The sequence below is a fragment of the Sinohyriopsis cumingii genome, chromosome 14 (genome assembly GCF_028554795.1).
Source record: "Sinohyriopsis cumingii isolate HCF-2022 chromosome 14, ASM2855479v2, whole genome shotgun sequence".
NCBI lineage: Eukaryota > Metazoa > Mollusca > Bivalvia > Unionida > Unionidae > Sinohyriopsis > Sinohyriopsis cumingii.
This window is the reverse complement of record NC_142974.1, coordinates 125286887-125431065: the sequence shown is the minus strand read 5'-3', so window position 1 is coordinate 125431065 and position 144179 is coordinate 125286887. Positions and strand designations below refer to the sequence as shown.

At 35.4% G+C, this 144179-nt stretch overlaps 2 protein-coding genes across 5 annotated transcripts; both read right to left on the bottom strand.

Annotated features, from left to right (window-relative positions):
* Positions 1-26914: 26914 nt before the first annotated feature.
* LOC149784780 (uncharacterized) lies at positions 26915-53574 on the bottom strand. Of its 3 annotated transcripts, none has more exons than XM_089932798.1 (4): positions 53439-53574; positions 31987-32121; positions 29742-29915; positions 26915-28883 (listed from the first exon to the last, which is right to left on the bottom strand). In XM_089932798.1, the coding sequence occupies exons 2-4, from the start codon at positions 32086-32088 to the stop codon at positions 27066-27068; spliced, it is 2094 nt and encodes a 697-aa protein (XP_089788924.1). In that variant the 5' UTR covers positions 32089-32121; positions 53439-53574; the 3' UTR covers positions 26915-27065. The 3 variants fall into 3 exon arrangements, with proteins under 3 accessions (XP_089788924.1, XP_089788922.1, XP_089788925.1); XM_089932796.1 differs by lacking the exon at positions 53439-53574 and adding an exon at positions 34083-35667; XM_089932799.1 differs by lacking the exons at positions 31987-32121; positions 53439-53574 and adding an exon at positions 34083-35665.
* A 19419-nt stretch (positions 53575-72993) lies between these two features.
* Positions 72994-132487, bottom strand: LOC149784779 (peroxisomal acyl-coenzyme A oxidase 1-like). Of its 2 annotated transcripts, XR_016413957.1 has the most exons (15): positions 132322-132487; positions 120837-120999; positions 116889-117049; positions 108964-109071; positions 107725-107844; positions 105005-105120; positions 100622-100791; positions 92868-93030; positions 91449-91639; positions 89198-89350; positions 85516-85621; positions 81906-82049; positions 79173-79379; positions 75635-77210; positions 72994-75594 (listed from the first exon to the last, which is right to left on the bottom strand). XR_016413957.1 is itself a non-coding variant. In XM_089932795.1 (14 exons), the coding sequence occupies exons 1-14, from the start codon at positions 132434-132436 to the stop codon at positions 77133-77135; spliced, it is 1995 nt and encodes a 664-aa protein (XP_089788921.1). In that variant the 5' UTR covers positions 132437-132487; the 3' UTR covers positions 72994-77132. The 2 variants fall into 2 exon arrangements, 1 of the variants encoding a protein (XP_089788921.1); XM_089932795.1 differs by having other exon boundaries at positions 72994-77210.
* Between the last annotated feature and the right edge of the window lie 11692 nt (positions 132488-144179).

Genomic DNA, 144179 nt, shown 5'->3' with positions numbered 1-144179 from the left:
ACTCGTGCTATAAACGAACTATTAGCCTTGAGAAAATAACTGAGAAAGAAGGATATAAGAAAAGTGCAAATTATTGAGATGGGTTTCGTTAAAGTTATGCAGCTAAAAATGTGCAATAAATGTTTAAAATAGGAAAGCAAAGTCAAATGTTCATACAAATGTATCTGAACTTATGAATAATGAATCTATATTACCTGGTTTAATATAAATATGGACAGTGTATTTAATTGAATTATTTGATATTATTTAAGTATGGACAGTAAAGATTATTTAATTATCTGATATAATGTAAGTATGGAAACTAAATCTAATTATCTGATGTAATGACTATAAATATTCTCCGAGTATGCACCAAAGATGTTTGACATATATAATTTATTCATTGGTTTAACCAGAATGATCTGTAGTACAGCTAAGATTCCTTATTGTTGACTTTATGTTTCGCTAACCAAGGGTAAAACGGTGTATAATTCTGAACTATCCGGAATTGGAAATTTTTTGTTGTTATGCGCATTGCAGTTAAGGTAGGTAATTTTAAGCGCTACGATCAGTAACTTGGTTGCAACCGTGAAACACTCTAGAACGTTTGCAATATTCACGCGAAGCCCATATTCTGAATGTTTGAAATTTATGTATACTAACCTTTCTTGAGAAAATACTATGTACATGTTTTGACAAACCGAGTATTAAGTGTGTTCATTTTCCTTTCAGTGCTACAGAAAACTTGCTACATGTTATAGTGAATTATTTATAAGTCTCTGTACTAACCAACGATCACGTAGATTGTATGAAGGTAAACCGGGGGCCCCGAATGGCCGAGTGGTCTAAAGCGCTCTCCGTTACGGATCACTGCCATCTCACCTCTGCGTGGGTTCGAGTCTAGGATTCGGCCAATGTGGGTATGTGAGAAAGCTTGCCAGTAGCTTCTCGTTGGTCGGTGGTTCTTCCCGGAGTTGTCCGGGTTCTTCCTCCACCATTAATACTGGCCGCCATGCATAGCCTATCTTGTGCTGAAAAATGGTGTTAAACCCCACAAGAACAACAACAACAACAATAAAGGTAAACCAGTCAGTCATACCATAGATAAATACTGTTAGTAAAGCTAAGTTCCATAGCGTCACACATACATAAATCTAAAGATATCTACAGATAGAATGAAAGCAAGACAGATTGATGTTGTATGGAAAAACTCTGATTGGTCATATCCCTATTCAGAAAGGCATTTTTCATACATGTTTCATTATTATAGTTCCATGTGGGAGATTAATTCTACTTGAAATCACTTTTGCTTGAGACAAAATAAAATTACATAAATGTTATATGAGAATCTAAACCAATGATTACATTAGCAAGAGTGCAATAAAAGTATGGCATGCAAAGTTTCATTAGTATAACAGCCCAAGTCCGCTTCGAGTGACAATATTTACTGAAAACACCTTATGCATTTGGTCTTAATTGGCATGTCGATATTATCGGTGAACGATTGCACCAGATATATGACCTATACTATTACTAGAGTAGTTACAGAAAGGCAAACACCACAAAATATATGACCGGGGTTATTATTTGAAGTGGAGGTAAATAGGAGGTTTGTTCCACCTTTGATTGGCAGCGATGGTTGATAAAATGAGTACCAAATCAAAAAGGAAACAGCTAGAAATGAGAGTAGACGTGTTTTGAAACCTTTTTGTTGGTTGATATATGAAATGGTTATATAACTATATATTTTGATAGTTAATTGTTAGATTATTGCTTTATCTGTTATTTTATTTGTGTCCAACGCTGGGAATATCGCTTCATCGAGTGTCGTGTCTATAATGTTGATCAGTTTCATATATGCTATGAAAAATGTTTCTAGTCAAACAAGAATGACTTTAAAGTAATAAGTGCATGTTAGTATGCCTTGCATTCATTTTACGGTACGGACTGATATGTTTACAACTGATGACAAACTGGCAGATTTACTGACCTTGAGGTGCAATTTATCATGCACTCAAGATTTCAAAAAAATCTCAATTTCGTCTGAGCTATTCTAGAGCACACACGTGTATCGCAAGATAACACAGGAATGTATCCAAATTACGTTGGGATGAAATATAGTACGCAATTAAAATTGAGCAGAAAGAGATTGGGGTTTCACCAGTAAAATAGTTTGACTTTAAACATATATATTAAGCTATTATACCGATTGTCGATGAATGTATTGCAGAGCCTACACTGCATGACTCAAGCATGTAAAATACACTGTCGGATGGGAACATAATAATAGCTGGAATGAAAGGAGACAAAAAAAGAGACTAACTTTTCAATACGTATTACAACAGTAATTGACATACAAGAAGCTTATGATGCTAGCAGACTGCACGGAGTTTCAAAAAAGAACCTTACAAAATATATATAGTATATATAAGCTTTTATGCTTGCTATGTCTTGTTAATTACAAAACTGAATGGAAACACATTGTCACCCTTTAACACTTTAAATATTCAAATTATGATCGCAACTGTTCTTTGCTCCTAATGAAGCTAGGATGATGCTTCAAGGGTCAATTATCAAGTTTTTGGAGGCAAATACTTCACTCGATAATTTCGTTTCAGCAAAGCTGCTCTATGACAATGAAGATAATAATGCAGTGTGCCTGTCAAAGCTTGTTTAGAGGCATATCATTCTCGCACATAAAGCTATAATTATCAGTTGTGTCAGGATTCTAATCTCTTGAAGCTTTTTAAAATTCTTTTGGACATTTAGTCTTTAAATAGAAGTTCAAAATGGTTGCTGTTTGCAAATTTAAGCTAAATATTTTCAACGTATATGAAAACCAAAGAATGTCAATGTTTGGTTGTTACGTTGAAACAATCAATGGTATCACCATCCACAGATCCATAAAATGTTAAATATTCAATCCAAACTTCTACACTGGCCATTCTTGATCTGAAAATTTCGTGTAAATGCGACTACAATGTTGAATTATCAGATACAACATATTACTCTATGATTTCTATTTAGTAAGATTAACGAGAAAAATCGAAAAATAAGAATAAATCGTCAGGAATCGAGCTTGAGCATGTAATAATAATAGGCAGATGGAAATTCTGAATGACATTCATTACTGAATTAAATGACTAGAATGTCTAGTGTAATTTAAAATAATGACTAGATTGTTTACATATTTGCACGCATCCCCTCTTTACTATTTACAAATTTCAATAAAGTTAGTTAATTTTTTTTGCAATAATGTTTCTTGTAATCACTAATTCACGTATATGTAGTTAATTCTCACACAAGTCTCGCGCATGACTTTGAGCATTGTCACCCATCAAGTAAGTTTTTACCTCCTTTTCACAACTCTTCTCGGTGTTTTCATTCTTGTATCTTTCATCAGCCTGATATTTACACGGACGTACAACGAAGCATTTGACTCTTTCAATTACTCTGCTTTCTGGTGCATAGTGAATTTACAATGCAATCACATGCAATGGCTTTGAGATGATTTGAGTTAGCCGCAGCTTAACTCATTGCTGATATGCAGCGTTCTAAGGAGTGGATCGGCCTTTTTCAGCAAATTTCTATTTCCTTAATTGTATATATTTGCTTGATAATGAAAAGAATCAACTTTCTGATTCAACACTTTTGTGAAATCAGACAAGATATATTTAAGAAAAGAACTGAATGACACAAAACCAGATCAAGATATATGACACGAATTTGACACTCGTTATACTCTACCCAAAAAAGGGCAATATCAATGTTAAAAGTAAATAAAAAAGTGACACTTATAAATGAAGATGATGGTTTTGCTACACTTGTGAGAACTTGAAGCCAGGTGGAAAACAGGACGAGCCATACACAAATTTCGACACTTTTATGATAAGCAATGTCGTTTAGTTGTTTATAACTGTAAACCACTACAATCCTGTTCTCAATAGCACTTTTCACTGAACGTATGCAAACATTGTCCCCAAATTTCGCTATTCTTCGATATGACATATCGTTCAAACGATACTTTACTATCTATAGTCCGCATTTTATAACAAAAGCCAGAGATAAACAAGCTTAATAAATGCATGTAAACAATATTAGCGTAGAACTATGCGAACATAATAAATGCAAAGTTACAGGTACATCTATATGTGTATAACCGTTCGAATCAGGATAGAAAAATCAAGGAACTTTATTTTATGATTTGTTATAGGAAAATTCTAAAGATAGAAACTTTACCATAGTCCTTTAGTAAAAAGCTATCTTTATTCGGGTCTTACTCGATAGGTTCGAACTTAAACACACACATATGATTTTAATCCAGGGGGCATTAGCCTGAAAAGTAGGAGCAATGTGTTTATAAATTGAATAGAAACTGAGCCTACAATTTAGTTTGTAATTACCTTGAGTTATGCCAGAAAATGGATTGGTTTGTTTGGTAACTGCTTGTCACATTTAGAGTAGCATTGGAGATCAGATGTATACAACGGGCTGCAAATTATCAGCCGATTTAGTTTAGGTATTTGTGTGCAGCGGTAAATATATCAAACCCGATATGTTTAAGAGGTGATGCCAGTTAGTTATGATACCAATGGACTTGAAACGTGCACGAGGCAGAAAACGGAATGTTGCAGTTGTGTTGCAAAGGAAAGCATTTCATACAGCTATTTACTGTAAAAATGAACGGTAAGATAAATGGGGATAGTGATGGTTCACTGTAAAACGTTGCAGAAATAATTAGCCTGAATACCTTAAATAAGACCTGACAAGCATTATTTCTACTAATATCATTTGTTAACGCTTGTTTGTCAAATTTTATTTTTTTAGTTTTTATTTGCATCCTTAACGGAGAAAATATTCTATATTTTCTACCATCCTTCTTATATGAAATGCAACAAAAGTGTTCAGTGAGAAATCAGAGCAAATATTTTAGTAAATTACGTTTCTACTAGAATACGTACCCGATGACATTAACGTTAGAAGTTTAAGCCCTACTAATTTCCCAATACAACCTTCCCAAAGACGAAAATTCATCTTTTCTGTCTATATTATTTAGACGAAAAGCAGCGATTTCTATCCATTACCTCCCTTGTCCGACTTCATGATGAGATGGTGTGAGGGTTATGTTTTGTTTCCTTTTCCATGTTTAAATGTGAGAAAGCGAAGTCATGAAGCCCCACAAACTGGCTCAAGCTACTTCAGACAAAATCTGGCAAATGCATTAAACCTTGTTTTAAATCTGTCTATGTGGTGTCAATACAAGTGAGGGATCGCATGGTGATTTTTCTCCTCGAAACGGCAAAGCAAATGTCATATACCTCTGGGTCTGAGACGCTCAAAGGGGCGATCTTGTTTTACTTTGTACCTATCATTGAAAACAAGTCACTTCTCTTCGCAACCTTTTAAATTGGAGGGCCTTCTAGCTTGTTCATTTCTTTCCTTGTTTGAACGGTTGAATTAGTTCTGCTAAAATGCTCTCCGAACAAGACCTTCGCGTGAAGGTGAAAACGGTCCGGTGCGTGAGTTCGAAGCTGGCTGAGAATATTATTTCCTGGCCAGGACCTTTCTGTGATGATCTATCACTAGATCGAGACGATAGGTGATCCAAGATTTGTCCAAAATAAAGAGGCAAACGATCATTTTTGCACTTGTGGCCCCCCATTTTTGGTATAATCTTATAAACCATGATCGCTGATTGTGGTCGGCAAAGGGCTACATATACTCCCAATTAAAAGAAAGAACGTCGATGGGCCAGACCTCATGCTCTTGTACTGTGGAAACGAAGGCAAACATCTTTTATTCCCCCTAGCTGAAGAATAATCAATCATCAGATGACCCTGAGATAGAAAATCTTAGGAAAGACCTACGAATGTTATATATATATATATATATATATATATATATATATATATATATATATATATATATATATATATATAACCGCTAGAGCAGCAACCGTCAACAATGCTGAAACTGCGGTGGGGATTGCAAATATTAAACCGTCTGGCATTTGCATCACCTCCGACTTCGAAAACTTTAATGTTACTGGGTTCTACTTTTATTTCGCTTTCCTAACATCGTTAAGCTGAGTTCGAGTGAGCCACAAATATTAATTTACAGCTAGCATTGTAAAAGTCTTCAATGTGATCCCGCAGTCTTACCTTATTTTGCACTTTAATCCCACCCACTCCAGGTTTCCTCTATTACCAGTTTTAACTTCGGGATATAACATTATTTTTAATAGGGATGTCTATTTATGAGCACACTTTTCAAGTTTTCCACGGACACGTCATCTGCCGTCAATCGGCCACCTTTATCCTACAACAACAGTTTCTTGACAGTAAGTAAGGGCAATACTTGCGTAACCGGCGGTGGAAACATGCGTTATACGTGCCTGAAAGTGCACTCCAATCACGGAATGCTTAACAATGTGCCGGTTTTCCAACGAAAAGAAATAAATCGGGTACAAAGTTGCAGACTCTTTCCGGAATCAGCAAACATGTATCAACGTTTTCATGACAGTACATGGGCAACGTGTTTGTTTTCAAAGACAAGCAAATTTCGTCGGAGATTTCCTGATAACCGTAGAGACACTTCAGACACTACTAAGCGTCATATTGAATTGTACTAGATTTCTATCAGCGGTTCACCCAAGCCATAGACTGAAACGCAATTAATATATCTCTTGGTGCACTAATTCATTATTTGGTAGTTATTTACAACGACAGCTGCTGAGCGGCTTGTTGTTTCAAACTCGTGATTTAAGAAAGGAGCGACAGCCCTGATTTCCCTTCGAAACTCATATATGAAAAAAGAATTCTCATTAGCAATACCAAATTAACAATTCGACTTTACCATTAACAGCACCATAAATCCAGCCATTTCGTGTCGATATCGTTGCTTTTTTCTCTTCAGCTATACACTTTGGTTGGCTTCGAAAACAAAACATGACGCACATCTCTACAGAATTAAAATATGTGACAGCAGGAAGTCATACTTGGAAGTTACATTCGTGGTCATTGAAGTTGTCCTCAAAGCTGTAATAATCCATCCTGTTGAAACATACATCATAGACGGGGCAGAGGATTTTGCATACCCCTCGCTGGACCTGGAGAGTTCGATAACAGCATTGTCCAAACAGACTTCGATGTCCTTCCCATCAATGAAATAAAGTTAGCTGCTGAACAACGCCCTGATGTCATTGTTGACAACTCTAACTTTGGTGTTTGCGTCGTATGGATTAGCATTAGTCTGAGAAATTTTTCCATCGAATGCTAAGAAAGCCTTGCAAAGGAGAAAAAATATAGACGTGTCTTGCACCGGTAAGCCTATTTTATATTCCTTGCCATCCATAGCGGGATACTAATAATACTGATAATGTTGATCTACCAACGTCAGTGTCCAAGAATATATATGGTGCATCATTGAATATTTCCATGATGTAACTATATGCAATATTGGCGTTGATTAATATATTTTGCGTCAAATCCACAACTGTAATCTCTTCCCACTGAATTCAATGAATCAGTGCTAGCTTGCGAGACCCACATGTATCTCTGGAGATCTGTGAACAAATACCCGGACAATACTGTCTAGACCATTTCGTAAATACTGGTTTTCAAATTGACAAATCACACGTGATTAACACGTCAGCTCGTGACCGTCATTGTCTTAAGCATAGTGTGGACTCCTTTATGCATATATTGAGTTTAAGAGTTTTTCTTGCTCAGCATCTAAATTATCCGTATGATCTCTGCACTGACTTAGTCAATATGTTACGTGCCCGTGAGAAGATTCACTTTGCTCTAGATGCCGATACAGTTCTCTGAGAAGACAAGCTAGTTATATGCGTCGTGACCCCTCGTACGGCCGCGATCTTATAAGAGGCCAACTGTTATAAACGCACAGCGAACCCAATAAACGGGATTGCCCTACAGTAATTTGCTTCGGTAAGCAAACACTGACGAATCGATCTAGCCTTAGTGATTATTGCTTCAGCATCGATGCCAACGCAAACACACACACACAGACACACACACACACATGTTTCTAAACTCTCCCGAGGTTCATTGACTTATTGCTGGTCTACCGACACTCCATTAAAACCCTATGGAGTTAACCATTACAGGTATACACTGTCCACGAAACAACTCTACCTCCAAAAAAACCCTTTTCCACAGCTCTCTCTCTCTCTCTCTCTCTCTCTCTCTCTCTCTCGCAATGAATGATTTCCCCTCATTCCTATGGTTATGATGAGTTTTGATTTTAACTCTTTCTCGATAGAATTAACGATTTCCTCTGCCAGTACAATACCTCAATCTTCACAATACGTTTTACGATGTAATCATAGAAAGAATAAACTCATTCAATAGATGGTTCTCTTTAGCTTAATGTAAATGCTGAATATTCATAATACCTTTCTTTGTCTTTATGGTCCTGTTTTGGACTTATGAAAAAGATCTCTGCATGATAGTAACTTTATATATCAGTTCTGCCACCCCTTGTCGTAGTTTACAGTTAGGTAGGAGGATCCTGTATGCCTCCAGACCAACCCTTGGAGACATGGGGCAGCGGCACGTCTTTAGATACCATCACAGTAATAAAGTTCCCTGTGTATTTCTTTCATTTTCAAAACGTTTTTTTTTTTCCTTTACTCAATGACGTGTATAGGTTACGTGTTTAGATGCAAAAATACAACAGTATTACAAACTAACTTTGACATAGCATATCCCAAACAGATTAGCATTTTGGAGTTCGGCCTAATGACGCCTGTTTTCTGTGTCATCCAACACATAAAACAAGAGGCTGGACTCAAAATTTTAATTTTCATTTAAGACTTAAAAGCTATTTTCTATTAAATGCCAACAATATTCGTCACCGGTTTTCAAAACTTGAGGAACCTTCGGAAGGAAAAGGTATGACTGTGTTTCTAATGGATAAAATAGTATGATACAACAACTGATGGGCTAAATTAGTAATGCCTATAAGACAATGGCTGCTCCTATTTAATAACATTTAAAGTTATACTGCATTTCCTCCAGTATGCTGTGCTCTGCATTTCAATTTGTCTTACAAGATAGCTGTCTACATGAAGGGTTTATTGATGTCCTACGATACATATATAATGCAAAAAATACTTTCAGTAATCTTCATATAAAGAAGGTTATTATTATTATTATTATTATTATTAAGATAATTACTCTGTTCAGGAATTGTATTTAATAATCTGATTCAAATAAATTACTATTTCCACAATGACAGTTTCGTCAGGTCTGTCATCAGTTAAGACCCGAAACCTTTCATTTTATTAGCCCTAAATATCAAACGTTCCAATTTCGTTTCGAAGAACAAAGGTGTGTAATAATCGTCTCAAAATAAATATATTTGCGACTTTTGCGAGGTAATGCGTATGAATCTCCAAAATTAAAAACGATGAAGGTTATTACTTTAATATATCAATCTTCCCTATCGGCATAGCGTTTGTTAAAGAGAGAGAATAAGTACCTGATCCCGCTTTTTAACCATTTCTACAGCCATATTTCCCAAATCTGAAACTATTTTGCCTCACTCTTACAGCTCCATTCCTTAAATCATGGAGTGAAGATATATTGTAAACATGTAAAAGGCGTTTGAATATAAGGTACGTAGAACATTTTACATCTACCTAATCTCGATAAGACTCATCTCAAATTTATTGACTGAATGGACATAAAACGCTTTGATATCAAGTCTGAAAATACAAAAGTCAAGTTCAATAGGAGAATGATTGAGTTACAATTGCCTTTTTAATCCTAGCATTGACATATTCATACAATAGACCTTGCTCTGAAATATATCGAAAATAAACGCATTTTAAACAGCAGCATCTTCTCTGATTCCCACAATCACTGCACAATAGAAAACTGGAGAGCGCATTGTTGACGAATTTTCTCGTCGAACATAGTAAGCTGAGTACCTCCCACAATATCGTATAATGTTGGTTACCTAGCCATGTTGGTATTAAAGGTAATGAAAAAGCGCTGTTAAAATGGCCCTATCCCAAGAACCATCTGATTTTAAAATACCATATACTGATTTTAAACCTAGTATCAAAGAGACTTCACTTTAGAAATGGCAGGCATCATGGAATGATGCAGTGAATAATAAACTACATGCCATCAAACCAACCCTAGGAGAATGGACTCCTTCCTACAGAACTATGTTAGGGAGGAGGTAGTCATTGCAAGAATTCGAATTGGTCATACGCATATAACCTACTCCCCACGTGCTAAAAGGCGAAGACCCACCAGAGTGCGTTTCTTGCAATGAACCATTCACTGCTAAACGCTTTATGATAGAGTGTTTCAACCAGCAACCTACGCGCGATCAGTATTACAATGTGCATGACATGAAGAAACATTTTGATAAAATAAACATCACTTGTATTATTATTCCTGAAAGCAGTGAACATTTACTCTAAGCTATAACTGATACGCCATCAACTTGAGCATTTTTATATAATGTATTTACCGTCCATTATCTTCAATAACCTTTCATCTGCCTTTATTAACATATACCATTTGCACTTCCCGTAGATCGGGAAGACTTATTTATTACCGTTACCATCTTATCGTTTTATTTGGTTTTGATATCGCTGGTCAATATAAAACCTTTTATCGTTTTTTACATAATCATACATATGACCTTTTGTATGGCGCTAAATAGCCTAACAGAATAGATCACCCTTGCATCTAAACATTTGTCATATTTGAATATGTATGAAAATGTTTCGTTTTGGTCCTTGCTTGTCTTGTTTACTTTTGGGGAGTGGGCATATTCTTGTGCCCCATTATTTTAGTATACGTTTGAGCAACAAAAGTTAGAATATGCGTAAGTTATTACAAGGCATTAGAAAACTATCGCACATCGTCTTACGTAGTATTGTCACTATGGGTATATGTGCCCTAAAAAATAAACTTGTATCAAAGAGACACAACCCAATTTTTAGCAAATGTTGCGACATATTATCGGTGGAGTTGTCTACCTTAGACTTCTCCAAAGGTATATCATATACATCAGGCCTTTGTGTATGTGTTACTTTCTTCGCAAAGTCTATAGAGTTGGAACATTCAAAAATATTTTCTCCATAATTCAAAGATATTACTTTAGTAAATCCTTTCGAACTTTGACTACATTCTCCATACTTAGCACATACTTAGAATCCACCGAAACGTATTTATCTGCGTCCGACTTGGCCTGAATACAATTCTTTATCTAGAACTATCAATTGCAGGAACCGTTGTTGCATTATATATGACACTATAAAATGTGTCTCGAATTAGACCTGACCAAACAAGACTAGTAAGATATAAAAAAAATGCAATAGGTGTACGATTTTGTCCCTTAAATGCGTCGCTCAAAGAGAAATTAAACAAATATTGTATTCTAGACCGACCACTTAAAATAAATTTTCATTACAATTTATATTCTTCATTATTTGGTAGATATTAATGTAATATATGGCAAACACATGACAACAAAAGATAAACAACGTTCTCATAAAATAGTTTAGTTCTCAAACTTCAAACATCTAGTGCATATACCGCGTGGTCGCCACTGTTGTATTGCAGAGCTTGATTTGCTGGTTTTAATGGCAATATTAGAACATTACTGCTATTAGGAAGCAACTTAGACCAACTACATCAGTGAGAAAACCAAGAAAATGAGGATATACAGGAAACGGAAATGCATGTGAATTGGAATACCATCACAACAGGAAGACATGGAGGTTACAGACCTCCTTATAATTTCCATAAATGTGAATGGTATCAATAAAGAAAAATAAAACTGCCTGAAACTCAAATTTCAAAACTATGATGTAATAAACATTCAAAAACGACATAACGTGAATGAAGCAAATAAACTATATATGGAAGAAACACTTAATGCAATTGTAATAACAAGTAACAATCCAAGTGACTCACACGCGAGATTAACAATGATAAAAAATATAAAAAAAGTGAAGGCGCCAATATGGGAAAGCTTTAATACAGGGAATTTTATAGCAGGTGGACTCATTCATATAAAAAATTGAGTGGCACATGTTAAATTAATACGTTCCTTCTAAATATAATACAAGACATATTTTATGAACAAAACTGAATTACTACCTACAAAACTATTCCATGGAAAATTATATATTGTCAGGTGATTATAATTAGGTGACAGAATACATAGGAGTACAGGACATTCTGACAATTTGCTTAACGAAAATGAACCAGAACAAATTATAGACATAGAAAGACATTTTATCATGTTTATGAGCATGATATATTTTACCTTTATATATGGAACTAACGGTAGTAGATTAGGTAGGAATTTATATGTCTGGAAAACGTATAAGTAGACCAAGTCAGGTATAAAAGTTAAATATAAATTATCTGACAATTATGCCTTGATAATACATACAATCTATATTAAAATGAAACTAAAAGAATACTCAAAAAGAATAAAATAAATTACTAGAGGATTTTAAATAAAACCCACACAACAATACAATAAAAATAATGACTGTTCAACATGACAATGGGACACTCTCAAATTTGAAATACAAAAACAAACAATATGCTAAAAAAAACAAATAATAGATATTTGAAATAGTAACAGCACTGCGGAAGTTAAGAAAGAAATATGAAAGAAAGAGTACAAAAGATCCAGGAAATTTGAGGAACTATATAACAAAGATAGGGTCTGTATAAATGGAGGAGGTTTAAAAGGGGCCGGAAAGATTTATTACATAAATCAGAGTAGGAAACGAAACGTACAGAGAAAACAACGTACTTTAGAACATAAAAAACTACTACGAACAGCAATATACAAGTAGTATGTGGGACGATATGGGTCAGTGAGATTCATAATGGAAAAAGTGAATATGGAATATAAGGTCAAGCCAATTTATAGGGTCAAAACATGTATAGGGTCAATGGGTATTTGACATGGTGGGGTAGTATAGGGTCAATAGAATGGAACACGGGTAACGTTGCCCCACTGGACACTAGGGAGGATAATGGTAACAGTCTTGCAAGTTGCTGACCTCAATCGGACGGCCAGGTAGTAACAGAGTTCGAGTTGACCTAAATACTTGCTAGTGTAAGTGAAAATTTTTTTAGGGATAAACATAGACAGACATATACATGCACAAACAAACAAACAGAAAAACAATTATAACTACAACTTGTGGAAATTCCTATGGTAAAATCTAGCATCTAATTTTAGCCATAGATTGTGGTAAAAATATATAGCCTCCAAACGTAGCAGTGTTACATGTGGTTGACTTCAGTCGAGGGTGTTTATAGTAACAGTTTTCGAGTTGAACTTAATGTGCGCTGCTGTGGGTAGGTATGTAAAATGTTTTATTACGACAAAAAAAACATACGACATACATAAACTAAACAAACAAGTCCATACAATATTCAAAATGTGTTCACTTAAAGTATAAGAGCAGGAGATGAAATCCCACAAACATATAATCACATGCCTTATATAACATCCCACATCCAAATATACACTCTATCCAAAACGCTTTGTGTTAGCTTAGAATGTAAGAGAATGAGATGATATCCCAGAAAACTACTATGACATACATCATATACAATCCGATACCCCTTACGCGCACACACACACACACACACACACACACACACTATCTCAAAACGACCTATGTTAGCCTAGAGTCCCAGTATACACTCCATCCAAAATGACTGTGTTACCTTAGAATAATCAGATGAAATAACACAAAATATACTAACCCTTACACCACTTAAAATAGTATCCATCACACCTCTATACCATCCAACATCCCTGTACTATCTAACACCCCGTACACACGCTATTCAAAAGGTCATGTGTTAGCTTAGATCGCAAAAGAAGCATATGAAAGCCAACAAAGCGCACCATACAATAACTATCAATTACACCACAATACCATCTAACATCCAACACCATTCAACTGTTAACCATCCCAAAACGCCTAGTGTTAACTTAGCATCCAAGAGAAGGAGAGGAAATTTCACAAACATAATATCCAAAACATCACCTATACCATCCCACACACATTACACACAATATCCCAAAACGCTCTGTGTTACCTTAGAATGCAAGAGGAGGAGTTGAAATCTCAAATATACTCTCACACATAATATATGCCTTTCATTACTTAATAAAAGTAATATCCATCACACCACTATGCCATCCAACATCCCAATACCATTGAACCCCCGTCCTACACACTCTACCCAAAGAGCCATGTGTTATCTTAGAGTTTAAGAGAAGGAAGTGAAATCTCACAAACATAATATCCAAAACGTCTCCTGCACCATTCGAAACCCATACACACACTAACCCAAAACACGCTGTGTTAGCTTAGAGTTTAAGCGAAGGAGGAGAAATCTCACAAGATATACTATCCCTTATGACACAAAAAATATTATCCATCATTCCACTGTATCATCCAACATTCCAATACCAGTCAACATCCCTTACACACAAACACTATCAAACAAACTCCGTGTGTTTGCTTATGGTTCTCTCTCTCTCTCTCTCTCTCTCTCTCTCTCTCACACACACACACACACACACCATCCAAAACTCCTCTGTCATTATATGGTGTCAGTATCTCTGTGTGTGAGTATCTATCTAAAATATAAAAAATGAAGACACAAAAATGATGGATCAACAATATGACAAATTATTTCCTACTTACATGCCTAAAGTGCGTACATGAAGGAAAATATTCATTTCATTTAAATTCTGGCTCAAACATGACCCAGAGGGATATGGAAAGGTCATAGAATATATGTTCATAAAGTGGCAATAAATAGAAAAAACGCCCTCCTTATTATACAAAAAATCGTGACCAAGAGACACTTACGTTTCCTTTCTGGTATATATATATATATATATATATATATATATATATATATATATATATATATAATTTCTTTTGATCCCCTCTCCTCTTTTTCTTCTTATTTCTTCTCTTGTTTCTTAGGACCCTCTGGAGTCCAGCATCCTTTCTCCTGAAAACGACAGCAGCATCTTGACTTTTTTCTCTCTTTCCTGGACTATACTGGTATGTTTTAAACAAATGCCCATATACATTATATATTTTTTTTCTGATACATGTTGACGGCACAGTATGTTGTAATGATAATGAGTCCACCTAAACCGACTGTTACTATACGAAAATTAATATCATTGATGTCACTAGCACTATATAATCTATGGATTGAAACCATTCTTTACTAATAACGTCATAATAACCAACTTATAACAGTTATTATTGTGTCTCTCTTCCATGCCAAAGATTTAAAAGCTTTCATTGGTGTATTACTCACAGATATGCATTAGCAAACACTTCATCAATGATGAATGTTTTATCCAGGACAGGTCGTCTATTTATTTATTTATTTAGATAGTTAGTTAGTTAGCTAGTTAACACTGTACTATTTTCGAACGCTATAGAAATTCAAATTTTATTATTATGTTTACTTTTCTTTTTATATTCAGCAAGGTATATTTATTAAACTTTGCTGGTGTTTGGTCAAGAAAACGTCACATAGATGCTAATGTAATACTTGACACTATTCCTAAGACACTATTGTTTATGAATTTGATCCTTACAATGCTTATTCAGATTATCCATTTAATAGTTCTACCACATTTTCTTGACATCTCCATCCTCTATTATAATACGCTTTCTTATAAACGGGTAGAGTATATCATAACAATCTTTACATCTGTGAGCCTCAATGTACTTCTTCAAAAGTTACCCGAGTTACTCTGCCGTAAAACTCCAAATAATGAATGCAATATGTAGAATACGGATATCTGAGAAACTCGATATTGTGAGTGTCTGTCTGATTTTTTTTTACATTATCGAATGTGCATTGGAGCTGTTTCTACAAGTCTCCGTACAAAATGAAGGAAGTCACTAGATCAACTGGTGTCCAAGATCTTTGATTCTACACGCTACACAGAGCACAACTCCCATTCTGAACAATTGTCATAATTCACTTCATATTTCCAGTGACAATAAAACTTTATTATAGTAACGTGTGTTCCTTTGCATCGAGGTATTCGTGGGGTTTGGTAATGTATGCATAGCTCCACCTATCGTGTGCTAATCTTACATACACTGGATGCCAATACGTTACTAGCTCTGCATCACCACTTTTATTTCGGGAAAATGTCTGAACTGTTATAGAGTACACTTTTAAAAATGCAACCATGAATTTCATTTTCTTAAAACATGGCCGTACCCAAAGTTCTCAAATAAAATCAATCACTTCTTAAATTCGTTATGAGTTTAACGAATCGGTTAGCCAGTTTGTCGTCTGATAGTGTTCTTTGATTTCGTGCAAGAGTCAGATCCATTGATTATCATATTTGTCAAGAAGCAAACTATCGAATATTTGATAGTAAATATGAGTTAAACTATGAAGGATGTTAATTTCGTTGTTTTCTGGTGGCTTTCTCAATTAACAATTGTTGACTTAACAACTTCGTTCTAGCATCTGGTTTTGTTTAAACAAGATATGCTTGACATGTACATTCATGCTCATTTTGGTGTGTCCATTTTCATCGACAATCCTGGGGCCATGCCAGTCATAAGTGGTTATGTATGCATTCCTTAAATTCTCTCAGATAAGTTTCTGTTGTTGAATTGTAAAGGTGACATAATAATAGCCAGTGAAGTAGAGCATACATTTATTTTTAAGGATACATATGAAAACACAATCCTGATATAATACAGAAATAATAAACTTTCAAAGCTAATTGAGCCATCTAATAGATGTAAAAAAAAAACAGTATGGGGCATAAGTTTCAAGTTTAGGGAGAAAATGAAATACGGAAGGAACTACATGATGCAAAGATATAGTATTTAATTAATAAATATATTAACAAAAAATTTAAACTTCCTGATTAGTAATTCGTTTCCACATTGGAATTGAATATGGAACAGATGGGATGCTGTCTCGTCTCGTCTGCATCCAAACAAAGCATGACGTTCATTTACGTACAAAACATTTGGATAACAGGCGAGATGGCCTTTAAAAAGATCAAATTATACATATGATTCGGCGTTGCTAATTTTGTGATTCAATCTACTGATTCCAAAAATCACATAGCACTGTGTTGTCCGCAAACAGCAACTGACTGTTATAGAATTACTGGTGCAATAAAGAATAAATTTGGCGGAATTGACACAAAAAACATATCATATACAAATGTTACAAAAGGACGACTTTTTCTGTTTGTTTGTAAAAATGCAGAGAGACTCTATTCAAGTTTGAAGGAAACAACAACCTAAACTACACTTACTATTCAACGCACCATTAGGAATGGCCATTGTCCACTCCTCTGCTGACCGCAAGGTTAGGAAGTTAAAAAAAGTGAACGAAAGAGTTTTAAAATAAGAGAGAGAGAGAGAGAGAGAGATAGAGAGTAGAAAGTGAAAGAATTTTTTGCACAAAACTAATTAAAACCATTTTTGCTATATCAACATTTTTTTAAGTGCCCCACTCACTGAAACATCATTAATAAAATATAGGATTGGGACCATTCCCTTTGTCTTCGTGCACAAATATATTGTTATTATTATTATCATCATCATTATTATTATTATTATTATTATTAAATGCGCTCACTAAGTTAAAGTCTTAATTATATAATACAACATTCCTTACAGACCAGAACATCATAGAAACCGTTATGACAATCGACCAAACATAATTTTAAGTGTTTCGTTTGAAATAGTTGTTCGAAACGGTGGACCACAACTGGAATCTAATGACCTTTCATGGGATTAATATTGCGCCATAGGTTTAACGTATTATGGTCTCCATTGCTTCAAACAGGAAATGTAATGTTAAAACAACACTTACGATTCAACCTGTCATTAGTAATAACTTTTACCCGATCTTCTACATTCCACAAATGATAAGATGTAAGCGGAATTTAAACAACTAGAATATAAATTTCAATAAATAAAACTAACTTTTTCGTTTGCTACCACCCTATGATCCTCTTATAGATCAAGTAAACCCTGAAGCCCTCCATAAATTCCCTACCGTCCCGTTTTAGTAGGCACGTATGCATGTTGGAAAGTAGAGAGGTCAGAGGGCGGAAAGAAAGTACGTTGAAACGCAGGGACATATGAGATCAATAAATAAGTCACCCATCAGAGATTTTACCCATCAGTCATGTTAATCGGACACTAGGCGTGTGTATGTTTGGAGAGAGAGAGAGAGAGAGAGATTTTGACCAAGGCAAAAATTATTTACAAACACTTGCTATGAAATAGTTATTATTGGTTAAAACGGTATTGATTTGCGAGTACAAAATTTATTACAATATTTGTTCATTATGAGAAATATCAAAATACTGATTTTATTGTAATAGTTGTATATGGCTCTACCTTTTTTTCACATTTTTAGACGGGAAATATTAAAAACAGCAAGTCATTACGACACAAAGAAACATAAAGCACACGGATAAGCCCTTGCAAAAGGTTCTTGGGTTTGTTAAAGAACGAGAGGTAATCCACTATTTGAACCTGGTTTAGATAATATCAGTTCACTTTGTGACACAATACATTTTGGATAGAATAAATGTCTTGTTTTCGGTTTGTTTTCTTCTGATCATTGTTTAAAACAAAATTGTTAGTGTGTGAAAAGACATTTAAGCAAACTTGAGGGAAATCTAACAGACTTCTTGGAATAAGGAAACATAAGGAGACTTACTCCTACACATACGTCCTCCTTTGCATAATTGCCAGCAGCAACGACCACCACTGCCACTAGTGCGGCTACACTCTCTTTCTCAGTATTTGGACTTGCCACAAAATAAATCTGAAAGATGCATAAATCTGATCCTGTCTCTTTAATTTAATTTTGATGTTTGAAAAGAAAACACAAACAATATTTGTTTTGACCAAAAAATCAAAATCTCACTTTTACTGTTTTCACAAATGACAAAATCTTACATGGTATATCCTTACAAGATTTATAACGGATATGATCTTGTATGGAGATTAAAATGTAAGGCAGTTCCCTGTTCTTACATGTGTGTATTTCTTCATTTTTCCATCCTATTCAATGTATGAAGAAGGCTACGTCTTTGTATGAGCGTGTGCATTCCTACTTGTTTCTAATTTCACTCTGTTAGTAAACATATAAATTATAACGGTAGAAGGATATGGTAATTTTGTTTAAAAGGGGATGGAAAAGGGGATGATTCGTTTTGCTTTCTTTATAAGAGGATTCTATGGAGGTAAGGGGAAATTAGGTTAATTGTTTTGTTGTTTTTTTTTAATTTTAATACTTTTTTATATCTCTTTCTTTCACATTATGCCTTGCCATGTGTTAATGACTAATTACGAGTGACATTTGGTCAGAAGGACGTGTGGATTAGTGAGTGAGTGTGTAGGGGATAATGGATAGAAGGCCACTTTGTATTGGTCAGTTGAGTAGTTGTAACATTACTCTACACTTGTTAGACCCCATACTGCCATTCTCATACTAAATTACCATTAGACACCATAGTTAGTGTGGTTATAGTAATAATTCACTAATGGCACCATGTTAAACTCCGCTACACACCACTCCCGTGTTTTATTTTCGTTAGACGTCAGACTGACAATTTTGTAATGGCGACCTAATACCAATTCACATAGACCCCAATTTAAAACATTATACTAATGTCATATGATGTTCGATACATGTGCGAACTGATTTATCGTCTCAGCATATATGACGTAAATCTACTCTTTCCTTAAAGTAGCAATAGTTATGTTATAATAAGGTTTGTATCATAACCTTCTACTCATTTCTTGCTATGAGTTACTTATAAGTTACAAAATGTCTCTGCCCATGGTGAAAGAGAGAGAGAGAAAAGAAGAAGAAGGAGTTCAGGCGCTCTTAACAAGGATGCCACCCATAACGGTGTGTAGATATAGCTATATCATGGGGAATGAAGTACGGAATCGCTGTAAGAAAAAGAAAAGGCTGTTCTGATTCGAGGAACGAACTAATTCTGCGCAAGTCTACTTCTCTATTTATACGCAGTTTTGTTTGCGCTTATTTCGGATCAGAACAAGGCTCTCGACCTTTCCCACGGAAACCGTATGAATCATCTCGCTTAACTCGTCCATTATTGATTTAATAATTTGCCTGTTCAGCAGCTTCCCACCAAATCTAAATTGCTGACCTTTAGATACAAGAGAATTGTATTTTATGGATTTCAGCAACTGCTCGTAAAGCGCGATCTTTATAAAATGGCATACAGTTGTATTACACAAATAGATAAAATTATTCTCAATATATTTTAGTGAAAAATTACTTTCAATATAATTTAATGAAAAATAACTTTTAATACAATTTAGAGAAAATTTCAATCGTAACAATTTTACTCAAAAATTCTGTCCTAATAGTTAAACCACATGTACAGTCAAAATAAAAGGAACACTGCGTAACTGAAAGAGGTCTGTTATGAATTAATCGTTTCTTGCGATATTTGTTTGGATGGTAAATGTTTAGCTATTAGAGTACATTTATACATGTCGTTAAAACCGGAGTTTATTTGTGGTACCAAGTCAGGCATGAATACATTCAGCGACATGATCCCTGATATGTCAGTTTAACACCTAAAGGGACACGAACTGCTCGTGACTGATTATATTGACTGTTAAATGTGTCAAAGATACATTACTCTACAGAAGTACCTTTTAGCACTGTTATATAGAATATTTTCTCAGCTTAATTTCAGCAATCGACGGCTTTTCTAAATGCACAGAATGACGTCATATTTGTAATTAATGAGGTCATATTTGCAAGTTAGTTGCCCGTCAAAGCTATAATTATCCTATGACGTTGTATACTTCATTCCGATTATGCAACAAGATAGGTCAGTTTGACTGATGTGAGAAAGTCAGGATGTAATTTTGGATTTAATTTGATTCTTTATCAAAAGTACATCTCTTTGCATAATCTCTGGATATCTTAATAAACTACCGAGTTTACGTGACGAATCGTTGTATAGCTACTCTGCCGTAAACAGGGGTGGGTTCTCAGAGTATGTTGCCTAAATCAGGCAGTTTGTACATTAGTTCTTTACGTCTATCTTTTGTCTCAACTTATATTCTTTATTTGCTGTATAGTTTAACACCGTTGTTCCCTGTGAGTAACTTTAGTAGTTCAAGAATGATCTTGGTGGCAACAGTGAATGGGATAACAAATTATACAAATTATAATGTATCGGCAAGAGACCAGATGTAAAAGTTAATTGCAAACAGTCACAACAGTCTGGGCGCATGGAAGACGCCATGATCGTTGTAATATTTACGTCAATAAGTCGCATTCAAGGTACATATGAAAGGAAACTTGGTTTTCTTTAAACTTGATTGTCACGAACAATCATCTCCAGCCCTATCTGTCTCAAAGAGTCGCCGCTCTATTCGACCGTGATTTAAAGCACGCGATCGTGCGCGGAGAGGTTTCATAAATCTACATTATCTCCATCATCTTTTCTAATTGCCCAACCTCGTTCTACGTGTAGGATGATTGTTCGGTTCTAGACTGCACAATGACTCAAAAGGTAACAGATCTGCTGGATAACATTAGGTCCACAAGGATTAAAGATGTCAATAAGAAAAACCTGGGGTGTTTTCCCAAGAAAACAAATATAGCCTTGTCTCTGACAAAGGAGGTCTTTCTAATAATAGATACTAGCTGGGATTTTCTAATATTGGTGACGTTGGCAAATACATATCTGAAATTTCTCATAAACACACACACACACACACACACACACACACACACATATATATATATATATATATATATATATATATATATATATATATATATATATATATATATATATTGGAAGATCTAGTATAAAAAAATGTTTTATATAATAAACCAGTACGTGTTGGGGAAAAAACTAGGTTTCTGGAAAATATGGTATCTGTGATGAAAGCTCAGGTTTATCCCTAGCAATCACAGCCTTTATTGCAAAACAAGTCATTTCAAAACTAAGTCTCATAAGCCAAATACACAACTGGAATACAAACGTTATTTGCTTTTAATGGCATAGGTTTTGAAATGAAAACCTAGTTTACCAATGGCCCAGTTATTAGAAACTCGTGGCTTAGCGGAGAAAAATATGCCTTTCTTTTTATGTTGCAAGTATCCTTATATGATGCTTGATGAAACGTGTGGTATTAATTAATATCTTATTAGAGAGAAAACAAAATAACCGGTTTCACCAAAAAAACATATGAAACATTTATAATAAAATTCATGTGATCTTTTGGATTTTTCAAACATTTTACTTATTTCGACGACTGAACAATCTGCTCTCTCTCTCTCTCTCTCTCTCTCTCTCTCTCTCTCTTATTGATGCAAATTATTATATCTCTAGATCTGAGACAAGTGATTGGCGAAAGAATCAACTATCTCTAGTCTACACATGAAATATATTTTGGTTAGGAATAATGAGTGAGAAGGAGAGATATATAAAATCTGTGTTGGGGTTTGGATCGAGACAAGGAAATCCCAGTCAAGGGGTTATATTAATTGTCTCCCCACAAGGCTTGCCCGAGTGGGGAGACTTAAAATGTAACCCCGCGACTTGGATTTCCTTTACTTGGTCCTAGCTCCAACGTAGATTATTTTTCTCACTCAATATTTTCCTTTAAAGTAACAAGAACTCTTCACTAGTGTTCTCGTTCAATGTTTACATGCGGCGCATGAATATAAATATGTTAATGAGGGCTGTGGTGTGACCATAATATCCGAAGTACACAGTTTATACGCGTGTGCAAAGAAAATAACAACATAAAACGTCGCATGGTAATGAGGTATTATCATATTTAATATATGGATGTTATATGAAATTGACAATAAATAATTAATATTTATTACAAGAAACTTTTATTTTCATTAGTTCCAATTTTGAAAAGTTATATTGTAAATAATAAAACGATACTGGAGGAGATGAAACTGTTTGTGACATACTTGTGTTGTCCTTAATATTGATTGTAAAATTACCCCCGTGTATATATAGACCCTCCAAAAACGGACTCTAGCGGATAACCATGTCGTAAACTTTCAAGTTCACAGATTATTTGAACATTTATTTTTCTGTCCTGGAAATATGGCAAGTGCTTATGGATTAATATGATGACGGATAAATGATTCCTTCTGGCTGGTAAGTGTATTATTTGTCATTAAATATTGTAGGTATATTTTTTATTCAGCCGGGGCACATTGGAGATGCTTAACAAAATTAGAATAAAACATGTTTTATATAAGACTTTTCTGGCTGTTACTAAGTTTTCCGTAGTTGTTGAGAGAGTTGGGAGGCTATGAAGTGTATAGGTCTATAGTCTATATGCATGGATCAGTGTTTTCTGTCATAATTCATTTCACTCAGCATTGAGAATTTTGTCCTATCTGTAACAGTCATATTTCAGGTCAGCGTCATTAAATGAAGCTAACAGTATATAATTTGTTTCACACGAAGTATTTAAAACTAGTTAAGTAGCTTTAGCTACATTAATGACGCCGACCTGAAAATATACTGAGCTAGGCCTGTACATAGGATAAAAATGACTCTGCTGTGTGGAATGAACTAGCATAATACCAAAAAGCTCGACATCGTATGCGTGTCTTTGCCTCTCTCTCGAAATGTTTTTGCATGGTGTGTTCTAAAGATTGATTTACCTTAAGTTACTATCTTTTTATTATATATTTGTTGCTGTTGTTGTTGTTGTTTGATTTTAGTACAACTACGTCAGGCACAGCAGACGACAACAAGGGTTTCTTTATTTAAAAGTAGTTCTGAACGCGTGGACACCTTGACTGAGACGACTGGTCTGAGATGACTAGACTGAGATAAGAAAAGGTTAGCAAAACAGCTAGATGTCTCTGTCGCATGGGTGAGAAATGCAAAATAACATTTGGTAGAAATATTATGATCAGGGGCAACTGTCCTGTTAGTGATGCAATATATATATATATATATATATATATATATATATATATATATATATATATATATATAACTCTTTAATTGGAAAATATCTCTCGGTGTACCACATTATCATACATGAAATATATATATATATATATATATATATATATATATATATATATATATATATATATATATATAATGCACACACAGCACTTTATACCTGGATATTTAATTACTAATTGTGGTAAAACCAATCTGATTTTATTTTTAAAAATGCGGCATAAATATTTACCATTATTATAGATACAACTCAAATATATCAATGCCGCTATATTAATTACATGTTGGTGTAAATACTTGTCATTTGAACAAGTAAACACCATCTTTACCTTTCAGTTTGTGTATTGAGTGATGCCGCTATTGTGCATTATGTATTTATACGTCATTAATTCTATACAATTATCGAACAATCTCTCTTAACCCGTCTATTTTATGGGTCAGTGTCTGATCGTGTCATTATTAATTACATGCAAGACACAATACGTCTATTTAAAGAGACCTATAATTTATACTGGAATTTCATGAGTACCTTATTTATCAGTATGAAATTGGAATGTCGAGTTTAACACAAAAACACCTGTTTCAAAGTAACTACGAACAGTGCAAAAATAGCTTTTTACTGTCCTGTCGGCGTAAGCTCTGTCCACTTTTATATGGTCTCTGTCGACGTCAACGACTTGTGTGTGTGTGTGTGTGTGTGTGTGTGTGTGTGTGTGTGTGTGTGTCACAGAAAGTAATTAATTGCCACTAATAAGATTCCCTCTAACAAATTACTTTATCAGTTAAATGTCAAGTCTTAAATAGGTCTGTTAGGAATGAATCATTTCTTGAGACATTTGATTGGATGGTACATGTGTGCCAGACTGTATACATTTATGCAAGTCGTTACAACTGCTGTGTATTTGTGGTACCATGTCAAACATGGATACGTTTAGTCAGAGAATAATCCTTTATAGGTCTGCGCAATGCGTCAAAGAAAATGAACTGTTTGCAAAGAACCAATTTTATTAGCTGTAAAATGTGCAGAAAATCCATTATTTACAAAAGTTTATATTCTGCACTGTTATATAAAATAATTTATCGGTTTCTGTTCAGCAATCGACAACTTTCTAAATGCATAGCATGTGGTCATATTTGCAAGGCATTTTCCTGTCAAAACCCTCATAATCCGTACTTATGACTCGCTTTTTTCATTCCGCTTGTGCGACAAGATGACAGCTGGTTCAAGTTTTGATTGTTGTGAGAAAATCTGGATGTAATTTTAAATATAATTTAATTTCACATAAAAAGTACACGTCTTAACTGAGTCTCGGGATATCTTAATAAAAGTCTGAGTTTACGTGAAGCATGGTTATATAGCTATCTTGCCTTAAGCAGCTGACTAATCTAGCAGTTTATAAGTTAGTTCTTTGTGTCTGTATTTTGTCTCAATTTGTCTTCATTACTTGCTCTATAGTTTAACATAGTTGTTCTGTGTGGTTATCTTTAATGGTTCATCAATGAACCTGGTAGCATCGGTGAATACCGAACTCCATCGTATACTATAGAAGTCTACATGAATTCCATCGTATACTATAGAAGTCTACATGAATTCCATCGTATACTATAGAAGTCTACATGAATTCCATCGTATACTATAGAAGTCTACATGAATTCAGATATGAAAACTTTGCCACTTGCTATAGTCGAAAACTAAGTTTCAATGTGGTGAACTTTTGTCACTGAAGTTGTGACATTGTAAAATATAAATTAGTCCAAAAATACCCAGTGCTTTTTAAAAAGAAACCCATGCGTTTTATTGGCTTGTAATAATGTCGTGGTTACCGGGTTTAAACAGCGTTGATTTCATGATGTTATCAAAAGATAAACAAGAACTATGTATATGTTTTCATCACACTACTTTTCCATTTGATTAATAAAAGGTCAAAGTTAACCACGCGATTAATTGTCTTGAGGGAGGGCAACCTCAATCAGAGATTGCCATTCTGGTGCATGTTCTTGTCCAATCAGATTGGGAGATTGCCACTCTATTGTATGTACTTGTCCAATCAGATTGGAAGATTAATCAATCCAATCAAACTGGGAGATTAATTCTACCTGCCAGCGTAAAATAGCCAGTCCTTGTAATGATGCGAGGATTATAAAGCGGTCAGGGAAAGAAACTGTTATAGCACAAATAATTTGTCAAACCTGACTTTACAGTATGGATCAGTTTGGTTTCTAAATATAAATATGCTAAAATGTCCTTAATAAAACAGCGTAATATGTTTGCGTGCATAACAAATTAGTGTATATTAGTGTATGATCAAGGTATTTACATCGTATTTCTGTATTCTAGTGCATGATTGTAGCAAACGTGCTATTACTTGTAATGATAGTAAAAAGGAGAAAAACTTTATAAGGAAATGTTGACGCAAAGGACGACGAACACATACATCACGTGGATCTGAACCCTATCATCAACATAACTCTCGAGAAGTTAAATCGTAATTATAGACGTGATATGTAGCTTAAATTGTTATTGTCAACTACCGGTTTGGTTACCATCCAGCATACAGTACGCGTTCATATCAAATTACACACAGTATTATTCTGGTCATGCACAGGACAAAGCCGTATATCGATCTACGTTGAAAGGTGGGAAACTCCGACTACACACACGACAGAACCGTACACCGACCTATGTTCAAAGGTGGGAAATCCAACAAACTAGCCAGAAGAAAAAATACGGACAGAACATATGTCTTCTATATTGCACCAGAACAACAAAATCTGGGCGTTCCAGATTGTTCGTCTAATCCACGAAATAGGTTAGTTGCTATGAGGTGTATACAGTTAAAGCAGATTACGACCTATATTTATTTCAAATATTTATTTTATCAAACAGCTGTTATAAACTTAATATTTGTATTCACAAATGTGCTACTTATCAAAATTATATTAAATCTTGTATTTTCCGCTGAATGATAAGCTACACTTTTATTGCAGTTCTTCCAGATAAAATATCGTCAGTTCAAATTTGTTTTCACTGGCTTAGTTAACTTAAGAACCGGTTTTTGTTTTGGCTTTTGGTTTGTATCACTTTTGACGTCATTCTTCTTTTCTAATTTTGGCGGATTTCCCTTTCCACCTGGATAATAGTCATCAACTTTCACATCTCCAAAAATATGTTTCATTAATTTTCCATTTTTAATGCTTTTCGGAATATTTCCTCGATCAGCACGTAAACCGATAATATGACCACATTGTTCACACTTTTGAGACGGAATTGGCCAAAGTGGAAAATACGAAAATACATTTGGTCTTCTAAGTTTGAATCCTTCCTCGAAATCCTCGAAATTCTTGATTCGAGCAAGACTCTTTCCCCTGGCTTCCTGCAGAGCTCTCAGATACGCCTCCTTGTGAATTTCCGGGTCTACGGTTGGAAAGGGTCTGGCCTCCTTAAACCGCCTGATGGAGGATAAAGTAGCGTCATCACCATCGACATCTTCGAAAGCATCTTCTACATCTGCCTCGCTATTCCAGTAGTTTCCCTCATCCTCCTGTATGATTTTTTCAATATCCAAATAGTCCTCATCTGTCATCGTTCTGGAAAAATGAGAGTGTTCGTTGGGTTTACTGTGCTGGCTTATAGAACGCTTGGTTCCATGTTTGGGTCTTTGAAGTGAGGAAGTAGTATCCGAATCATCCGTCATCAAACTGCTCAAGGTTCCTTTTCGGATTTTCTTTCCACATGAGACGCATATGTCTGGATTGATGGCAGTCCTCCGCTCATCGGGGGAACATTCACAAAACTGTCCAGACATTCTTTGGATAATGAATGAATTGGAATCCGGAAGCGTAATGGCTGACTCTGTTGTAGTAAGTTTCGTAGTTGCTGATAATCCTCTACTGCCTAGAGCGATCTCTCGTTCAAATCTTTCTAGATCTTGTTTCTCAAATTCAGTCAAGGGTTTCGGCGTCTTGGGTATAACAAATCCTGCGTCAGGGACGCTATCTTCTGAGGTTCTGTGATGATACCGGATTGTCCCTGTGCTGATATCCGAATGCATATCGTCGTCGTATACATCGTCTTTTGTCGTTCTCGAGCGAAAGCGTCCCCCTAGAGGACGACTACGTCTGGTTGGCGAGCTAAAACTGTCAAAATCGCCAGAAAAGCTTCCAGGGACGCTGTCGTGTAATTGTGACCGGGTACTGTATGCCGGTCCGTCGTTTGAAACAGAAATACCGTCCATTTTGGCAAGACTTCGTCGCTTTTGTGTAGAAAAACTACCTCGTCCAAATGAAGACGAGGAAGGGCTAGGAAATTCAGTCTTGAGTTGTTTTACATTAGCTTCATGTCCTATCTTAGAAGACCTTAGGCTGATCTGATCAGATATCAGTGGAGCTATCTCAACAAGGTCCTCATCTGCCTCCTCAGCGGTCAAAGATTCTCCATTCATTGTTCGCGTAGGCATTTGATCCCGGTGTATCTGACTGTTGCCGTTATCTGAGTAATCGCCCGCTTCTAGAAACGTTTTCTCCCCAACGAACGGAACAAGCCTCCCGTCGTTTTCGTTTTGAACCGGAACGATTGAAGAGGACACTGTTCCGAAAACAGGAGGAAGACGAAACACCTTCTTTTCATCGACACGTCGTTTTTCGTCGTCGTCCTGAGGATTTTCTATGAAACGGGCAGTCTTTGTCGGGCTCCTCAAATAGTCATGAACATAGTTCACTTCCACATCCGACCGCATCTCGATTGTGACCCCTATTGATGTGGTATGGCTGGTCCTTGTTGGTCCCTTTCTGGACTTGGTCTCGTATGCATCATCGTCTTTCTCATCCTGTAAATAATTACATTTTGCGTGAAAGGTGAAATGCTTACAGTGATCTGTGGATGAAAAGCTCAGTTACCCTCCTCTTTTGGCATTTATATGTCAAAATGTTAGGGTATATTTTTAACAAAATTAATGGAAGGGAACAAATGTAAGTTCCCAATTCAGAGTGTGATGTTCTATGCAATAAGAATAGGCATTGAAATTCAAGCAAATACGTTATCAATAATCTATCCCATTAACCCCAATTCCCACCCCATCTGTACTCCCCTAAATCAACCACCGTCGCCCACCCAACAACCGATCCATCCATAACACCCATTCCCATCCGTCCATCCCAACCAACCAGTTCCTCATTCACCATCCTCATAATTCCACTCACTTATCCACTCCCACCCCTACCCAACCGACCCCCCCCCCCACACACACACACCACCAACCCAAACAGCTCCATCAATTCACCCATTCATCCACTACCACCACTATCCGTGCAGTATATATTGACTGTACCTTTATATAAAAAAAGAATAACAGTTTTCAACATCCATGATCACGATGTGTATTTGCCATGACTCGAGCTACTGTGTGGACAGATCTGAGACGACGGTGACCGGTAAAGGCAAGCACATTAGGGCCATCTGTTACCTTTGATATTGCAATAAATATATTATATACTGTTGACTCATATATATATATATATATATATATATATATATATATATATATATATATATATATATATATATATATATATATATATATATGTGTGTGTGTGTGTGTGTGTGTGTGTGTGTGTGTGTGTGTGATCATAATCGAAATATGACTGTGATAACGTGTTCTTGAATTAGGAATTATAAACAGACAAACCTGTTCCATGACAGCGTTTCTGACAAAAGTGGGATGTGGCCCCTGTAACATGTGCTCACACTTGTTGAAGAATCCATGCCGAAAAAGATAACTGTTCCGGTTTCGAAAGACACCTGAAGGATCTACACGACTGCACACATAGCAGAAGATGGGCGGAGCAGCCTTCCTTCGTAACTGGAAAAATTAAGTAGAATATATATATATATATATATATATATATATATATATATATATATATATATATATATATATATATATACATACATATATATATATATATATATATATATATATATATATATATATATATATATATATATATATATATATATATATATATATATATATATATCGTACACCTTTCTTTTTTATGCATATAGGCATTTATCCATTTCTTTGTAAAACAAACCTATTGATTTTAATGTGGAGTTCTCATATTTTAAACAACGTTTTAGTGGGAGATAATGTTACACCATCCGTCAAACCTCCCGTCCGTTCCTCTGTCCTTTCCTTACCACATCTCTTGTTAAAACGCTGGCTAGAATTGCATTGTAGTTATCTGTCCTTGTGGTAGTCATTAGCAAGTAGTGTCGTCCTTGGTTCCGACACAACCGGTCGACGCATCGTAAATTTAACATATTTTCATTATGACACATGGTCACTGTGGAGATTGGTGTGAATACGTGAAGGTGTGGGATATCAAATGGGAGCGAGGATGGGTGAGTACGTGGAGGTGTGAAATACGGAATGGGTGTGTGAGTGCAGGAAGGAGGGGATATGGAATTGAGGGTTTGGAATATGCAATATTAAAGGTTGGGACCTATGATGGCGAGACATTGAGGCTGCACTCGCTAACCAGTTTTCATTCTCGCTCAGATTTAATGCTTTCTTGATCTAATAACTTCATTTAAAACTTTTCTCTTTGTAGCACATTATTATACACGGATAAGATTATATATATATATATATATATATATATATATATATATATATATATATATATATATATATATATATATATATATATATATATATATTGAGAGAGAGAGAGAGAGAGAGAGAGAGAAAGAGAAAGAGAGAGAGATAATGCACACGACGTTTAATACCTGGAAAATATTTTGCTTTATTGGTATACATATTGTTGGATTTTTCAGGAATTTTTGGCAACATATCGTAATATGACTGGATGTTTAATGCCTATTTTCGGTAGATTCAATCTGACTTTATTAACCGCTGTGGCACTGCGTCACAAATAGTTACCATTATTATAGACAACAATCATATTTATGAATGCCACTATTTTAATTACATGTTGGTGTAAATAACTGTCATTTGAATAAGTAAACACATTTTTACCCTTCAATTTGTGTATCGAGTGATGCCGTTTTTGTCCATTATTGTGTGTTTATACGTCATTAATTCTATACAATTATCGAGTAATCTCGCTTAAACCGTCTTATTTATGGGTCAGTGTCTGCTCGTGTCATTAATAATTACATGCAAGATACAATAGGGCGACTTACATATACCAAAACCCTGTACTTAAATTTCATGTATTAATTTATTTATCAGTATGAAATTGGAATGTTGTGTTTAACACAAACACACCTGTATAAAGGTAACCACGAACATTGCAAAAAATGTATGTTTACTAACCTACAGGCGTAAGCCCTTTCCCTTCTTTTACGTGGTCACTGTCAAAGGCAATTACTCTCTCTCCGTGTGTGCGTGCGTGCGTGTGTGTAACTTTAACTGAGAATGATGTTAGGTCCTCTGGCTATCATACTCAAAAACTTAAATGTCCTTATTCCCCGGTGCCCTATTTCTAAGTGAAAGAAAGAAATACGCTTCACCACTTAAATAAAATTCTGTATAAATAAGAACTGAGTAACACTGTCCACTGTCCAATTTCGGACATATTTTCAAGTTAATCAATTTATCAATCATTCAAAAATAGCATGCAGTTCGTGGGCAAAAGACTATTTGTATATTCTTTGTCCCACTCTTCTATTTTTATCCTTACAATGGGGACGCCATTTATAGTGATTTATTTCTCTGTGCATACATCAGACATGGTCATCTGAGAGAAAAAAGACAAAACATGAAAGCAGGTGCATTAAGAATGTTATAATCCGCATGTTATCAAGTTCTTGCGAAGATGTGACGAAGTAAAAGAAGATATTGAGTTTGATGCGCATAACCATTCCCATCACCTACAAAAAAAAAAACGCACGACGAAACTCACAGGATATCGAAGGTTACTGTCGCTTGAGATATTGAGAAGAGCGGCGACACGCCTTTGCTGCTTTCTGATATCGTTAAGGGGCAAAGGCCCCATTGTCGTCATGGTTGCTGACTTCCAGACAAGAACTTGGTCATACTGAAACAGATAGGGGTTAGTCTTTAGTTATAGCAGAAAGAAAATATAGAAGTTTAGAATCCCTTTGCGTCAACAGTCATTTTGCAAGTGGTAAGCAGTCGAGGAAAACAATGTCACCTGTATGAAGTTAGTCGATAATTTAAAGAACAATAAAAACGCAACATCTCTAATACGTACTTTCATTCAAGACATTCTTTTCGTTCGGCTAATAATACCTACAAAGTTCTATGTTTTTAACACTGATGGACTAATAATTCTTCAGTCCAATAAAATCAGTCTAAATATCAATTTCGTTGTAGTTACTTCCCTTTACCCAACCATGTTTAATTAACTCGTATAACTCGTATAATCTTTGCTTAGAAACAGCTTTTTTTAAATCTATTGTTTATAATTTTTGAACTTTTTTAAAAAAAGAGCGTTATTTATATTGATTGCTTGGGTCCTGCTAAAATTGTTTCTTATCAGATTTAAGAACGACCCCTCCATACATAAGTATTGTTGACCTAAATTACGGCGAACAGCGAATGCAAAGGAGTAAGATGGGGTGGAGGTATGTGCGTTGTTGGGAATAATCTAATAAAACTCAGCAAACCGTGCGCGGAATCTTTCGCCTTTCTCTGCCAAATTTATGCATGGTGATTTTTCATAGGATAACTGTCAGTAAAAGTGTTAACATACATCTTTTTTTTACAAAACTGGTTTAACAGCTGTTGAATTGTATAATAATGATGACGCCAGTGTGATCTGCCCCTGAATACGTCGGCAAATATTTTCCCCAGAATACCCCTAAGACCCATCTCCCCTACCAAGCAAAGTAACGCCCAATATTGCCTTCATAAACTTCGTCTTAAAACTTAGTCATTCCTTGCAGTTCTGTGTCAAAAGATCAAACCAAACCCGACAGCTTGATCTTGAGTATGTGGTTGTAACACACTTGCTTTCCAACTCTGCGACTACGAGCTCGATCCTCGATTCCAGCACACGCACATAAACACACACACAAGAACGCACAAGGATTAATGGTCACCTATTCAACGATGTCGCGATTCTTCTGTTCTCGTTGCCAGAAAGACTACTAAAAATAAACATCGGCGCTATATATATATATATGTTATGTATAATTGGATGTAACTGTTTTGTGCAATTAATGTAAAAGAATTAAAATTTGAAATTGAAAATACAAATTCATTATTAGGTCCCTTTATCGACGTACTGAACAGATGACATTGACTGGTATTCAAACTGCATACCCTGATGAATTGACTGTACCTGAAACATGAGAAACCTGTTAGTGGCTGGTTGATTATCACAGCAAGGAATCAATTTCACTGCATTCAAATTCATCAAATGTCTATTACAGACACATGGATTGTGAATTTTCATATTAGAGAATGTTAAACTTTTCTACGGCGCTAGTATTGTCGCTTTAGTCATTGATGACAGTTCGGTTTTAATTGATTATTTCCATATATATATATATATATATATATATATATATATATATATATATATATATATATATATATGTGTGTGTGTGTGTGTGTGTGTGTGTGTGTGTGTGTGTGAGAGAGAGAGAGAGAGAGAGAGAGAGAGAAAGAGAAAACGCCTAGAATCCCAAGCTAACCAAAATTTCTCCATCAGACGTTTAGTTTAGGTTTAAAATGAAGTCTAATATTATCTGTCAGTCAGTTTTGCCCGTCACCCCTGCCGCAAGTAATATGACTGCATTAAATTTGAAAATAGCATTTCGTTAAAAGCAGACATGTATTGTTGACAGAATATCAGGCACTTTAGTTTAATTTCTAAATCAATTTCGTGTATTTATGGAAAAATATTTATTGAATACCGTTGTTGGAACCCACTGGGCGTGATTTTACTAACTACCGCGGAAATTGTTTCCTTGCAAAGTGCTACAACAAAGTCCTAAAAAAAATCTATAAGTATGTTGGTAAGTTACTCACCAGCTTGTTGTACCGGTTGTTGACTACGGTAACAAGTTCCTGCATGCTTAACTCCCCCCGAGTTTTCTTGGGGTTTTGAAATCTGACGCTTTTTAACATCTTGATTTATCCTCCAAAATTATCACACACTTTTTAACATCTTGATTTATCCTCCAAAATTGTCTCACACTTGACTAGATTCAGATTTTGTCTGGTGTGTAACCAGTTATCTGTTATCAGTTATATTTATCCGTTTCCTCACTTCCAACAAGAATATACGATGTTAATTAGAAAGAAAACATTGAAATAACAAATCCATTAATAGAAAGAATAATCGCGTCCCTCCGCAAGAAAACAATCCTCTTCACAGATGTAATATGAACGTCTTACGTTACTATGGCAGTTCTAATTAACTAAGTAAAGATGTCGGTATATATTCCATTCATAAATTATAATTTCTTGTTATCACTACTTCTTCTTTACTTCGGTAAATTGCAGAAACCTTCAAGTTATATAAGCTGCCATCGGCGCTCCTCAAAACAAAGCATTCCAAACATTCCGTCAAACTTCATCACGAATGTTAGTGCATCGATATTTCCCGAAGAGATATATATCAAACATATTTTAAGAACATCAGATTTCATTGGGTGTTTAAATACTCTTTCAGTTTATCAGTTCAGATACTTAAAGATCGCTTAACGATAACGAATCACCGCACGCCCCTCGTTTAAACGGAGCACTGCCTCTCAACTGAGCTTTTATCGGACCAGTGACAATGGAAGCGTACCTCTGATAGGAAATATTGGAACTATTTCGACACTGGCACAAAAGAATGTTACAATATGCCACGACCTATAAATTCAGTTGTTGATCAAGCAATCGATATGGGATCCAGACTACCGTTAATTAACAGTTCTGTACGTCGTAATATGTCTTGATTGCACGCGCGATCACAATTTAACAAACAGCAGACGACAATATGAAACCCTCTCATCTTCTCTGCATAACCCGGCGCTAGGAGAAGTTCGTGAATCGGACAACACTTGATTTAAGGCTCCATTAAGCGTTACCCGGAGTATGTTGTAGTTTAGAATCACTCGTCGTATGTGGCTTATATTTTCCCAAATTTATTGCAATCTTCGTCACGACAGCTATTAATTTGAAAGGCTATTTGATCCAAAACAATTAAAGTTATAACAGCAGCCGTCCAATGAATTTACTTTCATATGTGTGTAAAACATTGTTAATTCAAACAGTACAAAAGAACTTTTAATAAATAGCTAAATGATTAAAACGTCATTAATATCAATACACAAAATATTGATATCATGCTTGAATACATTACTTCTTTGTGCCCATTAGTTGTCAGGTTGTGTGCCGTTTTTATCTACTGTTATTACACAGCACTCGAATTTATAATCTCCATTTTTAGCAATAACACTGTAAAGTTTGGCAATCCATATCTTATGACAACGGCAAAATTATCCAACGTATTTTACAGCGGATATCAACGAACGTTGAGTGGCTGGTTCAACTATGCAGAGTTTACAAAACAATCATAAAGTCATTAATAATCATTCATAGTGTATGACAGTACAGATCCAAAGCGAGTTATGATTTGATATTTTGTTATCTGTAAGTGGTTGCTTGACACGTATATCACCACACACACTGTATGGGAATATAAGAACTCGTACTTAATACATGTTATGGGTTGGATAAAGTTTTAATGTCAGAGTCTTTAAAATCTGAAATTCGATACTGATCATATAGACTAAAATTCCACAATAGTTGCACTTGGATATATACTATAGTCATGGAGTTATGAAAGACTTACAAGCCTTGCATAAAGCGTGGAGTGTTACGTACCATTTTACCTGGTATTTTGGTGTCTATTGACTCTTGTCATAATTTGAAAGACTATATTGTAATGAAATGAAAAGTTGATCAGTTGGTAATAATATCATACAGTCTCTATCATATACGATATCAAATGTCATAAGATATTGACAGTGTGAGTAGCAGAATTGAATATTGTAAAAACAAAAATTGGTCCAAGTAAAAATACATAGTTCAGCTCTTACCGGCGAATAACTGGAATCAAACGTAATCAATGCAATTCAATTCATTAACGTTGTAAGGTATAGAGTTGAATTAATTTCAACACTTGTGAAAAATTATAAAATGCTGAAATGTTAAACCTTTCATGTCCGACATTTCATTCTGGAAACATTAAAAATACATTCACCAAAATGCAGTAATTTATGATTTGTCAAGGGTAAATAAGGAATAGAAGCTGTAGCAGTGCAGAATTTTGATAGAATGTAATACAACGGTAAATCACACAACTGTGGAATGTTGACAGAATGTAATGCAACGGTAAATCACACAACTGTGGAATATTGACAGAATGTAATGCAATGGTAAATCACACAACTGTGGAATATTGACAGAATGTAATACAACGGTAAATCACACAACTGTGGAATATTGACAGAATGTAATGCAACGGTAAATCACACAACTGTGGAATATTGACAGAATGTAATGCAACGGTAAATCACACAACTGCATAATGTTCACAGAATATAATACAACGGCAAATCACACAATTGTAGAGTGTTGAAAGAACGCAATACAACGGAAAATCAAACAAATGTAGAATGTTGAAAGGATGCAATACAACAGTAAATCGCACAACTGAAGAATGTAATACAAACTGTAAATCACATAAATGTCGGCACATGCAATGCAAATTGTAGATCACACGACTGCAGAATATGTAATGACTTTTAAACGAATTACACTCGCTCCTTTAGTTAGTATTAAGATCAAACACTAAAGGCACGATATATACAATCAACTTCTTTTATTTAATAAAAGCTAACATTTAGTTCAAACTGTTTCTTGTCATTCACCTTGACTGTGAACGGTGATTCTACTGAACTCTGTGAAACAGTTGCCTGTACTGAACGACTATCCAAAATAATTTTTTCTCAAAAGGTGCGTCCAGTGAAAATCAAATCAATATCGATATAAATAAAAACACATTTAATTTCTATCATATCAAAGTAAATCAATGACGTGCATTGTGTAAATCTGAAAATCTCCGAAATATATGCCGCACCAGTTTCCTTTCCGAAATGCAGGAACAATCACTGCCTTCCAAACTTCTCATTAATGTTATATAAGTATGATGGAATACCAGTCAAGTACCTTTTGATGATGATCCCGGATAAGGAGGGAAAAGTCAATTCACCTGAAACAGGCAATGGAACCTGGTTTGTTTCAACGTGGCGACTTACAGAGTAAATACGATAATTACAAATAAGATAGATCACAATTAGAGTCATTCAAAATACTTGCACCCCAGTGAGCTAGAATGGATAGTATTAGAACCCAAACGAATCTGACTGTCTCCTAATAAAACCTATCACGAGAACCCCTGTGAACCTGGCTGTCCACTAACCTTTATGAGAACCCTTGTGAACCTGTCTATTAATAAAAGCTATCACGATAACCCTATCAACCTGACTCTTTGCTAATAAAATCTGCAATGAGCTCAGCATCGAACCCGTCTGTTAGAATAAATATTAAGACTTTTTACAGTTGGCATACTCTATTCTGTCTGAACGCCACATTCCAGTATGCTGTGTAAACTGGAATGTCGTCAACTTACCTACTTTTAATTGAAAATTATGGAGTTGTTAAAAATGGAAAGAGAGATCATTTTCCGAGTAACTGTATTCTTATAATAATGGTTAAATTGTATGACGCTTCCAGTAAACGTTTCCAGTAAAGACACTGATATATCTTCCACAGACAGACTAGCACAGACTGAAACACTGTATGAATGTTATATGTCATATGCAAAATAGAGGTTTAATTCCTGCTGCAATATATGTTCGATGCAAAGATGTGTGTGTATCTGTCATTTGATCTACCCTTTCTCCTACTATCGGTCTAGTGATGCATATATATATATATATATATATATATATATATATATATATATATATATATATATATATATATATATCAGAGGTGATTAGCTGCGGATTGTTTGCATTATGACAAAGCTAAAAAAATATTCAATTAATATATCATTTGCAAAATGTTGTGTGCCGTCCTATGACAGTGGGATTCGGTTTTGTTAACACAGGATTTATACCTAGAGGCCGTCAATATCCCTCGGTAGGATCAATTATCATCATGCAGGATTTCTCTTTTGTGTACACAGTACGCTTAAAACGTTAGTTTTCTTTTGTCGTTCCAAAGCCCTGTCAAATAAATTAGATTTTTATACAGACCTGGAAAAACTATTGCGTATTATTTATTTACAGTGTTATTCTTTACATCATGTCATAAATTTACATGGAGTAAAGATAGACTCAGTATAAATAATATTTACCGTAGTTGTAGCCTTTTAGTCAGCTTTCCTTTTGATAAGCATACAAGATTCAGGTCGATTTTAGGATATTCCGACTGAGTACCCCCCGCCGTCCCTTCGCGTTACTTATGATCTTAGAGATATAGAACAATTTGACTGAAATATATATATATAACTAGTTCAGCTGTCTTTCATATTTAACCACCACTTTCTCCTATTCTTTTCTATGAATATGCCTGTTTATCAGGAAGTAAAGGTGCTTGTAGATATAGGTTTTCTAATTCCTTTGCGTCATCTACTGTATTAATTACGACAAGTTTCAAAATGCCGTTTTTTAAATGATATTCTGTAGAAATGTGACTGCAATTTAACCTGAATAATATCCAACAGATCCTTCCCATTATTGTACAATGTATTACGGTCAACTACACAATACGTTACAAGGCTTATATAATTTTACAGTGAAATACCGCACACACGCAATAGTTCATATAGTATTGCAACGCATTACGGTACAGCCCACAATACGTCTGATAATTCTGCAGTGTTTTACCGTATACCCCACCATATGCTACTTAATTTTTTTAAAAAATTCATTTAATATATCATTTGCAAAATGTTCTGATACCTTATATATTTGTAGAGTGTTTTACCGTACCTCATAAATGCCTCACGTAACTAAACAATGTAGTACCGTACACCACACAATACTCATACATTCTGGTTGTGTGATTATTCAATATTAGTAAATAATGAAAATTATTATTATTATTATTATTATTATTATTATTATTATTATTATTATTATTTGTGTTGGAATTGATGTTGATAATGTGATGATGGTGATAATGTTGTCACTATTGTATGGGATCATTTCTACCGAGGCATCCAAAACTGATATTCGTAACCGTGCCATTTCTTCTGCTTTGGTTTATTTTATTTATTTATTTTTTATTTTTATTTTTTTTTTGCTTTGGTTTGGGGGGGGGTATTTTTGCAAAGTTTCGGATGATTGTTTAATACAAGTGCAAATTAGCAAAACAGAAGTCTCTTCAACTAAAATCTTTAGAAAAAACATGAGACTTTAGCAATATTATGTTGTTACTTCTTAGGTGTTACCCTCTGAAGATATAACTGTTATGCCACTAACTAGGTACTACCGTCAGAAGATATAACTGTTAGGCCACTAACTGGGTACTACCGTCAGAAGATATAACTGTTAGGCCACTAACTGGGTACTACCCTCAGAAGATATAACTGTTATGCCACTAACTGGGTACTACCGTCAGAAGATATAACTGTTATGCCACTAACTGGGTACTACCGTCAGAAGATATAAGTATTTTGCAGCTGATGTCGTGGTTCTGCAAATAAATGCACACTTCTATTTATTTGAAATGAAATTTCTAATTCATTATTTTAGCTATTCAGGATAATTAAAGCGTAAGGATGCAAATTTCTGTCGATCTATAACGAACACATTAATTTGGGCCAGAGAACAATTAATTAGACAGGTGCTTGTTAAATCGCTATACTACAATGATTTATAATATCTGTGTCAGGAGAGGAAGTGATTCTTAATTAAGCCTTCATTTACTTAGCCGCTAGACAACTAGAAAAGGGACGGTTAACTTCGATTTTATATCGGAACTGTCAGAAGCTGAGTTTTTCCAGATCTGTTGTTTGGAATTCTATAAGCCATGCATACCACAATTTTGGCACCTAGTTATGAAAGGCGGTAAATATATTTAATCCTGATTGGTTACGCTAAATAAGGGGCGGGGTTCCCACACGAAAATTCCTTGGAGTTAAATTGCCCTCATCGAAAGAAATCTAGTCAGTAAGCAATTTTCCTGCAAAAGTGAAAATATAAAGGACTTTGAGACTGAATTTGAAAGAAATTCTCTCGTAAAACATTGGTCAAAGGGACCGGATGTCTGGAAAGCCAACGGACACAGTTTAGGCCATAGAAGCGAACAACGCTTGAAAACACAAGGTATTTGCGTCAATTTTATCTAGTTCGATGATACCAATATAATGATTTACTTGAATTTAATTGTTTATATTTGCATGAATTTATTCGTTTAAATTCTTAGATTAATATTCTTGATATGCGTATAACTGTGTTGAGTTCAGATATCTGAATTAGTACAATGATCTTCTTTGGATAAGTTGACGAATTGTTTGAATATGTCGTCTTGTTTGTATAAGAATTGGGTATTTTAAGATTTCATGCATTATTTTAGTTGATATGAGTTATGAGAATCCGTTTGAATTCACCGATCTTAGATGATTTCACGTATGATAAAGACTTGAATGTGTGTATTCGCTGAAAATAACGTAGTTAAGTCATTTCATGAATTTCATTCATTCATTTGTGTAATTGAGACAAGAACGGAACCGTTACGTCTCGTGTAATCTTAATTGGAATCAGTGATGAAATAGCCATTAGGAAGTACATTAATCTTGTGAAACTAGGTTTGTTTATGGTCTGTCATGTTTAGCTTGACCAGATAGCCTTTCGTCTATTCGAATTCCGATAGAACGATATCTGACATTACGAGAGGGGAGTAAAGATCTGTTCCCAGTAGGACAACTGACAGAATATTTAGGTTGCTTTCTGTATATTATGAACGGGGAAATAGTTCCACGGACGTACCCACGGACGTATCCACTGAAGTATCTAATTAAGTATCCTCCTACCCACACAAAGTTTGAGGGCCGAAAGGAGGCGAGACAGTAGGGAGGTCGGAAAAGGAAAAAGGCGAAAGGACCTGGAGAAACCACCACAGTGAAGTTAGAGTGGACCGGAATAGGCAGGCCATGAAGTTGTACAAGGCAATGACTTCGATCGTTCACTCGATTATATGATGAACTAATTCTGTCATTTAAAACAGATCGGCTGTTTATATAAATATATCTGTGTTTAAAATTCGGTGAAAGATTTATCCCAAAAAGAAGAGTATCTTCCTAATGTAATGTATTATCCCAGTTGTTTATGTTATTGGTTAAATTTTTGTTTTTCCATGTAAGGGGGCTCCTGTCATTCTGTTCTATATATCTGCTCAGATCTCTGTTTATTCCTGTTTTCATCTATAATTTCACACTTTATTTTAAAATTTACTTGATCCGGGCAACAAAACCGAGGGCGATCACCCTCTAAATAACGATTGCCAAATAAAGCGGACACCTGGTAAGAAGGTATAACCTCTTAATACCACACCACCAGTAGCAACCGCTACATAAAGCTTGATCTTTTTCAGATTAATTGAGAATATTATGCAAATGTAAATTAATGTAAATTCAGCGAGGACATTATGTATGTATTGTGGGTATGTTAAGTAAGTGAAGACACTTAGTTTAAAACTTTTGGGTATCCAAATTAAGTGAGTGAAAATATTATGTAGACGACATGTGAATGTAAATTAATTGAGGACATTAAGTATGCAACGTGTGGATATGCAGATTTTAAATAAAAGGTATTATGTAGGCGATGTTGAACTGTAAATTAAGAGAGGATATTGTGTAGGCGATGCCGGTATGTCAAATAAGTGAGATATTATGCAGGCGATGTGGGGACTGTACAAGAAATGAGGATAGTATGCAGGTGATGTAGGTAAGTAAAATAAATGAGGATTATGTAAGCGATGTATGTTTGTAAAACAAGTAAGAACATCGTGTATGCGATGTAGGTAAGTAAAATAAGTGAGGACATTATGCCGGCCGTACACCTAACATTTGCGTCTGGAAATTAATCTTTAAATGGCACTGTTACTGTGATTGAAACCAACTGTGCACATTATTATTCATGCTACCTTTTGCACACATTTGGTGAAAGACAAATATCTTGCACTTGGCCCTTACTCTGTTGCGTCAGTAGTCAGGAATAAAATCCACATTCAAAACAATATTGAAAGTATATTGTCCAAAAGCGCACGGAAAGAAGTAAATCAATGAAAACACATGTCTAAGCACAAATTAACTCTATCTTATTTATTTCCAAGATAACGAAGGATTCAGTAAGCGATGGCCTTATTCTGATTTATATGTACGATTCAGATTTACTAGAACATGTACGGTTCAGATTTACTAGTGCATGGTACGATTCAGATTTACTATAGTACACGTACGATTCAGTATTACTAGTACATGTACAGTTCAGATTTGCTAGTACATATACGGTTCAGATTTACTTGTACATGTACGATTCAGATTTACTAGTACATGTACGATTCAGTATTACAAGTACATGTACAGTTCAGATTTACTAGTACATATACGGTTCAGATTTACTTGTACATGTACGACTCAGATTTACTAGTACATGTACGATTCAGTATTACAAGTACATGTACAGTTCAGATTTACTAGTACATATACGGTTCAGATTTACTTGTACATGTACGACTCAGATTTACTAGTACATGTACGATTCAGTATTACAAGTACATGTACAGTTCAGATTTACTAGTACATATACGGTTCAGATTTACTTGTACATGTATGATTCAGATTTACTAGTACATGTACGATTCAGTATTACAAGTACATGTACAGTTCAGATTTACTAGTACATATACGGTTCAGATTTACTTGTACATGTACGATTCAGATTTACTAGTACATGTACGATTCAGTATTACAAGTACATGTACAGTTCAGATTTACTAGTACATATACGGTTCAGATTTACTTGTACATGTATGATTCAGATTTACTAGTACATGTACGATTCAGTATTACAAGTACATGTACAGTTCAGATTTACTAGTACATATACGGTTCAGATTTCTTAATACATGTACTGTACAGATTTCCTAATACATGTACTATTCAGTTTTCCTAGTACAATTACGATTCAGATTTACTATAGTCCATGTACATGTTCAGATTTATTGGCACATGTACGAATCAGATTTACTAGTACATGAAGAATCAGATTTACTAGTACATGACGAGTCAGATTTACTAGTACATGTAACATTTGGTTTTGTGGTCACATTGTACACATAAACACACAATCAACAGATAATTGCTTTCATTCAAACACCATATAAAGCTTTACAATGCTTTGTACGCAATGCAAATTACTTTTAACAGGGATGTCTGGGCTACAATGACTTTCAAGTCAATATGTTGGTCTGGAATATTGTTACTTTCGATTTGACTTAATAATTTGTAAAGGTTTACGGAATTTCCATAAAGCTTGTGTAAAACTTGTAAGGTGCCTATATATATATATATATATATATATATATATATATATATATATATATATATATATATATATATATATATGTGTGTGTGTGTGTGTGTGTGTGTGTGTGTGCGCGCGCGCGAAGTCTTAATGCTTCACGTTGTTCTTCTCTTAGGTTACATTATGCTTTGTTGTTTGGTAACAGTTTATTGGGGTGGTAACATTATTTTAGTAACAGTTTGTTTAGTTGGTAACAGTTTTCTTGAACGGTAACATTTTGTTTAGTAGGTAACAGTTTATTTGGTTGGAAACAGTCTGTTTGGATGGCAACCATTTTTGTTTCTACTCTGAACTGCATTCATGTGCCATCAACATACTCTATGTTTTGTTTGTGTGTGTGTGTATGCGTGTGTGTGTGTGTGTGTGTGTGTGTGTGTGATTTTTTATTTTTAACGTAACTTTAACAACTTTGTAGTAATATCACTTCGATATCTGCAGTGTAGCAGTGTATAGTGATGTCTAGCACTGGGACATTATGCCGCAGACATGTGGCATCATGTACCACCCAGTCACATTATCCTGACACTAGGCCGACCAATCCTAACACTAACCTCATAATGATGAGCGCTAAGTGTAGTAGATGTTAGTCCCATTTTTATAAGTCTTTGGTATGACTCGGCCAGAGTTTTGAAACCGCCATCTCCCGCATCCGAGACGAACGCTCTAACCACTTAGGCCACCGGAACGGTCGACGCTCTTGCCACTCTCTAATGATGCACATTTATGATTTCTAAATCTCAACAACATCGTCATCAACAACAACAAAGGCATTATTAACAACAAGAACAACAATGTCCTTAGCATGCCCTTAGATGATATTGAATTTCTTTGGCAAATTTTCCACTACCATTTCAATATTGAGAACGAAAAGTCAAAACTAAAGTTAGAGTATATCGTTCAATGGATCTTGCATAATGAAGATCTAAATAAGTCCCATCATTACATTACGCAAATGGTTTCCTACAGAGGAGGGCGCGATGTTTAACTATCATTCGATTTACTTCATGTTTAGATTTGAATAATATTTGTAATGCAATATAATAGCTTTTAATGGTGTTTTTCTCGTATTTGCCTACCTACAGATACGTCTATTCAGTTCTTTAGAACTAACGAAATAGTACACATACTGATGTATGAATGCGTCCTAATAATATACATATATCGATTGGTTTACCATTCTAAATTTAATATACTATTTTTGTATGTATAATGCCAACTTAAACAAACATGTTTTCTTTTCTTCCTTCTAACATATACAATTATTATGTATAGACATTATTTTGCGCTATGATGTACCAAGATTTACCAACCTTTCAAATTGAAACAAATACAATATTGTAAGCAGCTTTAAATATAGGTTCCAGGTACGATAGTTCAAGTTGACTTTTCAGATTGTTTTTCTTTTCTTTAGTCTTAATGTTTGCAATATATCAGAGCAGTATTAGAACGGTACATACAAGTTCCGTATAATAGTGGGCAGGGCTGACTGTAAGTTCTAACAAAAAACGTTGTTAGCTATCTAAAACAAATAACATGAGTCACCGTCTGTTTTCATGAATCTTCTAAGGAGGTTGCAGAACAAGTGTTTAAGATTTACTAGTTAGAATGGTAAACAACGATGATGGTGATAATGATGATGAGCTCGATGAGCACACAAATGACAGCGATGGTGATGGTGTTGGTGTGGTGGTCTCTGGTATATTGTGCATTGTTTGAAATCAATGTAATATTGTGGTCTAACATCATCAAAACACCTTAATACAGCCATCGATGCTCTGTCAAATAAGAAGACTCCAGTTCACTGTCCGGAAAATTATCACTGAGCTTTCCGATGTAAAACCGGTCATTGTGTGATACTATCTATTTGCGTGCTTGCATTTGTAATGTTGCATAACTTCTTGCACACTGTCCATGATAGGAATTTGAAAACCCTGGCTTTGACTGGAGTGGGAGTCTGTATATGTGACACTGTTTTAGATTCATCTCCTACTTGCGTTTAAGAGGTGGTGGTGGAGACAATGCACTATTTCATACATCTAAAAACCGTTTAGTAATTGTTTGATAGTTCTTATTGTCACGCAACTCCTTCGAAGTCGTTCATGAAAGAGTCTTAGAACACTGGGATAACTGGTGGTGGTCTACAGATATGAAGAACAGATTTAAAATACATGTTTAAAATTTGCTTTATCCCTTGGGTCAGGAATTATGGGATGGGCAGATTTATTCATCAATTAAAATTTTAAAAAGTGTGTATGTGACGGCTCCAATGGCCTATGTGGTTAGAGCTTTCGCCTCGGATGCGTGAGGTCACGGGTTCGAATCCCGGCCGAGTCATGCCAAAGACTTATAAAATTGGTACTAGCAGTTGCCTCGCTAGACGCTCATCATTAAGAGGTTAGTGTTAGTATTGGTCGACCTCGTGTCAGGATGGTGTGACTGCCTGGGACATAGTGTTACAGGTCGGCGGCATGATGCCCCAGTGCTAGACATCACTATAAACTGCCACACTGCAGACATCGTAGCGATATGACTTAATTTTTTTTTAAAGCTACGTTAAAAATCCAAAATCACACACACACACACACACACACACACACACACACACACACTGTGTAGTAATTTAGAGAGTTTGTTTGTCTTGCGATTCTTTCTCTACAGCTACTGAAAAGGACATTAAACCTTGGGATTTGATTGGGTTTGTCTGTAAAAGTGCAAAACGTCTTTGCAGTTTTTATTTATGACCGAAGAGCGGAGACTGGGGATTGGAGCTGAATAATGTTAAATAAATGATGCAGTGATTGATAAAGGGTTGTTTGCCACGGTGTGCGGCTATAGCAGGTTTGAGGTGGGGTGATAATATATGAAATGAACCTAACTCCTAAGTTGTTAATATTATATTTATGAGAATCAACGTGAGATCACTGACCCAATTGCCAACACATCTAACGAGGTCATGGAACCCATGGGTCATGCCGTAAAGACATGCACGCTTTGGCCCTAGTCATCACTTTGAAAAGAGAAAATTCCCCACCCTATATCCATGTATACACTTAGTGCGTATGAAGAGACAGATTTTGTATCCATGTATACGTTTAGTTGGATTGAAGAGACAGACTCTATATCCATGTATACACTTAGTGGGTATGAAGAGACAGATTTTGTATCTATGTATACGTTTAGCTGGATTGAAAAGACAGACTCTATATCCATGTATACACTTAGTGGGTATGAAGAGACAGCTTTTGTATCATGTATACACTTAGTGGGTATGAAGGGACATATTATATATCCATTTATACGCTTAGTTGGATTGAAGAGACAGACTCTATATCCATGTATACACTTAATGGGCATGAAGAGACAGACTCTATATCCATATATACACTTACTGGGCATGAAGAGACAGACTCTATATCCACGTATACCCTTAGTGGGCATGAAGAGACAGACTCTATATCAATGTATACGCTTAGTTGGATTGAAGAGACAGACTCTGTATCCATGTATACACCTAGTGGGCATGAAGAGACAAACTCTATATCCATGTATACACTTAGTAGGCATGAAGAGACAGACTCTATATCGATGTATACACTTAGTGGGCATGAAGAGACAGACTCTATATCAATGTATACGCTTAGTTGGATTGAAGAGACAGACTCTATATGCATGTATACACTTAGTGGGCATGAAGAGACAGACTCTATATCCATGTATACACTTAATAGGCATGAAGAGACAGACTCTATATCGATGTATATGCTTAGTTGGATTGAAGAGACAGACTCTATATGCATGTATACACTTAGTGGGCATAAAGAGACAAACTCTATATCCATGTATACACTTAGTAGGCATGAAGAGACAGACTCTATATCAATGTATACACTTAGTGGGCATGAAGAGACAGACTCTATATCAATGTATACACTTAGTGGGCATGAAGAGACAGACTCTATATCAATGTATACGCTTAGTGCGCATGAAGAGACAAACTCTGTATCCATGTATACACTTAGTGGGCATGAAGAGACAAACTCTGTATCCATGTATACACTTAGTGGGCATGATGAGACAAACTTTATATCCATGTATAGGCTTAGTTGGATAGAAGAGACATAATCTATATCCATGTATACACATAGTGGGCATGAAGAGACAGACTCTATATCCATGTATACACATAGTGGGCATGAAGAGACAGACTCTATATCCATGTATACACATAGTGGGCATGAAGAGACAGATTCGGATATGCAAGAGATGTATGTCGTTGGTCATAACTAATTAACTGTTGTGAACTACGCCCAAGATACGTTTCCTCCGTCATAACTAGAAAACAATCGCGAACTGCACAGACGAGACGCATAACCTGAGTTATAACTTGGAAACTAATGCAAACTGCACCCAATATCCATATACACATACCAGGTGTGAAAAGACAAATTCATGTATGCATAAGACAATGATCCAGTGTCAATCCTTAAATCCAGGGTCAAAATGTAGAACATGTTAGCTTCTAAATCCTCACCAAAAATTTATTAAATCCAAAATATTCACATACATGTTTTAATTGAACCTTTAAACATGTGGATGCAAAAGCTGAGATAACTCACCCGTAACATCAGCGATCACAATGATTTGAAAACATGACCACTGGTATACAAATTTTGTCACTGAGCTCTCGTTAAAAGTTATAGTGGTTGTAAAGGCTATTAAATGTTTATGACTTCGTCAAATTTAGTGAAGTTCTAGAAACTAACAACAAATAAATTGTTTGTTCTAGTGACAACTTAAGAAATATTTGATCTATTAGTAAATGCCATAATGTAATCTGGGTATTACTGTCAGTCAGACACAAAAACAGTAGATGGGTTTATGTCGTGTTCATTTGAAGTCATAAAATCTTGATTTGGCAATGGTGTAAAGACCAAAGGATAGAAGAAGAAAAAAAAACTCAATCAGTCTGCTATAAACAAGCCACTTTATTTAAAAGCGGTATTTTTACGGCTGAAATATATTAGAGAAAGCATATCCTACGTAATAGTGACATGGCGAAAATTTACAACCCTGATGCCTATGGCTAAAATGCATATTACAATACATAAAACCCTTGGAGGTAATCTATACAGTTGTTTAATCTAACGGATTTATGCGACTTTATTTATCAGCTGGGAACTTTATTATCATCTTTAGAATGAGAGTCCTATATTTTACGTGCATCTGATATTGTAGGAGTAGGTTAGAGATTTTTCTCTTTTTTTTAAGGAAGAGTTGTAAGGGGAGGTAAATTTAATGTAATTTCAATAAAGTGAGACATCGATCTTATATAAAGTCGGCTGATTGATACCGATGAATGGTTGTCTGTTTTGAGAAAAATGCTGATAAATGAAATTTATTTATAGATCCATAACTGCGATATAGGAGTGGTGAAAATGACATATCACCAAGTAGATATTACCACGTCCACTAATTATCACAAAAATACTTTTATTCGACACATTTCCCAGTATAAATAATTAATAAGTATTCCCGGATCTATAGGTGAACTAACCTCATTGCAATAAAAATAAAAATTGTTATTTAAACAGGCGCTTCTATTTCTATTTGTAAATGAAGAAATATGTGACACTTACATGGCCCCATATTTCGCTACCTGGTTTTCTAATATTTATTTTATATAATTACTAAACCACTAGACATAAACATTATTATCACGTGACTCTGAATTAATGTCGAGTAAACAAAACGTTTCCAAAGACGGAAAAACGGGCTATGACTCATACTCTGAAATATATATTAACTCAGAAACATGTTAACGTGAAGATGTGACAGTCATCTGTACAGCGTTTCAGTTTCTCTAATTGAAAAGAAAGAAAACTGTTCACTCCAACGCAGATTGGTATTGCATCCATTCAAACACTCTAGATACATGTCTACCTGCGTGTAGGATATTTAAGTGCACTTTTAAACGATTACAGACCGTTATTGAAGCGAACATTTGCTTTATAAGCCAGCAAATCTAATATTGACAAACAGGAAGCCAATGTCAATATTCACCTAAAGAAAGATTTATAATCATTTTATTATTATTATTTAAATACAGTGCGATTTAGTTTATGATAGAATCGTCAAAATGACATGGTAACTTGAGGAAAGTAAGGTTATGATATCATGTATAAGTCAATGCCATCATTACGAAATGAACAAATAAATAATGTACTAATAATTATAAGCTATGGTAATAAATTCTGAAGGTAACAAAGCAAAATGTATACTTAAAAACAAAACACACATGTCATTTTCAATTTCCTATTCTGTTTTTATTATATATATATATATATATATATTTGTTGCCATGGTACCAATATATTACCATGGTCCCTATACGTATTGTCGTAGTATCTTTATATATTGTCATTGTATCTGCATATATTGTCATGATACCTATATGTATTGCCAATGTACCTTTTATATATTGTCATGGTACGTATATATTGCCAAGGTATATATTGTCATGGTACGTATATATTATCATGGTACGTATATATATATATATATATATATATATATATATATATATATTGCCATGGTATCTATATATTTCCATGGTCTCTATTCGTATTACCAAGGTACATATATATCGCCACGGTACGTATATAATTTATCATAGTACTATATATTGTCATGGTACCTATATAGTGTCAAGGTACCTATATATTGTCATGGCACATATATATATATATATATATATATATATATATATATATATATATATATATATATATATATATATATATATATATATATATTGTCATGGTACCTATACGTATTACCATGGTACATACATATTGCCAATCTTATGTCACAAACCAAAAATTTAAGCTGCACAACTTATCAATCCGACAGAACATTAGAAATAACTCGGACCTGACATCGTTCCATAGTGAGGACAACAAGAGCCAACTCTAACCATATATAACGCATTCGTCACAACGCATTCGTCATATACAACGCATTCGTCATATACAACCATCACATTCTATGTAACATACTTGTCTCTGAATAAAAAATGCAGTGTCTTCTGTCTGTACCTCTTTTTAAGTAACCGATTTAAGCCAACACTATGGGTATGAGGTGAGGGTAACTGATACATAAGAACATACGTGTGTATAATAGTGCCGAGGAAACTGGAGTCAAGTGTTTTACCCAGAGATACAACCACAACCACCCATCCGCTTTATATGGACATGATTCGAAACCCGCATCTTGCAACTCATGAGTCCTGCACGCTAAGAACCTACCCACCCCAGTTTTGTACCACATTCATGCAGAAATATATTTGACTCAAGATGAAATATGTTGCCATGGGTGCTTCGTGCTTATCAATTTTGAACACAATTTTGAACGAGTACAGTGCAGGAGCTTCCGGTTCAATTCTCGTAGGTTATCATGCGCAACGATATTTTAAGTGTTATCAAGTCTGATTAATTTACAATAGTATGACATTAAGCGTCATTGACTACCACAGATAAGAGTCCCATATTGATACAAAAAATAAAAACTCTGTCAAGTCCTCTCTCGTTGTTAATGACAGCTGCTATAAACATTTCATGGACAGCAAAATCATTATAATTATGACGTAAACTTTAAAGCAAGTAAAATAAATTTTTACAAAAATAAAAAACAAATTGCAGTAATTTTAAAAATATTCTCTCTCATGTAAATTCATTTTGGTCTGTAACACCAGCAGAGACAAAAAATAGATCATAGAAAAATTATTTAATTTCTTAAATACCTGAGTGTAAAATTAAAAAATTAAGGGCAAAATAATTTTCCTTTTCGCTCATTCCTGTAGTTTCACATTATTTTTTGTTAGGCGATAAATATAATGTTACAGTTTTCGTTGATTTGAAAGGAAATTTATGAAGCTCGTATAATAATGTAATTTCTTGTCTTCGAAAGGCTTGCAAAGGATATACATTGTTTAACTCCTTTCATAAATTTCCTTTGAAATGAGCACTCGTGTTGCATCCACCGTGTAACTCAAGAGACTGATACTTCAAAATTATAATAAGGAAACAATAAATTCAAGGAAATAAGATAGTTACTAGGTTCTTGTCAGCAAAAAAATGGGTTATAATACAATCATGATAGGAACGATGAGGTGAAAATAAAAAAGGTACAACCTGAACTAACTCTGTACGGATTCCTCATAAAAGGTACAACCTGTACGATCTCTCTACGGATTCTTCATAAAAGGTATAACCTTACAATCTCTGTTCAGATTCCTCATAAAAGGTACAACCTGTACAATCTCTGTTCAGATTCCTCATAAAAGGTACAACCTGTACGATCTCTGTTCGGATTTCTCATAAATGGTACAACCAGTACGAACTCTGTTCGGAATTCCTCATAAATGGTACAGCCTGTACGATCTCAGTTCGGATTCCTCATAAAAGGTACAACCTGTACGATCTCTGTTCGGATTCCTCATAAATGGTACAGCCTGCACTGTCTTTGAACGGATTCATCATTGGTGATTATGCTGGATTTTTGTATATTGTTCGAAGACTCATTGCTATTGCTATTATCTATCAATACATAAAAGAGTCCGGAATCTACCAACACTTTGTGCCTACAATAATCCGTGGTACGGTTACACCGTCCATTTCATTCGTACATTACTATTATTCTATAAAACGATGGCAATTTAAAGGTTATACAGAAGCGTCCATACGTATCGATCGATTTTATTATTCACATTCTCTGGTCTCGGGGCTGAATTGGCCAGACAATATCCTAGGCTAGTAGCTAGTTAAATATGTGATTATTGTTTAGTGGTGTAACGGAGTTCGTAGCTGGGAGCATAGAAAACACAGAACCTAACTAATTGGGGGGGGGGGGGGCCGGGTGCATCACGAGAAAAAAGTACCGCTATTCGGTACATATGGTGGATGCTTGTTCTCTGCGGTATGATTGGAAGTTAAACATAGTTGTCAGCGAAATTATTCAGATTGATACATTGTTTACCTGTATGCAGTCTCTGGTAATATAGAGATGGATTACCCCATGTCGAGAATACTTTATACATTTCAAAACGAGGAAAAGAATAACTCAGATTTATAACATAATGCACTAGTTTTTGTACACTTACTATGTGGATTATGTATTCTGGGCAATTGCAGAATAATTTGCATTGGATTTCTAATCCCCTATACTGATAAACAGTATATGATCATTTTTCAGGTTTTGTACTATACCTTTGGTATTCAGCCAAAACATTGGACCCATATGCGTTTGGGAATACAAAAATGTATTTACCTTACCCCCAAAATTATAACTCACCTGCCCCATCACCCACCCCTACTTTCCCCCACATACTTTTGACCACTTCCATAGCTATCATCGAATGAAAAAGATATAATATTACCTGGTGTATAATAAACAACAATGATTAGTTAATGCGGTCGATCTTATGGTTTCTCATTGAATGCATTGGAATTAGAGACCTCCACAAACCAACCCCTACCCCTATGAAACAAACAATAAAAATATTACAACGATATTGTGACACGCATAACTTAACAACCTGTACCTATAGTTTGATCTGATCGTTTAGTATAGTTGTCCACAAATAATTTATCACTAAAGTATAATTTCATAATTACAAAATACTCGCTAATCTGTATCATTATTTGGAAATGAAACGTAAAAATGGTGTACATACCCAAAACTAACCATAGGTTTCCCGCAGTGTGTCTTTGGTATGGCTATGCTGGTCTTCATACAATTCATTTCAGTGACTTTCAGTGCTCCACTTTGAAAGACAATAGATAATTACAGGTGTGTATCGTGAACATTTCACTCGCCGCGCAGGTAAATAACAAAGACACAGACCCCTCTTCCTGCCGGATGTCTCATGACAACAACGCAGGGCAGGCCTTAGGCCAAGTGGACCGATTTGGCCCAATCGGGCCCCGCGTTTATGGAAGCTCCATGCGTTAGTAATCTATTAAAATATATCTATGGAGAGAAAGTAATTTTAAAGCGATGGAAGCAAATTTTAAGTTCAATATCATAAAAAAAACTTGCTCAAAAGTTTATTTGCAAATGCAGGTGGGCCCCGCGTGTTAGGAGCAGAAGCCCCGCCAAAATGATCCAAATTGGGCCCTGTGGTTGCTAAAGCAGGCCCTGCAAAAAAAAAAAACAAAAAAAAAAACGGATAACTATTAAACGTTTAGTGTGACTAGATTTGGTAATGAGTTCATAGTACGAGTAGTATTAAAATGTACTGAAGTCCATTAAATAGCATAGACCACCTGTCCAGAAGGGCTGCCTGGATATAAGTGCAATACATAAAGACCCTTTATCATGATGGATAGGTTACGTCTATTTTAACTAAGTATGTAACGGTAGACCTTTTCTAAGTGGACATTTTGTGATGTAGAGAACCTTCTTGGTGAATTGTCTAATTTAAGGGCAGAATGACTAATTTCCATAGAGATGGAATGAGCTGTAACACAGGCCGAAATATAATTGGAGCGAAGATTTATTTTTGTTATGTAATGACTTATTGTTGTGGTAAGCATTATAAATGCCAAGCGAAACACAATATTGTTACGTTTCGGCTCTTACAAAACGCAACAAGAAAAGAGTGAAGACAACAAGCTTTATAAAATTTAACAAATAATTTTTTTCCCTAGAAAAACAAGGTAAAAATGAAAATAAAGAACTTACGGTTTTAAGAATCAAATCCGAAAGTAATCCAAGAATAATCCAAGAATTAAACAATAGAAGTCCTAGTAATAAAATGTTCTAATGAAATTGAGTTCGAATCCCGATGAAATCCAAAAGGGAAGGCGATGCCGTATAATGTAGTCAGTGTAGTAATGATGTGTCAAGAGTTCTTTGTTGAACCACAGAAAATAATATTTCAGTGCTTGAATTCTGTAAATTTCGATAACTGTTTTTTCCAAGAATTAATTTTGAACACAAGTATTTCCAGCGAAAAATAATCTTAGAATCCAAATAATTTGAAGAAAAATTAAAAATTAAACTCAAACTGGTCACAACAAAAAACATCTGGACGTTTCTAGGGTTAAGGCAAAACTAAAATTATTTCTCAATACATCAATATTAAATCAGGCTACTGCGCAAAACTAATGCCCTTATGAGGGTCAGTCTTCCGGTAAAACAAGAGTTTCGAAATAATTGCTACATGTTATTTGTCACGTACTTGAAGTACGGCCTCGATTTCACTTTATGAAACTACTATAAGAAAGAATAAAAAAAGTTGATTACTTCAACTCATGAATCAAGGTCAGGAACTAGGTCAGTATTAAATACAAAGTATCCAATATTAGGTTTATAAAAAAACTGAACTGAATTTCTGGAAAATATCAAATCCAGTAAATAAAATTACATTACAATAGCATGTAATAGAATTTTTAAAAATTCAAACTAACAGACAAACAATTAAATAAATCAAATGTAAATTAAATCAAATATACTTAACAACATATATAATTTTGTTTTTTTAATGGTTATTTAACAATTTGTCTATATCATGCTGGGGAAATGGGAACTAAGTGCCTTTGCTATCGACCGACCGATGCAGCCAACACGGGCTTACTTGGGCTAGACTCAAAGCCACAGCCCTTTGATCACGTATCCGACATTCTACCAACTTAGCTTATGGGGATGCGTTGAAAATTACATACAAGGTATTGTTATTGAGTTATTTTGTGAAAGAAGTTCTTTTTCACTTGAAAAATACATGGATACCACCACATGGTTTATTTCCAGAGGACCACTAAAGCCGATTTGATTGCATTTACTCGATGGAATCACAGATTAAACACTTTATGTCGGATGCGCTTTAATTTGCGGAAAGTATTTAATCTTTACGAAAATAGTTTCTAGAGCGTAAGAAAATAATGCATTATGGGACAATTTGGGTCTAGGCTGTCCCTTGCTGAATACATCTTAATCATGACTAAATAATCTCAAGGTACATAGAAATAGGAGCTGGGTGCATCTTATATACGACTAAATATTGTAGACTGTGGTTTCTAGGTTGAACACCACTATCAGCACATGATAGTCTATACCTGGGGTAGCTCGACAGAAGAACCACCGACCCACTCGAAGATGTTGGCAAGCTTTCTCACATATCCATAATGGCCGAGCCGAAATTCTACCCCACATGGAGAAAGGTGAGATACCAGTTATATGTAAAGGTGAGCGCTTTATATCTTTTTGCTACCCGAGGCCCCACTGAATATTGTAACATGCATTCACAAACCAGGTGGGTAAGGCTTATTCAGGACTAAATAGGGTATGTCGTATATAGAACTCAGATGGGTTCTATTTATGCACGACTAAATACCGTAACAAAGATACCGAACTCATCTGGATACGCCTTTTACGCAACTAAACACCGTAATTTAGATACAAAAATCAGCTGGATACATCCTATACACCATCTAAATACCTAGACTTAGAGAAATCAGCTGGATACAATTTATACACGACCAAATACTGTAACTTAGAGACAGAAATCATCCTGGTACGTCTAATACACGACTAAATACGGTCATTTAGATACAGAAATCGTCTAGATACATCCTATACACGACTCGATACCGTAAATTAGATAAAGAAATTTGACAGTTATATCATATATACGACTAAATACCGTAAATTACAAAAATCAGCTGAGTACATCTTATCCATGGCTAAATACCATAACTAAGTGGCAGAAATCATCTTGGTATATCATATACACGACTAAATAACGTACCTTAGATACAGAAACCAGATGGTACGTCTTATATATGGCTACAGATGGTAACCTGCAATACAAAAATACGGAGATCCCGAGTGACCAAATAGTCTAAAGCGCTGGCTGTTACGGATCACTGCCATCTCACCTCCATCTGCGTGAGTAAGAGTCTCGGGCTCGGCCACTGAGTAGGTGAGAAAACTTGCCAGGATCTTCCCGTTGGTCGGTGGATCTTTCCAGGGTTTTTCCGTGTTCTTCCTCCAGCAGTTATACTGGCCGCCATATCGTGTGCTGAATACAGAAATAAACTTGGTACAACGCTATACAATATCTCTCATGACCAAAATCAGCCAGTTAGTTCATTTGCTGAAAATAAAACACGGCTGAGTAAGCCCCATACACGTCTGAGTACGGTAACTAACAAAAATCAGCTGGGCGCGTCTTATACACTGATATATACGGCGTCGTACCGATGATAGTATGACTTATGCACACCTAAATATGGTAACATATATGCGTAAATCAGTGTGAAAAACCAAGTAAAATTCAAATAAATTGAACAGTAATCGCCAAGCATTTAGGGCGAGAAAGAGTTCACAGAACTTTAATTATGTGTGTAAACATTGGGACAGTACTACCGGCAATTATTTATATTACTAATTAATTGAATTCAAGAACCGTTTAGTCAAGCTATTAAACTTTGTATTCTAGGCACGCTTCAAACTGAATACTCAGTTCTGTCGATATAACATGAAAAACAAAATAAACTGCTGTTACTAGAAGGTAGAGTGATTCAAAGTTTGTATTGTAGTGGCAATAGCAGCAGCAGTAGTAGTGGTAGTGATGGTAGTAAGAAGAGTGATAGTGATAATATTAATTTAAACAGTGTGATACTGGTGATGACTATGTCACATTAAAATAAACAAAATAGACACCTGCTAAAGTTTTCTTGCGGCTGTGAATGTATTGTTATATATCAATATATGTAAGGCCGCGTGCAGGGTTGCAGAACTCGGAACGGTCACGGGGCCCACGGCAGTCACAATTTGTAATTCATAGAGGTCTACTGGAGAATGTTTCCTAGGGTCCACAAATCATGTCCTCTGCCCTGCATTTATGCAGTTGATTTCAGAATGAATCATATTTTACATTTGGGATATAAATATATATCTCAATTAATTAGTGCATTAGACTATTATAATTGAGTGCAAGATAGTGTTCATTATTCTAATAAAGTACACGATAGTTTTCAGTATTCAAGCAGAATACAACCTAGTGTTCACTATTCTAATAGAGTACATGATAGTGTTCAGCATTCTAACAGAGGACAAACAAGTGTTCAGTATTCTAACAGAGTACAAGAGTGTTCGGTATTCTATTAGAGTACTACATAGTGTTCAATATTATATTAGAGTACTGACTAGTGTTCAGTATTCTAATAGAGTACAAAAGTGATAAGTGCTATATTATAATACTAGATAGTGTTAATTATTCTAATAGAGTATAAGAGTATTCTGTATTCTATTAGAGTACTGGACAGTGTTTAATATTCTAATGGAGTACAAGCTAGTGTTTAATATTCTGACAAAGTAGAAACTAGTGTTCAGTATTCAAAGAGAGTTCAAGAGTGTTCAGCATTATATTATATTACTGATAGTGTTAAGTATTATATTAGAGTACTGGATAGTGTTCACTATTCTGACAAAGTAGAAACTGGTGTTAAGTATTCTAATAGAGTACAAGCTAGTATTCAGTAATCTAACAGAGCATAAACTAGTGTTCAGTAATCTAACAGAGTAGAAACTAGTGTTCAGCATTCAAATAGAGTACAAGAGTGTTCCGTATTTGATTATATTACTAGATAGTGTTAAGTATTATTTTAGAGTACTGGATAGTGTCTAGTATTCTAATAGAGTACAAGCTAGTGTTCAATATTCGAACAAAGTAGAAGCTAGTGTTCATTATCCTAATAGAGTACAAGAGTGTTCAGTATACTATTATATTACTAGATAGTGTTAAGTATTATATTAGAGTACTGGATAGTGTTCAGTATTCTAATTGAGCAGAAACTAGTGTTCAGTAATCTAACAGAGTAGAAACTAGTGTTCAGTAATCTAACATAGTAGAAACTAGTGTTCAGTAATCTAACAGAGAATAAATTAGTGTTCAGTATTCTAATATAGTGCGCAGTATATCATTATTGTTTTCGTCTCATACAAATTGTAACCTGCAATAAAAATTAAAAGCGTTACAGATAATCAGCACTATTTGTTATCGTAATTTGCATGCCGCTTGTTACAAGTAAAAGTCCTTCAGTGTCATAGTTGGTTCCAGTCGGTGGATTGACACTAATAAGTAAATATTTGATAAAGATAAATCAATACTTGTACTCGTGGCCGTTAACTGCGTCACATTATTCTTTGAGACCAAACAGATATGTGACAGGCAAAGGTTTTTTTTTTTTACGTTCCTGTTGGTACAAATCCACGATTGCTGGATTTAGAGTTTTACGTTAGAGACTTTAGCTCCACATCACTGGTCCATACTAAAGAAATGTGTTCTTATTGCGGCCACAGGTGTAGCACACAGTGTGTGCATATTCTCCTTGCGCCAAACACAAAACTGTCATGTACCAAATATTATTAGCATGGAATAATTCTTGTATCTTCACTCGGGAACACTTGCACTTAGTGTTTTCTCATTAGAAAAAGTATGCCTTAAGTGCATACACATGTAAGGCAAATAAACGTTATGCATGAGAGAGAGATAGAGAGAGAGAGAGAGAGAGAGAGAGAGAATGTGTATGTGTGTGTTTTATTTGGATTTTAACGTAGTTTTTAAAAAAATTCAGTCATATTGCTACGATGTCCGCATTGTGACAGTTTATAGCGATGTCTAGCACTGGGACATCATGCCGCAGACATGTAGCATCATGTCCCACCCCGTCACATTATCCTGACACAAGGTCGACCAGTCCTAACACTAACCTCTTAATACTGTGCGCCAAGCGAGGCAGCTGCTGGTACCATTTTTATGTCTTTGGCATGACTCGGCCGGGGTTCAAACCCGCGACCACTCGCATCCGAGGCAGACGCTCCAACCACTTAGGCCACCGAATAGGTTGCATAAGAGGGTATATATCAGCGAGTTTAAGATCATTAATAACTACCAAATCGGTCCTTAATGGCAGTCTGTTAATCCACAACCCGAATACATGCAATACACGAGGGGTATTTAAAAGCTATGAATATTTTGTTTCAATTTTATTTTTCCTGTCAATAAATTTAATACCGATCTAAAGACAAAATAGCTTTCTATACAAATGGTCTGCAGCTGCATGTACGGCACAACGGACATGTGCAGATAAATGCGTGTAGTGACGTATAAAATTACAGATCAGGAAAACAATTACTGTGCAAAGAAAATGCTATATAATCCGGGCGCTCATAGAATACCCTCTGTTTGTTTCCATGGCTCTAGAGATAACCTCAGTCTGTTATCAGTGGTCTTAGAATATCGTCTGTCAGTTATCAGGGCCGACCTGGATCAAGCTTATGGATGTAATGCTCTATCATATCCTACAATTTTGAAGTGGTTTCGTCGTTTTAAAGATGGCCGCCAATTCACGAAAGATGACCATGTCATCGAAGACCGTTGTCTGCGATTGGTTATGGGGATGGGGATAATGCTGAGGGAAAATGGATGCTGTGAACGGGGCAATTAATTCGTCAGCTGTATTTAATATAGTGAAGAATCATTTGAAGCTCAGAAACATTTCTGCAAAATAGGTCCCACGTTTTTTGGCAGCTGATCAAAAACAGACCCGGGTTGAAATCGTCAAACAGCTACTCTCGAAATAATCAAAAAATGACCAGATACCTTTGAATGAGACCGTCACAGGTGATGACACATTGAAAATAATTTGATCCCGACTGAACGAAGTAATACAAATTTAATAAGGAAAACAAGCAGAGACCACAAAATGCTTGACGTAATCGGACTTTGAAGACAGTTTATACGCATTAGTTGTCAATGCAAATGGAACAGTCGTCCAAGTAGCCTTGTCTGACTGCTAATATCAATGGCCATATTTATACATCCAAGGTGTTGCCAAAAGCTATGGATCACTAACAAACCAACTGTATGCATCTACTCCTTGCAAACGCAAAGGGGCATAACTCCGCCGTCGTGACAGACTTCAGAAAGAGCACAGCATCAACACTTTGTCGCAGCCCTGATTTAGATGTAAGCCATTTTTGGCTGAATCCAGTTATCAAAGATTCAATGAAGGGCTGATGATTTGAAAACCGTTATGTAGTTGGATGTGCAGTAGTTTTCTTTGTATGAACAGCATACCAAACAGTGAATTGAACATGGGAGTTAATAATTGGATAATAGGACTTGTGTAGAGGTTATACGCAGAGTACTGGTACAGTACTTGAAGCGAATGTCCAGACGTACTCTTCACTAATAAAGAACTTTGTTCCACAGCTCACTAAAATTTAAAACATTTCAAATATCCCGCGCATTCGTGTACACATACACATACACACACACACATTCTTGTAAAACCTACAAAACGAGGACATTTGATTTTTACCATCAAAACGGGAACATTTATATTTTAACAAATTATAAGCGATAAAGATCTATTTTAATATGCATTTGATATATACATGTCATTTCTAATTGATTTGAGGTTGATTTCCGACAAGCACTGTATGAGAATCTTTACCATTAGAACGGGGACACACACATATACACAGTGCTAGAAATCATCCAATCAAATAAGAGACATTTAATAAGCATCAGTTCAGTCTAAATACTACAGTAATCTCACGTGATACACATAGTTCCCATCCATATTAATAAACTAAATTAAAATTATCATGTTGACTCTTTATATAATGTTTGTTGCATATATAAGTAAAAATGGTGTCCAGGAGTCTGAAGAAGTTGAATTGTCAGAATTGTGTGAAAAAACAAAGAATGTGTCCCTTTTCTAAAATGAAATAATCAAAGATCTGCATGCCAATCTTCAGTTAAAATAATTTTATTGGTAAGACTACGGTTAAGAATTTAAAATGTCCCACACAATAACACATTTTTAACTTTAGTGTACAAAAATTTGTCACCTTAGTGCAATCACCTTCATTAATAAGCCAATGCATGATAAGATCTCTTCAATATAAAACACGTCAAACGTTTATTTTGCATGATGGCATGGTTTAGTTTTAGTGAACTCAGGTCAAAGCCTCATAAGTGTCCCAGTCGCCAAATAGTCCCTATTAAAATCTAATTGTGCGATTGATTGTGTGACGCCATGTGCAGTATTCATGATAGAGACTGGTAAATCGTACAATTGAATGATCGAGAATGGACTGTCCCGTTATCTGGAGACGCCTTTTATTCTTACTATGACGGTAAATATTGTGTAGAGTTACAGGCGAAATGAGGCTTAAAATCATGATCTGACAGACTTAAGGTAGCGTAGGAAAAATAGTTCCCGGTATTTGGTGTTTGAGTTGTGATTTGTATTTTGTATTTTATGGTAGTTAAGTAAAGGCGCTACAGTGCATTTGTGAGGTAGGCAGGCAATCGTGAAGTTTTGACGTAAATGTGTAGTTGTGATATTGCTGGTCATGCGTCAATTAGAGGAAACTTATTATAGTTTGTTTCGTTCGTTCACTAAAGATACCTCTTGCATGTAACTGTATTAATGTTCTGTGGCAGTTTACAGTGATGTCTAACACTGGGGCATCATGCCGCAGACATGTAGCATGATGTCCTATCCAGTCACATTATCCTGACACCAGGCCGACCAGTCCTAACACTAACCTCTTAATGCTGAGCGCCAAGCGAGGCAGCTGTTAGTACCATTTTGTATGTTTTTGGTATGACTCGGCCGGGGATAGAACCCACAACCTCCCGCATCCGAGGAGGACGTCCTAACCACTAGGCCACTGGAGTGGTCCTTTCGATTAGTGAAGTCAGTTGTGAATTTAATGTTGCCTGTTTGTGGTCATTGATTGATTAGAGAAAAATTGACGACTGTTATCATCGGGTCCTTACAAATAGGGGAAAACAAGGGACTTACGACCATAAAGAAATGGAGCTAGCAAGAAGTAAGAACGACAGACAGAAGTAACGAAGCAGAGAGAGAGAGAGAGAGAGAATATTAAAAGGTACTGACTAAACGAGAAAAGAGTGTGAAATATTTGATAATTTACCTCTGAGTCAAATAAAATTTATCTGACTGCTTTCTTTCACATTATTTGTACTTCAGCCAGCATGCACATTTATGATACATCGAGAAACACTAAATTTGACTATAAAAGCTTGTATTTTCAGCGTCGTGACTGGTGCCATGTACAAGTACTTACAAAAGTTTATTTTTATTTCCTATTGTTTCAATCTTAACTTCTCTGATTTACCTCTTGTGCGGTTAATTGTAGGACAGAAATGGTATTATGTTTTGTTCACCATGTAGAATGTTCGTTATTATGCTTCTAACCACATTTGAATGAACTAAAATCAATGTTGATATTTTCCAGTATATTTCTTATCAAAATGTGCATGGCTCAGAGTTAAAAAAGAGATAAAATATGCAAGCACATATGACTTGCAAGAATCTCTTGTCCATTGTAAAAACCGTGCATAATATCTGCATGAAACCGTTTATTCATTTTTCTTGGTTCCCGATCTAATTTGGCGAATTGTGTTATGAACGTTGGACTACCCATTAATAAACATGTATGTCGATATTGCTGTCTGTGTTAAAATAGAAAATATGTCATATATATTTGTCTATGTTTATATAAATGATTTAGATCCTGTTAGCTCTTCTTCATGCTATCTTCGGTCAGTAATTAGGAAGCGATATGCGCAAGCTGCCAGCACAACAGTGTGAATTTTTACCGCGTAAACGGGGGCGCAGTTTTCCGACTGATACACACAAGATTTTGAGTCGAGTGGGACGTGTGTATTGTTGTGTATAGCGTGATGTGAAAAAATACCAGCAAAATGGGGATATGCTCAGATAAGCTTATTTTAAGGTTTGTATCATTAAATAAGGCCTTGGCATTTCATTTAAGGGGACGTCCATTAATTATGTCAACAATTTTTAGGCAATTTTTTACACCCCCTCCCCCCTTGTCAACAGCTGTCAAACTTTCAGTGACCCCACTAATAAAATTTTACACCCCCCCCCCAAACTAACAATATTTTATACGGCTGGCTTTTATGCTAAAAATAGAATTATGGAAATTAAAAGGTCTACAAATAAATTTTATTTCATTTTTTAAACTTGTTTAACAGATTTCAAATTGACTATAACACTTTGAATTCATGAAAAAAATCGAGTTTATATTCTAGCTTCTATCATTTTCCCATGGGGAAGCCAAATGTTCCTCAATTGTTATAATGGGCGTAGTGGCTGATTCATTAATTTCTGTTTTTTTTATTTATTAAATTTATTGTAAAAAATAACATTGTTGACGTCAATTTATCTTGTACTCCCCCCCTCCCCCATGTCAACACATGTCAAACTTCTTCAGACCCCCTCCCCCCCCCCAATTTTGTTGACATAATTAATGGACGACCCCTAAGCCGACATTATAAAACGGGGACGTCCGTGTTTCGAGGTGTCTCAGGTCTGTTGGTGTGTATATACACTGATGTCCCCGTTTAGCGCCTTTTACAAACGCACACACACACAGATATGGGGATGGGGAACGATGGAGGATATCAGTAGCTGACAAAAGATTTCTAATTATAATTTTAACGCATGCGTTTTGAAGTAGAAGGAAGATGCTTGTTGCTTCCCTTGGAAATCTGCTGACGCATCTTTAATTTTCGAACACATTTTTATTGGTTATTGGCCACAGTGGGAACATCGTTCGGCCATTTGTGTTGAGTCGAGGAATAACCTTGAATGTGCTTGTAGGAATATCCGAAATAAATTGGAGGGGTTTGGTGGTGGCGCAAATTCATGATTTCTCTGTCAACTTGACGTATTATACCTGCCTATGAATGATATTGACTGGCAAATTAAGTTCGGATACGAGCCAATCGGTGCTTGCTGTGGTTACATAATGAAATGAGTTAGTGCAATGGTTTGAAAGTTTTCAAGATCCAAATTCAGAAGCAAACTCACTATACTTGAAACATTTTTCATGTGGTTGCTAAAATATTATTTAAAAAAATATTATGGACATTTATGTCACCTAAGGATATCCTACAATCTCGTAGAGACACGCGAAAAAAGTGGTTGAACAAGACTACTTCTTAATCAAATGAAACTCCTGTGATTAAAAAGTCTGCATGATCCATCTACACCGACGAGTGTGTGTGTGTGTGTGTGTGTGTGTGTGTGATTTGGATTTTTAACGTAGCTTTTACAACTTTTCAGTCATATCGCTACGATGTCTGCAATGTGGCAGTTTATAGTGATGTCTGGCACTGGGGCATCATGCCACAGACATGTAGCATGATGTCCTACCCAGTCACATTATCCTGACACCATGCTGACCAGTCCTAATACTAACCTCTTAATGCTGAGCGCCCATTGAGGCAGCTGTTAGTACCATTTTTGTAAGTCTTTGATATGGCTCGGCCGGGATCGAACCCGCGACCTCTCGCATCAGAGGCGGACGCTCTAGCCGCTAGGCCACCGTAGCGGTCTACACTACACCGACGAGTCTCTTCAGCCAATCAGTGTCCTTTCGTATGCATATATTCATATTTATTTATTTATTTCGTGTGTATATATATATATATGTTTGTGTGTGTGTGTGTGTGTGTGTGTGTGTGTTCTGATTAGATTTTGTGTTATGTACCTTGGCAAAGACACACGACTTAAAATGCTGGCACCCACTGAGAGAGAGAGAGAGAGAGAGAGAGGGAGTTTATTATTACATTGTGAACACTCATGGACAAAATCAAACACGCTTTCACAGAACAACGCCTATATGAAATTTTCAAATATCAGTCTTAATGGATTTGATAACGTTTAATCAATATTTCCCTCAAACATAAAGAAACAAACGATAAACAAATACATTTATTGACATTAAGATGAGAATGAATGCCAAGTTAAATTAAACAGCACTCTTCAAATCACGAATCCATAAAGGCAGAAATGCACAGTAATGATGATAATGGTTCTTGCACTATTAAAATAGACTTTGACGATGACGGAATTGCCACAGAGAGAGAGAGAGAGAGAGAGAGAATTAAGCAACATACATACACATACATCAGTGCAAGTTCTATATATTTAAAAACGTATTAGATATCCCCAAAAATTTGTCATTGCTTTATATTTTGTTCAGCTGACCTTACCTTTTATTTAGTGTACCATTGGAATCAACAGGTAGAATTTGTTTATATTACGATGAAACGGTCATAACACTGACGAATTCTCATAAATGTTCAGGAAAAATAAGAACGATCCAGGTTTCTGGGGATCAGAATTTTAATATAGGATATAACGTACCACTAAAAAGTATCAAATCCTGCCCTTTTAACCAAGTTTAACTCAGAGCTTTGACCAGAAAAAGAAAGTGTGCGACTGTAGTATAATGAGGTTTGCGAGAACACGACTCTCAGGAATCATGAAGTCATGTCTTTTTGTGCTTTCTTTTAAACATATATATATATATATATATATATATATATATATATATATATATATATATATATATATATAATAAATACTAACTATGATATCAACTGGTCGATTTTTAAATCGTATAATCAAGGTGAAACCAACATATACACCGAAAACAATATTTAGTTGTACCAATGTTTTTAATGTTTACGAAAATTATACTTTACATGAGTATCTGTACGAGATATTATGATATTAAACTGATACCAGCTACAGTAAAACAACTATTATACGGAAGCTATTTCTCTGCTTTTTGGATCACACAGAGCGACGGATTTTCCCTCGGATACGCACTGTATTCGGGATGAATTTATTAATTATTAGGACAACTATAACTCGACGAAAAAGCATGTTTCGAGAGGAGATGCAATAACTTGCTGACAACTACGTCACACTTCCAGTAGTCGTTAGATATGATATGGGGAAGTTTTTACATCCGCGTACTCTTTTGACAACTTGGGTTTAATCCTTCATGCTGTCACCTGTTACTAGGACCTTATAATCAATATCATCTGTATTATACATTTAAATTTATGCTGTAAATATATCATTGGAGGTATTTTCTTTAATATTTAAGAACGTTCATGGCGATTAAGAAAGCAGAATACTTGAATTTTCTGTCCTAATCGTGATGCGTATCCAGGTAAATGAGTTAATCACTTGCATCGGATGAGGCCACCCTTCATGTCAGATACCAGAGTACAGCGCTTAATGACCCCCCCCCCCCCCATCATCATCAAAACAAATTTAAAAACAACACAACAGCATGTTTTGCAGGGTTGGGACAGATAGTAAGGAATTAAGATAATGAACGTTACGCTGAATTTGTACCATCAAAAATGCAACGTACTACCACACTAAAACTACTTAGAACAACGTCTAAGGATAACGTAATATTTAGATATGTGATGTTTGCTTCAATTTTTACAAAAAAGCTTATGATATGTAAAACGGCAATAACAGTATCTTACATAAAAAACATTCACATTTGTTTCTCTATGTATCACGGGTTCGACGCTCGCAAAGGTATCCAATTTTTTAAAAAACTCTTTTCGTATTTTTGTATTCAAACTTTTGTAATAACTCGCTCATCTCAATTTATTTATTTATTTATTTATTAACTACTTTTTAAAACAATTTATCTTGAAACTTTCTTTTATTATTCCATCCTAGGACGGACAATAGCTAGTTTAAAATATAAACTTACTTCTGCACCCGCAAAATTCGTCTGATGCTAAAGAAGCCAAAAAAACGTAGAAACCAATACCGTGCAAAGGCAATGCACTGACCTATACGTGTCTATCAAACCAATTTCAAGAAACATATGCATTGTGCAAACATTAGAGATGGAATGAACATGAGAAATCAATTATTGAACGGCAATATGGTAATGTTTACCGATACAGGCTAGTAATTACTCACTCTCTAAACCGACAGATTGTTTACAAGTGCGATATCCGTCTAGTAACAGAAAGGACCAAGCAACGCAATGCTTTACGTAATTAAAGACAAACACTCTCAAATAATCCTCTCCAGACATTTCTTTTAGAGTTATTTCCTCTTTTATTGCCCCCCCCCCCCCCAGTTCTTCATGGACTCCCATGAAACGTGGCCAATTTTATGCACATCACCTAAACATGTGCATGTCGATAAATTACTCTACTCAAAACACCACATACCCTTTCTTTTTTTAAATTTCCTCAAACCTTTACCAGTATTTTCAACTTCTATATGATTCTTCCCAGCAGGTCAAAATATAACCTGAACCTACTATTTTTAACGTTAGGCCTACTCCGCTTGCTTCAGAAACATTTATCTATAGTAAAAATATTTGTAAAAATAATGTTTAAAAAAACATGCCGCGAAACACTCTATCTGGATCGTCCAGAATGTTTGCACTAACTTTAATCAAGAAGTAAATATGTCGTGAACTGAAACATCTAGTGCATATAACAGTGTATTTCTTTTGCTTGTTTGTTTGTCTGAATTTTTGTTCCTTATGACTTGTAGATAAATTGAATTTGTGGTCTGAGCCCTATACTAACGGTGTGATATAGAATATGTTCTTCATTTAAGTTAATATCTTCCGTAAAGCCTGTGTACTGGCGTAATTATTTTCGTAAGATATATTGTAGAAATAAAATGTCTCTTAACGTGTTGCTTAGATCAGACTGGGACCGCAGACTTCGATTGTCTCCAGGCAAAGCACTTTACTCAGAATTGCTGTAGCGAACTAAAACCGTTCATGTTTTGATATCCCATTAAACAACAACTAGCCAATTAACCAGATATTTATGTATTTAATGGCACGTCAGCACAATACTGGTTAAATGATGACGATATAAAAGTTCTAAAATGTAAAGGAAAATAATTGTACCAAAAAAAATCAGGAAGATAAATGCTTCCATATAAATGTAAATGTATGGTACAAGATAAAAGGTAATGACGAGAAGTTTCTGTAAAAGGTATATAAATAAAAGTTATGGGCAGAAATGGAATGACTCACAAATACCTGCAAGTCCCCCTTGCTGTATTTATGATTTGAAATTTCTGTGTGAAATAAAATACTAAATATGATCAAATGATCGCTATTGGTCTCCAGTCATGTTACATGGACGAGTGTGTGTGTGTGTGTGAATGTGTGTGTGATTTGGATTTTTTAACGTAGCTTTAACAACTTTTCAGTCATATCGCTACGTTGTCTGCAGTGTGGCAGTTCGTAGTGATGTCTAGCACTGGTGCATCCTGCCACAGACATGTAGCATCATGTCCCACCCAGTCACATTATCCTGACACCATGCCGACCAGTCCTAATAATAACCTCCTAATGCTGAGCGTCTTTAGAGGCAGCTGTTAGTTCCATTTTTATGTCTTTGGTATGACTCGGCCGGGGTTCGAACCTGCGACCTCCCGCATCCGAGACGGACGCTCTAACCATTTTGCCACCGGAGCGGTTACATGGACGAGTCCACGTGACTTAACGACGATGGCAACTGACCCCTACCCCTCATCCCCCAGGGTATGCATCCGGGATCTGAAACCTTTTCCGTTTTTTGCTCCTTATAAAACATTACACCAAAATTGACCACCAGACCGCATTTGATATAGATTAAGTTCAGGATACAAAGTATATATCTAACTGTGCAACTGTGACATTTGATCTCCATCCCGTACTCTCCAGGGGAATGTTTTGAGGATCTGAAATCTTCGCTGTTCTCTAATTATCTTCATGAAACATCGTAGTTAATGCGATGACTTTACGTCAGTCGATGTAGATGCAGTTCAGATGACAACTTGGATCGAGATATGGACGGATGTAATGATTGACAGAAATAAATAATTTCGAAATATCTTCAAAAATGAAGATATAATTATGCGCGCAGCATGTTGCTTAATTCCGCTGTACCATGGCGTTTTCCTTGTGTAAATTAGTGTAGAGGAGACGAAAATGGACAAGAATTCTCTGCGAGATGGTGTAGGAGGGTGTAAATAAACTTGTTTCTAAAATAAATCTTATGAATAAAAGAGTATTAACAACTGATAATAAAACAGATTGATTGATTTGCGTTTAAGGATATATCATTACATGAAAGGTTACGTTGCAGCAATGCAATTGGAGCAAAAAGTAGTGACCGGAGGCACATCATGGTGGCCTGACCCAGGCAATATTCAAAACGGCACCCTTTTTGTCGTGAGTCTGGTACCTTGCCGATTGAAGGACTTGTAGTGTCCCCAGAATAGGTTTTTCATATCAAGAAGACGGCAAGTACTTCCTATTTAAACGATTATACATAAAAAGCAATGGTTAAACAAAGAATGATGGGATGAATGTGGGAAGGGAGAATACATTTACGAATGCAAGTGGGTGAGTCCTTTGAGCAGCTGTGGAATCAGCATTGGGTGGGATGCTGCAGTTATTATAAATACTCAATTATAAATCAATTCCAAGAGCAAGCAGCACTGACTGATCTGCCATTGCATAATGCACTAAAATATCAGCGTCTATGTTGTCTGCCTTACTGATTATTCCTAACAAACTCCATAGACCTAGATATGCCAGTTTATTGGGTGACAGCAGATCTCGGTCTTTTAAGTTTTATGTTCAACTCGACTTGTAGGCAAATACATAATTATCTGAAAAATATTCAATAGTAGCCACACAAAAAAACCTTTGAGAAAAGGCCATTTTGGCTTTTATGAATGAAAAATATCACACAGGAAGCATGTTGCTACAATTAAAAAAAAAAAACAGAAGAAAAAAACCCAAAACAAATATAGATGTAGCAGGAGCATATGTTTTATAATTTTATATTCATGTTTTAATTAGGCAGAAGTAGGTATTTTATATTATTTTATGTAGTTAATGTTTATTATTGAGTGAAATACAGTCATCAGTTGCAATTATTGTGTTATTCTCATTTTACACATATTCAGCCATTTAGGTAACCTTGAACCACCTGTTACGAGTTTTGTTCACTGAGCAATGCAACTACCCTGACTGCTGGTCATGCTGGGTTGTTCTATTGCATGACAAGTGGTAAACAACTTTCTGATTGGTCAGTTTGCTACTTGTCTGTATAAACAACATAGTATGAACAGCATATTAGTGGTCAGTCCATTAGAGTTTCTGAAGGGTGCTGGTCATGGCATTGCACTATAGTGCCTGATGATTCTTGTGCTTGATGTAAATTGGCCTTTGTCCCATATGATAAGTAAATAGATTTATAATATGATTAATGTAATAGTTTATTTTATATGTACTCTGCATATTTCTCGGGAATGCATGTTGATGTATTTTAATACATTTTAATAGGTTATTAACCTGCATTTTATTGTTATCATATCGTTCTGTCCATACCCTTTGTCTGTCTGTCTGTCTAGTCCCTACTTTTTGCTCTAAACACTGACTGTTGTTTAGGTTTAGTTGATCACTATCTCTCTAGATGGATAATTAATAAATATATGGAATTGTAAGTTATTCGTATTGAATGTACTGTAAAGACAATCAATGTAAACATGCAGAACAATAATGCACTGATGACAATATTATTATTGTAGTAAATGTATTTTTTACTGTATTTGTTGGGTAAATGTAACAAAGCAAGGAGAAATGTCTCAATCTCCACCTATCAACCCAATAATGCACAATAAATCCAATACTGAACAAAATACTGGACTTGTATCGTCCCACCAATAAGTAGAAGGCAAGTGTGGTAACAAAAACATAAGAAACTCATTTAATTTTTAAAATGTTTTGAGAACCTACTTTCACTAACAACTAATTTAGGGTACATGGAGTATTGTGAAGAAAATGAACCCTAAGGAGAGTTTTGATCAAAGCTGTTTTCATGAGAACTCAATACAGACGAAAAAGTAAATGTACATTTTTCATTTCTAGTTTTAAAACATATCAATGCAAACTGAAATGTTAGCAATATATAAATGAAGTAAAATGAAACTATATTTATCAGTTAGCAATTTGTTCATGGAGTCAAATGAAACTAGATTTGTCAGTTAGCAATTTGTTCATGGAGTCAAATGAAACTAGATTTGTCAGTTAGTAATTTGTTCATGGAGTCAAATGAAACTAGATTTGTCAGTTAGCAATTTGTTCATGGAGTCAAACATAACTAGATTTGTCAGTAAGCAATATGCACATGGAGTCAAATGAAACTAGATTTGTCAGTTAGCAGGTGTTTATGGAATATTCACCTCTAAAAGTAATAACATATTTTTTATAAATAACAAACTCTTGCCTTGATAAATATGCAAAGATTCCTTAAAATATCTGAAATGGTTCCAAAGAAATTACCTGTCAAAAGAGATATGGACAGACTAAATTATTTTTAAAATGGAACAAGTCATAAAATGCTGAGTCAGATATAGAGTCCATGTTGTACAAGACACAATGTACAAAATACATTGTCTAGTGATGATACAAGACACACCATACAAAGTACATTGTCTAGTTATGATACAAGACACACTGTACAAAGTACACTGTCTAGTGATGATACAAGACACTGTACAAAATACAATGTCCAGTGATGACTCTAGTGATGACACAAGACACTGTACAAAGTAGTTTAGGGATGATACAAGACACATTGTACAAAATACAATGTCTAGTGATGATACAAGAAACACTATATAAAGTACATTGTCTAGCGATGAGACAAAACACTGTAAAAAGTACTGTCTAGTGATAACACAAGACACTGTACAAAATACATTGCCTAGTGATAATACAAGACACTGTACAAAGTACACTATCTAGTGATGTTGCAAGATACACTGTAAAAAGTAGTCTAGTGATGGCACAAAACACTGTACAAAGTATACTGTCTAGTGATGATACAAGACACACTGTACAAAGTACATTGCCTAGCAATGATACCAGAGCATGCAAAGTTTCAAGACAATATTTTAAATGGTTTCAAACATGGATAGATAACTCTAAAAGTCATACTCTGTCAAAGCCTGATCTTTTACGAGACAGAATTTAGTCACAATAAAAATAGATACCAAATTTTAGGAAGATATTTCTAATGGTTAAGGAGACATTAACTGGAGTAAAGTTTAACTGACAGACTGATGAACACAATTAGTTATATAAAAATATTGATAATTCTTAAAATGGTGAACAGACTGATTTCATATTTTGCTGGACACGTCTAGTCATGATAGGTAAGGATACTAAGTAGATATGTCAGAGTTTAGATGATACTAAGTAACGAAAAGGATGATGGATAGACATGTCCAACTCCACTATAACTTCCTCCCTCCAAGATAGTCTACACTAAGTATAAAATAAAAATTTAAAGAAAATGTCATTTACTGTTTATTGCTGAATCACAGATATTCATCTCTAAAATACATAGAAATTACACTATTTATACAGAAAAAAATTTCCTTTGCGTCAGGATAATCTGCATGAAATCAAATGCTGAATTCACATCAAATTTGTATTATTTTCATGAAAATACATGAAATTCACCCCCACCCCACCCACAATGAATCACAAAATTGTAATGAATGTAATTGGATCAATTATAGTTTTATAATTTGATATTAACAAACACAGCTAATTTGAAATTAAATGTACTAGTATACAAATATATGATAATGACTGCCATGTATCAGTTCAGTGCATACAAAAAAATCTATTATGAATCAAAAATATTTTGTTTATGAAACTGTATGCAAATTTTAAATAAAACTGCAGTACACAGAATCTGATGAACTGATCATTATATTTTATCATCGCTGTGTGAAAAGAAATCATATGCATAATTTATTCAAGGACCACACAAGTTTAAAATATTTAAATATTCTTCAATTATTTCTATAAATTTGATGAGATTAAAACAAAACATGTATATGCACCAGTCATCCCTCAAAGATGATGGAGATAATGTAAATCAATGTGCAAAATGTAATCAGGTTCACATATAATATTAATTTGAATATTAATTTGAGTAAATGTATGGATCACATCTAAATAATTTTTTCAGTAAAATGTCTATGATCCACAGAAAAACATTTAAAGTTCACCCACAAGGTGTTCTCTACATATTACAACAATTTGCTCATATAAAAATAAATAGATGAAAGAAATACAATATCATTAGTGAATATGTTTATTTATATGTATTTCTATTCAATATCTATATTTTATCCATACTCTGTATATGCAAATAAACTACTGTAAATAAGCGACATGTTGACATTACTGTTTTACAATTTAAAAAGTGATAGAACTGGATAGAATCTCAAAGGAAAAAATTACCACTGTTGTGGAAAAATGTCAACGTCTCATGATTATGAATATTCTATGTTCAAATAAAATACATGTAAACTATGATATGAATATATTATTCATAGCTATATGGGTCAGCATAATGATGCATCAATATTAATAGATAGGAATGACTGTGTTACATAATACTTGACTAAGACTGAGGTCTATACCGACAACCAAAATGCACTATTTCAAGGGAAATCATTCTGCAATGTATAAAAATGCCCCTGAAGTTCAATATTGCCTGGATTATAAAATGGTAGATTGAAATCTGGAGTATCAACCTTATAATGATATAGTGGCATTGAAAAGTAAAAATCCAAAGGATGCCATTCTGACACAACCGCAACATTTATTTGTGCCCTACAATGCAGTTCAGTCAATTTTAATTCATCTACCACAACAAAGTAGTTCACCAGTACACCCTATTCTGTTCCAATAATTATTCATGTATAAAAATATATTCAATGGATGAAATATCTTACCACAGAACACACAATCTGCTTATTAATAATTTTACTATAATGACTATATTCTGGTTACTTTCTGACTAGACTTTTATATTTGCAAGACATACAAAGTTATAGCCTACACATATATCACAAGTTTAATAGAACAAAAAGAGAAAAACCTTCTACTTAACTAAGGCATTAATGTTGCCCCATACCTGATAAAAGACACTGCACAACATGTTTACATACCTGCCATTTCCAAATAAGGACACAGAATAAAATGTTCATATAGCTGTCATTTATATATAAAGACATGGTACATCATGTTCATCGGTCATTAATAAATAAAGACAGTAAAACAAGTTCATCTGTCACAGATAAAGACACAGTAAAACAAGTTCATCTGTCACAGAAAAAGACACAGTAAAACAAGTTCATCTGTCACAGATAAAGACACAGTAAAACAAGTTCATCTGTCACAGATAAATAAGACACAGTATAACATGTACACATATCTGTCATTTATAAATAAAGACAGTATAACATGTACACATATCTGTCATTTATAAATAAAAACAGTATAACATGTACACATGTCATTTATAAATAACGACAGTATAACATGTACACATATCTGTCATTTATAAATAAAGACACAGTATAAGATGTACACATATCTGTCATTTATAAATAAAGCCATCTTTAATGAAATCTTTAGTTAAATTTGTGTTTTAAAGCTGCATTATATTGCCAAAATATTGAAAATTGAGATAATGACCTGACATGCTTTTCTTGCTCTCTGAAATGGTGAATATATTTTGAACACAGACAAACAAGTGTCAAGTTAAAAAAAAGGGAATCCAATATGGACCTGATGAGGGGAATCCCACTGGGGACATAAAGCTCCAAGAAAATGACTGTCTTTAAATTAGGTCAGACTGTTCCAGCTTATTTTTCATCATGCACTTAATTCCCAATGTCAACAAGCCAGCATTGAGGTAACTGTGGCACATGCAACTGTACACAGCAAACCCACACTCAACTCAATGGTCACGAAAAACAGTGTAAAGAACATATGATCTCACTGTTACAGTGTTCTAGACAACTTGAACCAAGCTAAAACTTACACTGTCTATAAAAGACGAGTACATCACAATACAAAATCAAAACAAACACCTGAACACAATTCAAGGAAAGCAAGTATCATTATCAAAACCATCAATCGCTATTTATAAATAAAACTATTTTTAGACCATAAAAATATGGGTTTCCCAAAAAATAAACAAGGCAAACTGGCTGATGATTGAGGATTTTGGTGGTAAGATCCCCATTTTATATCACTACATACTGCAAAGAATACACTCATAACAGTAGTCAAAAAATTGGTTTCTGGAAGGAATGTCGCTTTAAACAAATTTTATAGTAAAATCATGCTGACCTGTATAACAGAATGGAACCTTTGTGATATGGACATGTGGCAGATAGCAGTTTTAGGTGAAATTGCTCAAGGCAAATAGAAACATCCAATTAGTTCTAATAAGGGGTAGATGGGTTACAATCAAATTCATTAAAATAAGGGATAGACGGGGTAAAAATCAAGTTAATTCTAACAAGGTATAAAGATGCTAAATTACATTGGTTCTCCACAATGTCTGTCTGTTTACTAGTATTCCCCTTATAATCTGGATATGGTCATCCATCCCTCTATTGTCAGTTCTCACTGATCACTCTATATTGTCTTAGTTGTCCCTCATCCTTATATATTGTTTCAGTTGTCACTGATCACTCTATATTTTGTCAGTTGTCATTGATCACTCTATATTTTGTCAGTTGTCACTGATCACTCTATATTTTGTCAGTTGTCAGTGATCACTCTATACTGCCTCAGTTGTTACTCATCCTTATATATTGTTTCAGTTGTCATTGATCACTCTATATTTTGTCAGTTATCATTGGTCACTCTATATTTTGTCAGTTATCATTGGTCACTCTATATTTTGTCAGTTATCACTGGTCACTCTATATTTTGTCAGTTATCATTGATCACTCTATATTTTGTCAGTTATCATTGGTCACTCTATATTTTGTCAGTTATCATTGGTCACTCTATATTTTGTCAGTTGTCACTGATCAGATCACTCTATAATGTCAGTTGTCACTGATCCCTTTAAATTCTCAGTTTCTTTTTCTACAATTGTTACTGACTTCAACTCACACTTATTTTTGTACTTAACCAACAAGAATCAAAAAGTGTCACCTTATTAAATACATCATTTTTATGTTTTTTGCATTTAGGAGACAGTCTTGTTATAACACACCTAAAATAAAGTAACCTGACTTCTGTATCTCCCATAAACAACATTACAAGGAGTAAGCAATGTATATAGTCACAACGGCTATTGGCAGCCTGTAATACTGTGAAATTTGATTAGATGGGATATATTCATTTTCTACTCTACGGCATGTAAGTATAGATGACAGTGTGGAAAATAATATATTAAACCCCACTGAAGTTTCAAATATGCTGAAACTTAGTTATAAAATGTGTCTATGCTGAAAATTGTCCAAAAGTAAAATAAACTTTTTTATATTCATGGTCCTTGGCAAGTCTCACAACTCATAATGAACAATAAGCATTAAAAATAAATTGTTTGATAATGAAAACAAATCCTGCTACGAAAATTCAGGAATCATAAGAAGGAACCAGAACTGATCTATAATCTTGCTACTGGAGGAATGTTGTACTCTCCCTTCATCACAGGACGCAAATACTTGTAGTAGGAATCAAGAACCTGCAAAAGATAAGAAATTTGAAAGTATAACAAGAATGTTAACAGTATATCAAAACAATAAACATGTGCTGATAACTGTCCTAAGAAATAAAGTAACAAGTCAAAATTGAATAGCATAGATCAAACAAAATAACATACATTTTATATTTTAGTGGAATATTCATAAGGGCTCAAATAATAGGCACTGGTTTTCTAGCTACATCTAGATGAATTATCACATGCACATCAAACATGCACAATGCACACACTCCACTTTACATTTTCCTTAAATGGTCTATTGGTTGGCCCTAATGTATATGCTAAATAAAATGAAGGCCCTGAAATCCATGCTAATAAACTAAGAACTAAAATCTATATAAAAAATAAATAAACCAATAGGTCTATGCTAATGAACTGGGCCCAATATCTATTCTAAACGAAATGAACAAGGCCCTAAAATCTAATGAAATGAGCATGGTCCTACAATCTATGCTAGATGAAATGATAATGATCAAAAAATAAACAAAACCCTAATATATTTACTAAATAACTATGCCCTAAAATCCGTGATAGGCCCCAATATCTATGCTAATAAACTAGACTCTAAATTCTATGCTAAATTAAACAATGGGATCAATTGTAAATACATTATGCTTTCTCCCAAAGTTGGTATAATCCTGTTTATATATATATGTGTGTGTGTGTGTGTGTGTTGGTTTATGTTTATAGTAATACCAATTACCCTTTATGGCAGTCCAGCATCATTTGTATAAATCTGGCAATCTCAAGCTATAGCCTCATTTGTATAAATCTGACAATCTCGAGCTATAGCATCATTTGTATAAATCTGACAATCTCAAGCTATGGCATCATTTGTATAAATCTGACAATCTCAAGCTATAGCATCATTTGTATAAATCTGGCAATCTCAAGCAAGCTATACATCATTTGCATAAATCTGGCAGTCTCAAGCTAGGACACTGTCAAATTTGGTAAAATTCTATTCATTGTCTTTTGTTGAAAAAAAATTTCAAAGTTCTTCAAGCCCCGATGCTCTGTCACATTTGGTTTAGTAGTTTAAAAAACTTAATCTTTTAGAAACAGTAGCCATATCTGACAGCAGATGAACACCTTTTGTATAAAGCTGTATGCCAATAATGGTAGGAGTATGTTAAATTTGATAAAGTTCTGTTAAGTATTTTCTGAAGAGTAATTCAAAGTGGTTATATTTAGTAACAGTGCCTATATTTGATGTAACAGCATTATTTTCAAACTCTTGAAAAAGCTTCATGCAAGGATGTTTTCTGTCAAATTAAGTCAAATTTTGCTGAGTGTTTTTGGACTGGAAGCTGTTAAAACATTTCATATTTTAGTAAAGCAACAGTGGATTGGCATTATTTTTATAAACTTAAAAGACCTCTATTCAAGGATGCTTAATATTTAAGCTTAGTCAAAGTCTTCAAATTGTTTTAAACAAGAAGCTGTTTAAACGTTTTTCCATTTTTTTTATACTTCTTTTAAACAATGGCTATATTTGAACATAAAAGCAACTGATGCCAGCATGTCCTCTGCCAAGCTTGATAGAAAAATGGTCAGTGTATTTTGAGAAAAATGTGAAAACAGCAACTGTTGATCAACGCATGATGGGTACTGGTTTTACAGCATCAGCTAATCTGTCTTACAACCAGGTGAGCTAAACAATTAAATCATACAACCAGGTGAGCTAAACAACTAAGTCATACAACCTCTTGAGCTAAACAATTAAGTTATATGACCAAGTGAGCTAAACATTTAAGTCATACAACTAGGTGAGCTAAACAATTAAGTCATACAACCAGGTGAGCTAAACAGTTAAGTCACACAACCAGGTGAGCTAAACAATTAAGTCATACAACCAGGTGAGCTAAACATTTAAGTTATACAACCTGGTGAGCTAAACATGTCATACAACCTGGTGAGCTAAACAATTAAATCTATTTTTACCTCTTTCTCATTCAGTGGAGAGTTCTTGGAGTATTCATATAAAGCCTCATAAACGTTTCCATCATAACGACCTAGACAGCTCTGAAGGGTGTTGTCATGGTAATCATAAGCATCTACAAGTGCCACAGCATTTGGTCTTATTTCTTGGAAGAGATCCAACATTTTGTTCATCAGCATGTCTGCTTGTGCTCCACTAATGTAATTGTCCTGCTCAATGAAATGATGAAACATTATTTCTGCATATTTTTTTATCAATAGATATATTCAATCCAAATAGTCTAAACATTCAAAGGTACTTGTGTTGCTTAAAAATATACAAAATGTGCTCTTACAAAGAAATCTGGATCCATAACATGACTGACACTAAAGTCGTGTCTGTATCTTACATAAATGAATAGCAGTGGCTCTATCTTTGTATCTTATATATAATGAAGCTCAGTCCACTGTAAGATTGTCTCTAGAGTCACCTCTGTATCTTATATAATTGAAGCTCAGTTCACTGTAAGATTGTCTCTAGAGTCACTTCTGTATCTTATATAATTGAAGCTCAGTCCACTGTAAGATTGTCTCTAGAGTCACTTCTGTATCTTATATAATTGAAGCTCAGTCCACTGTAAGAGTGGCTCCACAGTCACTTCTGTATCTTATATAATTGAAGCTCAGTCCACTGTAAGAGTGGCTCTAGAGTCACTTCTGTATCTTACATAAATTAAATTCAGTCCATTACAAGAGTGGCTCTAGAGTCATTTCTGTATCTTACATACATTAAACTTTGTCCACTACAAGATTGTCTCTAGAGTCACTTCTGTATCTTATATAATTGAAGCTCAGCCCACTATAAGAGTGGCTCTAGAGTCACTTCTGTATCTTATATAACTGAAGCTCAGTCCACTGTAAGATTGTCTCTAGAGTCATTTCTGTATCTTACATAAAATAAATTCAGCCCACTACAAGATTGTCTCTAGAGTCATTTCTGTATCTTACATAAATTAAATTCAGCCCACTACAAAGTGGTTCTAGAGTCATTTCTGTATCTTACATAAATTAAATTCAGCCCCCTACAAGAGTGGCTCTAGAGTAATTTCTGTATCTTACATAAATTAAATTCAGCCCACTACAAGATTGTCTCTACAGTCACTTCTGTATCTTACATAAATTAAATTCAGCCCACTACAAGAGTGGCTCCAGAGTCATTTCTATCTCTTACATAAATGAAGTTCAGCCCACTACAAGAGTGGCTCTAGAGTCATTTCTGTATCTTACATACATTAAACTTAGTCCACTATATGAGTGTCGCCATCTCTCTATATCTTACATAAATTAAACTCAGTCTACTTTATGATTGGCTGTAAAGTCATCTCTGTATCTTACATAAATTAAGCTCAGTCCACTTTATGATTGGCTGTAAAGTCATCTCTGTATCTTACATAAATTAAACTCAGTCCATTTTATGATTGGTTGTAAAGTCATCTCTGTATCTTACATAAATTAAACTCAGTCAACTTTCTGATTGGCTGTAAAGTCATCTGTCTCTTACATAAATTAAACTCAGTCAACTTTATGATTGGCTGTAAAGTCATCTCTGTATCTTACATAAACTAAACTCAGTCAACTTTCTGATTGGCTGTAAAGTCATCTCTGTATCTTACATAAATTAAACTCAGTCCACTTTATGATTGGCTGTAAAGCCATCTCTCTATATCTTACATAAATTAAGCTCAGTCAACTTTCTGATTGGCTGTAAAGTCATCGCTGTCTCTTACATAAATTAAACTCAGTCTACTTTATGATTGGCTGTAAAGTCATCTCTGTATCTTACATAAATTAAACTCAGTCCACTTTATGATTGGCTGTAAAGTCATCATTGTATCTTACATAAAAATTAAAGTGGAGCTAAATTTACTAAACTAGAAATGATCATGGAATACATATGCTCCACATATGCCAGAAATGACCTAAAATGAAAATTGAACAAAGTAAACACAGAGTATCTGAACAAATGGAATACCTTGCTGACCTACTATTGGCATGGTGGGGCACGTAAATTATAAAATTCTTTCCTGAACATCTTTTTCCACAGCATACATGTAAATTTATAACAGCTGTAAATTAGGGCTTTTAAAATCTATTTCCATCTGATTTTTATTTGATCTCTATCTGCACTAGTTAGATACTTTTGGGATTTTGTATCCAGTTTATACAAATATGCATAAATGTGAGTTATGCTGATAATTTTTATTATATCACAATAACTTACTGATGTTATGACTTGAGGACAAGTCATAGTTAATAAAATGATAATAGTTTGAGCTTATGAAACTTTATTTTTATTCATCATAAGTTTGCAGGAATAACATTTAAACTTAAAATTTCATTTATTTTAATCATGGGTGAAACATCATCAAGCATTAATCTCAACTCTAATATTTGTATAAGGCTCTATCGTTTGCACATCTAGCCAGATGTTTGATTACCACACGCTTGCTTATTTATCACTGTCATTATCCCAAGTCCCATTCTGAAAGCCAAACTTAACTGACCTGCATAAAAAAACAGCAAAACGTTCTTATTGCAAGTTTAATATGACATAATGCTAGAGATTAATGAATGCTGCAGTCAAGAGAGGCAGGAAAATCTGTCAATATTAATATAAGCAAACTGCTTGGGCTTTTACAAAATTGTGTAAATTCAAAAGACTTCATTGTCTTAGCAAAAACAGAGGGTGAATCAGACCTTCAGGAAATCGCCCATCTTCTTGTTCATTCCATGCACTGCATACAGTCGACACAGACTCTCCATGGCTGCACGAACATTTTTATCTGCCATAGTAGACACAACCTCAACAAAAGTCTTCACTATGAAGGCTTCCACATGGGCCTGAAAAATATTAAATACCAAGATAACTAGTACAAGCTAGTACACAACAAATACATGGTTAGTACAAACGTAGTACAAACTTAGTACAAAGTCAGCATAGTTTGCACACAACATAAAGTTTATACAAAGTTAGTACACAGTACAAAGTTAGTACACAGAACAAACTTAGTACACAGAACAAAGTTAGTACAAAGTACACAGTACAAAGTACACAGAACAAAGTACACTGTACGAAGTTAGCACACAGTACGAAGTTTACAGTTAGTGAAAGTCAAAACAAAAGTAGGTACACAAAGCAAAGTTTGTACACAACAAAGTTAGTACACATATCCTATTAAAAAAATACATTGTGAATTCATTCATTTGCAGTTGTACAAAATGTAACATTTCTGTGCTGGTGTGTGGTACCAACTATTTCAGAAGTTGGCGTAATTTATTTTAGTTTCATTACATACACACACATGTTCAGTTGGTATTTATTCAATTTATTTCACTGCTCATGGATCAATATTCCATGCAAGATCTTTATATAACTGCCAGAGGAAATAAAGACAACAAAATCATTCTTAAAGTTTGTGAATAGATTTAGATGGGAGCAACAAAGAGGTGTCATCCAGTTTAAACAATGTTTAATGTTACATGCTATGATGTCACAATGAAAATGTTACAAAGTGGAAAAAGTTTCTCATCAGTGATAATGATTAAACACAAAGTCTATTTTGTGGTGACCCAGCTTAGTGCCTCATGTACATTCAATAAACAAGAAATAAAAAGACTTCTATAAAACTACATTATTACTATTATTATTAAAATTCAGAATAAGAATTAATATTTTATTTAATATTAATAACAACACCTTCATAGCCTCACTGCTGTCCACTTTATAATAAAATGATATACACAAGTATCAGAATAACTTGAGGTTTGTTTAGTGTCTACTTTTGTAAAACTTGAACAGCTATTGTGTTGGAAGATCCAAGTTTCCGTCATGAGAACATATCACGAAGTTTTCCCTAAACATGCAATTTAACACATCATGATCCTATCCATTACAGACTTGACATCTGACACAGTTGGTGTCAAAACACAAAAAAATGAATAATCTCAAACATTAACAGAAACATTATTTAGAAACTATACATGGAACAAAAAAAATATTTATCATCTTCACCGTATTGATTTCACTGTGGTCTTGGGAACATATGAGCAATCCACTCTTGCAACTTCTACTTTTGACTTTTTGATCCCCAATTGCAAGAGATCATTTATCTCCTTGCTCTAGGGAGTCCAATTTAATAATAATCCATTTGTGGAAAACGAAGGTATGGATAAATGATAAAACTTCAAAACATTTACCCCAAATGCAAAAACATCTTGTGACATGGTCTTTTTACCCTTTGGCTATCAGAGATCACTACCCATCACCATGCTTAACAAGAATCCAAGCAGAGACCTTCCAGAATCTAATCAAATCTTGTGATATTATCATTACTGCAATAAAAGAACAACTGCTGTACAACTTTTGAATATTATAAGTAACCCATTACTAAGTCTCAAGGGTAAATTTATAATTTGTCCATTCTTCTAATTCCTAAAGTCGACATAGTTTCATCCAGGAAGGCCACAATAATGATAACAATCTTGAATTTTCATCCAAATTTACGTCATTTTTTTTCTTTGTATTTTGGTTTTGTTTCTGCTGCCATTGTTTCATCTGGTTCACTGTAGATAGCATTATGCTATTCATAGTTAAGCAATTAAGTATGTGTATCAGTCTATCATTTTGATACAATTGTTTTAAGGAAAAGGGCAGAGGTATTTCCAATGGAAGTCTCCACACTGCAGCATTTAAAAAAAAAATATATCCTATAAATTAAGACTGCAGAATTGTCAACTAAATTCAGAATACATAATTTTCACTAAATTTTGAAAAGTCTGCATTTCTGTATCATCAGATCATCATCACTGAAAAGGCCTCAGTCTCAAAGATCTTAATACCCATCATGCATCTCTTCCACTTGATACAAGATAAAAAAATTCTCCAAATTTGATTTTTTAACTTTTGACCTCCAAATCACAAGAAATATTCCAAACAACACAGCTAACTTTATTTTACAATATCTGATGATGTTAGATCAATGACAATGTCAAGACAACCAGGTTTAAACAATCGATCAATGGCAATAGTCAAGCCAACCAGGTATAAACAATAGATCAATGGCAATGTCAAGACAACCAGGTATAAACAATAGATCAATGGCAAGGTCAAAACAACCAGGTATAAACAATAGATCAATGGCAATGTCAAGACAACCAGGTATAAACAATAGATCAATGGTAATGTCAAGACAACCAGTTATAAACAATAGATCAACAGCAATGTCAAGACAACCAGGTATAAACAATAGATAAATGTCAAGACAACCAGGTATAAATATATGACCATTGACAACAGATCTGTTTTAAAAGAAATGCCCTTGTGACCTTGCCCTTTCATCTCACTGGACTCTAGTCTCAGTGATATAATGGTGGGAGACATTTGATGAGGATCCATCGATGCCAAAAGTGCAATGTCTTGCCATTTGCAATATTCTTCACTGGTGAAACAAAAAAATTACACTTTTTCACAAGAACATGCGATTGTATGATACAAGATTTACTGTGACATGGTTTGTCTTTATCCCTCCATGTATATCTGTCTCTTACAATCTTTAACTGTCTCCTGTGGTAAAGTCCAGAAGGGGTTAGATGTTCAAGAAATCATGGAGAAGTTATTAGCTACCAAACAACTTTGTCTTGTTAAGACCTTTCTACTTTTATTCAGTTTTGTAAATCTATCACAAAGGAATTTTAATTTGAATACTAAAATGAAATATAAGCATAAACTGTACACAGAATAAACTCATTTCTAAAAGGAAACCATCATATTCCTTCAATGTTCTAATCTTAGCTATAAGCAAGCCTCAGTAGTAAACCGAATCATAAACTACCTGGTAACTGATATCCTGAATGCATTATCTAACTCCAAATCTTAAAGACATTAACTTTATCAACTTCTACCTCCATCTTTTTATGCTTCCATGGAGTCTGTTGTCAAATTTGTTAACCAAAGAATGATCTTTTATGAACAAAGTTTGTGAGAGTAGAAAAATTGCAAATACACTATAATTTGCATTTTTTAAAAATTTGTGCCAGTTGGAGATTACCAAAATTCCTTTCTCCTCCCCCGTCTGCCTCACTGTTCTTTTAAAAAAGTTATTCTGTCACTGACTGCTCTCTCTACATCTCTTTCTTGAAAGATGAGAATGACGTATGCAGACAAAAATAAAACTACCTACTATATACACTCCTGCCTAAACAACATATATTTCAACATGCCAGATAAATTCTGACACATTTCCAATGTTCAGAGGTCATCAAATAAATTAAAACAAATCTGAGGCTCCTATCTTTCTCTAGCACTCACCATGGCAGCCTTGGTTGACTGGACAGAGGTCAGGTTCCAAGCCACTTCAGGGGCCTTTCCGCTGGAAATCAGGGATTGAAGTCTCATAGCGGCACTCTTAACCATTCTGTAAAAAATTCATCATAGACATATCATCAGACAATGACAGTAGGGATGGACCACAGGGTCAGGGTCAGTTGTACATAGGGATGGATCCCATGGTCAGTGTCAGACGTATGTAGTGATGGACCCAAGAATCAGTGTCAGTTGTATGTAGAAATGTGTTTTGTCATGTCCACTAAGTGCATAAATGGTACAAGGTTGGTAAGACCTAAAAAAATATGTTCCTGGAGGGGTAAGGATGGGCCTTGGGTATATTTCATTTGCATGTATACATTTGTCTTCTTGTGTCCAGTAAATGTGCTGTTTAGTTTTATGGTGTGACACTCAATCATTTCTATGTTACATCCGTGGGTTAAGGAAGATCCAGGTGTCCCAGTTTTAAATGAGGTGTCACTTGTGTCATTGGTCAGATCTGTGAGATATGTGTCTCAGGAGTTACCTGAAATTCTTGCAAAATATCCAACCAGGGGCATGAAGAAAACTATGCGTTGGAACAATTTCCCTGGTGTAAATGGAGTTAAAAAACATACACCAGATGGATGGATGGACAGATTCATAGTACCCAATGTTTCGTACATATCTTTTTACTGGAACAATTTTTAATGATTGGTAATTTCAATCATAATTATCAAACACAGCAAAGAAAACCATTTACAGTTTGCATGATGAAACAGAAAAGTAAAACAGTGACCATTATTTAAAGACAAAGGAAAACGATGATCAAAACTGCCTATAAATGATCAACAGTTGACACTATCGTCAATATACTGTCAATAAAAGACTCTCAATAGGTAACACTATGATTAATCCCAAAATGCATTATAAAATGTATATATTGAATGCATTTGCCCCATTATCTCATACATTATAAAAGCAATATACTGTACGCATTGCCCCATTACTTCATATAGCATAAAAATTATATACTGAATGCATTTGCAACATAACTTAAAGACATTATCAAAAGAATACACGGAATGCATTTGCCCTATTATCTTCTATATATACATATATATATTGAAAGTATATGCTGACATTTTTAAAATTGTAAATCCATTCTAACTAGTAAAATTACCATGCTGCTCCTCCATTTAGGTAAATGACATGTATCCAAATTAATTATCATCGGAAACATTTTCTACTTTTATATTCAAGAAATTCAAGAGCGGGAGAAATAGAGAACTTCTGAACATGATTCTCATGACATCATTAATATTCACTGAGATGAATTCTATTCAACCCATTCGGAAGTTTGAATTTGTATTAATAATAATAATAATAATAAGACACTGATATAACACTAAAACCTAATGCTGACATCATACACTAATTTATTAATAGTTCACCAGAACCCAAGCACTGACTGGTTAATTGTTCAGTCTGTAGAGACACAAAGGTATGCTTCAAAGGTTTTCAAATTTTTAAAAAGCATATTTCGTGGACTTTTTGGGGTTTAGTAGTCTCTTTTAAATCTACTGAATGAAGAAACAGCATCATCTTAGGCACATGAAAAGGTCCTGCATGTTGTCATAGCTAAACACTGTATTCACTGACGATGACAAAACTTCTATTTCGATGTAGGTATTTTAACATTTAGAAACAATGAGCAAATATAAGAAAAATGTATCAAATGAAAAATGTATCAAATGATTCACAGATTGCTGAGTCTGGTTTTGATGCATCTACATTATAAACAAGATCAATATTTGATTGATTCCAGAAACAAAAATAAATGTCGTTTTGCTCAAGCCCACTCCAACTAGAATTTATCAGATTTTTCCTTTTAGGGATTATTTTCTTTGACTCTAAGATCTTAAACATTAAAAAGACAATCATGTTCTGCACTCCAAAAGCACAAGGCATTCCTGAAGGCAATGACTACCATGATCTGAGGAGGTGTTGGAATTGCTGAAGAAAAAGAAATTACCTCTATGAATTATTAGTCTTGGATAACTGAATAAGCTTTTCCAATAAGAATAATTTAAATAAAAAACGTGACAAGGTTCACCTTATGTGCTTTCAAATGACTGAGTGTGTGTCATTTGGATTTTTAATGTAACATTAACAAATTTTCAGTCCTATCACTATATCTACAGTGTGGCAGTTTGTAGTAATGTCTAGCACTGGGGCATTATGCTGCAGACATATAGCATCTTGACCCACCTGACCAACCAGTCCTAACACTAACCACTTAATGGTGAGCACCATGTGAAGCAGCTGCTTGAACCATTTTTATAAGTCTTTGGTATGACTCGGTCAGGGTTCAAACCCATCACCTCCTGCATCCAAAGCAGACACTCTAACCACTTGAAATTAAAGTATCAATCAAACTTATTTCTGTCTTAGTAACCTGCAGTGTTGTAAAAAAGTGAAAAACTTGTGTTTGGCAGTTAGACTTGAGCTATTAGTGAGTGATGGAGCTGAATAAGTAAATGAGATTTATTCTGGACCCTAACAGGAATGAGAGATTGTGTGCTATTCCAATAGGAAATGAGATACTGTGTACTATTCCAAAAGGAAATGAGAGATTATGTGCTATTTCAATAGGAAATGAGAACCTGTTTTATTCAAAAAGGAAATTAGAGACTGTGTACTATTCCAAAATGAAATAGAAACTGTGTGTCCCTCCAAACGGAAATGAGAGACTGTGAACTATTCCAGAATGACATGAGTGACTGTGTACTATTCCAGAAAGAAACGAGAGATTGTGTACTATTCAAAAAGGAAATGAGTGACTGTTATCCCATCAGTAAATTAGTACTGCATGCCAATAGTAAATTACTTTTGTTACTCTTTGGGACTATCCTAGAAAGGATGCATTTTCAATTATACTCTCACTTGAGGTGAAATATGGGATGACAAGTTTGCTTCAGAACCCCTATAAAATCCATATAACTGTAAATGTGTGTATTTCACACAAGTATGCTAATACTGCTCATGAAACTCAATCTCAAACCAACCCTGATTTCTTACTATTTTCTTACTTTAACTAATGTGGGTGAAACATCTAGAGAGCAATGTACATCAGATGTGAGAGATGTGTTACCTGGTGTGGATGACCATTACCTGGTAGGTATGGGTGTTATCTGGTGAGGACAGGTGCTACCTCGTGAGGATGGGAGTTACCTGGTGATAATGATTGTTGCCTGATAGGCTTAGGTGTTATCTTGTAGGGATGGGCATGAACTGGTGAATATGTGTGTAACCTTGCAGTGATGGGTACTACCTAGTGCAGATATGTCTTTCCTGGCAACCCTCTGTACACATGCATCTACAAGATCTGAAAATTGAAGCCCATCATTCAGTGGGGGCATAAGGTCTCTGACTTTTGATAGGTGTGGTACCTGGCAGGGATGGGTATTACGTGGTGGGAATAGGTTTGACCTGGTGGGGATGGGTATTACTTGGTGGGGATGGGTATGACCTGGTGGGGATGGATATTACTTGGTGGGGATGAATATTACTTTGTGGGAATGTGTATTACTTGGTGGGGATGAGTATTACTTGGTGGGGATGGGTATAACATGGTGGGGATGGGTATTAGCTGGTGGGTATAGATGTTACCTGGTAGAGGTCTTACCTGGCAGCCCGCTGTTCATATGCATCCACAAGATCTGAGAACTGAAGCCTGTCATCCAGTGGGGACTTAGGACCTCTGACTTTGCTCAGATAAGCTGTGAACCCTGGCACACTTTCTCCTCTCTGGAGCATGTTGACACATTTCACAAGGTATCTGGAAAGAGATATTACAAGAAAATTCATAATGCAATCACAAACTTGTACACAAGATCTAACTTTCCATTTTTAAGGTTCTCTGGATTTTAACAGGTCATTACAGTATAAAATTCTGGTCTTCTAGAGTTTTCAGTTCCAATCCGAGTCACCTACCATGGAAAGGGAAAGATTTTTTCTAGTTAATGTGGAAGCATCCTTTATATATAATGTGTATGTGAGTTGTGTGTATTGGATTTTTAATTTAGCTTTTTAAAAAAATTCAGTCATATCGCTAAAATGTCTGCAGTGAGACAGTTTATAGCGATGTCTAGCACTGGGGCATCATACCACAGACATTCAGCATCATGTCCCTCCCAGTCACATTATTCTGACACCAGGCTGACCAGTCCTAATTCTAACCTCTTAAAGATGAGTACCATGTGAGGCAGCTGCTAGTACCAGTTTTACAAATCTTTGGTATGATTTGGCTGGTGTTCGAACCCGTGACCTCCAGCATCTGTGGCAGATGCTCTAAACACTAGGCCATCATAGTGGTCTATGATTTACAAGTTTTGTGATTTTAATGGCTGCTAAAAATTATAAATTTAAAGACCCAAGTAACAAGTATCCATCATGAAGTCAATAAGACCCCTTTCCTCAACATGGGCTTGACTGGTTGGTTGCTTGGTTTTCCCGAAAGGGGTTTTTCATAACAGAGGGTTTTCTGCTGGGTTGCCTGTCTTTCCCAACATGGGATTAGACAGACATGAAATAGCCCTCATCAAAAAGAGATGAAGCAATGACAGTAAAAATACTCACGATGTACAAATGAATGTACAGCAGCTGCTAAATAATCCATTTTCGATTCGTTTAATTTCTTTTATCACTATCATTCTGTCTCGCAACTGAACTAAATGATACCATTAGTGTGCATTCATCATTTTGTTTGCATCATTCTGTATCTTATTTGCTAACATTCAGCATTATGTTTGCTTCCATTCTGCATTGTATTCAGTTTGTGTTTTTCTGGTAAAATGGTCCTTTTCAGGTCTGAAATTTAATGTTAAACAATATCTAGCCATAATGTTTTTTGTAGTAAAGTTTCATAAAAACATCTGAAGTTCAAATTTAAAGCCTGGATGCAAAAACTGGTCACAAAATTATATTTCCCCCTGTAATGACCTCAAATTTTGACCCAGTGTCTGAACTATGGTGGGCAACAAATTTAATTAGTCATTATGTATATCAATGTAAATTATACCAAATTATATAACTAAACCAAAAGATACAGTCAAAAGAAGTAAGCAAGTTTGTACATCACATTTAACATTGCTATGATACTGACTTTATGATACAATATGGACCTCATGATACAATATGGACCTATGGACCTCATGGTACAATATGGACCTAATGATACTACATTGACCTTTAAACATGTCTAAATATGTATTCTGACTGCATATGTTATGAAAATAGTTGTTTCAAGGCTTTTCTATTTTTAGCATCTTCATTGTTATTTCAAGGCATATCAGAATCACATCCAGTATTAAAATTCCTTATGCCAAGATGCTTTCATTTCCAGGAGTTATGTCCCCTTATTACATCTCTCTGGTCTTTTCTATTTTTAGTAACAGTGGCCATATTTGACAGTGGATTGGCATCATTTTTTGCAACTTGAAATCCCATTATGCCAGGCCGCTCACTGCCAAATTTTGCTGAAATCTGTCCAGTGGTTTTTGAGAAGATGAAAATAGCAAATTATGACAGGCAACCACTCAAACGATATACAACAACCAAGCCATGCTAGAGACAGGGCTATACCATAAGCTCAGTTGACCCCAAGGCCAGTGAAGCAAACAAGGGCTATGCAAAACATGGTGTCTTACCTACAAGCCATGCATTTATTTCCAAAACTTTGACATAAATTCAGAACATTGATGACACTGTCACCAATGTTTCACCAGTAAAGACCAACCTATATCTCACGTTCCTTATGCCAGTAAACTATGCCATATAAATTTGTCCTAAATACACTAAACAGAAACAGAATAAGTAGTAGATGATTTAAGAATACTGTTTTTAAAAAAATACGTAAATATTTAGAAAGTTGGTACCTAGCTGTCTGTAGAAGCATCACTGTATTCTCTCCCTCGTATGTACATGCCGGAGTCAAGTTGATAAATATTTTTGGAATTCCACTGGCATGTGAATATCCATGACCACCACAAGCCATCCTGAGATTATCAACGCCTTCGCTTGCCAGCCATGATGACACTGCTTTCATTCCAGCAGCTATGGCATGGAGCTGTAATAAACATATATTAATATGACTGGTATTACTACACTGGGGAAATGGGGCACGAAAAGACCTATTTACAGAGAACACTTAAAGGGGACTGTCCTTTATTGACAGGTGTCTTTCGTATGATACATTTCATATATGCTGTCCTTTATATTGGATGTGTCTGCTGAGGAAAATTCTCCATTTGAGTACCCAATATCTATCCTAGCTGTCAGCAGAACATACATGCTATTTTCTCCATCATGTGTTCATACAGCTATGAAGACAGAACACAGTTGAGGCTAGGTAATGACTTCAGTGTACCCATGACTCCCATATGCATGTTAGTACCATCACACACAACTCAGGTAGACACTGCTTTCAGTATTGCAGGTGTTGCATTAACTTAATTAAATCAACCTACAAACAATAAAAAGTCACATAAATTTATCATCCTATACAGAAGTCAGATAGTCAAATCTTCAAACTAGTAATCAGCATCACTCAAAGGACCTACCCAGTCCAAGCATGAAGTCTTCTTTTGCCTGCCACCATCAAAAATTAAAAATAGTCACAAAATCAAATATTGGGGACCGTGACATTGGTTTTTCAGTTATGTGATAGCCGATTAACTGATGCGACTCAGACCTGTGACATCAAAGAAAACTGCCCAAATCAGGCACAGCAGATGCAAGACTATTCAGATGGGGCAATGCACCATTTTGGGGTACAACAATTTTTATAGTAAAGCAAGCTCAAATAATTTCAGCTATCAACAGATGATCTGCTTGATTTTCTATCCAGATTCCTATTCCTATAACTCATAAAATTCCAACTGAATGTCTGCCAATCTTCAAGATAAGGAAAAATAAGTTTAATACTTAATTATTAAAATTGATTTATAAAAACTAATTCACTTTGATCTTTGGGTATTTTCTTATTCACTGCTATCCTGTATGGCTTGTACATCTATTTGCCATCATGTTTAGTAACCCTATGATGTCATCTAAAAGAACCTTAATAGTAAATAGTGATAGGAACTAACTGCACAAGCCATTGACACACCTGTATAAACTTGTGTAATTGATAAACCCACGTAAGGTAATTCATGTTTCCTTAGTCAATCTGTCAAGTTATCTCAACATACATGCCCAGTATATACCTTGCCAAAATCTTCACAGTAAATGGCGATAGAACTAATTGTCCAGGCCCTTGTCTCACCTGCATAAATCTGTGCATTATAAAAACCTACCTGAGGTAATTCATCTGTCTTTCCTTGGTCAATCTGTCGAGTGATGTCAAGATATGTGTCCAGCATGTACCGTGACACAAACAAGAGTGCATAGGAGTTTGCTATCTGTGGGAACAGCTTTTCTTGCTGAGTCTGGTAGTCTATGACTTGAGACTCTCCCTCACTGAAATACATGAATGATAACAGCAATGAGAATTTTCTTAGCTTTAAACTGAAAGATTTCTAAGAATGAATTGAGCAGGCCAACACACAGAACACAAGAAGCAAATGTTAACCCCATAAAACAAAAGGGTCCTATTTTCATCCTGTACTATTGTACCAAGTTGTATTTGTTTTCAAACAAGAAAAAATAATTGTGTTTGCTGTCAAAAACAGAAAGAAAACTGTTTCACTCAGTGCCCCAAGAGAAATGAATAAATCCAAGCACAAATAAAGAAATCTAAAGCTATAACAAGTTAGTTCTTAGTCAAATAGTCCATAAGAAAATGCAAGCATAATTGAAAACACATCACATATGATGCAAAAACCATGCCAGTTTTAATCTTCTATTGATAAAGAAAATTTGCACAAACATAAATCGGGTTACTCTAAAAATAACAAAATTAAAATAGGCCAAATTTTCATTATAATTGTCTAATATTTAAACAAGTAAATAAATGTAAACAATTTTAAAGTACTAAACGAATAGTAACTGTATTTTGGAAATGGATATGACAACTAAAGGTCATTTAAAATCTAAATAATACCAACCAAACCAATTAACCAATCATGGCCTAAATAATACCAACCAAACCAATTAGCCAATCATGGCCTAAATAATACCAACCAAACCAGTGAGCCAATCATGGCCTAAATAATACCAACCAAACCAGTGAGCCAATCATGGCCTAAATAATACCAACCAAACCAGTGAGCCAATCATGGCCTAAATAATACCAACCAAACCAGTGAGCCAATCATGACCTAAATAATACCAACCAAACCAGTGAGCCAATCATGGCCTAAATAATACCAACCAAACCAGTGAGCCAATCATGGCCTAAATAATACCAACCAAACCAGTGAGCCAATTATGGCCTAAATAATACCAACCAAACCAGTGAGCCAATCATGGCCTAAATAATACCAACCAAACCAGTGAGCCAATCATGGCCTAAATAATACCAACCAAACCAGTGAACCAATCAAACCAATTAACCAATCATGGCCTAAATAATACCAACCAAACCAGTGAACCAATCCTAATTTAAGTGGTACTCGGGTATGATCTTACCATCCCATTTGTTTGAAGCCCCTGCCAATTTTAAAAAAGCATCAAGGATATAAACAATGCACAAAACAGTCATTTCATTCATTGATTTATAATTTCTAACCCGATTGTTGCCATGGTGTCCCAAACAGTGTCAAACTGTTTGCATTTTGAATCAAATGGGAATTTCTTTAGCAACACAGTCACTATTTGCTTGGGCCAATCTATATTTTCAAGAAACAGATGTGATGTAGTTCAACATCTTTGAAAATCTAAATTCTGTAAATTTTGAATTTTCATCTCCTTGAACACATGTATACAAGAGTTCCTCTATTTCCTTGTTCAATATGTTTTAGAAATAATAAAACTAGACATTGCAAATATTAGACACAGATGACAGTTTTACTTAGACTAATCAAGAAACAAGAAATTGACAGCAAGCAATCCATTGCTTGTTTACATAGGGAGCTTCCATTTGTGTTGAAACACCAAAATTTCAAGTGTTAGGGACCCCAAAGTGATAAGTTAGAAATTATAAATCAGTGAATGAAATGACTACGTTTTGTGAATTTTTCATAACACTGATACTTTTTGTTTTTAGAAATTGGTAGGAGTGTACTTAAGAATGGGTGCATATTTGAAGACTATAACAAGACCACTGAACCAATCCTGAATGATACCAACAGAACCAGTAAACTGATCCTGATCTGAATAGTACTAACAGACTCAGTGAATCAATCCCAACCTAATCAGTAATAACAAAACCAGTGAACTGACCACTGTGTAAGACTAAAAAATATACAAGTACAAAATTTCCAGAAATATTGCAAATAGGTGCATCACAAAGGGTAATGATAACAATCTGCTCTGCTGGCCTTTAGACTGAAGGATTTGTGTTGGGTAACAAAGAAGAATGGGTTTTATGGGGCTGTAACTGATCCAAATGATTCAACAGAATGCTTGAAATCCAATTCATTCAATTAAACTTAACATTATGATGTTGCAGTTAAATCTGATTCACAATCAAACAATCCTGGGTAAATGCTGCCAAAACCAAAGTAAGGAGAACTGGAAATCAGGGGGTATAACTCCTGCAACACCAACTATTTCAGGATCTCATTAACCAAGTCTGGTTGAAATCCAACAATCCTTGAAAAAGTCATGCTGCAGAAACCAAATGACAGGCAAAAGGAGGACATAAGTCCTGTAAATGATATAATGAAACACTGGAAATCAAAAGTGAGACGGATAAGAAATGAGGGGAGATAACTCCTGAAAATTATGCCATGAAACATTGGAAATCAAAAGTGAGAAGGATAGGCAATAAGGGGACATAGCTATAGTAAATGATGTCTTAATAGGGGTGAAACCATTCATCGATATATTGACGCATCAAAACTTTTGCTGAAAAGATACACATATCGATACAAGAGACAGAGAATCGATACAAAACGATACTTACAGTATGCATGTTATTTTAGTCTTTAGCATTCATGAATAATTATTACAAGCTGCCTTGTTATTCTGTAAAATTATAATCCATCTGAAATAGCATTTGCAGTCACATGCACTTATGATTATTAGTAAAAATGAAAAAGACTATTTGAGAATATCAATTTGCCACCTAAAAGTTAACACAAAATGACATGGTTCGTAATCTGGCCCCCCTCCCCCATTCCATGCTAATTATCTTAAACCAGAAGTATGTTCCACATGTATATGATGTACTTTACTTATCAATTTAATAACCACTTTCATGCAAAGTTTCTACTTTGAATTGTATCTCGACTCCTTTGGTCAATTTGAATGCTTGAAAGCTATGCTACTGGTTTGTTGCATGGTGAAATATGTTCTCATTTGTGGTTATTGCTTGTTCCAGTCCAGGTTAGACAATAACCACCAATCAGAAATCAATATAGCTTATTCTCTGCGTGACAAACGGGAGGTAGTGTAAGAGCAATAGCATCTTCGTGGGAAAGTCATCAGATATGTCAAGTACTTGCATGGAGATGCTGTCAGGGTATGCTATTGCACAAAATGTGCAAAATTTATACAAATTCACATGCTTGCATAAGAGTGAAACGCAAGAACGTCCGCAAATTCATTGAAAGTCCCACATATGAAAATGTGCTCGGCGAAGTATAAATTTTTTATTTAACTGTTCTTGTTGCGACATCTGTTTTTCATATAGCAACTATTCAACATCTGGATTCTTCAAGCACAACATGAATGGATGTCAAACTAAATTTGATTAGCACAACGTACCCAGGAATAAGCATTATGGAAAAGGTTGAAACCATTCATGAAGAAAGTTGTACAAATGCATGTTTAAAATACAGGCTACCTAGTAAACCCAAAATGTCTGTTTCCTGGCGTGGTTCATTATGATTTTGCTCATCAAATATTTGCTGATGACAGTGATGATGACAATAATTTTTAAAGTTAGGAAGTATATCACATTATTGGAGCTGGGAAAGTGTTAATGGAGACACCAGTGATTTTGAGCCTAAAATAGTGTTAAATAGGAGTCAGATGTACATGTTGGTTGGAGAAAAAAATACAGACCATTTAAAAGTATAATGCAATTTTCTTTTCTTTTATTAATCATTTTCACCCTATGGATCACATGCTACAAAACCATATACACCTATCCATATCAAGGTCAAGATAAATTGAAATAAAATAAGGGTCAAAAAAAAAAAAAAAGAAATTAAGAATTAAATATATTTATTTTAAAACCTGTCTGCACAAGCATTGATGGACTAAATACCCTGATACAGCATTATGGAACAGATAAGAAATTTATCACAGTAGTCAGTACACTACTGATTTAACAAAGAAAGTTTATGTTAGTGAAAAATCCTATTTTTGAGCAGATTTATCCAAAAGATAATATATATGAGCTCTGGAAAATTGCACATAAGAGTCACAAAGAACAGTTTCCCAACATATTCAAGCTGACAAAGCTAGCCATGTATATGCTCCTTCAGAAAGAAGCACAAAACAACATTAATATAAAGAAAAAGGAACAGAGTATGCTCGGAAATAATTAACAGATTAATGCTTATACAACTAGAAGTGACATATGTCAAAGATGTTGATTTCACAAAAGCTCTAAGAAAGTGGAGCAGGAATAAAGAGACATATATTGAGGTTTAAATATTGACCTGTGACCTTTTCTTCCTCCCCCTCCTTTTATCTCTGATACAGAGAAAGGTCTCCCTTAAAATAAAATCCTGTCCACATCTATCCTTAAATTGTACATGGGGAACAAATATGGAATTTCTTGATTTTTGTGCAGAGATATTTAACCAGTGATTGAAGGTGCTGATGGAATAAATGAAATTAGCATGGAATGAGCTACGGGTTAGATTTCAAACTGTTCAAGTTGATCAACTTGTGTAAAAATTGTAGATTAGGACTGTGTGTGGTCAATAGTTTTCCTTCTTCACTAATAAATAAAAGTACCTGTGGCTGCAACAGTCTTTTGCGTCTGCAAGAATTATTGTGATAGGTTTTGTTGGTATTCAACTTTATTCCCATGCCCGAAATTAAGATGAGATTTTCTTTGCACGAGGATTTAATTATTTCTTCTGTTTTGAAGATAACATCATAATGTCTTCCACGTATAACTGAGACACAAAATTGGTAATAAGATATTTTTCAAATCATTTATGTGATACAAAACAAAGGGAGTTAAATGAAGCCACCATTAAATGGCCTAAAACGTTGGATAAAACTACTGCCACCAACAGGTAGTCTCTTTAAAAATATTGTTATCTTCTCATCCATGAGAATTGCATATTAATACATGATAACAATCTACTGGAAACAGGACCAGAATGTCAATACATGTATACATGAAAGGGCACCACCTACCTTCCTTTGATAGAAAGACCATCAAGTTCCTATATGTCTGCGTATCGTTAATCATATCGATACATGGCAACCCTAGTCATTAAACACTGGAAATCAAAAGTGAGAAGGATAGGCAATGAGGGAACATAACTCCTGTAAATGATGTCATGAAACAATGGAAATCAAAAGTAAGAAAGATATGCAATAAAGGGACATAACTCCTGTAAATTATGTCATGAAACAATGGAAATCAAAAGTGAGAAAGATATGCAATAAAGGGATATAACTCCTGTAAATGATGTCATGAAACAATGGAAATCAAAAGTGAGGATATTCAATAAAGGGACATAACTCATGTAAATGTCACAAAACACTGGAAATCAGAAATAAGAAGGATAGGCAATAAGGGGACATAGCTCCTATAAATGATATCATGAAACAATGGAAATCAAAAGTGAGGATATGCAATAAAGGGACATAGCTCATGTAAATGTCACAAAACACTGGAAATCAGAAATGAGAAGGATAGGATAAAGGGACACAGCTCCTGTAAATGATATCATGAAACAATGAAAATCAAACTCATACAAGGTCTGATCAATATAAAGCCAAAAAACAAAACCTGGTTGAATCCAACAAACTTTGGCAAAGTTACATTTCAGAAACCAATGTTTGAGGCCAGGCATCCAGGGAACAGTACTCTTGTAAATGACAATATGGAATGCTGGAAATTAACGCCATTCAAGGTCTCATCACTTGTATGCTGTTGTTGTTTTGGGGTTTAACGCATTTTTCAGCACATGATAAGCTATGTATGTCGGCCAGTATAAATGGTGGAGGAAGAACCCAGGAAAACCCGGGGAAGAACCACCAACCCACGAGAAACTATTGGCAAGCTTTCTCACATACCCACATTGGACAAATCTTAGACTCGAACCCACGCAGACAGAGGTGAGATGGCAGTGATCCATAATGCAGAGCGCTTTAGACTCAGCCACTTGGGGCCCCTCATCATTTGTATGCCAAATACTGTTGAAATACAGCACACTATGGTCAAGTTTTGCCATGGAAAATTAATGCAAAACGAAGTGCTATCTGGAGACTTAAAACACTGGAAAATGAATTCGTTCACAGTCTCATTAATGCAGTGCAACTTAAAAATCTTGCTGAAATCCAACAATCCTTGCTAAGGTTAAGAAAATGAAGCCAAAGTCAGAAGGATGGGCAATCAGGAGCCTTGCAAATGATGACATGTCTTTTTTTCTATGTCTCATCAATATTAAGCTTCAAACAAATTTTTTTTGAAGTCATACATTTTCCAGTAGAGTTATCTTGTGAAAACCAGACAGACAGATATTCGAACATGGTTACTGTAGACCTCTGCCAACTTCAACAAGCCAGGGCCAAACTATATTCCAATATTTAGAAAATAATAACAATACATAAGTAATATTATGTGTGTGTGTGTGTGTGATTTGGATTTTTAATGTAGCTTTAACAATTTTTCAGTCATATCACTACGATGTCTGCAGTGTGCCAGTTTACAGTGATGTCTAGCACTGGGGCATCATGCTGCAGACATGTAGCATGATGTCACACCCAGTCACATTATCCTGACACCAGGCCGACCAGTCCTAACACTAACCTCTTAATGCTGAGCACCAAGCAAGGCAACTGTAAGTACCATTTTTTAAAGTCTTTGGTATGACTCGGCCAAGGATCGAAGACATGACCTACCACAAATAACGTGAAATGAGAATCTGTCTGGTGATAAATTATTGCATAAACTAACTGTTCTCCAGTGGAATTATTTGGCATATAACAGACAATAATATAGTTTAAATAAATGGTTTTGTGTGTGTGTGATTTGGATTTTTAACCTAGCTTTATTAATTTTTCATTCATATTGCTACAATATACAGGTTTAAAATCTCTATCTTGACTGTTGTTGGAGTTGTGCATAAATATTCATTCATACCCATATGAACACACATGGACAGGATATATAACACTCCTCCTGCCTTTCCTCCACAAAGCCCATGGGTAATGTTAATAATTCCATACAATAATGTGTTGCCTCCTCCTACGAGGCATATTCTAAGTCACTGGAGCATGAAAAGTATGTCACAGTGGCCTTTTGCTTGCGTTAAGTGTGAAAAGTATGTCACAGTGACCTCTTGCCTGTGGTAAGCATGAACGTATGTCACAGTGACCTTTTGCCTGTGATAAGTATGGAAAGTATGTCACCATGATCTTTTGCCTGTGATAGGCATGAAAAGTATGTCATGGTGACCTTCTGCCTGTCATAAGTGTGAAAAGTATTTCACAGTGGACTTTTGCCTGTCATAAGTGTGAAACATATGTCATAGTGGCCTCTTGATTGTGACAAGGGTGAAAAGTAGGTCACAGACACCTTGTGCCTGTGACAAGGGTGAAAAGTAGGTCACTGTGACCTTTTGACTGTGATAAGCAGTACCCTCCACAATGAATGCTGTGAAATTCTGACTGTTCTTGCAACAATGTCATAGAAAATAAGCTAAATACAAAGAAAGTTACGGTTGATGCCTATGCCAAAAACACAATGCCACCAGACATGTGATACCTAAGACTCATTTATGCTTTACAGATGAGACAAATCTGTACATACCCTGGTTTCATCTCTGACTGTCTTCGAACAGCACTGTACCGCGTGGCAATAACTGCAACTTGGGCCAGAGACCTGGCAGCATCACCAACAATGAGGGCTCTCACATGTATCATGGGCCCATAGGCAAGCTTTGCACTTGGAGGACTGGTGTATGTACCATCTCTCTCCACCTGTTAGAAAACAATTATCTGAAAACTCTACTTGAATGGCCATTAGAAGAAATATTTTCATAATATTGCTCATCTTCGCTAGCCAAGATTCTGACATGTTAACTTACCTACACCTTGGCAGATCAATCAGATATTTGAGTGCTTTGCACTAGCAACATCTAGATGGATTTCACAAGTTTCGTTCCTTAGTATGTAATGACAACTAACCAATAGCATGTTACAGCGGTGCATTGTACATCAGCCGAAAATGGTGGATGTACTTGACTTCAAAAAGAGACTTTTTTTAAGTTTAATATTGAAAGTCTGGCTACATACCTGAAAGAACCATTACAGGTTTATTTGAAGAGGGGGTGTATTTGTGCAAACATGGACTTGCAATGGAAAATCAATTATATATGAATAAACTCCCAGTTGTATGCACCCATTGCATCAATCACAGAAGAACACTGTTCAAATTTGAACAACATGATTTTGATTTGAGTACATCCAGTGAAATTCATAGACCCAATGCACTAAAATATTTGACCAATCTGTCAGGCTAACATATCATAACCGTGGCTAGCAAAGATGAATATGGCTTGGATTAGATACTTACATTAAGAATGCCAAGAAATGTAAACAAAAACAAACAATGATAATATGGCATACCTTGAAAAAGAAATGCACACTAAATGCTATGTTTTATTGCAAACGATTTTTTTTTGTTATCTGCCTCATACTTTACATTTCCGTTACTGCAGAACCATCAATCCCCAAGATGGATACATTGCTTGATCACTGAAACTTATCTTCAGTCAGTATTTATTTGCAAATGTGTGACATTGATTATCTTCCTGCTTTAAAGTAACAACTGCAGTTAATACTCTGTACGAGCATTCCATTCAAAGTACCTCTTAAAAGAATTTGAAGGGACAACTGTACTCTTCCGGATATATTTATTTTACTAGGCATTCAATTTTCTTGCATTGCAAATAAAAGGGATCTTTATGTATAAATCCTTAAATTTTTGTATTGGGGACATGTGTGCTGTTTTTTTCAAAGGGTAGAGCTTGTTCATTGGGCTTCAACTGGGTTTATAGCAACCAGGAAATCCATTAAAAAACTTTTACTCTATAAATAATAGTGAATTTATATAATAACAGATTCATATAATATCATGTAAAAACTTATTTCTCAACAGTATTAAGCTAATACCTATGCTGACTGGGTTTTAATTTCATTTTGTAAATTTTAATGCCACAAATGGGCTTGAATAACACCTGGACAGAAGTCCTAATGATCCCTAAGTTGTAAATGTATTTTAGACAAGCCAATTGTGTTCGGTATAGCCATTACAGGACTAGGATCTGTTTACAAACTACTTATCTGAAGTGCTGTATAATAATCACTCATAATAAAAAATTAATAAAATTAATCTGTTACTCTGATTGACACTGGGTTAGCTTAACAGAGTGCCACCATTTGTATGCTGTCGTAACCAATCAGGGGAGACAATTCATAATCACCTTATATTGACAATTTCATCAAGATAAAAGTAATGTTTCACATATAGAAAAATGAAAATTCATAAATTATACACTCGTCACAAGACATTTTGTGACAGCTCATAGACAAGTCTTTAAAGATTATGAATACATGTGATCCATACTGTTATTTCATTAAAGTAGCACCAAAACAGCCCAAGGCTCAAAAGAATGTGCAAGCACAGAGTAATGACAATTTTCCAACTGCTTAGGGTTTTATTTTATCCTAAATAAATTGAGTGAATTTACATCACACCTACCTGATGCAAAATTTTCCAATTCTGATTGATTTGTCAATAAAATAGTAGTAACAGACTTTTATGACTCTGCATATTATACAGAAAATACAGCTCTGACATGGTTAATCACATTTGTGGTGTCCCTTCATCTCTTGCAAAAAATAATGCACGTATTTAGCAACATTTCAGTACTATAAAGTGCCTATAAATGAAAACTGTATAGATGGTCCTAATCAATTTAGTACTGGACCCTAAAGTAACATGCAATGTAAATCCCTTGATTTGGAATAAAAATAATGATACTTTATTTATAGAGGGTAATTCGTTTAGTAAAAGACTGTTCTCCTCTTGAGCCCAACTTACGAAGAAAGAAAAACAATGTACATAATATGAATGATAATTGTAATTACTGTGTAGTTTAACATGTCAGTAGTATTGTAAATACTAAATTATAATTTGTTAGTAACATGTACATGTCTCTAGTATTATAAATACTAAATTAAAATTTATTAATAACGTGTACTTGTCTATAATATCATACATATTAAATTATTTATTAATAATGCATACATGTCTATAGTATTATAAATACTCTGTGTGCATGTGTGATTTGGATTTTTAACGTAGCTTTTTAAAAAAATTCAGTCACATCACTAAAATGTCTGCAGTGTGGCAGTTTACAGTGATGTCTAGCACTGGGACATCATGGCGCATGTCCCACCCAGTCACATTATCAAGACACCAGGCTGACCATTCCTAACACTAACCTCTTAATGCTGAGTGCCTAGTGAGGCACCTGTTGGTATCACTTTTTTTATGTCTTTGGTATAACCTGACCAGGGTTAGAACTCGAGAGGTGGACTCATAAATACTAAAGTATATTGTAATTTGTTAATAAAATGTACATGCTCACTGTGCCTCTTCTTTACTATTGCGATGTTTCCTGCACATTTTACATGCAATGGAAACTTATCTCCCAGAACTGGATAAGGATATTGTAAGTTTTTCTTAAACTGCTTTAAGTTCTTAGTTTTGGAGGATGAAGGTTTCCACATGATATTGTTCTCAACTGGTAAAGCGTTGAATAAATTCTAAAGACAATCTGTTATAGTTCCATGGAGACATTGAGTTATCTGCCCCTTAGTTATGATCACAAAACTTCAAGAACTACCTTGTGAAAATCAATCATATGTCAACCATTTACCATTTTAGTTCTGTAAATAATTCTGATGGATAATCAACAGGTGCATCACAACTATACATTAATGTAGTCATGTAGATACCTTTACATATCTCAAATACAATATTAATTGTTGTCGTAAAGTTAATTCCAATTTTGCAAAAGTCTGTTCCTGATTGTTGAGTTATCTGCCCCTTAATTATGCTCACAGAACTTCAAACAAAACTTTTAGATTACTACTTTTACAATGGCAAACCAGCACTAAAATGGGTCAAGAAAAGTGGACATGAGTCTAATTATATACCAGTGCTGGATGTAGTTCAAATTTTCTCCAATATGAATTGCTCTGATTATCACACAGTGTGAAATTCAGTTTGGTTTATACAGGATCTCACTTTTATGACCTTCCATCAACGAGGAGTACTGTCATTTAAAATGTAGTGTAATCAAATTCCAAAAAATGGCACATATGAGCTGAAACAGACAAATTCATACATGACATTATCACTTAAAAAATTAATCCTCCCCTTTAACTAAGTTCGTAAATCTTGTCTACCTGAGGTTTGGCACAATTTCTCTTTACTGCTGAACAATAATCCACTGTTGGAAGAATACATGCATTGTAGTACAGAATGTGAGTTTCTGTAGGCTGATATTCCTTGATTTTAATCAGTAAAGAAAGTCTGGATGATGGTGCTTTACAGCTATTATTAAGATGGTCATCCCACCGTAAATTATTATCTACACCTAAAAGCTTTATAACTGATGATTATTTACTTTATTTACTGTAAGAACTAATTTTGGGCACCTTACTTTATGTAGTTTTGGTGAATTCCCAAAAATCATATATTTTGTTTTTCCTCCATTAATTACCAACTTATTTTTGCTGTGCCAAAACTCTTAACACTATTAAGACCCAAGTCTAATCATGTTTCGACAACTTAAGTATCAGAACTAGATGTATACAGGGTTTGCATCCTCTGCAAAGAAATCTATTATTTGTGAATTCATTATTTAATGAAAGAGAAAATAGAGAGACCTATAAAATGAGCCCTGAGGGACACATAAAATGAGTCCTGAGCAACCCCTAAATTAGCCCTGAAGGACTCCTAAATGAGCCTTGATGGACTCCTAAATGAACCTCGAATGAATCCTAAATGAGCAGATACAAATGGACCAGCTTACCTACTAGTAAACCATCTGGATTAAAATAGAAATTACAGATATAAGACAAAAATAAAAACTCTGTGTGTGCTGAATTCTTTACTTGCCTTGGCATATCTCATTAGCATATAGTCTCGAGGTATTCTGTAGTTTTTGAACAAAAGGAAACCATTGTCATTTCCACCATAGCCAAACTTTGGTCCTATGTCCCCTATGGTGATACCTGGTTAAAAATAAAAATGAAATGATATGACTATTGCCTCATAAGGAAGTAAATAAAGAGAACTGTTCCTCAAAGAGTTGTTTTCCAAGTGGGTTTTAGATGACGAATCAGGACTGTCATTTACTGTAAAGACTTTAGTACAAAGAATGACACAAATGATCACTAGAAACTACTTCTAGATTTCATATCACTTTAATCATTGGTCGACTGTTTTTGTGGTCTTCTGACAGCTGTAGCAGTATTCATACATACCAACCCCTGATGAGGAAAGTGTAATCCAAGTGGACAAACAGAGGAATCCAAGCAGTAAAAGATTAATCCACATATAACATGCTAAAATTTCAGAAGAAAACAAAGTACTGGGTTACTGAGCCTGGATCTGAGTTCAGTTTTGTGTTTGTTAACAATACTGGACAATCTCTCACAGTCAGCATTAGAATGGTAAAGAACCAATATTCCTTTCATAACCTGACAAAGAAGAGGAAATTTATATCTTCCAGTGATTTTGTCTTTTAGCTGGGAAATAAGGTGCCACTGCACATCAACTCTATCTGCTTTAAGTAAATTGTCAGGTAGAATCCCAACTTTATACTTCAGGACTTCTCCTTCCAGATGATCCAAGGTAGACAAGGATGGTAACAGAAAGGGATATCTCTTGACATAGAATCTAACACTTTTGAAGCTTTTTGACTGTCTCTCATTTACATCAGCAACTGAAGCATTTAAAAGCACTTCATCTCCATATGGGAATTTCTGGAGCATGTAATCACAGACTGTAGCATAATAATCTCTAACATTATCATAGAACACCTTCACAGCAAGAGTAGATTTGTGTTCTATGAATTCTCTTGCTTCTGCACCAATAGCAAGATCTTCATTATCTTTCTATTAAGAACTCGGTAAATAACACCTCTGTATTTATAACATCCATGTCCGCACTTTAGTTCTGCTGTAGATAAGAAGTTACCATACTATTGGAGTTTGTAAGACAAGCTAATTTGATGTGTTTCTTTGTTTTCAAGTGTTTCTCCACATAAAATTTACCAACATGCCCAATATTAAAATCGTTTCCGCACAGACTGCAATGAGCATGATGCTGCCCTAGAATACAGGGACTCGTATCGTTGCTTCAAACTGACCTGTCATACATGTACTATATAGTACTATACATACATGTACTATATAGTACATGTATGACAGGTCAATTTTAAGCAACGATAGGAGACCCTGTGCTTGATAATGGAATGCTGTACTATGCCATTCATGTATTCATCTTTGAAGGATTAGAATTTTTGTCTTTTTTTGATCCACCTGTGAAATTTTCTGAAAAAATATGTGTGCTCTAACACAAACATCGACTAGAATACATCTGAAGACATTTAGCACCAAATAGTAAAATTATTTCCACATGGCCTGCAATAGACGTCACGTGATGCTGTCCTCATGTCCTCATCTTTGGAGGATTCTGTTATTTTTTGTTTCATTTGTTTTTGGCCTTTTCTAATCCAACTGTGAAATTATTTGAAAAGAAATATTTTTGCTCTCATATACACATTGACTAAAATAAATTATACTTTTTAGCGCCAAATACCTACAGACTGGTTCTGTCCTAAATTAGAAAAAAAAAGAATCTGCGAGTTAAGATTAAACGTTAGAAAACCAGTATGTTCTCTCCTCACTAAGCCATACAGCTGATATAAATAGAATACGAGGTCAAAAGTTTGAAAGTAAGGCGTAATTTAGTGAGAAAAAAAAGCGTATTGATTATGCCAAAAGCTTAATGGTTGGCATGTATGAGTATCTTGTACAAATAAATAAGCAGGAATTCTCTATTTGTAAACCACATATCTGTATGCTTCTGTTTTGACCTCTTTCTGTAGGTCACCTATCCTGTGCTTCTCTATTTTGACCTTTTTCTTGGTCACATATCCCCAATCTTCTCTGTTGTTACCCATTTCTGTAGGTCACCTATCCTGTGCTTCTCTATTTTGACCTTTTTCTTGGTCACATATCCCCGATCTTCTCTGTTGTTACCCATTTTTGTAGGTCACCTATCCTGTGCTTCTCTATTTTGACCTTTTTCTTGGTCACATATCCCCAATCTTCTCTGTTGTTGCCCATTTTTGAAGGTCATCTATCCATGTACTTCAATTTTCACTACTTTTTAAAGGTCACATAGCTTCTGTTTTGACCTCCAAAGTGAATTTGCAACCTTCTGGGTAGGCCCCCTGGGGGAAGGACTGTTACAGGGCCAAATGTCAGTAGCTCTTGTATTTTCATGCCTAGCAAGTATGACTATAGTTCTACAATGCAAAGTTTCAAGAGACTAGTTATAATGGTGAAAGAGGAGTTCAAGGATGTTACACACACACGTACACCTTTACACACACATACACACACACACACACACACACACAGGTACAGCTTTTACACACATGTACAGCACAGCTTTTACACACACATGTATACCTTTTACAAACACATACACCTTTTATAGACAGATTGTATCAGAATATTTCAGTACTTTTTTAAAAATACAGGGGTGATCAATCAATCAAGCAGAAGTTGAGTATAGATAGAATTATACATGGTTATCTCCCTTACCCGGCAGAGGCTGATGTGTTTCAAAGTCTCGCAGAGGTGTGATGAATGCGTGCATCCCATAATTTTTACCCTTGATATGCAACTGGGCCATGGTAACAGCAACATTACAGGTCTTACCCACTGTAAGCAAAAACATTTATTGTATTCATTAGACTACTAGAAACAAATCCAAATAAAAAGTCCATTTCAAGTTGCTCACTCTCAATTACTGACAGCTGACTAACATGGAGAATTCATATCCTCAGGTACTGACCTTGTCTGATGTAAAATAGGAATGCAGCTTTTCAAAAATCACAAATTTGAAGAAAAACATTAACACTCATTAAATTTGTATGTAACATTTTATTTTTTTATTAAATATTAAGACTTTAAATTTGGTTGAAATATGCTGCCAAGTCATCTTTTACTATAGATACGCATACTCATCTACTAAGAAAAGAGGTAAATGGCATAGTATTCACCCACACACTCAAGTCCAATAAGAAAAGAGGTAAATGGCATGGCATTTGCCCACACATACTCTACTGTCCAAAAAGAATTTCCAGGATTTCAAGAAAATACCATTTGTTCTTTTTAATTCTAAACAGTGAAACTATCCATGACATTTCTGAATGATAAGATTTTCAAATTGATTACTGCTGCAGCTGGAATGGGTGAAAGAACAGCACCATTTTCATTAGGACAAACAGGACACCATTAGAAGACGTTTGGTAAAAACCTCATGTTGATACAATCATCCATCCTGAAGAAATAGTGACAAGATTTTCACTACATTCGTTGTGATGGTCATATCTGAGGTCAGACTTGCACCATTTTCATCTAGGACCAACTAGATATCATAATTAGTCTTCTGGTGAAAACTGAATGTTCATATGTCCTTCCAGTCAGAAGAAGGAGCAATAAACAGATATCATCTACACGACTGTTTGCGTGAACTTTCATTGCAATCCTTCAATTACTTTAGGAGGGTAGTGAAAACAAACATGTGCTAATGGATGGACATGTTAGTCAATAGAGAACATACAACAGGTATCATGGCCTTAAAGCTAAAAACTACAGACCATTTAACATTTCTCTACAATGAATATCCACAGTAACAACTTAGATGATTTTGAAAATGAGGCAATGTCAATCTGCATGTGAAAAAAAAAAACTTTGCTGCCTTTGTTTACTCGCAATGCATAAAGTCGTCAGACATTTACGGTACCAAACTGTGAACTGGGGTAATGCCATACATACGTGCTCCTGGCCAGTATTTCATGGAAGTCAGCGTGGGACAGTTGAATACAAATTCATCAGTTGCTGGATCAAAAGTAGCTGTTGTTTCAAGTCCACGCAGGAAAGTTCCTGAAATGGCATGGAATAGTTGTAACTTTTATGCTGAAATAGTAGCAATACAATAACAAAATTTCAAGGGACCCAATTAGTAATATCAGTAATTATTTATATCTCTACAATAATGCATATATTACATGATATCAATTATTCAAATTCACTTTTAGCTAACTCTACATTTGTTATAGCTGTGCTTGTATTAATTATGAGAAATACTGGGGGGAAAAAACTGTCAAAGCATTTGTACGATATTTGTCACCTAACCTTCCCCACCTGTTTTATCATATTTATTGTAGGTTTTGGACACTACATGTTTATGGACACCAAAAGTGTTGTATTAAAATAAATTCTGCATCCTGATCATTTTCACTCATCATTATAAACTAATTATATTCATGCTCTGATGTTTGTTTTTACTTTATTTCTACAGTGACAAGAGACAATGATTAATGCCAGTTTAGACACAACTGTATTTCTACAGTGAGAAGAGACAATGACCAATGCCAATTTGGACACAACTGTATTTCTATAGTGACAAGACATTGACTAATGCCAGTTTAGACACAACTGTATTTCTACAGTGACAAGAGACAATGACCAATGCCAATTTAGACACAACTGCATTTCTATAAAGACAAGACAAGAGACAATGACTAATGCCAGTTTAGACACAACTGTATTTCTACAGTGACAAGACAAGAGACAATGACTAATGCCAGTTTAGACACAACTGAATTTCTACAGTGACAAAAGACAATGACTAATGGCAGTTTAGACACAACTGTATTTCTACAATGCCAAGACACAATGACCAATGCCAATTGAGACACAATGGTATTCATATAAGGACAAGATAAGAGACAATGACCAATGCCAGTTTAGACACAACTATATTTCTACAATGACAAATGCCAATTTAGACACAACTGTATTTCTATAAAAACAAGACAAGAGACAATGACTAATACCAGTTTAGACACAACTGTATTTCTACAATGACAAAACAAGAGACAATGACTAATGTCAGTTTAGACACCACTGTATTTCTACAGCTACAAAAGACAATGACTAATGCCAGTTCAGACACAACTGTATTTCTACAGTGACAAGACAAGAGACAATGACTAATGTTAGTTCAGACACAACTGTATTTCTACAGTTACAAAAGACAATGACTAATGCCAGTTCAGACACAACTGTATTTCTACAATGACAACACAAGAGACAATGACTAATGCCAGTTTTGACACAACTGTATTTCTACAGTGACAAGACAAGAGACAATGACTAATGCCAGCTTAGACACAACTGTATTTCTACAGTGACAAGACAAGAGACAATGACTAATGTTAGTTCAGACACAAATGTATTTCTACAGTTACAAAAGACAATGACTAATGCCAGTTCAGACACAACTGTATTTCTACAATGAGAACACAAGAGACAACGACTAATGCCAGTTTAGAGACAACTGTATTTTTACAATGACAACACAAGAGACAATGGCTAATGCCAGTTTAGAGACAACTGTATTTCTACAGTGACGAGACAATGACCAATGCCAATTTAGACACAACTGTATTTCTACAGTGACAAGAGACAATGATTAATGCCAGTTTAGACACAACTGTATTTCTACAGTGACAAGAGACAATAACCAATGCCAATTTAGACACAACTGTATTTCTATAAAGATAAGACAAGAGACAATGACTAATGCCAATTTAGACACAACTGTATTTCTACAATCACAAGACAAGAGACAATGACTGATGCCAGTTCAGACACAACTGTATTTCTACAGTGACAAGGGACAATGACCAATGCCAATTTAGACACAATTGTATTTATATAAAGACAAGACAAGAGACAATGACTAATGCCAGTTTAAACAACTGTATTTCTACAGTGACAAGACAAGAGACAATGACCAATGCCAGTTTAGACACAACTGTATTTCTAGTGACAATACAGGAGACAATGACCAGTTTAGATATAACTGTATTTATACAGTGACAAGAGACAGTGACTAATGCCAGTTTAGACACTACTGTATTTCTACAATGGCAAGACACAATGACCAATGCCAATTTAGACACAACAGTATTTACATAAAGACAAGATAAGAAACAATGACCAATGCCAGTTTAGACACAACTATATTTCTACAATGACAAGACAAGAGACAATGACCAATGCCAATTTAGACACAACTGTATTTCTACAATGACAAAAGATAATGCATAACATAAGTTTCAGAAATGGTAAGCTTGTCAGTGGAAATCACCCCAACAAGTTACATACAAGAATCAATTTGTTGGAAATCGTGAGGGAGGAAAATGTTAAATACTTTTCTTATGAAAACTTGGATCAACACTTCCCTCATGAAAACTTGGTTAAACACTTACCTTATGATAGCTTGGTTTAACACTTTCCTTATAAATACTTGGTTTAACACTTCCCTTATGAAAACTTGGTTTAATACTTCCCTTATGAAAACTATGGAAAAACCTTCAGATACCAATTGTGTATATATGAATTATTTCAGTGGATAACAATGTATTTAAAGAGAAAATCACACAAAACTTTTCATTTATTTGGTATGTTTTATATATTATTATTAATCTATAACTATCTGTAATGTTTGGTACTACACCACACAAACTGGGATTGGCTCACTGATTCTATTAGTAATATTTAGGACTGACCCCATATCCTCCCACCTGCTACTGAAATATACAACTGCTTTAGTTATTGGAATAATGACAAATGCATCCTATCACATCAATTTTCAGTATGGCTTTAGTAAATAACAAACACACGATCAATCAGAATGCATCATATTGCATCTATATTCAATTGGGTTTTAATCAACAATCTCAGTGACCAATCAAAATGCAACTTACCACATCTATTTTCAATTCAGTTTTAATTAAGGACAAACTCAATGACCAATCAGAATGCATCTATCTGCAATGACATACTCAGTTGCCAATCAGAATAATATTTAAGAACATGTTATAAGGGCAGTTGATGATTAAGATTAAAATGTGATTGATTCACAAGACAAAGATAGTGCATTTCAATTTACTTGCAATTTTATCTGAAATGAAACAAACTAGGTAGACAAAGGTAAGCAACTTGTGTCAGTTTTCATTCATTAATGTAAGGTTCCTTTACTGTGTGAGTTAATGGATGATCTAATATCATATATTTAGTTGCCTGGGTTTGGATTTTTCATTAATTTGTTTTTGGACACTGGACAAAATATTTCTGTATGTTTGTTGTGGACTGAGAAAGCAAATTCTGCTGCTAAAAACATGCGAAAATATGGTATTTTTACTTTGTGCACCCACAAAACTTTTTTAAGAACTGGCTGATGCACACCTTTGGAAATCAATAGGAAATTTAAAATGTACTTCTAGACATGATTTATTAAGCTCAATTCTTTATATATATATATAAAGCATGCATTTCACAGTGTTAAATGGGTGTCTATTTAAGAATTCATTTATTCAGCGTGTTTAAGGATATTTATATTTTTTTTATATAGAAAGAAATGTATAGTAGCAGAGTCAACTATAATGGTTTTTTAAAACAAAATACATTAACTGTTTGTAAGCTGAACTTTATCTTTTTATAATTTTCCAGACAAACATTACAAATGTGCTCCAACCCCTCAACCCCTGCCCATGAAACTTAATGATATTCCTTACTATGTTTCTAATTCACCTTGCAAATAACACTCGATTTTCTCTCACCTAATTGGTAGACAGTTATTACTCAAGATTTATCTGTTGAAATTTTCAAACCAATGGAATTCTCCTATTAAAATATTTTAGTGCCATTTGGGAGTTTGGTTCATGCAACATCACAAATTTTAAATTTCCACTTAATATGGTTAAGTCCCCTTGTTCCCGCTGGGTTGCCAATGGTATCCTAAATGAAAGCAGTTTAAGTTTGAGGAAGTACCTAGGAAAACCCTGGTAAGAACCACCAACACATGGGAAGCAACTGGCATGCTTTCTCACAAACATACATCGGTTGAGCCAGACTCAAACCCTTCTGGACAGAGGTGAGCGGGCAGTGACTGGTAAAGGTAAGCACATTAGGCCACCTGACCACCCAGGACCCTGGATTTGCATCCAACCTTTACATCTGCCACCTGTATGTGCATGATGATTTCCATACTGAAAGGGTTAACTTTTCCTAACATTAGTTTAGCACAGCCAAAGAAATATATTTATAAATAAGTGAGCTAGAGCCACGCCTGGTTATTTGTGTCACATTCACAGTTTTTTCTGGGCAAATCAATTAAACGATGCAGAGTCATTTTCGTGTTCAAGTTTGTGTTTTAATGAACAGAATGTGGTATCTGCATGGGAAGTCAACAGTGGCCAGACAAAATTCAACCCTGACATGCAAACAGAAGGTGGAAAGAACAGACTGGGAATGACAGGCAAGTGACTCCACTATGTCTTGAATTGAGACACATTTGAAAACTTGGCTCACGGAAATTGCTTTTACTTTTTAGCTGAAATTTTCATTAGTTGTACCTGAAATTTTCATTAGTTGTACCTCATCCTGTGAAAGCTGAGAGTATGCTGATTTATTTATTCCTTTAGCCAAGCAGTAAGCACTTGTTGGGTTATGTCTTGCTTTCCTGCCTAGAACAGCAGGAATGGCCTTTTATGACCACTGCAGATATTCTCCATGTGCCTCAGAGAGCATCTGAGGGCATATGCAGGGTCATATAACTTCACCTCTCTTGATGGATCAATCAAGGTGAGAGAGATTGAAAAGTTATTTCTTGGTTGCCTAACAACAATAACCTTTCCTTAGAAACAAAATCTGATTGCATCAGTGGAGTGGATGAACCATCACAATGGAACTAAATGTTGTTTAGACCCATGGCCAATAAATGCAGCTCACTACCTGCATGCTGAAGCTAGTACTATCAGGAAGCAAGTATTGTATGATAATTGCACCTGCAAGGTGGAGACAGGGACTGGATCTTGGATGAGCACAGCCACATCAAAAACAAGAGATGTTCCATTTTGGGAGCAAGGTGAGTGAGCATGGTCTGGATATGTCAAAATTGGACAGCAAGTCGGAAAGGTCCTTATTGTGGCCAATACTGTCTCTTCCATGATGTCTGCACATGTATGCAATTATGGAAAAGTATCCCTAGAATAAGGTACTGGCTAATGTCTGGTTGTCAAAGAGAAACTGACATAAGTTAGAAAGTTGTAGAATGAAGGCTTATTCTGGGTGGGATATAATTAACATGACAATATAAATCATTTACATGCGCACTTGACTGTCATATCTGCAATAAAAAGACAGAAGAAAAAACAAACAAGTGCTTTCAACAAATATACAACTTGGTGAATAAAAAGAGAACTCTCATTACCAAAATGACTTCAGAAGAATAATAAATTGAAATTTAACAACACAACAATTACAACAGTGAAAAAATGAGTTGTACTGAACAATATCACATGGACAATAATAAATGGTAAAAAATGACAAAAAACAGGGATTCACCTGGAATAATGCAAATGTTGAACACATTTTGTGTAACAATGTACTAACTTACTACACCAGTAAAAATGAACAATGGTCAAAATTAAGTACAAGTTTCACTGGATTCTTCGAGTACAGGTTTTAATGGGTTCTTTGAGTAAATGCTTCAGTGGATTCTTGAATGCAATCTCCACAGTAGCAAGTAAAAAGTTTAAACTGGTTACATCTGGGAAGCTGGTGGACAGCTATAGCAGGGAAGGGGGAGTTAACCTGTAAGAGTTGTTTCCCTTTCTCTACTGATCTGTCTCTCTTTTATATATATACATGTATATATTTTTCCTTTCAGAGAGAGCTGTATTTGGAGGTAGCAGAGCATAATCCAAGGGTAATGTGATTTGATAAATTATCTGATGGAGACAAAAAAAGCCATGAAAATGGTGGACACCTTAGTTGTATTTTATTTATGTTTATTGGACTGCAAATAATTTTTTGCTTCCTGTCTAAAAACATATTAGTTTTATTTGGTGCACAAAATCAAATGAAGGAAAATAATTGTCTCAGCAGTGAAAATAAGCACCTGTGTGGTAAAACAGGCAAATTTTAATATCTCATTACCAACATGTAAACCTAGCCTCCCACTACCACCATCTTTTATCCTCATGTATACTTACTGTTTCATTTCCACAAGTCAATGCATGATGTCTGATAACTACCATCCATGAATAGTATTTCATATTAACTTCCTTTTAGCTCCCATTACCACCATCTTTTACCCTCATGTATACCTATTGTTTCATTTCCACAAGTCAATGCATGATGTCTGATAACTAACACCCATGAATAGTGTTTCATATTAATTTCCTTTTAGTGACCCATTACCATCATGTATGCATAGTGCCCCATTACCATCACGCAAGTGTCTCACTTCCACCCTGCATATCTAGTGTAAGATTACCAACATTCATGCCTAGTATCTCACATTACTTAGCAATGTTTCTTAAATCAAAAAAGAAATCTGATCTTACATGTGTTTTATTCAGCAAGACCATAATTAGAGAGAAAATGAAGCTCCTTATTGGAAAGCTCCCAACATTCATGAAGGAAACTAACTTTTCTAGCATGATAAGGGTACTGTTTATAACCCTATGCATATTAGCATAAAATTAAACCTCAAAAACTCTATCCAACTAGACATTTTTTTAATAAATGTATAGTACCATATTACATTAAATACAATCATTTCTTTTTAAATATACAGTGCCTAATTGCATCAAATAATGGTAATTTATTTTTAATATACAGTGCCAAATTACATCAAAATATAGTAATTTGCTAATACGGTAGTTCAAAGTATACAGTGCAAAGTTCAAAATATACAGCGCCAAACCTAACTGACTATTGTAATTTGTTTCAAATTTATTGTGTTGTATTACATTTAATATGGTAATTTGATTTAAATATACAATGCCATAAAACAGCAAATATGGTAATTTGTTTTAAATATACAGTGCAATATAATACTGAATATAGTAATAGGTTTTAATGTACAGTGCCTTATTAAACTGAATATGGTAAAAAAAACTGAAAGTGTCAAATTATACTGAATATGGGAATACCAAGCTATGTCTGTACATTGGCCCAAATAGTAACTACTAAAACCATACCATGTCCCAGCTTTGTCTTTACAAAGGCCCACACAACAATTATTAAAACCATACCATGTCCCAACGGTCTGTACACAGGCCCAAACAACAACTACTAAAACTATAACATGTCCCATCTCTGTCTGTACATAGGCTCAAACAACTACTAAAACCATACCATGTCCCAGTTCTATATGTACATAGGCTCAAACAACAACTACTAAAATCATACCATGTCCCAGCTCTGTATGTACATAGGCCAAAACAACAATTACTAAAACCTTATCATGTCCCAGCTCTGTCTGTATATAGGCCCAAACAACAACTAAAACCATACAATGTCCCAGCTCTGTCTGTACATAGGCTCAAACAACAACTACTAAAACCATACCATGTCCCAGCTCTGTCTGTACATAGGCTCAAACAACAACTACTAAAACCATACCATGTCCAGGCTCTGTATGTACATAGGCCAAAACAACAATTAGTAAAATCATACCATGTCCCCACTCTGTCTGTACATAGGCCAAAACAACAATTACTAAAATCATACCATGTCCCAGCTCCGTATGTACATAGGCCAAAACAACAATTACTAAAACCTTATCATGTCCCCGCTCTGTCTGTATATAGGCCCAAACAACAACTGCTCAAATTTACCATGTCCCAGCTCTGTCTGTACATAGGTCCCAATTATCTTGTAGCTCTTGGCCAGGGGAATCCACTTTTCAATCTGTTCCTTAGTGCCTTGTTTCTCAACGGTAGGAATGAACATCACAACATGCAGACCCAGTGGGTTACTTTCTTGTGATACTGCAGCCCTAAAAGAGGTATAAAACATACAGTAAAACATACCTCAACACACACCTCAACCACAATACAAATGAAATCATTTAATAAACCCCTTTATTTTCTATACATTTTTACAGGCATATAAATGAAATCATTTAATAAACCCCTTTATTTTCTATACATTTTTACAGGCATATAAATGAAATCATTTAATAAACCCCTTTATTTTCTATACATTTTTACAGGCATATAAATGAAATCATTTAATAAACCCCTTTATTTTCTATACACTTTTACAGGCATATAAATGAAATCATTTAATAATCCCATGTGTTTTGTATACATTTTTACCTGTATATAAAGGAAAACATTCAATAAACCCCTTTATTGTGTACACTTTTACCTGTACATAGAGACCGATTGTACCCAAGGAATATTTTTCAGACACACAGATTTTGTGGTCTGTTTAGTTTTCATTTCTGGACAGACTTCACTCTAGACATGCAGGATGTGGGGTCTGTTTAATGTTCTTTAGGCAAAATAGAAACTCTATGCTTCTTAAAACAGTCTTGTAAAAAGTTGGGCCAGTAAACAAACTTTTTGGTTTTTTCAATTTTTATTTAATGTATAAATTTTCAGCTTGTTAACTTTAAATACCAAAATGACCCAAATAAATTCAGATGTAAAAATATCTGGGAAAAAGTTTCATTCAAAAATATGTTAGTGAGATTTTAGAACTGTTAGTCAAGCTAAACACATAAGTTTTTTTTCTTGGCCCTAAGGACAGACATTACTGAGGACATATTTTTGGATTCTCTTGCTTAGGAAAGTGAAATAGAACAAGCATTCTAAGGAAATAAAACAAATAATCAAATATTTTTGTTTCAATATGTTTCATTTCAAGGAATATTATGAATTAGATCCAAAAGCTCTTGTACATGAAACCCTGTAGGTACCCAAATACTTGGTCTTGGCAACCATACACCAAATTCAGGTAGACCCAAGGACTACTTTTTCACATTACTGGTATAAACCTTTCCTGGTTTTAATTTGTGAAGGGAGGGCTGACAATCATGCCTAAAAAATATTATATTATAAAACGCTATTAATGTCTGTCAGCAAATATGAAGGTAAAAGAGAAATCTTGATGCCAGTGGTTTTCCTATCCAAAGTACAATCTTTGCTTTCTTTGTGCTGCTGAATTTAAAATAAGATACAAAGTTCTTTTCTAGGCAGACAGCCAGCATATCATCTTATATTTAAATATCTCTGACCCTGCATTAATAATACATTACAAAAAGACTTGCATACAGGTGTGGATGAGAGCAAATAATGTTTGATAGTATAGGCCAAAGTCGAAACAAGAGAGCTAGATTACTAAGTATACAGATTATGTCATCTGATTTGAAAGAATACAACTGCAAAATTGACAAATATTTGTTCGTTTACATATAAAGTAAGTGTGTATGACAAAATATTTAATGGCATCACAATGTGTTATACAGATAGACCGATGAAATAACAAAACACCAAGATGGACATTTGTGATATGACAAGGACAGGGGCTGAAGTTTAACAATGGAAAAATATATTGTGATACTTTTTTTAAACTCTAAATGTAAGCACTGAAACACATTTATATTTCATATTTTGACAACATTAAAAGTAAGTCATTAAAAAAAGTTTAAGAGATAATCCTCTATTTTATTACTTTAGTTATTCAAAGACATATCGGACAGTAAACAAAGGATTGCACTGCACTATCCATGTACTTCAAAATGTATGCAGGCACTGGCTTTACTAAATGCAATGGTTCAGAGTTTTATTCAGGATTCAGTCCTTGAAGTTCAAAGATTTCTGAAAGTTTAGGATTCTCCCTATGGTGTCATAGTAAAAGATGGTGTTTCTTTTTTAAAAGGGATGTGAACAATGATGCAAGTTTTTTTCCAGAACTTTTGTTGACCTCCAAACATGTGTGTATATACATATATATATATATATATATATATATATATATATATATATATATATATATAAAGAGAGAGAGAGAGAGAGAGAGAGAGAGAGAGAGAGAGAGAGATGTTTGGAGGTCAGCAAAAGTTCTGGAAAACAAATCTACCATTGGCACCACCAAAAAGTTGTGCCTATGCCTCACTAACTGCTAAAATTAGTTATTCTAAACCATTAGTATTTTATAGCATTTCAAACACATTAGGGATTCAACAAGAAATAATCACACACTCTTGTGGAGTCTGTTGTTCTCTATGTCAGCTGGGAATTAAGTACAGCTGTACTTAGCTTCTCGAGGGTCGGTGGTTCTTTCCGGGGATTTTCCGGTTTCTTCCTCCACCATTAATACTGGCTGCCATGTATAGCCTATCGCGTGCTGAAAAATGGCGTTAAACCCTACAACAACAACAACAACAGCTGTACTTGGATAGAGTCCTTCAAATTTCTTTTGCAATCAAATGTTTCATCAGAGTTTAATGAGCCTCAATTCCTAGTTTTCAATTATTTATGGCTTTAAACAGACATTGAAAAAGTTAACATTAAGCCAGTCTAAACCAGTCTATCTTCAAGTATGTATGCATGCAGAAATGCTTTGTGGCACTTCAGCACAAAAGTGGCTATCTAGAACCAACAAAAGGTTAAGTAAAATTATGTATAACTGAATTGCATATCAATTCAGGAAGATATAGCCTTCCAAACAAATGTATAACTAAGTATCACAAAATATAAATATCAAACATGTCATATGTCAATAAATTAAAATTACACTAGAATACGCCAGTTTTTACTTGTAAAATTTGTCACTGAAAGAAAAAAATGACAGTCTGTATTTGTGTATGAACGAATTGTAAACTGTTTTAAATCTTGAAAATCAATTGTCTCAACATCAAAGTCTGTCAGAAGCTGACTTTGATCAGCTAGAACAACAGTTGGCTTATCTCTTTTTTTTTGGTGTATTCAGGTGGTGTAGTGGTACATGCACATAGTATAATTCCACCTCCCTAAAATGGACAACTTGCAGTTAGAGTTGGATCTCCTATGACTATCAAATTACTGACACACCATATTAGATTGCTGCCAAAGCATAACAGGTGACGGATCCTAGAAGCCATATGTAGCTGCATTCAATACAATGTCCCTGAAGCCAGCAACAAGACAAGCTGACTCTTTGTCGAGTGGGTTGTGTGTGACTAAATGCTGGTGCATGCAGCAATAAAAGTAAGGGTATTAATCCACACTCTAACCCCACACACCAAAATTAAAATTAAAAGACCTAAAATGGGATGGAAATGGTTAGAGTAGACTTGGACTAGGGATTATACTACTGGCATGGTGCTGATTTTTGACTGTCTATTATCAATGCAGCTCCAAAAAAGGTCAGAAATGTATTCATTTTCTTTCTCAAAAATATGTTTTGCAACATTTTTTCCCCTACTTTATGCAAATTATAAACCATGCATTGTTGATATTGGCTGATTAGAATTTGTACCAGTAAAATTCTGCCTTGTACTGTCTTTTTGCCCGAGCCAGTATAAAGTACCAGGAGTTGCATAACCCTAGCGAAATCTCTGGTAAAATGTAATAAAAGTAACATGCATAAATGGCCTAACTTGCATCCCATCTTCATTCAATGCTAACTTCTTTCCAAAACTGTAAGACTGTCAAAGTATATTAAATGATAAAGGCTCCTCAAATGTTTTTACATGCTAATATTTTGTTTTCTTGTATTACATTTAGTACAATTCTTTTATACTTAAAATGTTGCAAGTTTATGACAACAACCTAATTACAATAAACTCAACGTACTCCCTAATAAAGTACTGTTCATAAGCATTTGTGATGTTGAGGTCGTTCAATAGTTTATTCAGGTACACATTTTTGGCAACGGCTGTTTCATATTCTTCCTCACGTGTCCGGTACGCCCAGGGTTTGAAACTGTTCAGGTACTTGTCATTGAAGATGATATTTTCTGCAACAATCATGTAACAAGTAAGTAATAGGAACAAAAATGTACATGATTAACATGTCAACAAAATGTACATGATTAACATGTCAACAAAATGTACATGATTAACATGACAACAAAATGAACATATTTAACTAAACATACATTTTAAATGATCTTATATGATAAAAGGCTCGTCAAATGTGTTTTCATCTTAATATATTATATTTATTACAGTTCTTTCATATTTAAATCGTTGCAAGTTTATAATGACGACAACTTTATGGAGTGACAAATGATGGAATATTGATTACAGATGTATGTAAATATGTCCTGCCCATTATGTTAAAGCACACAAACTCCCACCCCATCATCCATGTAGCCATACCAACATTTATGGTACTGATTTCTATAATACCTAATTAAAAATGATAATGTCATCTCTGCATTAGCTGTTTATGTGGTACAATTTCATTCTGAAATGGAGTCATTATGTGTAACAAATTTATCTTTTTCAATTTTAAGATTTATTTGTACACAGATAGGATAGGATAACCCTTCCAATCCTATAAAAGTAGTCTCAAGTCTCTGCTTTAAAAGCCATTAATATAGGAGGATATAAACAAAAGTAGGAAACTAAACTGCAAATACATACAATCTATATATCTAGGTCACTAATGCATAATACTTGATACAACACATGAAAGTGACACCACACAGAAGTCATGTGCGAATGTAACAGTACTGATGCATGATCACACATAATCCTCAGTCTCTACTGTTATCACCACCTTAATTTTATTGTATTACTGTCAATGCAAAGTTGAAAAATAGGCACAAGTGATCTTGCTCTCCTGGCTCTGTTGTTGTTGTTGTAATGTTTATCGGCATTTTCAGCACACTATAGGCTATACATGGCAGCAAGTATTAATGGTGGAGGAAGAACCCGGGAAATCCCCAGAAAGAACCACCGACCCTCGAGAAGCTACTGGCAAGCTTTCTCACATACCCACATTGGCAGAATCCAAGACTCGAACCCATGCAGACGGAGATGTGATGGCAGTGATCCATAACAGAGAGCACTTTAGACCACTAGGGCCCCCCCACATTTCTGTAACCTCTGCAGTACTGTATGAACACAACTCTATTTAAAGTGCTGATTCTACTTTTTATACTATAGTCTGATGCAAATCATTTAATCTACTATTTCATACTATAGTCTCATACAAATCATTTAATCTACTATTTCATACTATAGTCTCATACAAATCATTTAATCTACTATTTCATACTATAGTCTCATACAAATCTTTTCTACTATAAGCAAGAGTCCCTTGAAGAGACTAATGCTCAACTGACTGAAAAGAAGGTCAAGGAATTCAAGATAAAACTATTTCTTCCTTTTAAATGCTGAATGTTGAAACCATCTCTGATATTCTTCAGTAGTACAGTAATACAATTTTGGTGGACACAATACCATCACCTTAGCACCATTTTCACTAAAGACCAACACGGCAACATAAGAAGTCTTCTGAAAATCCCATGGTGATTCCTTTTTAGATGGAGTAATGATAACAAGACTAACAAGGAGATCTTTGTGTGAGTCATATTATAAGTTGGATCAGCATTATGGTAATTTATGACCAACCAGACATCACAGGAAGACTTCAGTGAAAACCCCATGTTAATATGGCCATACATTCAGGAGACATTGTTATAACAAGATTTTCAAGATGGTCACTGTGGCTGGCATACTGATTCTTTAAGTGGCACCACTGAAACCAACTAGACATCATGAAAAATTCTTTAGTGAAAATCCCATGTTGACACACACAACCATTTTTCATATTGGCCATCAGATCAAGACACTTTTATTTAAACACTATAAGAGATTTTTAAGTGAAACACCATGTTGATGTGACTATCCATTCGGGAGAAGCAGTCATTAAGATTTTCAAGATGACCACTACCATGGCCATATGGATGCCAGATTGCCACCATCTTTATTTAGGACTGGGTAGGCATATTAAGAAGTCTTTTAGTGAAAACCCAATGCTGATATTACCATACCATACCCAATGCTGATATTACCATACCATACCCAATGCTCATACTACCATACATTTACAAGCTGCAAAACCAAAATTTTCAAGATAGCTGCTGTGGTGGCCATATTGGAAATTGGATTGGAACCAAATTTAATTTAGGACCAACTAGGCATCTTAAGAAGTCTTCTGGTGAAAACTGCTTGTCATTAGACTTTCTGTTCAAGAGGAGTAGTGATAACAAGATTTTCAAGATGGCCACTGTGAAAATGATTTGGATGTGTGAGTGTCACCATTTTTATTTAGGACCAACTAGACCCGGGGTCTCAACCTCACACTACCACAGAAGCAATGGTACATGGGGCTAAAGAGGGGCAGTGAAAGCGACTCTTATAAAAGGTAGCTAGTTTAAAATTAATGTTGGATAAACAGAAGTAAATGATGTAACAAAAAACAAAATTTATTAAAACTGGCTGGCTATCAACAAAATAAATTAGCATCATTTATTTTACAATTTCTGTGTATCAAAGTGGGCCACATAAATAACTCTGCCCATGCAGCTCTTGTGTTTGAGACCCCTGAACAAAACTATGGGATGAGTGAGTGCAATGTTTCATGGCTAAGTGGTAGAAATAAACTTGTGCTACTTGATGGACAGGATGGCCAGATAATCAACCATCTGATAAGTTTTGGTCTATGACCTATAAAGCTAAAACTACAGCCAGTTTGATTATTCATTAATTTCCTTAATATGCAGAGATCTCAAAAAAATATAAAAAAATTAACGGAATGTCTATTTAACAAGCTTAATGCATTCAAGTGGTAACCTAGCCAATCAGATTCAAGTTCACATCACTAATATGCAGGTACATGTATCTTGCTCATAATCACAATCATTCAAGAGCTTGACAATACATTTTCTATCAAGTTTGATACATCTGATCTGGAGAAGAAAAAAAACAGTGATACATAGATCAAAAAATCTCATGCAAGATCTCCTCTTTGATATGTGTGGAACTTGCTCATTACCTAGGTCAAATAATATAAATACTTCATGATTCATCAAATCTACATCAGATATATGCTCCCCACAGAAATTCAGCCAATTAGATGCAAGATCACCTTCTTAATATGACTGAGCAAGTAGATGCAACTTAATATATACAGTACTTTCTTTGGTTAATAGCTATTAGTTGGAATCATATGGGTCAGGCAACTACATATCTTCAATTAGAGACAGTTAAGGGATCTTTAAACATACCACAATGCTCTGCAGCTTCACTCTTCCTTAAATTTAAATAGACTTTATTTATGATTGCTCCATTATCCAAAGTGGTTAGAGTGTCTGCCTCAAATGCAGGAGGTCATGGATTCAAACCCCGGTCAAGGCACACCAATGACTTATAAAACTGATAGTATCAGCTGCCTCGCTTGGCACTCAGCATTATGAGATTAGTGTAAGGACTGGTCTGCCTGGTGTCAGAATAACGTGACTGGATGGGACATGATGCTAGACATCACTATAAACTGCCACACTGCAGACATTGTAATGATATGAACGAGAACAAAAATTAAAGCTACATTAAAAATCTAAATCACACTCACACACGTTATTTAAATTTTTAGATCCAAGCAGTAATTGTTTCCTTGATCAAAACAGCAAATGACAATTATTTATGTGTAAAATGCACATCCTTTTTCTCACCAATTTAGACTCCCACCTAAAGACTTAAGCATCTTGGATTGGATTTGAAGGGAAGAATGGACCCAGGAGCTCATATTAGCTGCATTTATGCATTTGACCATTCATGTAAAGAATTTTCAATCTATGACCCTGCGGCTAAGCCCTTGGGGTTAAGGATACACCAACTATGACCTTCACTCCAAAGTTTGAGCCTCTTGCCTAAGTCCTTAAAGATAATTCCACCGGTCAATATTTGCTTCATATATGCTTTTTCTTTTCCCCGAGTCAAGGATATTTGCAGTATGATCTTTGATGCTCAGAAGTGTAGGTATAATTTATCAGGTGGGAAGAATCTCCAGATGCTCCATGTAATGACTGGGGTGAACAATAGTTTCATATCTGAATCGTCTTTTCATTTCCAGTAGATGTAAGGGTGGACAGACACAGAATGCACATGTAAGGAATGACACTGGATACTACAATTGAAAACTCATTGGGAATTTGGCTTAAATTAAAATATGCAACCTTCCCATTGCATCCTCGTCAAAATTAGTCATTAGTTTTGCACCCGATGCAAAGACTGCACTAATTTATACCCAAGTAATTACATTTTTTATGATTTTATTGTCTTTATAATTATGAGTATTATTACACTGGTCAACAGTGAAATCATTACTGACTTGAAAAGGCCCTAATCTGTAGTATTTTGGTGTGCCGAACACGAATATAACCGTGAAAAATTTGTATTGGCTCTCGTTTTGAAGATATTCATATACCTCATTTTCTATGTTTCACTGTGTAAATTTCTCCAGTAGGACTGCAGCAACATCCGGAATAATGATGTAACATTGCATAATACCATCATGCTCACATCATCCACAGTTGATTGCATCATTTTCTGATGCAATGCAATACTAATGCCATGCGGCTGCTGAAGTAAGTTGACGTCAGCAGTGTACTATACATGTGTAGGCCTATTATACTAATGCCAGGCGGCTGCTGAAGCTGACGTAAGCAGTGTACTATATAAAGCCCAATCAGATAGGTTCAGCATTTAAAATATTTTAGACGTTGTGCGAGACAGTTCAAGCTACTGTTACATAAAACTTATTATTTTATCCATTTACGTACAATAAAGAACAGTAATGCCTCGAAAGTGTGTTAATACCGCGGACAATTTTTGCTATATTTGTGGGGAAGTGACATTTGCCAACCAGAAGAAAAGTATCAATTCTCAAGTGAAGAAGGCATATCATCTTTACTTCGGATGCAAGGTTGGTGACCAAGACAAGCCTTGGGCTCCGCATATATGCTGTGCTACATGTACAACACAGCTTTCACAGTGGTTGAATTGCAAAAGGTCATCAATGCCGTTTGCAGTCCCAATGGTGTGGAGAGAGCCAAGCAACCACCTAAATGACTGTTACTTCTGCTTGGTTCCTCCTCTTTCCGGCGGAATAACGAAGCGAAAGAAGTCGAGAATAGTCTACCCAAACATTCCGTCTGCATTGAGACCAGTTCCACATGGTGAGGGACTTCCTATTCCAGAACCTCCAGCAGAATATTCTCTTGATTCATCTGACGAAGACAAAGGTGAGTCGACCTGTTCTTCTCCTGGTCCATCAGCATGCAGTGATTTTCACTGTGGTGCATCATCAACCCCACACAGAATAACACAGGAAGAACTAAATGACCTGATTCGTGATTTGGACTTATCAAAGAACAAGGCAGAATTGCTAGGATCAAGACTCCAACAATGGAATCTTCTAGAAGAAGATGTCACAATTACTGCATATCGAAAGCGCCACCAGCAATTGGAGCCTTTCTTCAGAAAGGAAAGTAATCTAATATTCTGTTCCGATATTGAGGGCCTCATGAATGCTTTAAAAATCACTCATGACCCACAAGAATGGAGACTATTTGTGGACTCTTCGAAACTGAGTCTCAAGGCTGTGCTTTTGCACAATGGAAACATTCTTCCATCTATTCCAGTAGCGTATGCTGTCCACATGAAAGAGACATACGATAACTTAAGGCAGCTACTGAATTCCATTGAGTATAACAAGTACAGCTGGCACCTCTGTGGTGATTTGAAGGTAGTTGCCCTTTTAATGGGACTGCAGCAAGGATATACAAAATACATGTGTTTCTTATGCGAGTGGGATAGCCGAGCAAGGGAAATGCACTACATGAGGAAGGAATGGACTCACAGGCAGAATGTAGCCATTGGAGAGAAGAATATCCAACACCCAGCTCTGGTTGAGGCTCAGAAAATCTTGCTACCACCCCTTCACATCAAACTAGGTTTGATGAAGAACTTCGTGAAAGCCATTGACCGGACTTTGCCAGCATTCCGATACCTGCATGAAAAATTCCCTCGACTCAGCGAAGCAAAGATTAAAGAGGGAGTTTTTGTGGGTCCTCAGATTCGAGAGCTTTTCAAAGATGACCGGTTCAACAACTTGCTGGAAGGTGACACGAAACAAGCATGGAATGCTTTTCGCCTAGTTTCTACAAACTTCCTCGGAAATGTTAGGGCAGAAAACTATAAGGAACTAGTAGAAGACATGTTGATGAAGCATAAGAAACTTGGCTGCAATATGTCTCTAAAGATTCACTTCCTTCATTCCCATTTGGATTTCTTTCCTAGCAACTGTGGTATTGTTAGTGATGAACACGGCGAACGTTTTCATCAAGATATCGCAACAATGGAACAAAGATACCAGGGAAAATGGTCCACTACAATGCTGGCTGACTACTGCTGGACACTCCTCAGAGATGCTCCCGAACAGCTGTACAAGAGACAGGCGAAGAAATCTAAGATGTAGTCAATGACTTGATTTTTTATAGGTAGGCTATTACAGTTGACCTTTTACTATTGGAATGCATTTCGTTATGTAAACATTAATTTCTTGCAGATTACAAAAAAACTAGAGCCAATTTTGCAATTTGACTGTCATATTCGTGTTCAGCACATAAAAATTGATAAGAATTGACTAATTTTATTTCAGTAACATGACTTTTGTAAAAATTTGTTGTCCAGTGTTATTATAGTTCTTGTCAATTATCCTGACATAATTATTTTATCATCTTTCTCTCAAAACATATTTGCATGACTCTACCAAAATATAATTCCTGGCACCAAACTCTCGCCATACTTCGTATCATCCCTTGTTCAAAACTTAGAATTAGGTCTAAAGATCCTGCCTGGTTTGTTTACATGATGGATACAAGAACCAATTTATCTACTTTTTCTGCACAACTTTCTATTATTTTATTTCTTGTGGTAAATTGCTGCCAGTGATTCTAACATGTAGGAGTCCAGAGTCCAGAATATTTTGCAGAATCTTAGATTTTGTGTTAAGTGTTTGTTTTGTATATTTTTTTTCTTCCTCCAGTGATAAAGAGTATGCTTATCCCAAAACACTGGGAAACCATTTTGAATTTGCACTGTTATAATAATAATAATAATGAGGACGTGTATAGTGCCTAATCTTTAGAAGCTCTAAGCACTTTACAACATTAGACAACACCTATAAGATAAAAAAACATATAATAATAGGATTATAAAACAAACACCATGAAATTAGATAACATTTAAAAAAAAACATGCTGAGAATATTTAAGGTAGGAAACATTATTATCAATGTGGGTGTGTGTGTGTGTGTGTGTGTGTGTTTGCATGTGTGTGTCTGTATATATATAGTTGTCAGTCAAGGACATAAAAAATCCCAAAGTAAAAAAACACTGTTGTTTGCCTCATACCACCCATGGGTCTCATTCTTAACTCAATGTGATAACAATTAACACATGGGTAATGACTGCCCTGAACAATTCCGTAATATTTAGGATAAATAAGTCGGGAGTTATTTTCATTTTATATAAAACTGCCCCCACCCTACTGTCCTGTCCTCAAGAGGACAGTTACAATATTCTGAATTCACTGCACTACAAATTACCTCCAATCAAGTTGTCACGAAATTGTGTAGGAGTTATATCAATATGTATATGTTGTCAAAAATGTACTCGGGTTTCGTTGCCATGTACAGCGTCACCCGAGGGTGTATATTTTTTCGGCTTAGTTATTTCGAAATCCTGAGCGAAACTCAGACCCCTGCACGTGCAAATCGCCTACAGCGGGAAACCTAAGTACCTAGCTGCGCATATCTGTCACAGCTAGTGTACATATGGAGCAAATTCTCTATAACCAAATCACATTACGCCGAGTCTTGTCAGGAAGCTTACCCCTTTACGGAAGTAAATCTTCTTTATTACTATTTGTTTATATGACTGAATTGTTTTCATACTTTAGATGTTTTAGAACCTTAATTAATGTTTCAAAAAGACTTGTATCTGCAAACATATTCATTGAATGCAGTAGCTAATGAGAAGGAAACATATATTTATTCTAAATTCTATGGAGAGTCAATACCTAGGTTATACAACGCCATATTAGAAATACTTCAGTCTGGTTCGAGTTAGCTATTTGTTGCAACTGAACAGATAACTTGAATTTAATTATACGCTGTTTGTGTTAAATGATTAATGTAATGGGTAACTAATTCATGTGCACGCATGCACTACATATATCAATGCAGAAGTACTTAACCGTGTATGTACTACACGGTTTAGTTATCATTTTAGCTGCCTAAATGCCATGCCTTGTATATGGTTTGATGTGGAGTCACCAGCTGTAGAGCTGCTTTATACATGCCTGCCATGCCTTATACATCATTTGATGTGGAGTCACAGAACTCAGTGGGGTTTCCTGTGATGTATACGCTGTGTTTTGGTGACGTTGGATCGGAAGAGTGGACTGGTTTTCTCGCTGCGAGGGACCAGGGCTTCGCGACCAATGGGTCTGTGATGTGAGGGATCCTTCAACAGACTGACAGGAACGGACCATGCGTGGGTGCTTCTCTGGCCATTTACTAAAGGGTGTGGAACCGGAGTTAAGCTTGGTCGTCAAATGGGCACCACGATAGTTATAGTGTTCCATGTTATTTCCACAATTGCATTTCATAATTTCATTCATTCCTATTATGTCGTTATATGAACGATCGATAGGTTCATAATGTCATTCATTCCTATTATGTCATTATATGAACGATCGATAGGTTCATAATGTCATTCATTCCTATTATGTCGTTATATGAACGATCGATAGGTTCATCATTTCATTCATTCCTATTATGTCGTTATATGAACAATCGATAGGTTCATAATGTCATTCATTCCTATTATGTCATTATATGAACGATCAATAAGTTCATCATTTCATTCATTCCTATTTCAATATCGGTTTACGATCAATAGGTTCATAATTACACGTATTGCTATATCGTTATATGAACCACTGATAGGTTTATAATGTCATTCATTCCTATTGTTATGTCATTATATGAACGATCGATAGGTTCATAATGTCATTTAATTCCTATTATGTCGTTATATGAACGATCGACAGGTTCATCATTTAATTCATTCCTATTATGTCGTTATATGAATGATCGATAGGTTCATAATGTCATTCATTCCTATTATGTCATTATATGAACGATCAATAGGTTCATCATTTCATTCATTCCTATTTCAATATCGGTTTACAATCGATAGGTTCATAATTACACGTATTGTTATGTCGTTATATGAACGATCGATAGGTTCATAATGTCATTTAATTCCTATTATGTCATTATGTGAACGATCAATAGGTTCATCATTTCATTCACTCCTATTATGTTGTTATATGAATGATTGATAGGTTCATAATGTCATTCATTCCTATTATGTCGTTATATGATCGATAGGTTCATAATGTCATTCATTCCTATTGTTATGTCGTTATATGAATGATCGATAGGTTCATCATTTCATTCATTCCTATTTCAATATCGGTTTACGATCAATAGGTTCATAATTACAGGTAATGCTATATCGTTATGTGAACAATCGATAGGCTAATGATTTCATTCATTCCTATTGCTATATTGTTATGTGAACGATTTATAAGTTCATAATGTTATTCATTCCTATTGCAATGCCACTGTGTGAACGATCAATATGTTCATAATTTCATTCATTCCTATTGTTATATGAACAATCGATAGGTTCATAATTTACACTGCTTTTCAATATCGTTATTTGAACGATACATAATTACATTCTTTTCTAAATCGTTATTTGAACGATACATAATTACATGCTTTTCTAAATCGTTATTTGAGTGATACATAATTGCATTCTTTTCTAAATCGTTATTTGAACGATACATTCAAGACTATTTATATTGGGGTGTAGGTCACTTTTATTTTGTTGATCGGTGATAGGAATTCACGTTTTGTTTTGAAATTCCATTTGTTAAATTCATGTTTTGAGATTTTCCTCGTTGAGTTAATTGTTGATAGTTCCATGTTAGGAACTTTATAATTTTCCTTATCTTTTTGTTTATAATGGTGTCAGATTTGTTAATATATAAATTGCGTTTATAAAAAAACATCTTGTAAACGCAGTTGCTTTTGGTGTCTTCCCTAATCCAGTCCCAACCTGACTTCATCCTGTGACACAAGTCATTGTCGTGAGTTCACTATAATACAGATCACCTCCAGTCAAGTCATTGTCCTGAATCACTGTTACAAAATCATGGTCATATGAGCCGTGTTAATAAGGCTATGTAAAGGGGAAGAACTCTGCCCCCACTATCATTCAATCAGTTTTTAAAAAGAAAAGATTAAAATATAATTGAGTCAGGTATTTTACTCCTTAAATTTGAGTAGGCCGATATCTACACCAATAAATGAGAATTTTCATTGTCTGAGAAGTAAATGACATGAATTTAAATGAATATATAACACATAATTACCTCGAACTAAGTGATATTTTTTAATACAAGGGCCTATTCCCATGGTCATCAAGAAATAGGCAAAGAGTTTATTGGTACATGTATGCAAGATGACATTTTATGAGATGATCTATCAGAGGTAAAAGTGATTTTTTTTATGAGGATTGCTTGTCATAACTTTAATCTATTTACTTTTAACTTCACAGTAAATTACGTTATTTCATGTGGGTATGAGAAAGCTTGCAAGTAGCTTCTCATAGGTCAGTGGTTCTTACCTGGTTCTTCCTCCACCAGTTATACTAGCTGTCATATACGTACTATCTTGCACAGAGAAATGATGTTATATCCCAAAAAACAGCAATGAATGTCAAAAATGTAATAGTTATCTAAACAAAATAATGGATGACATTAAATGAATCATAGCACGTTTTTGTTTTAGTGCCATCACCCACCCACCCCGAACAAAAATAATGGGTGATGTGTCTTACGTTGTAGGACTCAAAGGGGCTCGTATCGTTGCTTAAAATTGACCTGTCATACATGTACTATATAATAACTACTAGTCAATTTTAAGCAACGATGCGAGTCTCTGTGGTAGGACTATGGTACTGGTATCTGTACAATTTGCTCTTTGAAGTTGTAGTCCTACATCTAAGACGTACACATGTTGATCAGCGTCAGGTCTTACATGTAGGTTTATTGGAGTCCCATTTTATCACCCCAATACATCTTGTCAGAAACGTTACATTAGAATGAAGGAATGAAATTGGTCTTACGTAAATATCTCCTCCTACGAACGACGTTTCCACCATTGTATATAAACTCTGTTAACTTTTCCACATCGAACGTAGCTTGTTTTCGTTCTCGAGCTAGGTCTGGATTCACCGCCATCGTGATGTTACTTTCGCCTCACTTCAGTCGCCGCCGATCATTTGATTCATCTTTGTCATACAGAGGCTTACGTACATTTCGAACAAATTGTAGTACGTGTGGTTAATAGCGTAGTTAGGACGTGCCATATTTTGACCCAGATATTATGGTGCTATACCCTACATGTTCTACTTGATGGTTGAAAAAGTAGAGCGTTTGATTTAGCGGGTTGATTAATATCTAAGTCTTGTTACATGCATGTTCTCGTGTACGTTAAAATATTGAGCAGAAAAAGAAACTATAATAATGTCCTAAAAGCAATGCTCTCTCTCTCTCTCTCTCTCTCTCTCTCTCTCAGTATAATAACTGCGGGCAAGTTATTTGTTGTCGGTCTTTTTTTTTTAAACAGAAACTCTCGGAAACGCATGTAAACAGCGTGCTCAAAAAGGTTTCAGCTCTAGAGTAATGCAGAAAAGACAGCTGATATAAAAGCTATACAGCTAAAATGAGTAACAACTGCATGTAGTTTAGCCGGCCAGAGAACATTGTAGGGGTATGCTACTGGTGGTGTGGTACTATGAGGTTGTACCCTCTTACCAGGTGTCCGCTTTATTTGGCTATCGTTATCTAGTGGGTGATCGCCCTCAGTATTGTTGCCCGGATAAAGTAAATTTTAACATAAATGTGAAATTATAGATGGAATAAATACAGATCTGAGCAGATATATAGAACAGAATGACACGATCATGGAAAAGCACAAGAATTAAATCAATTACATAAACAACTGAGATACTACATTACATTAAGAAGATACACTTCTTTTTTAAATAAATCCTACACCGAATTTCAAACACAAATATATTTATCTAAATAGCCGATCTGTTTTAAATGACAGAATTGGTTCGTCATATAATCGAAGGAGCTATCGAAGTCATTGCCTTGTACAACTTCATAACATGCTTATTCCGGTCTACTCCGACTTCACTATGATGGTTCCTCTAGGTCCTTTAGCTTTCCCCTTTTCCGTCCTGCTACTGGACTCGCGGTACTAATTCAGTTCCCATAGTAAACCTATGCAAACACCGTGATATTAAAAATTCAATAACTTTACATTTTGGAGTGCTCATGATCAAACCTGTATTTATCAGTATAGATGAAAGCTGGATGTCAGCTTCTGTATAGAGGAAAGGATATGAGCCGCGGCATTTTTTGGACCTGAGTGTATTTGAAACATGTGCTTTCAATTCCGCACCAAAGAGGCAGGTGCTAATTTTAGTAATGAGTGTTCAAAACTAAAAAATCTTAAAGGAATGAAATTCCATCAATAAACCAATGTCTCTAAAAATAATCACTTACAACTAGGATTAGCTCTCAAAAGATTCGTTTTCCTATAACATAACTTATATTAATAACCAATCCTGGTCAGCCTAACCCATACATACTACATTTTAGGTTCACCCACCCATTTCCAGGCTGGTTCCCATTTTTCCATACCATTAGTACCGTGTGTCTCGCCTCTTTTCGGCCCTCAAACTTTGTGTGGGTATGTGTATAAGTAAGTAGATACTTCAGTGAATAATTCCATAGATTCGTCCGTGGAGCTATTTCTCCATATAAAATAAACAGAGACAGCCTCAATATTATATCAGTTGTCCTACTGGGAACAAATCATTACTCCCCTCTCGTTATGTCAGATATCGTTCTATTGGAATTCAAACAGACCAAAGGCTGTCTAGTTTCACAAGATCAATGTACTTCCTTATGGCTATTTCAACACCGATTCTCATTACATTACACGAGACATAACGGTTCCGTTCTCGTCTCAGTTACACAAATGAATGAATGAAATTCATCATATGATTTAACTACGTTATTTTCAGCGAATACACACATTCAAGTCTTTATCATACATGAAATCATCTAAGATCGGTGAATTCAAACGGATTCTCGTAACTCATATCAATTAAAGTAATGCATGAAATTCTTAGACTCCTATAACAATTAAGAGGACAAATTAAAACAATTCGTCAAATTTATATAAAGAAGATCATTGTACGAATTCAGATAGATTAACTCAAAAACAGTTACACTCATTACAAGAGAACTGATCAATGTATTTAAACAATTAAATTCTTGCAAATATAGACAATTAAATTCAAGCAAACCATTATATTGGTATCAACGACCTACAAGAAATTGACGTAAATACCTTGTGCTTTCAAGTTTTGCTCGCTTTTACTGCCAAAATTGTGTCCGTTGACTTTCCAGACATCCGGTCCCTTTGACCAATGTTTTACGAGAGAATTTCTCGCAAATTCAGTCTCGGAGTCCATTATATTTTCACTCTTGCAGGAAAATTGCAGACTGACTATATTTCTTTCGATGATGGCAATTTAATCCCAAGCATTTTTCGTGTGGGAACTACACCCCTTATTTAGCGTAACCAATCAGGATTAAATATGTTTACCACCTTTTAAAACTAAGCGCCAAAACTGTGACAAGCATGACATAGAATTCCAAACAACATATCTAGAATATTTCAAATCTGACAGTTCCGATATAAACTCGAAGTTAAACGTCCCCTCTCTAGTCGTCTGACGGCTAAGTAAACGAAGGCTTAATTAAGAATCACTTCCTCTCCCGACACAGACATTAGAAATCATTTCAGCATAGCGATTTAACAGAATTTTTTAATTTCATAGATTTCGATGATTTATATGATGTCTCTAATATCAATATATTAAAATATTAATAATTCAAGATTAGCTTCAGATGGCATGTTTCTTTATAGTTGTGAGCTTGAGACATGAAGGATTAAAACAAATAAGTGAAAATCTCCCTTTTTACTTTTAAGTGAAGCCAAGCAAGGAAATCATTGATGAAGTCTTGTCCCGACTATAGTAGATCCCTGATCTTTATTTGATCAAATGTATTGGAAATTCCGAACTGAATTTACATTTTCATGATGTGCAGATAATAATTTTAAAAAAATCAATCGAATTCATTAAGTTTAGATCCCAAATGCGTTAAATGTTTGTCAGATAATTGTTAGCAGAAGCAAATTGTGCCGGTCTCTGATCCTAATCCTGGCTTCCATATCGCGCTCCCTAGAAAAACTTACTATCCCGAAATAATACACGTACCTATATCCATAACATATAAATTATATACGTGGCATACATCTCTTTCATTTTGACATTAAGATGATGATCATAATGACGATGACGACGCGATGACGATGATAATTGAAAGAAGAATGCAGAAAAGAACAACTACGATAACAAGAGTCCGTTCATAGAATAAAATAGATGGAGAACAGTGAAGACATTTTCTAGAAAGTAAAATAGTATTTCGTCTCTTAAATGAACTACCCTAGTCGATCTGTTATTATATAGTTTTAAGGAGTCTAAGGGTGGGGTGGGGAAAAAACAGACAAAATCTAGATTGTAATACATGTCCGAAGTACAAATATCGTGTGCTTGTGACGAAGAACGTACGTTCTTGAGCTCATAACTTTTTAACTTGTTCAAGTCTGACATACAAATCTGAATTGTATTCAGTAATAATAACTTTTCATTTTCATTATTTAATTTAATTTATTTATTTTCGTGACGTCACATTTTTTAATAGCAGTTAATACTGTTTCACAATACCATCCTTTTAGGGTCTTTTCTGTAACTTACTCAACCGTCTGCTAGGTCAGATTATCAACAGCAAAAATATAAGATACCGTGGAACGAAATGTTCGAACCCTTTGTTTTTCCCTGTGAGCCAGGTACACTTAGAAAATACAAAAAAAGCACTAAAATTTGAACAGTTAATAATTCTTTGTTTTCAAAACAAAAGAGCCAAAATGGACATACTTCCTAGAGGAAGCCGTAAATATTTAAATTGTGTGTCAAGTGTTTTAACCAAATAACAAAGCAAATACTTGTAAAGGAAATATTACTTTAGTCATTATGCTTTTCGCGTATAGATATAATTTATTTGCATATCGTTTGAAAAAGTTAAAGTATAACTGCCAGTGTGTTGTTTTTGTCTTAATTGTATTAAGCACGAAGCAGCAGAGGGGCTGTACAGACCGAAACTTTTTGCACAATAAACCCCTCCAGGAAACTATTCCTCGATAGAGGGCTTATTTCGACGAAATAAACCCTTCTATTCAGAATACAGGACAAAAAAAAATGTCCCCCGAAAACTCGAAGAGTTTCCAGGGACAAACTCGTTGAGTTTGCACTGACAACTTGGGTTACTTCAATAAATCTGAAACAGTTTCCGTGGCGGGGTCGTTATTGAAAAATCCATGGGTCGGGTCCATCCCCTCTGCTGCTCTGGGAAATGAGTTTCCAAGGAAAAACATTTTTATGTTAGCGGAATTAAATCATTGACAAATAAATAATGGCAAATATTGGAGAAGCACATACGACTAGATTAGCTCGAGAACGTCTCGAAGCAATTCAGAAATTTCTTCCTGTCCGTGATAGTGTCAGACAAAAATTACAACTAAGACAGCAAGCACGGGAAGGCTTTGCAGAGACTACGGAGGAATTATTTAAACCCGTGACCAAAGCTACTGAAAAATCCGCAGCTGTTACCAAAGAGGCTTTAATAGAGCAAAGGAAAATTTTACAGGATATTTCAGCTGGACTTAAACCCCCGCCTCCACCCGATGAAGTTGTTGTGTCAGTACCTGCTGGTAAGCGAGTAACAGGGAGAATTACTGACCCCGCCAAAAGATTTACGCCGGATTATATTGAACTTCTTAAAAATGTACCAGAAGAGAAATTACCTGAGACAATACTGTTAGGATTGATTAGAAGAGATGTGTCTTTAAACCCAGAACACGGTTCTATGACAGATGATAATTTTATCAAATATTCGTATCGTATACGTGAAAATAAAAAACAAATCAGCAGGGACGATACAAAATACGATAGACTTGTAGATGCTATACGTAAACTTGAAATTCCACCATCGCAACCTCAAGAAGAAAAATCACCGTTGCAACACACAGAACGACAACAATATCCTTCACGGCGAAGAGCAATAGATCCTGACCTAACTCCGTTAAGTGAATACGAGGCTGCATCTAAAGGAAGTCCGCGGGGCCAAAAATTCAAACAAACTAGGTCGCCGATAATTAGCTTAACAACATCTTCTGAAAGTTTGCCTCAAGACATTTTATCCCCAAGAATTGTACCATCAACAGGGGAGGGTTTAGGATCCGGTTTTATTGCCTGCCCTAATAATATCATCGATGATGTATCACGGTTGGAAGTTCTCATCGGAGGAAGACGTGCCGGAAACAATTCTCCGGAAATTATAAATGAAGCCGCAGATATCTGTCAGAGACTATTTCAGCGTGGCATCATGGATATCAGCATCTACCGGGGGCTCATTGATGAACTCGCAGACGGTTACCACAGCGACTAATAATTAAATTTGCTAGCAAATTCAGTTAGATAAACAATAATTAAATAAAATGATACTACACGATTCTTTTCGCAGACCAAGAAGTGTCAGAGTAGTAAACTCACGATTACCAGTATACGAGGTTGTTTACGGAGATGGAGTCGGTGATGTTGTTAGGGATTTAGTCACAAGAATCGCTCCGAAAGCTGGACCGTTAGCAAAACAATTCGCGATGAAAGCCGCTGATGTTGTCAAGGATAAAGCCATTGGCACTGTTGGTAGTCTTGCCGGGAAAGCAATTCAATCAATCAAGGATCGACTAGCACAGCTGATACGAAAAAAAAACCCAGTCGAGAGGTTGGTGCCAGTAAAACTACCATCCACTGAAGCTATGCCGGCAAATGTTAGTAGCGTAGTAAATAAGGCCGTAAATCAGAAATTAGCTGAGATCGCAACAGCAGGAATTACCTCCAAAGCGTTGCAAGATAGTGTAACTGCTAATTTGATAGCTGGTAGTGGTTTCCGGTGACGATAACATTTTAATTAGATCATCACAAATAATAATAATGTTTGCACGAAAATCCAATGACGCGTTTGATATGTCCAAACCAGTACTTAAAGATGATTCTGTACGTGATTTTCAATATTATTCTTATGAAGCACGTGATCCTAACCAACGCGGAAGAATTGAACTACAGGTCCAGGATACAAGTAGATACTTCTTGCCCGCTGAGGCCTTCATCGAAGTTGAAGGTAGGCTTTTAAAGAATGATAACACTAACTACGGAATCGGCGACCGAGTTGGATTTGTTAACAACGGCATCATGGCGTTATTTAAATCCGCTATTTACATGATAGATGGAAAAGAAATTGAAACAATTCATGATAACGTCGACGTTGCCACAACAATTCTCGGGTTGGCGAGATACTCGGATGATTACACCAGATCAGCCGGACCATCAATGATGTTTGCAAAGGATATAACCGACAGCCCCGAGAACAGGAATGTAACAATGAATAATGCCGGTGACGCAGTTGCATCGATGAACGAAAATTTTAATTTGGGTTTTGCAACACGTAGATCGATGTTAAGTGGAGATGAAGAGTTCTCAGGTGTGATTCCATTGTCTCACATCTTTGGATTCTGCAGAGATGTCCACAAGGTCATATTCGGTGCCAAACACACAGTTGTACTTGTGCGAAAACCTGATGATAATGACGCTATCTGGCGAGATGCTGCTGTTGCCCCTGGTCAGGTAATACTAACTAAACTGTGGTTGTGGATGCCAGTGTTGTCTCCGTCAATCACCGAAGAACAACGACTGTTGTCTTTCATGGACACGGGCGGTAAATCACTGCTATCCTGGAAAACAACAACCACAGACGTTATTCAGGGTGATAATGGTGGGTTGTTTACATGGCATATATCATCGCAACAAGGAGTATCAGCACCACGACATATTTTCATTGCATTTCAATACCGTGCTAGAACAGATAGCCAGGAAAGAAATCCAATGGTATTTGATACACTTGGAGTTTCTGAAGTTTCGTTGAGAATAAATGGGCATCAGGAGCCATCTGAGGATATATTAATAGATTTCGAACATCATCGTGTCGCACGCGCGTATCATCGTCTGATGTCATTTATGGGGCGCGACCTTAATGTAGACACTGGCCTGCAAATATCACAGCGAGACTTTATGAGTTTATATCCGATTTATTACTTTTCGCTGGAACATCTTGATCTGGTTAAACAATCTGTTGTCGACCTACATTTCCGAGCTCGTGTAGGTGTTCCTGCTGGTGGTTACAGAGCGATTGCTGTCATACTCTCCGATAAAGCAATGCTGCTTGAAGGTGTTGGCGGACGAATGAGGGTCATCGACGCTCCAATCGAGAATATGTAACGCAATTAAAATCAAACTTAGGATATAATGTCATACAGTCATGTTAATGTCACCTTGACTTCCGGTCAAACGAAGAAATTGCAATCAAAGAACGCAAGCACGTGCGGGACATCAATAACACTAAAACGAGATCAGATTACTGGTGGTCCAAACAAATTGTCGTTGACTAATACTCAGCTTAAACATTTTAATAAGGCACTAACAGCAAAAACCGGTGTCCGACTTGATTTCTCTGCTGCAGCTATCAAGGACATGACTAAAACCGGTGGAATATTTCCTCTTCTCGCAGCAATACCGGCGTTGATTGCCGCGGCAGCACCAGCCGTAGGAAAAGCCGCAGCACTCGGTGCAGTTGGAACTGCAGCTGGAATGGCACTAAAAAAGGCAACGGGAAAAGGATACAAGAAAAAAAAGGGACGCGGTCTAAGACTACCAGGAACTCCACCATCATGGTATCCAAAAAAATTCTAACGCCGTTGAGCAATTTTGATTTACTCGATGCTGTTAAAAAATTGCGTGTAAAACATTTCAGAGGCGTATTTATGCGAGATCAATTACCGCAACGACCGAATAATCCAGAAACTGGCATTATCAATCTCGACAACAAAGATGGTCCGGGAACTCACTGGGTTGCTTACGCGATCGATCCACGTGGAATTATCTATTTTGATTCGTACGGTTTAGCACCGCCAGTTGAGTTTCTCAAGTATGTCAGCAGATTTTCTAATGTTCCAGTGTGGCAGTCGACGTTACCAACACAAACATTAATTGATCCGCCCATTTGTGGGAGGGGGGTTTTAAATGTTCTTGATGCAATCTCAAGAAATCCAGCAACTCCTCCTCATAAAGTAGTGTATGAATATACCGCATCGAGAAATGCTAGCATTTGAAAAACAGCAATAAGAATAATGGTGGATATTTACGGAAGACCTTTCACACGAGGAGGTAAACCAAGCACAGATGCTGATCTCTCAAAATATGCGACCAAAGATGAAGTCGATAATCTTTTGAATATAGCTGGAGTTGACCCAGATGAAGTTGCTATTTTCCAAGACAGGCAAGGAAAACTAAGAAGGAGCAACATTAAGTGGAATGATATAATTCGCAGAGTTCTTGGAGCTACCAAGGATAACTTCGTTGCATTTAGTGATGGCGGCCGGATCAAGGACTCGAATATATCAATCGCAAGCATCAAAGACAGTATTGATAAAGGTGTTGATAAATGTGTGAAAAAAGCCGGTGACACGATGACAGGCGAACTCAGCATGAGCGGCAACAAAATAACCGCGTTAGCGAATCCCGAATCCGACCAGGATGCGTCAAACAAACAATACGTGGACATCGTCAACGGTAAACTAAATACGCTGCGTGCAGAGCATGATGTTCACGTGGGCGCGTTTACAAGATTTCGAAGAAACTTCGTAAAAACTGATGAGGTCGTGGATAAGTTCTTTGGGACTCCTCCAGTCGTCGATGTAAAACTCGCTGATGTAAAGACCGACATTAACACGATCAAACAAACACAGCAGGATATCGTATCGGGTATTCCTGATATCGTTAACAAAACCAGTTTGATTAAAGTTCCCACTGGAGTTACTCCGGGGCATATCACCAACATCGTATTCACGGTATCATCGGGATTCGCAACATGGTCACGACAAAATAACACTATCAAATATACAGCAACAGCCACCGGTGTTTACAGGTTGTCTGTGTTTTCAGCCGCTAAATTTGAAATCTTCACAACATATCCTTGGAGACATTCCACCGATAAGTATTCCGGGGTTTGCACTGTAATACTAAACAGCTGAACCGAGGAAACATTTATGCTTGAAGCCGAGGACGATAGTTTAACAGCAACATCTTACTGGTTTTGTTTGGAATTCGTCGCTGCAACGCCTCAATTGGTTACCGCGTAATTGAATAATGTCAACGACGCCAGATGCTCAACAATATCGATACAATCAAGTCCGTGAGTGGCAATCTGAGTTAAAAACTGTCATCGAAGTAACTAGTCAAAAAGTAAAAAAATACAAGCGCCGCATAACAGTGCTGGATATTATGGTTTATTCAGTATCTGCCGTTGTTGCATCTGCCGGAGCAATACTATCAGCGGTCACTCCGGTAACTGCAGCAGTCGCCGCCACGATCTGTGTTTCCGCGGCCACAACAACAGCTGAAGTTTTCGGCATCATAGCAAAAAAAATATCATCATGTGCTAACACAAAATTACACGATTACACGACAAAATTAAATACAGCCACGACCGCATATCAGAAATTATCATCGCTGATATCATCATCGTTAGACGTGCAAAGTAGCGACGCTACGATATCAGATTCTGAATTCAAACTAATGTCAGATGCGTACAATGACTATTTGAAAACTAAACAAATAAATAATGTCAATAGAACTGCTTCAACAAATAGTCACAAACACAACACCGGTAAGGACCACAATGATCTCAGTGTCCTCGACGACACCAGAATTCGGTATTAATTTTCGAACTCCAATTCCAGTGAGTGAAATCGCGTTAGCAAAGCTCAGTGTGTATCACAGCTGGCCCAATGTTAGGTCGGCATCATTTGGTGGTCTGCAGCCAAATAATTCATTCGTGTTCGGGAAAAGCAAAGCCGACTCCGGCGAACAGGGTGAACTTGACTGGAATACAATTACACTTCCCACTGGGAGTTATCAGATCGAAGAAATCAATAATGAGATACAACGCCAAATAAAACGAATCACCGGCAAGGAAGCCAAAATATCTATAACAGCTCATGAACCAACGCTGTCTGCGGTCATTGAAATCTCAACGCCAGGATACGCCGTGGATATTTATAACAGCTCAATCCGAACATTATTAGGATGGCCAAAGGCCCCCGAGGTTAAACCTCGTCCACCAAAACCTGAAAAATCGGATTTTATGACCTATAAAGAAGCACTACACGACCTCGAGTACAATTATTATTTACTCCTTGCAGATCAATTACTAGCAAGAAAAAGTACTTTAATGCCCGATACTTGGAGTATAGAAGCTCCACGTGTTAAGGGGGGGCAGGAGCTCCGTGTTTACCGTCTAGATGATATAGAATCTGAATTATTTATTCCGATCAATCTAGTACATAAACAACAGCTACAACTCCTGCGAGTATATTTCCAAGATTATATTTCTGATTTAACAAGTCCGCGTGATAATATTATCACAACCATAGAAAAACTAAACAAACTCGCATCGGCCATGGAAACTATAAATCTAAGAATAATTCAGGCTTTACTGGATCTTAAAGACTATATCGATGATAATTATAGACAGATAGCCAGAGCAGATTTTGCAATTAAATATGGTATTCAAGTGAATGATATTTCAGATTTTAAATTTCCTGGATATAACGTGCCCGAGCTGAGAAAATCAGTCTCTGATCTCATCGATCAATCTTTCGAAGATATTCTTGCCGCGTACGAACGAATAAAACCACAACCTGTTATTCTCAAGCACGACAACAGTACAGCATCCGATGGCAGACACATCTCACCCGGGATCGTAAATATCACAGATGTTATTGCGGTCAATCTTGTATGTGACGTCATCGATGGCAGTTACAGCGCATCAGATACTACGACGGCACAACAGGGGTTTATCCTGTATACGTTCACACCAAGAGACCCCCCTGGTTTTCTGATTGTGCAAGAACCAATCAATCCGGTCTATCTACGGTGTCATAACCCGTGGTTGTCAACGATAAATTTCAAACTCACCGACCAGAGGGGGAATTTGTTGGACCTGCGTGACGAGACTGTTAGTATAAACTTACTGGTGAAGTCCTAAGTCAAGGGATCCATAATATTTATAATAGTTTTTTTTCTGCACTGATCCATTTTCGTCATTTTATCGTGCAAATACCCTATCAAAACCAGCATAAGGTATCGTTGAAAGTGCTAGCACGCATTTAAAAAAAAACGGTTGTGTATAATGTATCAACCCGAGTACATTCATGCACGAGTTCATATTCATGATAAGCAAATTCTTTACGAGGCAATAAAAACCGCATTTCAAATACAGACATTCCCAGAACAGTATTTCCCCGTTAAAATAGTTATTGACGTGTATGGTGACGAAGACTTCTTGTTAACTCCGTCACAATTAACAGAGCTACAGCAAAATCATATGATCATAGTTTGGTGTCAACGAGAACAGATTATGAACTATTCTCATTCCTGTATTGATGTTGAAACGCTTAAGCAAATCCTGAAAATCTGAAAGCGCCCTTCACTTGAGAAACTCTTTGAGTTTCCAAGGGCAAAAAAAATAATACACTTTTTTTTTTACCCGTGGAAATGTGCTTTACACTCCAAGCGGGGGGGGGGGGGGCGCTAGCGTTCTCAGGTTCTACTTTCACTTTGTGCTGTGAGTCACACGCTATGCGGTTTATACTTCCTTGTCGGCC

Excerpts from the sequence above, each read along its gene's own strand:
- LOC149784780 (XM_089932796.1), bottom strand. The coding sequence starts at position 34,181 with ATGTTAAAAAGCGTCAGATTTCAAAACCCCAAGAAAACTCGGGGGGAG. Across the intron at positions 32,122-34,082 it reads ACAACCGGTACAACAAGCTG|TATGACCAAGTTCTTGTCTG; the intron begins GTGAGTAACTTA and ends TATCTGTTTCAG. Across the intron at positions 29,916-31,986 it reads ACAGTAACCTTCGATATCCT|TTACGAAGGAAGGCTGCTCC; the intron begins GTGAGTTTCGTC and ends TAATTTTTCCAG.
- LOC149784779 (XM_089932795.1), bottom strand. The coding sequence starts at position 132,436 with ATGGCGGTGAATCCAGACCTAGCTCGAGAACGAAAACAAGCTACGTTC. Across the intron at positions 100,792-105,004 it reads TGCTAATGAGATATGCCAAG|GTGGAGAGAGATGGTACATA; the intron begins GCAAGTAAAGAA and ends GTTTTCTAACAG. Across the intron at positions 79,380-81,905 it reads AGATGGGCGATTTCCTGAAG|GACAATTACATTAGTGGAGC; the intron begins GTCTGATTCACC and ends TTCATTGAGCAG.